This window comes from Cynocephalus volans, chromosome 6, assembly GCF_027409185.1.
Source record: "Cynocephalus volans isolate mCynVol1 chromosome 6, mCynVol1.pri, whole genome shotgun sequence".
Lineage (NCBI taxonomy): Eukaryota > Metazoa > Chordata > Mammalia > Dermoptera > Cynocephalidae > Cynocephalus > Cynocephalus volans.
In genome coordinates, this window is record NC_084465.1 from 103,381,431 (window position 1) to 103,525,609 (window position 144,179).

General features: G+C 44.5%; 2 protein-coding genes and 2 pseudogenes across 2 annotated transcripts; 3 read left to right on the plus strand and 1 right to left on the minus strand.

Annotated features, from left to right (window-relative positions):
* Window positions 1–756: 756 nt before the first annotated feature.
* Window positions 757–4,312, plus strand: LITAFD (LITAF domain containing). Its single transcript, XM_063101092.1, has 4 exons — window positions 757–876; window positions 2,724–2,922; window positions 3,591–3,735; window positions 4,204–4,312. Exons 1-4 carry the CDS (start codon window positions 757–759, stop codon window positions 4,310–4,312), a joined length of 573 nt encoding a protein of 190 aa, XP_062957162.1.
* Window positions 4,313–9,794: 5,482 nt separating this feature from the next.
* On the minus strand, window positions 9,795–74,272 carry USP7 (ubiquitin specific peptidase 7). The gene is made up of 31 exons (XM_063099367.1): window positions 74,123–74,272; window positions 43,161–43,265; window positions 37,493–37,691; window positions 35,307–35,445; window positions 34,547–34,635; window positions 32,813–32,921; window positions 31,961–32,091; window positions 31,497–31,551; window positions 30,421–30,501; window positions 30,231–30,321; window positions 27,077–27,159; window positions 24,847–24,956; window positions 23,000–23,156; window positions 21,834–21,978; window positions 21,420–21,550; window positions 20,720–20,854; window positions 20,124–20,225; window positions 19,822–19,927; window positions 18,894–18,986; window positions 18,728–18,795; window positions 18,270–18,370; window positions 17,346–17,499; window positions 16,652–16,719; window positions 16,050–16,158; window positions 15,880–15,957; window positions 14,725–14,825; window positions 13,620–13,719; window positions 12,697–12,816; window positions 12,484–12,555; window positions 12,268–12,358; window positions 9,795–11,800 (listed from the first exon to the last, which is right to left on the minus strand). Exons 1-31 carry the CDS (start codon window positions 74,196–74,198, stop codon window positions 11,694–11,696), a joined length of 3,306 nt encoding a protein of 1,101 aa, XP_062955437.1. The 5' UTR covers window positions 74,199–74,272; the 3' UTR covers window positions 9,795–11,693.
* LOC134380082 (SAP domain-containing ribonucleoprotein-like) lies at window positions 60,329–60,906 on the plus strand (annotated as a pseudogene).
* LOC134381278 (small nuclear ribonucleoprotein E-like) lies at window positions 64,722–64,992 on the plus strand (annotated as a pseudogene).
* Window positions 74,273–144,179: the final 69,907 nt, after the last annotated feature.

Here is a 144,179-nt window from a genome sequence, read left to right on the forward strand (position 1 = left end):
GGGATGAATTTCCAGAAATAGTATTGCTGGGTCACAGGGTCCCACATCTGCACTTCTGCTAGATACAGCCAAATCCCCCTCACAGAGGTGGTATACAAGAGCTGTTTCCCTGAAACTTGTGGCGTCATGAGGAGTCATTCATTATCCCAGTTAAGAGCTGGGGTGGCATCACATTGGGACCCCCGGTTGGTCAAATCCTGGCTTTTCCTCACTGGTTGTGACCCCGTGTAAAGCCCTTAGCCTGTCCTTGGTGCAGGGGATACCCTCTGTAACTGGGAGCTTCTCTTCTGGGCCATCCTGATTTTCCAATAATAATGCCAGCATCATTGACCACATCTGGGCCAAACCCATTACACGAGTTATTTCATTTGATTTCACAACAAATCTATAGATGGTTACTATTATCCCCATTTTACAGATGAGGAGGGGAGGGATAGAGGTTTAGAGAAAGGTTGGATCTTGCCCCAGCTCACATAGCTCAACTAGCAGGAGAGGCAGATTGGACTTGTAAGGAGGCAGACACACACATATGCAATGCACATGTATACATGTATGGACACGTGTGCCCACACATACACATGCAACTCTGCGAAGGAACGGCAGGAACACTCTTGCAGCTAGATTTTGGCACACATCGGCTAAGTTTTTCAAAGAAGAATGGCTAGCTAACAGGACTCATGTTCTAAGGCTCTGATCAATTTCCCACCCGGCTCTCAAATCTTCCACCTGCAGTGCAGGGTGGCGGACAAGTCGAGAATGGCCATCCTCAAAGGTCCTTCAAGCGGAGCCATGGGAGGCCCCCGCCCTCCTGCCGGAAGCAGGGACAAAGTCCACTCCTCACACATCACAATGGCTGTTCCATCCGAGCCAGGCCCAGTGAGAGGTGGCTGGGGGAGCTCCCCTCCTCCCTGTCTTCTCCAGGCAGCCAGGCCTCGCCATGAGGATTCCTTAAGATAAACAATGCTCGACCACTCAGTACTTGGAACCTGATGCTGCCCTGACACCATTGCTGGGATAAAAGACCAACACGGTACCAAAATGGAACTGTCCCCAGGATGAGGGTTCCCCTCATTAGGGTGCTGGGGCTTGGACAGGCCAGGGAGAAGTCCATGTTGGGGTACGCAGGGAAGCAGGAGACTACAGGTCCCCTTGCTGAGCTGGGGGCTGATTCCAGTCCTCCCCCTTGCCGCCTAAGTCCTACTGTCCCCCACCAACCTGGTGACTGCGTGATCCAAAAGGGACAGAAGGCAGGCAGAGCTTCCCACATCAGTACCCTCTCAAAGTGTCACAAGGAATTCTCCAAACAAGACTAAGGACCCCCCATATCAGGTATGCCCCTCTCCCTGCCCTGCCCCGTGGCCAGAGACAACCTAGACTGATGGGGTGGGGATGGGGGTCCTGGCCCTGTTGCTGTGGGCTTGGGGGCCTGTTTCCTCATCTGGAAAGAGGTGCTGACTGCAGTGGTTGAGAGGATTAAAAGGATCGATGTGGAGCCAGCTGGGCCAGTGGCTTAATTTCTGACCTTCTGTTTCCTCACCTGTAAAATGGGTACAAAAAACACCCCAGGCAGGGAAGGCCACTGGAAGCACTGGATGGGTAGGAAGCCTCTTCCTGCCTGAGTGGAGACGGTGTGGCGTGATGTGGGGAGGGGCTTCCTGCTCTTGACTGCCCCCACCCTGGGAGGATGCATTGGGTGGGGAGATCACAAGTGCCCCCACAAGCCACTAGGCTCCTTTCCTGCAAGGGGCAGAGGGATCTAACTGTCAAGACAAAGCGCAAGTCCCTGTGCAAAGCGTCCGCGCCGTGCTCAGCAAAAACACACAGGGACCCTCATCGCTCACATATAAGAGTACGGGTTCCAGAATGTCTTGTCCAAACAGCCTGAAGCCTGTTTCCAGGGCTGCGTGGGAACTCTTCTGGAGGCCTGAGGGCACAGGCTGGGGTGTCCAACACACTGTGAGAGGCTCCTTGTGGCTCAGGATGGAGTCAAGGTTGGAAGAATGGGAGGAGGTACTGGGACCCAGATGGAAGGTAGCCCACTTGGAGCCATCCTGCTCAGAGGCAAGGGCATAACAGCAGCAGCATGGGCTCTGCAGTCAGCCATCCTTAAGTTCCATCCTTGACTCTGATACTTATTTACTGGGTGACCTCAGGCAACTTACTTAACCTCTCTGAGCCCAGCTTTCACACCAGTACAACTGGAACACCACCATGCCCCCACCTTGCTGGTGTTGGGCAGGGTAAATGTAGTGATGTGTGTGCTGTTGAGCACAGGGCGTGCATGTAATAAATGCTCAATATTGAAGAAAAAAGATCATGGGCCCCATGCTATCACTGCATCCTGAACCTCCTGGCATTGCCTCCAGGGAGATCTTACATCCTAGGACAGGAATGTACAACTGGAGCCAGAAATGGCTCAGCTCCAATCCTGCTCCTCTGCCCGCTAGCTACACAACCATCGGCAACTTGGTTCAACTTTTAGGCCTCAGTTTTCTGCTCTGTAAAGTGAGTGTCTCCTTCAGGCTGGCCAAGTTTTTAGCTCAGTGCCTAGCACACAGTGAGCCCTAGGATCTGAGGGTGTTTTTCTTCCCTCTTTTTTTAAAGGCCCACCTCCTGCTCCAGGAACTCAAGCACCTCCTCTGACATAGACGTACTTCGAAGGCCCCCAAGTTGTCCACACAGGTGGGAGCTTCTGTGGCCCCTCTCCTTGCTTTCTGTCTCAGGCTCAGAACTGGCCAAGACTGTCCCAGCAGCACCTCCTCTTGGAAGCCCTCCCCCAAGTGGCCGCTGCACGGCTTGCTCTGCAACCCCTGGCGTCCCCTAACCCCGGCCCCCAAAGGAAGCCAAAGTCTAGGATCATCACAGTCCCCCCTCCACCTCACTCGTCCAGAGCAGACCGAGCCTTTGGTTCAGAAGGTGCAAGTACACTGGAATCATGTTTTCATAACAACAAACTCAGCCAACACCAAGAACGTAGAAAGGGCTGCAGTTTTAAAATAACCAAACACTTTTTTTTGTCCAAATGCAAGAGTGTTGCATTAAGAAAAATATGAAAATACTGACAGGAAGGTTTGGTTTTTTCGTCTTTCACATGACTGCTTGGCCAGGGGCATCAGGGCTTTTGAATTGTGGGTATTGGAAACCCACATTGGCTAACTTATTTTGTTTTTGCTTTTTTGGTGGTTGGCCGGTACTGGGATCAAACCCTGGACCCTGGTGTTATTAGTACCATGCTCTAACCAGCTGAGCTAACCAGCCAGCCTGGCACTGGCTGACTTAAAGAACAAGCCCAAAGGGTAATGCCTGGATAGGATATCCCAGGAAATTTGCTGTGAACACGAAGGGACCACTTTTAATCCAGAGACACTCTCAAATTCCCCAGGCCTCCTCTCCTGTTTGCACCCTGGCCAGGGGGTCTTGACTGAGGGGGTGGTGGGCCGTTAGGCTGACCTGGATGGCCTTGGGGGCTTAGGTGAGTATTGAGAACCGGCAGAAGATGAGAAGCCACAGGGGGGTCTAGCTGGAGGTGGACATGGGAGTGGAGGAAGGAGGGGTAACCACGGGGTCTGACCTGCCTCCTTGTCCCCCAGACCTGTACACCAGCATGCCTAGTATAACGACTCCCAAGCCGGTGCAGACCACATGTCCCTACTGCAGGAGGGTCATCCTCACGGTGACCTCCACTACCCCAGGGGTGCTCATCTGGCTGCTGTGTGCTGGTCTCTTTCTGTATGGGTGAGTGGCCCTGAGCCTTGGCATATGGCAGTGGGGTGGGTGGCAGGGGAGCAGGACCAAGATCAGAGGGAGGTCCCAGTGTTATCTTGGTCACTTGCCTCCCTCAGGGGTGGTGGCAGTAGCCCTCTGCCTGGGCACCCTCCTGAGAACAGCAGGGGATGGATGGGTGGGCTGTGCCTTCAAAGCAACTGGCTCAGGGCAGGTGGCCGGGCCAATGCTGTCCCTGGTAGCCAAGACCAAGAGAGTCCAGCAACACTCTTGCTCTGGTGGCCCTGGAATCATCAGAGCAGCTCTAATCACACAGAGGGCTGGCCGGTTAGCTCAGTTGGTTAGAGCACAGCCTTATAACCCCAAGATCACAGGTTTAGTTCTCCACACCAGCCAGCCACCAAAAAGAAACAAACGAAAAACTGTACAGGGCCCGGGCCCCAGCCCAGACGAGGTCCAGGCTCCCGGCTGTGGCTCCAGGTTCTCCATGGGCTGCTGCTTCATGCCCTTCTGCATCGGGGACCTGATGGCCATGAAGCACTCATGCCCCATGTGCAAGCGTGAGCTCTACCACTACCGTCGCCTGTGAACCCAAGCAACCAACGTGGATGACGCGGCCCTATACACTGCGCCTGCGCCCTGCTGGGGCCCCTCCAGCCCGGGGTGGAGCAGGGCGGAGATGGCAGGCCGGGTTAGTGGCTAGAGCGTGGCAGGTGGCGTTTGCTGAACAAGGGACCGAATGCGTGGTGGCCCAGCCTTCCTGTCCCAGACTCCTGAGAAGCCGCAGCCCAGGGACACCCCTAGCTCCCCTGGTTCAAGCCTCCGTGACACCCGTCTCCCCACACTCCAGCCCAGAGGGGAGTGAAGGCCATGCTTTCCCCCACCATCCAGGCTCACACCTGGCCCCCTGCTCCTACCTGGCTGGGCTGTGACCTCTGGCTTAAATATAACATCCAACAGGCACTCTTGCCTTTCATGCCTGCCTGGGTCTCTGCATCCCTGGCCTGACCCACAGCTCCCCTCCCCAGGCCGCAGCGGTTATCCAGCCACCTCCTGGTAGGCTTCCCAGGCCTGCCCTGGCCCATGTGGCTGATGCTCCCCAGGGCCCTGCCTTGGGCCTCTTCCACACATCACTCCCGAGGCGTCCATCCTTGTCCTCCCCTCCTGCACCCTGCAGCCTTCTCCCTTGGGTGCCCAGGGACCCCGCAAACCTCCAACAGGTTTCAAGAGTGACTTCCTCTTCCTTCCTTATCCTAAACACCCCAGGGCAGCCCCTGGGTCCTGTCCTTTGTGCCCTGCCATGGTTTCTACCCTCCCCTTTACCCCACCCTCACCTTCCTCAGAGCGGGCAGCAGCTCCTGGTGGCCTCCCTGCTCCTTTGGATTCTCACCAGCGGCCAGTGGCTGGCACAGTCTGAACTCCACTGACGTGGGCAAGAATCAGTAACTTCGGCTCGGATTATGCAGAACACCAGCCTAGAACTCACCATCCAAAGGCCGAGTCCAAACTCTCCACGTGGGGCCACTTGAGGCTATTTGCAAGTGGGATCCTGCCCCCCTGCCAGCCCCCATCCTACCAGCCCTACCCTGTCCCGTCCCTTCTTCCCTGGTCACTGTCACTTCTCCAGGCACATTTGTGAGCTCTTGGCTCACCCTGGCACCCCCAGGGCCTGGCAGGGACAGGTGGGCTTATGGAAGCTGGGAGGGGGGCACATCTCCTCAAAGGCCTGTCCAGCCGCCCCCCCGCAAGACGATTAATCCTCACTGTCCCCTCACAGCTACGGCCTTACCACACTGCAGAGGCTGCTAGAGGAGGGTGGATATACAGAGGCCCCAAATTGGTTTATGAATGGGATCCCTTCTGGGTAAGATGGGGTCTGCCCGGGACCCAGGTCAGGAAGGGAGATGGGGCAAAGGGAAAACCCAGTGTCAACTTGGGGATTTTTCAAAATATGAACGATATTGCTCCACCCATCACCTTCTCAATTCAGATGAATTTCACGGAGAGGGGAGGAAAGAATTAAGGGGAAGAGAAAAAGTAACAGGAAGCTATGGGCATGGAGGGGCACGGATGTGACTGGGGACCACTGCAATACTCACACCCACCACAGGAGGGCAGCATTGCCCCGTCTTACAGGTGCAGAAGCCCAGGCCGTGATGGTTTGTCCCAATCCAGTCACCAGACAGGCCCACTGGGAGGAAAGGTGCGGAGGCGAGGGGGTACGTGTCTGTGTGCACAGGTGAAGGCCAGGAGGGATGGGAGCATTAACTGACCTCCCACCTAGTGGTCTTCAGTGAGCAGAGAGGTTCCTGGAAGCCTTAAAGTGAGCAAGGCCTGGCATGACGTGTGACGTGACGGGGCTAGCAGGTCCTCACATCACACCAGCAAGGGGAACGACAAGCTCTGGAACAGATTTCTCCAGATCTGAATCCCCCAACGGCCGTGCTTCTGCCATCCCCACCAGAAGCAGGACAGGGAGCCTCCATTTCCACATCCAGAGACCCCATCTTCACAGGACTTTTAGGACCAGACAGTAAGGCTTCTGACACAGATCAGGCACTCAGTACCTGGTCATGGATGTAGGCTCTATGTCTAAAGGCAAGGCCCTGTGGTCGCAAACAGGATGAGAGTCTGACTGCCCAGCATCTGGGTCGCAGAAGGACTTGGCTCTGCACAGGCACCCCAGCCGTGGCAGGCAGCAGTCACGGGGCCACCTGGTTCTGCTGGCAAGGCCTGGACCAGATGCATCTGCAGAGTTCAACTCAAGTCCCTTCTTCTGATTCAAAGCTCACCAAGGAACTTACTAGCTTTGACTTAGTTTCCCAGATAGGTCCACAGACGTGTGTCTGCAGTCCTGCGACAGCGTCTGATCGTCGTCTGCTCACGTGGCTCCTCTTAAGAAAAATGCGGCGCTGGTGGCGGCACAGCAGGGCTCTGCTCGCTGGTGTGCCAGGTCCTTCTCAGTCCCGGGACGACTCTCACTGGCCTGAATCAGTCACCACTGCCTCTGACAGCAGCCAGATCCACGACATGACTGCAAGGTTCCACCCAGCTCCAGTCTGCATCCCTGAGCCCACGGATCAATCCCCAGGCCTTTTAGATTGAGACTGTCCAGTGTAAAGAAAATGTCAGTTGCCAACTCTAAAAAACTGCCCATTTGAAAAATCAGACTTTTCAGCATCTTTTAAAGTGTCTGAAGGAATAGCTGCACAGAATCCGCATTCTTGAAAGGCACCCTGGCCACCCCTATGTCTCGGGGTCCCTGCAGCCCCTGCCTCAAAAAACACAGCCTGAGCCACCATTTCCACCTGTCTTCCCGTGTCTGAGGCCTTGTCCCAGGGTGGCCTTGGTTCTCCCATGTCATGACCCTGCTGTGGAGCCAGACTGGGGCTGTGTGTGGGGTCATGGCTTCACCCTCCTGCCCTTTCCTTAAGAGTTGACCTGGTCCTCCATGCTCATGGCTTGTCTATTCCATCTGGGGCCCATCAGGAGAGTGGCCCAGGAGGTGTCTCTTGCCAGGAGAGTGTCAGGGCTTGGAGGGAGGCTGCCCCCAACCCCTGACAGGTAAGCTTGGCAAGCTGCTTTCTCATCAGAAGCTGGGAACCCCGTCACCCAGGGACGGTCAAGCTGGAGGTACCTGGAATGCAGGAGGGTGTGTGGGCAGTGAGTCAGGGTCTGAACACTTGCTCTGCACTGGCAAGGCCCCCACCAGGCTGGGGTCCATCCTGGGCTGCCCAGACCATCTGAGGCCACAGCAGGGTGCCTGGTCCACTCACCCTGCTCAGCGGTGATGTCAGTCACAGAAGCGGGCAAACACAGGTTGTGGGAGCCACTCTCCCCCAAGCTTGGCCAGAGTCAAGAGACAGAACAGGCCACCCACCCCACCTTATCACAGGAGTGGGCACAGGAAGGTGTGGCACCGGCAAGGGCAGGGCTGTGCTACTGGTAACTCAAAGGCTCTCACTTAGAGCCATGCCTGGTAGGGTGAGGGGCACGGAGGGGCCACCAAGACCAGGCTGGGGACCTCTAGCAGCTTCTGGCATAATGCCCCCCCGGATTCTCACTCACCAGGGAGGGGTTGACATTAACTGTCCCCTGACCAGTCAAGGGCAGACCCTAGTCCTTCACTTTCCCCTCCATCTTTCTCTACCTCCCTGCCCCACCACAAAACCAACTTCTTCATAGAGATGAGTTGAAAGGGCTGAGTGGCACTTACTGTTTACCCGTGGGGAAGGAGGCCAGGCAGCAATCTCCTGCAGGGGCTGGCTGGTCTGCCTCTGGAGGAAGGTTTTTCCATCCCAAACATCCAGCCAATAAAAGCATCCTGCTGTGAATGTCCGCATGCCCACCCCAAGACCCTGACGGTGCACGGCCTCATGCAGGCCAGTGACCCCCTCGGAGCTGGTGAGGCCCTCTCCCTCTGGAACCTGCACAAATCCAGTGCTCCCAGATGGTTCTCTGTGGGCGCCTGTGGGCCCAGCCAGCAGGTGGATGGCTTCCACTTCGCCCAGAGGGCAGATGCAGGAATTTGGGGCTCTTGGTCCTTATTAAACTTTGTACCCACCCAGAAAGTGAATGCCCTTGAAGGCTTCCTTTGAAGGAAAGGCCATATAAATGCTCATTCCAATGCACTTGTGTCTTATGTATCAACTCTGCTCTGTGTGAGGTCATAACTGTAACCAGCCACAAAACTTCATTGTCCACTAGAACACACATCAGCCACGTGTGGCAATTAAAATCAGATTTAAAAGGAACATCTACTCTCTGCCATGTGAGCCATATTTCAAGTGCCCAACGGGGCAGACACTGACCCTCTCTTTCCCAGAGAGGCCAGAGACAGACTCCCCGCCACAACCCCCTGGGGTCGGCAGCCAACAGGTGTTTCTACAAATGAAATTTGTCCGCATGTGGCCTCACCTGTGATCTCGCACTATGACGGCAGAGCTGGGTGGTGCAACAGAGACCACCAGGTGGCCCATAGAGCTGACAACATCCACTATCCAGCCTTTCACAGAAAGTCTGCCAGCCTGGCTCTGGAGTCATAAACCAAAGCCACAAGAGAAGAGAGGTGTCTTATTCACATGCCTCGCCTTGCCTCTAATCCAGGGCCAGAAGGTGCCACGACTCATCACATTTGCTTCCACCATGGAGGTGGCTTCAAACTTGAGACCTCAGTGCACTACTCCCAAGCCTCCACCCCAGACAGCATAAACCTCTGCCTAAGAAGCTGCTCAGAAGAATTAGGTAGGATTCCAGATGTCCTCAGTGTCCCGTGGGAGGAACACCCTGGGTAAGGCCTTGATCAGGAAGCAATTGCACTGAGACTCGGTTGCAGGGACCTGAGCTGCAGAGCACCCTGCAGCTGGTGCTGCATGGCACATCTAAGCCACATGGCCCGGCGGGGTACAGACAGATGCGTTCTGTTTTCCCTTGTGTGACCATCTGTGTATCCTAACACAGCGACACTCGGCCGGTTGTCCTCCAGACATGTGCCTCTCTTCTGGGGGGACCTGCTGATCCCTGAAGGCCAACAGTTCCTATCAAAGGAGGCCCCCCAAGAAGAACTAGCAAGTGACATGCAGAGGGCACCTTGATGCTGCAAGGACAATAGACTGCACATGACAATCTGTCATTAAAGATGAAAATGGCAAACCCTGCACCTTTGTGTGCTCTTCTATTTTTTAAACAAGACCATCCTCTCACACGGTGCTGCTGCTGACCAGCCTCGTGGGGGAGGGCCACGGGACCACAAGCCCTAATGCCACATTATGGTTGAGGACAGGGACACACTGTAGTGGGAAAGAGTACAACATGCACAAGGCTTAGTGAGCAGACTGAACGGCAGTTCACCACCTTCCATGAACTTAAGAAGTCCCACTCCAGGGCCGGCTCATGGCTCACTTGGGAGAGTGTGGTGCTGACAACAACAAGTCAAGGGTTAAGATCCCCTTACCAGTCATCTTAAAAAAAAAAAAAAAAAAAAAAAGGCCCACTCCTGTTTCCCCAAAACCAGTTTAATAAACTCAAACTTCTGATACCATATCTGGCAGTGAATGGAAAGTAAATGCAGCACACGATGGACGATGGACACACTACAAAAAGTTCGTTAACAAAAAGTCATTTAATATCTTAAGGGAGAGCAATTAAGTTTCATTTACCTAGGACTATAACCCATCCCCAGCCAGAAACTAAAACGAGAAAAGCAACACCTTAACGTTCACTCAAAGACAACTTGTGAATGGCTCCCGTTACCCTGCCCATAACTGCGCTTTTTGAAGGAGGAAAGAGATCCAGGAAGGGCCAAGTCCCCCTAAGGGGCCCCCACGACCTGCTATCTGTCTCACTTGTTGGAAGGCAGCTCTTGGAGGGCAAGGCACACACTTAAAATGGAAATCAAGGAAGGAAATCATTCCAAAGTACAGACTGGCCCGGAGACCAGGAAACTGTGCCCTGGATGTGGGTCACGTCCACTGGAGAGTGAGTACCTTCCCGGGACTCCACCTTACAGTGTCTTAAAATAATATTTCCAGTCATCTGATCTGTACATGGTTCTCTCCTAGAAAACCTTTTATTTCTTAGGCTCAAATATGAGTAGAAAAGGAGGGGGGGAAAAAAAAAAAAAAAAAAAACCTCAAAAAACCCAAAAAACTTAAATTAGAGGAAAAAATACACCTCAGTAAAACCATGTTATAAATGAAAAAGTTTCCCAAGCCTGTTTCCAGGGAGAGTAGGAATCTTCCTCAGCTTCCACGTCACTCACTGAATTATAATTTTTTATAGAAAATTTTATTCAACATACAACATTTTCCAGCAAAAAGGCAATATACAGGAAGAGTTGGTGTACACTGCTGCTACAGAAACAAACAAAATACTGGAAAAGAATGAAAAATAAGTGATTTGCTGATTCTATTTTACTGCACTCAAAACTAGACACGCAGCTGGCATTAGCTCCAAAATAAAAGGAAACGAGGCTGGGACTGAAATAAAACTACACACAATGAATATCAACATCAGTGAAATTCACTTGCAGACTCACCCAACAAAAAGTAACCTCCTCCCAGTGGCAAATTGTACATGTTCATTCATTAAATATACAATTTCATTTTTTTTTCCTCTTTATTTTAACTTTTTTACAAAGTCAACAGCTTACTAACCACTAGTGAGCATGCCCTCTTGCTAAAAGGCTCTCCTTTTTTGTTGTCTGTTCCACTTTAATTCTATTTATAATTCTTTCACCTGCTCGTATGAACTGTTGAGATCATTAAGTTTGCTGAAAGGCAGCATAGTAAACCTTAATTGTATTTAACAATGTTTTCAATTTAATAAAAAGGCCCCCAAACATCTGTCGGGACTGTACTCAGTGCATCTGCTTTGCAATGGGCTTCAGGACTGTGGTGGTGGTGGGAAGGGAGACGAGTTTATCGAGAAGCCCCCAGGCCGCTGGAGAGAACCCGAGGAAGGGCCGATAATGCACACGATGAAGGAAAGCGCTATTTATTAGGTTGTGAGTTTCTCTGTTTGCCTTTACAGATGCACACAAGGTCATTGAAAGGATACCTGAAGGAACTAAGTCAGACGAGCCTAAACATAAGACTTGCTTGCTGCGGGACTGGTACCCGGGACCCCGCAGGCAACCGGGCAGCTGACACCAACTAGAAACAGCCTAGTGACCTTGTGCCCTAGGTGTCCTGCTAACCTTCTCTCCCCGTTCTGACAGTTGCCTTGCATGTGGTTACCATAAAATAACTCACTGGCATCCAAGCTTTATAAAAACACCTTCATTTTGCTCAAAAAGGGCAGTCAATAGATACAGAGAAGCAAACTGAACAGCCTCAACAAAATAAACACCAGCAGCAATCCTCTTGCTGAAGACTTCGGATAGAGTGCATGTGTACCAGAGTTCTACGACTGTTAAAAAGGGGCACACTCCCACGCACTGTCCCTCGCCTTGAACACACTGGGTGAGGAAGTCAATTATGGATTTTAATAGCCTTTTCAAGGTAAGTGTAGCGACTCCTCTTTGGGGCTTTGTTGAAGTGGTCGAGCCCTAGCCAAGGCCGAGGATGAGACATGTTACCTGGTGGGGAGAAAGAAAAGCAACTGAGACCACACAGCAAGCCCGGGGCCCTGGGATTAGCGGTGGCCAGCATGGACACTGAAAACCACAGGAGCAGCTCAGCCCCGTGGTTCTCCAGGCAAGAATTCCCAGTGAAGCCATGACTGCTGAGCTGCTCCTGGCACCCGGAGCTAAGGACACCCACACCCTAACTGAGCATCTCAGCAGCTTCTACAATACAGCACTGTCAGAGAGCCCACAACTCAGAGCTGCCACCCTTCATCCTCAGCCACTGCTTCACGCGTGCCCAGTGCTTTAACCCTGCCAAGCCTTCACAGGTCACAGGTGCTATTCCTTCCCATTTCACAGGTTGCCCAGAGAAGCATTGGTACACGACCCAGAGCTGTCCATCCCCCAGCCAGAACCACTGGCTTCTCAGACTTGCACCCACATGTAGCAAAGGCTTCCTCCAGCTAGAGGTCTCTTACCAGGCTGCGGCTCAAAGTCTTTCAAATTTACTTCATACTCATCTTCATTTATGTACTGGTGTCGGCCCATCATTACAATTGCAAATTTAAACTAAAAGACAAAAATCAAAACTCCTCCATTACTGCGGTCTATCGGCAAAACCCACATCTCTGGCAAAAAAGTCTAGGCAGCTGGTCTAGTGGCGTTTTGAGTACGAGGGTCCCAGAAGTTCGTACCTTTTCAAACTCCTTTTCCTGGATGTCCAATAGACTCTGAATCCGCTTCATCACTTCTCTGAAATGCTCACCCTGGAATGGCAGAGGACACAGGCTCACACGGCTCACACGCCAAAAGCAGTGTCGGCCCGCCGAACCCACACGGGGCAGCAACAGTCACTCAAAAGCTCCAAGTTGAAGAGAGATCCTCAGCCTACTAAAAAGAAATCTTACCTGGTGTATCCGCAGCAAAAATGGAATCCCAAATGTCCCAAACACCTCTTTGTGGAAATGCGCCACTGTGATCAGCATCTCATTTTCCTTGTCTATGTCTACCTGGTCCAGAGGTATTTCCTGGGGACATGTGAAATACAAAGAGTTTCCTAAGTGCAGTTAATGCAGACGAAATAGCTACATTTAAGTTCCAACTTGCTGCTCCAATAAGAAGGTTAGATCTTATTTTTGCCAAAATGCCACACTTGGATCTAGCTAGAATGATGAGAGTTCAGGGCCATATCTTAAGTTTTTTTTTTTTTCAGAAGAGACCAAATAATGTATTATTTCCAGTTATCGTGGAAATGTTGGCAGCTCTAAATTCAACAGTGACCCACAGTTTCTGCCCAGATTGCTTGGTGGCCCCTATTTAAAATTAATTTCAGATCCCCACACCGGCCAGCTGCTCAAACAAAATAAAATTAACTTCTAAGGACAAATATTGTTATGATTCCACTCATGAGGTCCCTGGAGTCAAATTCAAAAACGGAACGTAGAATGGTGGTCCATCAGGGGCTGGGGAACTGCGAACGAGGAGCTAGTGTTTAGTAGGTAGAGTTTCAGTTTGGGAAGATGAAAAAGTTCTGTAGATAGATAACGGTGATCATTGTCTAACAATGTGAATGTGCATAATGCCACTGAACTGTACACTTAAAAATTAAAACGGCAAATTTTATGGTATATGTATTTTTTCATAATAAAATTTGTATCTTAAAATCTAGAAAAATAAAATTAAGTCTCAGAAAGCACTTCAATTGCTGATCCATAAACACAAACCAAAGCCACTTGAACAGCTCACTAAGAAATTTAAATAAGCCGCAGACAGGACGCACCTCACCCCAAGGGTCACAAACTTTCTCTGGTGCTAACAAAGGGACAGTTACCTCTATTCGAAATGTTCGGCTCGTTGCAGGAGATAAACATTCTAATAGCTCATCTTCTTGATGCACACCAATAATTTTGTAGCTTACAATTTCTAGCAGCCTGAACAGAGAAAAAAAACAAGGGAAGGTAAAGTACATATACACATGGTTTAAAAAAAAAAAACAAAAAAAAAAAAACACAAATTGTGTTCTTGTAAGAAATTATGTCTATAAAGCTACCAAGACTTGCCTGTCCTTTTTTCAGAGGATTTGAAATGTGAGAAGCAGGTATCTGTGGGGAGCAGACAGAACATGGACCAGGTGGTCCCCACAGGTGCAAACTTAAAGGACAGTCCAATCCACACCCAGCTGGACTTCGCAGACATGCCACATTTGGGCACAAGATGTAGGTTAAACCAAGTCTCTTAGAACTGGGTAAACCTTTCCCACAAGGAATTCGAAGTAGGCAAGACCAGATATTTTCCTCACTTACTCTTCAGATAACAGATAAAAGTCTCATTCTTCTATTAAAATTACATTTGGGGGACCAAATAGCCCCAAAGGCTGTTTGTCCTCCAAACTAACTATGAGTCAACACCAGCTCCACTCATGGGCCTGCTGGACTGCTCATTTAGGCCAGGCTGAGGCAGAAGCAGTTTGAGAAAGATACTACCTCGGCCAAGTAGCAAGGCATAGAACTAAAGACCACCAGTCAGTAACAATAGGGCTGCCTCTCTGAAATAACCACTGATCATCAAAGCTGGGCTTCTTTCTAGGGCCTGCATTTTGGCTGAACGGATGAGAAGTGACCCAGTTTCTCAAACGCAATCGAGAGTCTCCTTTTCATTTCAGTTGATCATTCAATGTGAATCACATCCTTCCCCTGCCAAGCTTTTCTGAGTCTCACATCTTTTTACTATAGGTAATTAATATCAGAAGACAAAGGGGGAAGGGGAAAATGGCTTCACTGTGAAACTCTTGTGAACCTCTGCTAGGACTGGCTTTGGGATGAGCTGGGTGATGAGGCGCGTGGACTTGGCTGAGTTTGATGTCCATGAATGTGGCTGCAGGGCTGTGGCGAGTACCACCCTCCTACTGTCCACCTTCAGGCCCTGGAAACACTCACCTAAGTTTCCCTGAGGCTTTCTCCCCAAGCTCTACTGCCTTCTTACATTCTTCTAACAGGTCCCGGACGCACCCGTGCTTGTCTGGATATAGTGTTATTTCCTAGGTGAAGACAAGATGAAATAAATGCTTTAAAGAGAACATAAGGGCTAGCTGGTTAGCTGTTGGTTAGAGCATCACGTTGTAACACCAAGGTCAGGGGTCTGGATCCCCTTACCAGCCAGCCACCCCCCCCCCCAAATACATACATATAAAAAAATATATAAAACATATAAAATAATAAAAAGAATATAAGAGGTCTGCTGTAACAAAGAAGAAGGGAAAAACCACAGCAGTTGTTCTCAGTCATCTACGGTTGGCCTGAGAGTCCTCCACTATGAATTCACTCATGGTGGGGCATGTGCCCCAACCTGGGACCAACGCAGTACTGAGGTGAGAAAATGTCACCTTGATGCAAAAAGCTGGCCTTTTACAGAACAGTTTCTCAGAAGTGATCTCCTGAAGGATCATCGAAGATCCTCCGCAATTCTCACCACAGGCAGAAAAGAAAGCCAGTCCCCACGGGAGCCCAGAGGCAGACTGTGCTTTCAGCCTGATCGACTCCACATAGGTGGGGGTCCGAAGCCTCAAATCTTCCCTCCATACTGGTAGAGCCAGCAAGGTCAAAGACCTGGCATTCAAGTAGGCACAGACTTTCTATAAGAACAGCCTACAAGTGTGGCTGGACGTCTTCTGTTTGGAGCAACACACAGTGCTGGAGCAGCCTGTGTTAGCAATTTGGGAAGTGTGAGTGCCCAGTGGAGTCAACGTCTCCTCCATTCATGGGCCTCTGGATCAACTTGTTCAGGCCAGGCCCAGGAAGTATTAGTTTGAGAATAATACTGCCTGGGCCAAGTTGCAAGGCACAGACTTCAAGACCTCCAGTCAATAAGAACAGGATTACCGGGGGACTTGGTTAGAGACACTCTTACTCCCCCTAAAGGCCTGAGGGGGTCATGGCAGGCAGGAGGGGAGACTCTGGCCTGGGGGCCTCTAACACAGGCTACCATTCAGAGAAGGCTTTTTCATTGTTTTAGTTTTCCATGGTCTGGGGATAGACAGGAACAATAAGAGATCTCCAATAAAAACAAAAATTCACAGTACTGAAAAAACTTACCTCTTCCCTAAATTGGCTGTTTAACCATATACACTTAAAACTTCGCCTGTTCTCAAAGTCTGTGATTTTCATCTTAAGCTAGTAAGAAGAGAGAGACTCATTTTAGATATGCTTTTACAAAAACCCAAGCCTTCTCTTTATTACCCAGTTACATTAATTTGGACTCATACCTGCTGATAGTAAAGTTTCTTAGGTTGTCTAGGCTTGAAGAACTGTAGAAGATCTCTTAAAGTACCTTCATAATTATGTCTAAGAGGATTACCTGGGCCATCCCTATAACTACACAAGAAAACAGCATATAAATAAATGACTTGTTCATTTGCCTAAAACAAATATCCGTGAGTAGCATGAAAGCAAACCACTGGACTTACACCTAGACTGGAAATTTGGACCTGGCACAGGGTTTAACTCAGTACTCTAGTTTCCCAAGACCTAAGTCCCTCTCGCTGTCACACTTAGAATGCTCTCTGCAGTGGTGTCACAGCACAAAGAAGCCTGGCAGGAGGATGGACCCGGCTGGACACATGGGAGATGCACTGATGAAGTATCTACAGTAAGTCCGGCTTTAGATGAGGCTGTCAATTATTTTGACATCTTGGAGTAATGTGGTCAAGATGTGAGTGGTGACAATTCTATATCTGAGACTAAGCAAGAAATGGCATGTCAGGTGAGGTGGCTAGCTACTCATTAAAATTAGTTCCAAGATGTTTTGATGAACTATAGAAAGCATGCGGTAAGGACCAAATAGTGGGTGTGCATGAGTGTGGCTTACCCTTGGGACTTGAAAAATTGAAGCAACATCGGATCCGTGTTGAGCCTCTGCGCAACGGTCTTTGCAACCTGGGATGTGGAAACGAACCAGAAGACAGAAAGAAAGATTCACATTTTAGGGAAAGAACTGAAATTTGCTCTTAAAGTTCATCATTAATTATGTGGCTGTTATTAAAGAACTATGATGTAAACAACCTGAATTTAGATTGCCTAGAAATTTACTATTCAACAGGAATAAACTACATTCCTTAGAATATCACCATGGGAGGAGCATATCTGATGAAGATTAACTTTTAAAGAGTTTTCACTTTTAATGGTGAGGTCTATAGATTTTTATTTTTTTTTAATGGTGAACACTTGGCATGTTATTATAATTTAAGTGAAGGAGCTGTTAAAACTATTATCTCAAACCAAATTATGCCAGGGGCAGAAAAGATTTTGTGGGACAAATACTCAAGCTTGGCAGCGGATGAGGAGGAGAAAGGGACAAGGCGGAGGCTGGGGAAAGAACAGTTCTAGCCTCCACAGATAAATCAGCCCAAATGCACATCAACTGGTAATTTCCCCAAACAGTGGGAGTGTAACCTCTTCTTCTGAGCCAAATCCATTACACAGCTCCTTCAACAAGCCTTTGAGAAAAGAAATTGGTCTCTCTGGTGTGGAATCTAAAGGGGAAAAGAGCATTTATTAAATACCTGAAAATAATTCATTCTATTTGACAATGTAACCACAAATCCAGGATCGTTGGGGATTGTTTTATCACAGAAAATGACATCAACGCGGTGGTAGAGGTCTCTGAAATATTCTTTTGCGGTGGGTAATTCACTGTTATCATTTTCAGGGTCATCCCTGGGGGAGAAAAAGTTTGCAGACTGAATCAAAGATCGTGGCGGGGGTAGGTGGCAAAAATGGCATCATCTTTTACATAACAGTGACAATAGGTTCTCTTGTAATATAAACTCAGGATCCCATTTTAGGTTGCTGGGAGTCTACCTCAGCTAGCTCTGTAGGCAGGGTAGAGTAAGAAAGCCAATTTTGTAAGGGAGAAGGACCCTGAGCCATGCACGGTGCTGGCTGCTTCACATGCCTGATCTCACTACAAAAACAGAACACACCCAGGACAACAGGGCCCCCCGCTCCCTTATGGACAATCAGATGAAGGACGCAGGGCCTGCCTGCAGAGCCTCGTCTCTGCCCAGCTACAGCTTTTGTGCACTATCAAGGTACTTTCAGACACTAAATGTCTGAAAAGATCACAGATCTGCTGACTTACATGCAGACAGATTTAGATGAATTACCTAAGCAGAGACACTTCCAAGGAATTTCAATTTTAAGGGAAGAAAAACAATTTTGCTATTCCATTAAGACTTTTTCCGCCCTACCAATAGTTACCATGCTCACTGTAGACATTTTTAGGAAATAAGAGAAGAGGTTTAAATGATGAAAATGTTCACCACCCTTAATTCCAAAACCCAGAGAGGGCAACTACTGTCAACACCCTGAGATGCTTTCAACAAAACATGGCTCAGGGTCTAGATGCAAGTGCTTCCTGGTCCCATGGCTCACAAAAAACTTCTAAAATTAGTACAAAGTGATAGAATCCTTCAAAAAGTACATACTTCTGAAACACTATGATGTCACCATCCATTAGTTCATCGAGGGCTTTATCAAGAGACACATCATAGTCCTGAATTCTCTCTGTTAAATTCGGTTTAACTTCCTAGGGTAAAAGATGTAAAATGGTTACATCATAAAGTTTGTCTAATGTTTAAAATGACCATATATTCTTCCAAATACTGTTAAGTATTTTCTCTACACCCAACTATCTACCTACAGTTTTAGTAAGTTAAAATGCTACTGAGAAAAATAAATAAATCTATAAATATATAATAATCACTGACCCTAAATAGGTAAAAATCACAAGTCTAAAAATGAGAACCTCAACTCAACACCACGAGGCTGCAAGTTAGCTGCAGACTTTACAGAATAACATATTCAGGACTAGCAAAATAAACAACAAAAACCCTTCCCAAACTACTAATGATAAACTCATTATAGAAAAATAAACCATCCAAACCTCATAGAGGATAAGGCTAGTATCTTGGATAAATCCTGCTCTGTCACACATTACTGGGAGCAAGTCACCTAGGATTAAAAAAAAAAAAAAAATTTTTTTCTTTAAATCCAAAGCTTTAATATATTGAGCAAAATCTATTTAGAAGTTAAGTGCAGCAAGGACTTACGTATTTTACAGGATATTGGTGTGTAGATATGCCCACAGTAATTCAAGCTCCGTGTTTTGGGATCATACATCTTCAAAAATAACATCACGTCATCTACAAGGTTAACAAAGAGATTTTGTTAAGATCTGAACAATAAGTACAGTGTTTTTAAAAAGTTAATAGTAAGCTTAGCAGCTCAGTGACAAGTGCAGCGACAGTTTAAATTACCTAAAGGTTACTACGTCAGGTGAGGTGTATGCAAGAGGCTGATCCTAGGACTGCAGAGACAGTCCCCAAACATCAAAGCCATGGGGACCGCTACATATGAGAGAGCAGTGATGGCATCAAGTGCAGTTACCTTAGGAATCCTAGTTGAGACCTGGCACTAACTAGAGTTGGATGAGTGTTATCCTGGTCGTGCGTCTCTGCCACAAGTGACCACTTGTAGCAATAAAAATCCATAATTTTATAGCAAGGATCAGCAAATTCTGACCCACCTATTTTGTAAATAAAGTTGTACTGTAAATAAAGGCAGCCAGCCCACTCATTTACATGTTCTCTCTGGCCACTTACTCCTATGGCAGGCAGATTGTGTGGCCCACAAAACCTGAGATGCTGACCATGTGGCCCTTGACAGACAACATTTGTGACCCCCATCTGTGTGATCTGACCAAAGTGATGAGCACAACATGGGCGCCAAGACTGAAGACACAACAGGCTGTCCCCAACGCTTCTGGCCACCTTCTCCCCACCCCGTGAGACACTCACAGCTGAGTCAGTCTTATCGGACTTCATCAAGAAGCCTTGAGCATGGGAGGGATTCAGCGAGCATTTGTGGGAGAAATCAATACACCTTTCTGCAAGGGAAGAAGGCTTAACTCTGTTTAGAACAGTCCAGGAATCCAACTCTACTGCTCTCAAGTCGACCGGGCATTTCATGGGCACTTACGATCTTTATCAAACTTGGGTAATGTTGCTCCACTAGCAGCCAGCTCAGGATCAACTGTTTCCAGGAATATTGTCCAAGGATTTTCATTATCACTGAGTTCAATCATCTATTTCCAAAAGAGATGCTGATTTTAGAAGATTTTATTGGCTTAGGTGACAGAATGAAAAACTACACTTGAGTACTGAAGAAAATGTCCAATTCTATTTAAGTGGACCAAAAGGGATACTAGCCACACTAGCTGCAGAGGACAAAAACCCCCTGCACAGTTCCAAACGAGACACACTATTATCAACAATATTTACTGTTTTACTGCCGTCTGCTTCATTATCTAACATTGCTGGCCGTTTTGTCCCATTACTCCTTGCTTGCATGGGCCATAATCGAATCTGATCCTGTGGAAATCCCTGGGGGGAAAAAAAAAGGTGCAAATAAATTAAAACAAAAACAAGCTCATGTTTTAACCCTATATCAATTTAGTAATTTTGTGACTATAAGAAAAAAATAATTGCAACTCTCCCCATTGATTTGGACAACTGTGACCGTACCTTTAGGGTCACACTAGTAGTCCAGGGTGCAAGTGCCCATTCTATAAAAAAAATTGGTGGGGGGACATTTAAAAGTAATTTCCCCCTTTGCAAATTCTATTAGAGACAGGTCAGAAGGGCAGACACATGTTTCTGAGATCTGGTGGTTTCTCTGTACTAGAGTCAAGAGCTCAGTATTTTCCTTACATTCCTTCCTCAGACAGGACATGTGCTCAGGTCATTCATATTGCTGGTAGGCAGTGCCCAGACCCAGTATCTATCGCCAAAGGCAGTTAGTCTCTCCTAGTTCTAAAGCACGAAGGGGAGACTTGGGAGCCAGAGTAAGAAACACCAACAGAAGGGCTGGCACGCACCATGGTCTGAGAGAGGTTCTGAACAAACTCGGCAAGTGAGGAGTTCTTCAGTACTTTGAACACAGTGTATTTCACTTTTTCTTCATCGTACATGTCATTTCCTTGGTGGCCACAAAACTGGTCCTCTGCAACTATCTGAAAATGCATATAGAAACACAGAACAGAGTTTGCACCGACATAAAAAATGAGCTCATGTTGAACAAGTCAAGTTACTAAAACTGGTCTTTTGCTCCAAAGAAACCTCTTCAGAAGACCAGCAGAAAAAAGTATCATAAAATGACCGCCAACTAAGTTAGGGTTTTATTTAGAAAAGATGAGCCTACAAATGTGATCACTCCTAACTCAACAATGAGCATTGGAAAGTGGTGACTGCCTCCCACTGTCCAACCTCCTGCACTGTTTATAAACACTCCACCACTGCTCTGTCTGATGGCCTAAATCACTTTTCACATCTGAGTCTTACACCTGAACTGGAATATATATCCCAAACAGCCAGGCTGGCCTGAGCAGTCACTGAGTGAGTACCTGCTGGCTGACCAAAAGAGGCTAGATGGAGCAGCTTGGGGCACAATCGCCCTGATCTGGCACCAACTACACTGGGACTGAGACCAAGTTCATGCGCATGAGCACGTGGAGCTGTTTCTCAGCAGCGCTCCACTGGCCTGTCCAGCTCAGCGCCATGGGAGGCTCAGAGGCTGACCTGCACTTGCATGTAGAGATGGGCTTCCTGCCGCTCCTTCCGCTTCTGAGCCTCGATCCTTTTCTCCTCTTGTAAGCGATCCACCAACTGCTGAGGAATATCATGGTCTGTGACAGCTTGTAAAACTTCACCTGTAGAACAAAGCCATCCTCTTTCACCTCTGTGCAGATTCTACTTTCCCCTCCTTAGGGAAATGAACTGGTATCATGTGCCTGCATCAAACCCCATAAGCCCTATCCAGCTGGCTCTGGATGTTGCGAATAAGGCAGAAGAGGAAAAAAACGTGTTTGCATGGGCGATATGGCTTAGGTCCACGACTCTGTGGCAGAAAACACCAAGGCAGGTGAGGGATTCACAGCACAAGTGTAAACGTTCACCACAGTAAAGAATACAACAGAAACCAGCTGTACTCACTCAGCTTGGATTCCCTGATATACACTAACATGTACGCGTTAGTGCAGTGCCGGACAGACAGGTCGTCATCGTGACCCCCGTAGTTGTGCTCAATGGCTTCTTCTTTAGTGCACCTTGACACCACGTCGTCGTCAAATTTACACCACTGGAAGGCAACAACCAGACGTCAGCAGAGACAAAGCACTGAAAGACTGACCACGTGCTGGACCAGGCACTGCCTCAGTCACCCTCATAGAAAACTCATGCTACTTTTGCCTCCTGTTCAATCCGCTGTGGGTCTGGCTAATAGTCGCCCACAGCAACTTCTGAAATCTCCTACAGCCCATTTTCCACTTAGGTTCCAACTACTAGCAACTCTTTACAGAAGAAATCTATATTGAGAACACCTAATTTAAAGTTGAAATTTTATGCTGCTATAAATTAAATGGGATATTTTACCCTGTAACACTTTACAGAAGGGCCTGATTAAAAGAAAATGCCAGCATAGTTTATGCATAATTGTTATCTTCCAATCTTCTCATCTTGGACTGAGCAATTTTAAATGCTAACACAGGCTGCAGATGAAAGTGCTCTTCATCACCATCTTGTGCAGTGGGGGTCTCTCTGTCAAATTCCTCAGGCCGGAGCCAGCTGGGCTCTACTCGTGTTTGATTACTGTACTACTCGGGCCACACTGTGGTCTAGCACGTAGATTCTGAGACTCTCATCAGCCAAATGCATATCTAGCCCTCTCCACTCCTGAGGGTTATGGTGACGATTGTATGAGACCCACATGAAAGAGCACACTCCAGCGGACAAGTGTGCACACCAAATAACATGCGATCAACGCGCCCTCCCCACCCCAGGCATATGCCATGGATACGAATGTCAGTATTCATAGGCAGAAAACAGCACTTCCTATGGGACATGAAGAATTCTGTCAGGCCTAACATTCATTACTGACAAAGGGAAGTACAATCTAATTTGTTATTTAGCTTTAATGTATCAACAATTAAATGGGTGGGAAAACAGCACTTAGCAGCCAGAGAATATATAGATCAATCAGAGGCCAGGCAGGATCCTCAGCTATCAAGTTCATCCAGTAGGAACTGGAAAAGGCTGAAGCTTTGCTTCAGTGTTAAATTTTCTAATGGGTATCACATTCAACCCTGAGTCCCAACACTTACTTTGCCGTCCCCTTTGGGATTTAAATAAACCACATAATGTCCACCATGATTATCTCCACTGTGAACCAGGACTGCATGAAGAATGTAATTTGCAGGGTCCTTAGGATCTGTTTTTTGCAAAAATTCGTCAAGTGGTAGCTGTTCCGGGAACTCAAACCTATTAAAAAACATGTTAAAAGAAGTTCAGCGTTCTCTTACACATAAAATATTGCACCTTTCAACTTTATTTATTGTAAGGCCTCCTATAATTTATTGGCTCATCTTTTACGGGAGAAGTATGAATCTGATTTGGGAGACCCTTTACACTAATTCTAAGGTAACCTCTACTTATCAGAATTAATTATTCATAAATATGAGAAAAATGCCTATAAAGCATTGAGATAACTGAGTTTTAAATCCAAGGACATCACACAAGAATCTTTTAATAAGTATACACTATGAATTTCCTAGGGCGTGAATAATTCCAAAGTATCAGCAGATGATTCTGAAGGTCCAGGAATTAGAACAATGAGTATATACCATAATTTGAGAAACGTGGAAAAATCAAATTCAGAGAAGACAGACATGCAAGAGATTGCCCACCCTGTGACTTCTACAGACATACTGAACTTGACTTGGTTTTAAGTTACTGGCTTCATAAAATTTGATTTACTTCACCAGAGGTGCCAAATTAAAGTGCCTTTAGAGGCAAGAAAGCTAGTGAGGCCAGGTGGGGGTCAACAATCCAGAATAGAACTGTGCCTGAACCTGTGCCCAAGCATCCCTGCTGCAGCCCTTGGGAATTCTGGCCCTGTGCTGCCAGAACTGATTTCCTACACGATGCTAAAAACTTGACATTTACGTGAAAATCCCACCATGTTTTAAATGATGACAACTAATTCCAATAAAACAAGAAACAAAAACAAGGTGAGGACCCAACAAAACACACCTATTGTTAGGCTGGAATTGGTCTAGGGCTGCCAATTTGTGAGATCTGGTGGAGACAGTTCTTATATGTCCACAGTAAAACATAAGAAGAGGTAAGCCAAGCCCCAGCTGCTGGTAAGTAATGTGATTTGGTCACATTCCTCCTCAAGTTTTTCTTTTTTGGCAGCTGTCCAGTACAGGGATACCCTTGACCTTGGTTAAAACACCATTCCACAACCAACTGAACTAACTGGACAGCCCTCACTCAAATCTGAAGGGTGAATGACCCACCCCTATCCTGTACAAAGTTGGTACACAAACTAATCAGGATAAAAATTCCGTATTCTTAACCACAAAAAATTGTATACACTAATACTCTTGTATCAGTAGTAATAGTTATCACCCTTGCATCTGATATTTTAAAAATCTGGAAAACCACCCATAATGGAGCACAAACATACCTGCTCTATTTAGCATTCCTAGAAATTCTAGCACATTCTAGAAGTCAACACCAACTGAGAGATTACAAAATATTGGAGAATCTTATTTAAACAAATACAGTAATATTGGATTCCACATCTGAGGGAACATCTACCTTCTGACCAAAACCAAATTTAATAAAAATCCTGATAAATGCAAAAATCTGTGAAACAAAAATAACTCTATCCTCAAAATGGATTTCAATCTGTCACAGTGGTGGGGGCCTGGGGTCAGGCAAAGTATCCTTTAGAAGGAGAAATCAACTCAGAAGAAACAGCCTCTGATAGCTGTTATGTGAAATTATACCTTTAACATTACAGCTCTTGGGACACCAAGGTAGAAGGAAATCTAAATAAATCAGAGACAAGACTGAAAAATAAAGACTAAACAAAGCACTGGGATTAACTCCCTAAATCAGGATAATGATGAAATCTCAACTTGTATATTCCACCATAGATTACCTATCGTTGATCTTGATATTTTGGTCCGTCTGAGGGTCATACATAAATCTCATCAGTTGTAGATGTAACACTGGTGGCAATGTTAGGAATTTCACACCTTTCTCTGCTTCCTGAACATTGAAAAGAAACACAAATTTAGTTCATCTCTACTTAAGACAATGAAAGCAAGAGCGTTTCAGTAAGATTGGAATGTGTTTGGGGACTTCTGGTGGACAGAGGCGGGAAAGTTTAGGAATCCATTTAGGGCACGTTTAGAATGTTTTGTTTTGGTCTGTATCAGATCTCTTTGCTATTTAAAATATCATTGCACCAGCTGGATGTGAGAGGTTTTCTCTTACCCTGGATTATATTCTTACTTGATGTCCAGCAATGAGGGAATGGCAAGTAAATTAAGACAGTCATTTGCTGCCATATAATATAGACATTAAACACTATGAAAAATATGGAGAACCACGGAAAAATCATTAAATGGAAAAGCAGAAAACTATGATTACAATTATGTAAGATTAGGACGCTTACGGACCACCTGAACAGAACAAGAACAAAAGACACAGGCGTGGGCTGAGAGGGTTATTACACGTGAACCGCTTCTCTTGCTTGGGCTCTTCATGATGTTTACCTAAGAACCCACCTCTCATGGAGCATGCGCCCCACACTTACGCTTGACCCACTTCTAAGAAAATAGTCTTGAGTATCAGCCAGGCCCTCTCACCAGCCACCACGGCCTCTCCCCAGTGACCGCCAGCCCCTGCGCTACAGGACACATCCCAACTTCAGACAGGCCTCCTCTGGAGGGATCCAGAACTCTACACAGCTCTCAGACCTCTCCCTTTACCTCTGCCCTACTTCAGCCAGCTCGCTCTGCTCTCCACTAAAACATGGCCTTGACAATCTCCACCACTGCCCGGCTATCAGTGGCCCTCTTGCATTTCTGACTCTTAGACCTTCTTCCAGGTGTAAACCTGAATGTCCAGTGACTGGCTAGGGACCTGGAGGAACTGGGGGCTGTGACAAGTCATGGCTGTTTGGCACCTTTTTTGGGTGTACATTAGCATGTTCAAGAAGACGGGGTTATTTCTGAAAGACAAAAACAAAAACCCAGGATCCTACTCCACACTAAGGAATGGCATGTTTTTAATACAATTTGAAAGACAAAATTATTGTCTCTCCACCACTTTCCATTGATGCTGTGTCTCTAAAGTATACAGTGCTTACCCAGATCAGCAAAATATCTAGGGTGAGTGAGAGCAATTCTTCTGAGCTGACTGAAATTTTTCTAAGCTCTAATTAATGTCTGCAAAGCAACTTTCTTTCTTTCTTTTTTTTTTTCTTAAAAAGATGACCTGCAAGGGGATCTTAACCCTTGACTTGGTGTTGTCAGCACCATGCTCACCCAGTGAGCTAATCGGCCATCCCTATTTGGGATCTGAACCCGTGGCCTTGGTGTTATCAGCACCGCACTCTCCCGAGTGAGCCACAGGCCGGCCCTGCAAAGCAACTTTCTGATCTACAACTCAGTCCCTGAGCAGTCTGACCTAGTAGCAGAATAGAAGATCTGTGGCTCACTGCAAAACAGTGCATTAGCAGGTTTGGCAGGCACAGGCCAGTCTGAAAATCTTGATTTTAACTTAGTTAAGCCAATGAGTCTACATTATGAGGCTGCAAAACAGACCCTGGATCTCTGGATCCACAAGGACACTCTAGATCCAACAGACCAGCCTACCCAGCAGTCAGAAACTGTGGCCACAGTCCATGTCCCTCTTTCCAACCATGACTGGTCACTTGCTCATAATGCTCACTGTTCTGCCATATGCCCAGACTCCCTGTGGCGCCACGACCCTAGAGAAGTCACCCCTCCTCCTAGCAGTTGTAATCCACAAAATTAACCCCACTAAAAATAACAACACAAAACAAAGTACAAGTGACTAAGAAATTGTATTTGTGACTGGGAGAAACCGAGGAAAAGCTGGGTGAGGAACAGGATAATAGACAAATGAGAAAACTTACAACATCACGACTGACCCTCAGATCTGCTGGATGACGACTCTCCCTTTACCCTGCAGTTCTTGGGGCACCATCCCCACCCCTCCTCATTCAACTCTACCAGAAATAAATCATTTTATGTTCTAAATACCAGAAGCACATGAAAGGGTACAAGTAAATTTTTAATTACAATTACAAAAAAAGGAAGAAGCCATAACAGGACACTTGTACAAAATATACACGTTACCTGCAAGCCATGCTCCCCGGCATCATATTTATTGTCACCGTCTAGTTGTTCTACTGCCACATAATCCACAAATGATTCAAATACTTTAGAGAGAGAGAGAAAGAGAGAGGTCAACCAAGTGATCACTAAAGCTTCGATTATAATACAGCCAACCCAGGTATATACTATTTAAATCATATATTTAGGAAGATCAGAGAAGACAACTTAAATGACCGTAGCTACAAACAGTAACTCTCACCCTCTCCTAGAGACTGTAGTTAAAGGTGCCATTACCACCTTCACTAATCAGCCAAAGGACCGTGATAGGTTCCCGAAAGGTACTAAAATGGTAACATGGAAGGAACAGTCCAGGGTTTAACAACGTTAACTTTGACCCAACACTTAGAGCTACGATTATGAAGCCAGCACAGAACGAACAGTGTGGACAACCACTGTGTATAGACACATGTGCACAGCATGCATGGCCGGCTGGTGACCAGAGAGATGAGGAAAACCTGGAAGAACTGCAGGAGCCCCAACTGTTCCAGGTGAAGAGACAAAGAAAAGATAAAACAGTAATAGGTGACAGAATGTCTTAAGACACTAAAGGCAAAAACTGACACACTAGATTTCACTAAAATTAAGGAGTTCGGTTAAACAAATGACAACATTAAGAGGGTAAAAGTCATGCCACAGAGTCTTCCTCCACTGGGAGAAGACCTCAGCAATCCCACAAAGCCCTAGTATCCAGAGTGAAGAACTACTTCAGCTCTGGTCATGGCGGACGATACTGAAAGCAACAACTATCAGGTTCTGGACAGCAGGCAGTGCAGCGTAGTGATGCTCAGGAGAAAGGAGACAAATGAGAGCCCCACAATGGGCCTAGCCCACCGCTTAGTTTCGAGGCTGCAGGAAGGGGAACCCAGACAGAGCCCCATGCCTTGCTGAGCGCAGAAGACAAGAGTGGGGATTTGAGGAGACCGAGGCAGCTAGAATCTGTAGGGTGTACTACCCAAGCAGACAGAGGAAGTCTGGAGATCTGTAGAGGGTTCTCCCTGAGCCATTGATAAGTTCTGATCTGGGACCAGGGATAGAACCACCCACAGGAACAGGATCAGGATAAAGATCCTCAGAGCTCACAAAGGTCTAGGAAGGGCCTGTGCTCCCACCAGACACAGTGGAAAAGCCTGATACATGGGAGATGTGGCTGAGAAAACAGAAAGGTTGTGGGGACAAGTTAATCCTAAACTAATACCCATTGTGCCACAACCTAATAAGCAAGCATAAAAACAAGCCTCAAAAGAATCAGACTATTCCCAATTAACTTACCTGCGCCCCAAATCAAAAGTTAAGAATATGCAACACCCAAGATAATAACCACAACTCCTGCCATCCAATAAAAGATAAGCAACTGTACAAAGATGCTGGACAATACACCCCACTCAATAGAAACAGACCTAGAAATCGCACATGACAGAATTAGTAAATAAGAACATTTTGAAAATTATTATTAACTACATTCCACATGTTCAAGAAAGTAGAAGAAAGCAAGAGCATATTAAGAGAAATGGAGGATTTTCATAAAAAGATTCAAACCAAACCTCTAGAAATGAGGAAGAAATAATGTCTGAAATGGAGAAAGAACATGGATGGGATCAACAGCACGTCAGACACTGCAGAAAACTAGAGCAGTTGAAGACAAAGCACTAGAACTGTAACAAAACACTGAGACCAGGGCATCAGGAGACTGTGGGATGACTTCAGACAGTCACTGAAGGGCGGGGTGTAGCAAAATGTTGAAGAGTGGACAGAACATTTTCAAACTTGATGAAAACTATAAAACCACAGATCCAAGCAGTTTAGTGAACACCAAGCAGAAGAAACATGAAGACAACTGCAGTAGAGCACATCACCATCACCACCCCAAACAGGTTAAACTCAGTGAGATACAGGAAAGCTTAAAAGTAGGTGGGGGGTGCCCATGGGACATATGATCACTACAGAGGACTAAAGAATGACAGTGTGACAGCAGACTTCTCCTTGGGACATCACAACCAAGAAGACAGTGGAACATCTCTCACACACTGAAAGAAACGATGTGTCACTCTAGAATCTAAACCCAGTGAAAATGTCTTTCAAGAGTGAAAATGAAATAAAGATCTTTTCAGACATATACAAAAGGTGAAAGAATTCATCTGAGCAGACCTGACTACAGGCACTAAGGAAATGAAATAATGAAGGATACTGGAAGGTATAAATACACAGAAGTTGTAAATATAGCGCTTTTCCCCCATATTTTGAAAATCTCTTCAAATCAATTAGGAAAAAAAAAAACTACGAAGCCAATACAAAAATGGGTGAAATACTTAAACAGGCATTATACAGAAGAAAATATCCAAACTGCATTTGAAAAGGCAACAACCTCACATATCTTCAAGGAAATACAAACTAAAAATGTGGTAACACTATACTCCTACCAAAATCTTCAAAATCTGAAAACTGACTGTGCTGGTGTGGCTGTGGGGCACCTGCCACTCTCACACACTGCTGACAGGGACGAAATGGTACATAAACCACTTTGGGACACGTGCTAGCTCTATCTACTAAGCGGAACATATGCACACCCTATGGGCCAGAAACTCCACTTGCCGTAAATGCAAACAGCACAAGAGGTCCATGAACCTTATACCTAAAGCCTTAAACTGGAAATGGCCCAAATATCAATCAAGAAAAGAACAGTTTCAAAAAAATTTTGTGGTATATTCCTAAAATGAATTACTATAAAGTTGAGAATTGTCAAATTGTTGCTACTTGCAACATGGATGTATCTCACAAAGAGAATGTTGAGTGAAAAGAAATCAGAAACAAAGGATACATTCTACTGCACGATTCCACTTAAACAAACACTTAGAACACACAAAATTAACCCAGGCTGTAAGAAGCTCTTTGAGGAGGTGGAAGTAGTGACTGAGAGAAGGGCCAGGGCAGGTCTTTGGGTGCTGGCAAATGTTCTCTTTCTAGATCTGGGTGGCAGTTACAAGCCTGGGTTCACCCAGTGAGCTGTTCACTGAAGATCTGGGTCATTTCCTGTATCAGTGCTACATTTCAATTAAAATCACTTGCAAAAACAAAACAATAGAGCAAAACAAATTATCATAAAGTACGCAAAACTTACTATTTTTCTTTCCTTTTATACTTAGCTGGATATCGTAATAATCTTCTCTTCTATCAGACCGATAGTCTACTTCTTTACACTGGATATAAGACTATGAATAAGAAAAATAAGATGGCTTAAGTATCAATTTAAAAAATAATTCATGTTTTTAAATCTTTTAAAATAATCCTTTAAAACAGGTATCACATACCACCATTTTGCCTCTGAATAATTTAGGTATGGTGCCTTCTACACACGTTCCTTTCATCTTATTTTCCACATTATCAAGCAACTGAAAGAGAAAGTTTTGGCTTTAAAAAAAAATTTTATACCCTACATAACATACAGTAATTTGATACTTGACTAGGAAATGTCGATGGTCAAACAAATTCTAGACTATGAAAATATTATGATCTTTGGCATGCAATTATCAAAAACATATACAAAATCCTTTCTTGGTTGGATTTTAACAAAAATATCTACATGCAACAGTTGAGGTTAACCTTTTATACAGCCTTTGGGATGAATTAGTAATCTGTAGTGCCTTCAGAAGCATTTTTTTTTAAATATTCATTTTACCTCGGTGTAAAAGCATGTAAATTGATCACTAAACTTAACTCGTAATGGTCCACACCAAGAGATTAATGAGGTTGAGCCTGTCAACAGGATTGACTGGTTTGTCCATGGATATTTAATGAACTGGATTCAATCCAGCTAGTGCTGCAAAAAAGAAAACACACCTTGCCCAGCCAATCACCTTGAATAGCCATTTCATGTTGTGTGTGTGTGTGTGTGTGTGTCTTTCATCACAACTAGAAGAGTGAGAATCTGCTGGTGACTAATGATGGCTTGGGGAAGAATCACTAAAATACGGAGACCCGCCTCAATAAGAACATGGGTGCACAGGAGGGGTCTGGAGGTTAGAGTGGTAACAGAAATCACTATTCTAAAGTGGTCTGGGGCCATGAGGAAAGCTAAGGCAACCTGCTGGTTCTCTGATTAATAATTTGTGTGTTACACCAATTTAACAAATTAAAAGCCTACTACCTACTAGTATTTAAATTCAAGCTTCCTCTAACATTTCACCTTCAAAAACTTATTCAGATAATTCTTCCCAGCTTTTAAAACTAGAGAGATGCTGCCTTTTCTTTCTAGCCTAGCTTTGGTTCTAAACAAAGATGGGTGTTCTGTGAATTAGATCTGAGGTCCTACTTGGAAACAACTGCTGACATTGCTTCAAAATATTCAGTGTAAGAACTATACATACAATTACTGTTTGAAACTTACCACTCGACACAGCTCTTGAACATCGTGTTGCATGAAGCTATCTAAAGTTTCCCACCTTTCAAAGATAAAACGGACATCTACATTTAGATTTCCAAATTTCAAATAAGTAAAAAAGCAACTTAGATTTAAAAACTAAACGGAATAATCAGGCATTATTCTCTAATTCATTTTAGTATATGAATATACTAAATTTGAATATTATTATTTAGTATATTATGAATATACTAATATATGAATTTAGTGCTGCCGAAGCGAGCACTATTCTCTAATTCATTTTAGATAAAGATTATTTTGGGATCATATAATTGAAAGATAAACTGAATCTTTCTTTTATCTTGTGAAAATCTTATTCCTAGAGGAAGTGGTATTTGCAAGTAAATGTACATACATTTGAAGGCTATATGTGTTCTTTGGTTGTTAAAAAGCAAGCCAACAGAATGGGAAGGCTGATTTCTAATACATACCCAAATGACTTTGTTAGTTTTTTTGTTCCTACGGGCTTATCACTGTGCTGTAATTCATAGAACACTCTTTGTAATGCTAAAGGAACGCTTTTAGAAGAATCATCACCCTCTGTCGGCATCATGTACACAGCCTAAAAGAATTAAATAAGAAATAAGAATTTAATTTTTATGTAAAAGTGTCATTTCTAATATCACAGCAGCTAAGGTAGTTGCTAGGGCTTTTAACTATCCCCAACAGATCAGAAAGTTTAATCTCCATAGTATAATCCTATCACAGTAATCTGTCTGGAAGAACAGTGCAAATACAACATGGAAGGCTGATAAACTAGCCTTCAGCTAGGCCCCCAACACAACCAGGATTATGTGGTGTCTGTACTGCTCAACACTGCTTGTAGGAAACTCTCAAAATAGAAACGACTACCTCTCCTACACTAGATTCAAAGTGTGTCTAAGGTGCATCTACAGTAAATGAAAATTTCAACTTCATGGCCAGCAATTTTTCAAATAATCAATTTTGATATAAAACTTTTCAAATGTTGCCACTAATGGTTTTTATTTTTACTACAAACTTTTACATTTTAAGTCATGCCTAGCACAATTAACATCAGTTCTGTAAAACTTTATTAGTTGTAGTAAACTCTTGATGGCCCAAGTTAGCTTAAATAGCAAGTGCAGGTGTATAAGCACTAAAGAATAAAAATATGCAGTGTAAAATAGGGACCTCTATGGAGACAGTACTGTGGCAGAGAAGGGACACTGGAACATTTGCTGAGAGAGCTTTGCCTGTCCGTTAATATACCTGAGAGAAAGGGGTGGGTGGAAGGTTGGGAGAGAGAAATGCCACACATTTACCTTTCGTAGCTGATTTGTGAAAAATAAGGTCTGCAGCAGGCTATTCATGTAGCACGTTGCTCCCTGATTCTTTAAGCCAACATAGCCCGTGTGCTTCTTTGAATCCCACCTAAAAGATCAGTGTGAGGTTGAAGATGAAGCGCACAGGAGACCTCTCTGCTTTCTGCACCGTGCGGCAGTGTGGTAGCTGACATCTCGCTGTTATGAACCATCACCCCCCTTCCACCATCCTGACACAGGACCAAGGTCCACACACCCCTCATCGTCAGGCCTTGGCATAAGGAGTTCTTACCACCCAGCTGCCTTCAATGGAAGCGTGTGGACTGGTGCAAACTCAACCCCAGCATTTGAGTAACTGTGTAAGTACGTGTCTGTTGACAGCAGCACTGCTTTCACTTACTGGGACCAGCACTCACAAGTACTGACAAAGTCCTATACAGAGTTGTGTGTCAGTTAATGACAGGAATATGTTCTGGGAAATGCGAGGTTAGGTGATTCTGTCATTGTGTGAACATCATAGAGTGTACTTACACAAACCTAGATGGTATAGCCTACTGCTCCTAGGCTATAAACCTGCAGAGCATGTTACTATACGGAATACTGCAGGCAACTGTAACACAATGGTAAGTATTAGTGTCTCTACACCTACCTCAATATAGAATAGGTACAGTAAACATAAATATGGCATTATAACCTTGTGGGACCACCATCATATGTACATGGCCTGTCGTTGACCAAGACAGTATTATGTGGTGCATGACTTTTTGTGTCAAATATGCCTCACAGTGCGGTTTTATTACATATATATTAAGTCATGTCTGGTGAGCAGGAAATGGAAACAGCTGAAACCCATCTTTTCTGCAGAGAGAAATATACACAGTGTACCTGGCAAGTTTTAGTTCAGAATTCTAAACTTCTAGAGCTGTTTGTCTTTATTTTGCTATTTTGGTGGTTGGTTAAGAGAAAAGGTAGATCTTCTGAATTATCTGTGTTAACAAGAATGCTACGTGAAGCAGAACAGTCCTCGCCATCTCCCTCTGTATGTAGTGCAAAGACAGGAGCAAACATGACTGCCACCAAGCATGACCAATAATGGAGGAGAAGTTTATTGTGCAGAGTCAACAGCACTCTGTAGTTGCAGTGCTTAGTCCATGGCCAGGGAAACACACGCAGGCACACCTAGTGGCCCTGGTTGAAGCTTCTTCACACCTCGCTCACCGCTTCAGCCTGTCAGTGGTGCTCACCTCCTCCCCTGCTCGCCCATCGCCATACAGACAGGGTTTTCACATCCCTGCTCTTTTCCAGGTAAAACAGAGTGTCTCCACTATGGTAATTTATGTACTGGTCTTAGGCTCTCCGCCATACCAATCTATACGTTCCTCAAGAACAGAAAATGACAGCTGTCTTGTTATATTTTACATATATAATTATATTCCTGGTGCCCAGCCATGTCCAACACATAGAAACTGCTCCATAAGTCTGTTAAATGAGTGAATGCGAAGTGGGGGGGGAGAAGGAGAGAGGGAGAGAGAAGGGGGAGGGAGAGAGAAGGGGGAGGGAGAGAGAAGGGGGGAGAGAAAGAGAGAGTCTGTGTCTGTGTCTATGTACACGCCAAAGGGCAAACACAGAGAGTGCTTATTTGTTGAAAATATGCATCTCTGTTAATATATGCTAATGCTTCTTTCACTGCAGCACGAAAGACTTTTAATAGCACCCAATTAAAGAAAAACTTACGCAACTCCATGGGGAGCATCCGCCTGTACAAAGACTTCAAAAGTTACTTTGTCATCATCTATAAATCCTTTCTCAGGATCAGTCACTTCCTGTAAAAGTTAAATAAGAATATCCAGCTTGCATAAGAACACACAATCACTTTATCCCAAAGAGATTACCCCAGTGCCCTGTACTTCACACACTTAAATACTACTCTTCAAATTACCCAATTTTGCTTCTAGTTTTGGAGTGTTCTGGCTGTCACTGAACGAAAACTGCAGTAGCATGGCCCCTCTAGGAGGTACCCCAAGGCATTCAGGAGCTCAGTACCACCGTGTGAACTCCGTATCTGCTCACTGAAGCAGGGCCTGGGGAGGTTATAGAGAATTTGGCCTAGAGAGTAACATTAAGCAGTAATGAGTAACTTAGAGTAACGAAGCAGCAACATTCCTGAGAATGTTCTGCTGGTTACCACATCTGCAAAAAGGGGCCAAAATGAGCTGCCTTGAAAATTAATAAAGTTTACATGAAACCATCCAGCACTTTAAGTCTTTTAAAGGAAATTTCATCAGTAAGGAATGACCTTTCAATGTCCAACTAAACACTGACACCTGAATCCAGATCTCTGCTGAAAACCTAAGCCGGGAAACTGGAGAAAACACATTTTTGCAGATAACTGCCCAACTTACAAAGCAAAAATTTGACTCTAAAGTGAATATGAAGAAAAAAATAATTAGGGAAACAAGCAATAATGCTCAGATCATTTAGACTGAACACTTACGCTCCAGGCCATGAAGTTGGAAAACCCCCAGTCATTTTCTTTATGGAAGAACAAGTGACTAATGCGCCGACTGAATGACTTGTCATCGTCTCTGTAGTTTATGATCTTCAGCACTGCTTGTGCATGACAAGACCACGACCTGTGCAAGAAAACAGTCTGAGCCTCGGGTGACTTACTTAAACTGTTCACAGCTTTTAAAGACACTAAAACTAGCACGCAAAAAATCTCAGTTGTTTTCTTTCCTCTCTCCTTTTGGGTTGGAGGGTGAAGGTGGTATGGGGGGCATATTTACCTTTAGTAGAGAAAAGTGTGTTTGCGGTGCCCCTGTGTAGCCTGTATTTATTTAACTAGTGGTTTTATTTATTTTTCAATTCCTGAAAAGTTTGAAGCATACTTTTTAACTGTACCGATGAGATAAAAGTTTTCAGCTTTAAATATTGATCATAGATTTTGTAAAAGATTACAGCATTTTGGTCAGATAATTGAAAAAAAATTTTTTTTAAAGCAGATGCACAGATGTAAACCTGTTTTCTACTGCTAAAGGTGTCACATCTCAGTGTCAGTCCTACCCCCTGCAGCTCATGGGGATTGTGCCTCTCGAGTTCTCCTAGGATGTCCTCCCACACACGCTGGGGTAGAACTAGGACAGAAACACAGACTTCTGAGCAGAGCTGACCAGGGCAGGGCTGAGACCCTCACAGCTGTGCTGTCCTGCCTGGGCATCAAGGAACTCATTGATGACATAAATCGAGCCTGGGCACTGAATTACAACCACAAGAGAAGTGACCATACATGTAATCAAGTGAGGGGCAGACCACAAAAGGGTCTCTGAATCAATAATGAAAAACCAAAAAGATATACCACTTTAAAGTCCACTATAGTAAAGGTCTGCAATTCAAGCAGGGCTTTAAATGCGTGTTGCAACTAAACTGAAATAATTTAAGGCTCTTCAAAACAAGTGTAGAACAGTGTTGCACTGGCACTCTGTTGCTCAGGATGCTTGCACTGGATATGGACAGCTCACTGTTCTCCCCACATACCATTCAGGCTATAGATGTCTATTATACTAAAACAAATCTAGCCCAAATACTCATCAGATCACATCATAATGTAAACAGAGGAAGAAAAAAGTTAACCTATAAACAAACAGGCTCTGGCAGCACCATAAAATTGGCTTGGCATTTCTTGCTTAAACATTAAAGGAAAATGGGCTGACTGGTTGCTCAGTTGGTTAGAGCATGGCCTTGTAACACCAAGGTCAAGAGTTTAAATCCCAGTATGGCCAGCCGCCAAAAAAAAAATTTTTTTAAGTAAAAAACTTTAAAAAATGAACTGTATTCCCTTAGGCATTTACAGAACAGCTAGAGCTAGTGTACTGAGGAACATTTTTATGAAGCACTTTGAAAGGCCACACTCTGGGGGTAGAAGGGAGTCTAGGACAGATGTGGTCCAAATAAGCAGCTTTCTCAAGGTTCCTCGGGTAGACAGTGTGACAGAGTGACAAAGTGATCTGCAGTCCCCACAAGCAATCTCTGAACTAGGCTTTTGATAAAAGTTGAATAATAGTTGCTGTTACTAACTTAAGGGGAGAGTCATAAACTTTTGAGATCAACAGGTAGAAAGTCTGAAATACTTATGAAGGTGTGAAGCCTCTAAGCTTCAATTTCATCAAGATTGTTCTCCATTTCAAGACATTTTATAATATACCTCCCTCCTTTTAGAAATTATATGAATAAAAAAATGTTTTTTTCTAAAGTAAGTCAGAGGTCCATGATGTAATTCCCTCAAAGAATGTTTAATTTGTACTTTCTGAATGACCCACGCGAATCAGTTATCACACAATGAAAAGGATATCTGGCCCTTTCCTCGGGCAGTTGCTGATAGAGTAGCTTTAAGCCTGGTAGCTAGCTCAATTATCACATGGTCCAGGTGAGCCCAATTCCATGGCTGGCAGACGGTAACATACAAACTTTACTTTTTTAGTTGCAAGACAGAAATAGTTTGGATATTACACCTACCAGTGTATTTTAAATAGAGAAACGTATTTTATCTAATTTAAAATCAAAGAGCTATACAGAGGCAGCAAGGAAATTTAAATTAAATTGAGGTAGGCCAATCAAATTTGGCTTCCAATAATGTAATACAACTATTTGTGGTTTGTAGTTGCATCATTTAAACTGTCTTACGTGGAATCAGATTCAGCATTGCACTGGAGAAAGAATCCTACGCTTTTTTGGTGTGGTCTGTCTGGATAAAAGCGTGGCATCACCATAATCTTCCATGGCAGATTTCGCACAAAACACGGAGGGCTAAGGACCGACTCACTCAGTCTGCTGAAGCGCTCGACAGTGAACTGAAAGGTTGCCTCGGAGCGCCAACTGGTGTCTGCAAGAAAACACGTCATCAATCACAGGGCTAGTGCATTCGCTGAAAGCACTAGCACAAACTTGGAATAAACTGTTCTACACAATCTTAACAATGCTAAATCTAACTCCGTAAAAATGATAGTAAAGTTTCCATTCTATTAAAAGTCTAAAACTGTGAGATGACAGTTTCTGAATGAATGAATCCTTATAAAATCCAAAACTCTGAGGGCTAACAACACACACCAGCCTTTCCTCTTACACTCAAGAATCAGTGCCATAAGAACGTCTATGCTACCACATTTTAATTCCCAAGTAATCCTCGGCACCGAGTGAGTGGAGAGACTTTGGAGAGAAAGACTTAAATGGCTTGCACATCTGTTCAAGGACAGAACTTGTGGAGGGACAGAAGACGACTTGAGATTTTGGCTGAGTCCTGAGAGGAAAAATGAAGGAGGCGCTGGACACACAGGCATGTAAGGACTGCAGAGCGGGTGGGAAACAGCCATTCCCCTGGAAACGCCACACTGTTTAGAGGCCAGAAGATGGCTAAGAAGTTAGCCTAAAAATAAATGTTAGCTTTATTAGTTCACAATTTTTGTGAAATACCAGCCTGGACTCCCTATGGGGGATAATTTTTTTAAGTGGTATTCTTTTCCACATGAATAGTATAAATTGTTAAGCGTTAACAAGATTGAAGTCCACCTTGAGAAATTAAAGTTTCCATCAATAGAGTGCCCCTTAGCAGAGGTTCAACTGAAAGTCTCAGTTTAAAATTCCACCTTTTACTGATGACTCATTGGCAAGTGACCACAGGCCACAGGTCAGTCAGCTTTGAAAACCCTGGCAGTGTCTCACTGTCTGCTTCTCATACTACTCCTGTGAAGGAACAGTCCTTCCACACCCACCCCGCCCAATCTGTTACTGACCAACATCATAAAATTGTTGCATCATGGTCAACTTGCTCCAGAAGGTTCTGTGCCTTCCTTCACTTTCTGCACCTATCTCACTGCAGACTGGAAACAAGGCCATACTTGGAGGGGGCCATGCTCTACAGAATAGCAGACAGTGCTAGCAAGGCTTTCCTGGCTTAGAATGAGGTACTATTTTGAAATCCCTGACCCCCGGGCTCCTAAAGCACAAAAAAAGACTTGCAGGCTTGGGTGACAAGCATGTTAATAAGAACACACTCCATCCTTCATCCTCAGACCTCTGAAGGCAGCCATGACGGGATCCAACAATCCCTGTCTCCAAACTTCACTAACACAACTGAGTTATCAGTGTTGGCCACCTCTCAGTGTATAGAAATTGCTTGAAGTTTGCAACTAACTGAATTTGGTCTTAAGAAAACATGTCCATCAGTCCTCACAAGAGGGTAGTGTAATTTACCAAAGAAATAAAAATCAAAAGTATGTGTGACGATTAGCACCTTTACCTTCTTTTAAACACTCTTCGTCCCAAATTCTTTTACTCCGCATAACCCTGCTCAATAATTCACAAGCAGAGGCTCTTCAGAAGGAAAAACAGCTCAAAAGGAGAGTCTAAGAGAAGAATTATTTGTTCAAGCTTCTTCGGGTGGTAGTTATTACCCTAATCCTTTTGAGGGATGAAATCTACTAAAAGGCAAGAAATTTGTTCCAGATAGTGATGTCTAGAATGGCTTCGAAGAACATTTTGCTACATTTTTATGGACACACCAATCACATTTGAGCAGCATTTAAATCCTGCAAGGCAGACAAAGGTAGAAGTTACTTAATTCCCATTTTGTAAGTGAGGAAATTGAGGCTCACTGAGGTTAAGTGTTTCACAAAGTGACAACAAGGGATTTCAACACCCAAGATTTGCTGAGATACTAAGCACAGTGACACAATCACCCTGCCTTTGGTTTTTAAAATGCTACGCCTGGAGTTTAACACTCCACAAAACACAGTACCTAACAAAAGTTAGACAATTAGGATGCCTGCTTTATATAGAGACTGTATATACAGAACCATACAGAAAGCAACCAGTGGACCTAAAAAGTTCTGTCACAGGGTTATGCCTCTCTTCTATGAAACATCATTTTTGTGTAAGTCAGCTCTCTTCAGGGTTAGATTTTATGTACACAAAATCAATACATATTATGTTTTCTTTCACTCTACAGTTTAGTCAAATCCCTAAGTTATTACAAAAATATTAAATACAACCATTCAGTAGTGACACTAAGTCTTCTAGGTGGCCAGACCCAGAGGCTGCAGTGCATTCACCTCTGTGACCCCAAGCCTGGCCCACAGTGGTTAGTTCACATTTGTTAAGTTAAACACCAGATTTCTGCCTCATGCTCAAGGCACATTCTTAGAACGGACTGATCTTATAAAATATGCTAATCAGGAAATTTAGCATAAGACTTCATGTGAATAAAAATTCCACCTCAGTGGCTCTAAATGCTTCATATAATGGAGTAATTGAAATTTTATATTAAATACCAAAAAAGTCAAGCAGGAGGGCCTATGAGAAAGAGAAGCGGACTTGAAACCCATCTTTAACAGATACGGTCGGCAGAATTGGAATTACATGAGACTGACAGGCAAATGTCTCTGCCCATGTACATGGGTGAAGTGGTATACTGGGGACTATGAAGGACACCCCATACCTGGAGAATTAGTACTTCATTCACAGAGACTCTAACCTGCTTGATACTACTGACATTAACAGAGTTATTTCATGACTCCATGCTTCTTTTCATTGTATATGACAGGATGACAAGCTTCTGCTGCCAACATGTCCTCAGCCAGATTCCTTGATAATACACTACCTTCCAGTCCTGCCCCAGAGACCCCCAAAGCAGAGGAGCAGTTCTCAGAAAGCCATCTCAGCTTTATGAGAACTGCTGCCAAGTGGGCCAAAGCTCCCACTGTGCCCATTCTTAATACCAATTTTATCTTTGTAGGGCAAAGGCCAATGGAACAGCCTGGGCTTCAGTTTCACGAAGATTTTTGAATCAGAGAGGTGAGCCTGAAATTTCCCCAAATAGTGCTCTTGCAGTAATTTTATTAAATCTCAATGATTTATTCCAATACGAGTTTTTGCAAGTCCTAGTCAATCCCTAGAAATTACTTTTTTTCCATGGGTACCAACAATCTAAATCTAGATCCATCTAGGTCTTCAGAGGCTGAATTTGCTTTAAAACTTCTCTTGGTCATCTAAGGAAAAGCAGTTGATGAGAAACTAATATAAAATAAGCAGATATGACTTAAATTAGTTCTGATACTTTCCCATAATTCTATGTTAACAGGATCTTTAGATGCTCTCTTCCTCAACTATTCAGGTTTTCCCATCTATCCCTGAACTATTAGCTATTTAACTTTTTATACAAGAAGTTTCCCCCACTAAAAAGGCTTCTCTGCATATCAGTCAAGTCACTGATAATACAGCTACAAAAATATTCTAATCCAGTGTTTCCCAGACTGTGTGTTCTAGTTTGAAACGTTAAAAGAAGATTCAAGGAAAGGGGGTCTGTTCTTTTGGAGAAACAACGTACGTTAGGATACTGACAGCACTGAGACGTACTACAGGAAAGAAGCTTGTTTAACCTAGCACTCTGCAAACTTCCTAGAATTCTGAACCCTGTTCACGGCACACTTACAGCTAGCTTGCAGAAGACTGTTTCACGATACATATTACAGCTGTGAAAATGTTGCCCTCAACTAAGAATTCTGCTCCTAGTACCAGAATCATCTCCTTCCCATGCCTTTTGCCATCAAATAGATATGATCTCTCATACCGCTTGGGCCTTTTGAAAGACAACTAAAATTCCAAAAGAGAAAAAAAATGACTGAAACTAGTCTACTTTCTCTGATAACACGGCTTTTTCCTTTTTGGAATTCACAATGGGGGCATTTTCACTTTTAAGTCCTATGGTTTAGCACCATTATACTACTAATAATTTAGTAAAATTTGCCTCAAAAGAGGATTTTACTTAATTATGATTTTATAACAGTTATTCTCAACGGAGGCAATTTGGGCCCCCAGGATACATCTGGCAATGTCTAGAGACATTTTGGTTGTCATAACTGTGCGTGGGGGTGTGGCGAGGGGGACACTGGCATCCCATAATGCACAGGAGAGCCCCGCCCCCCAAAAAGGAATTATCCAATATCTGATTTTATCAATTCTACATCTATGTTTCCTCCCAAAACCTTCCCTCTTAAAATAAATAAATAAAATTAAATAAATAAATAAATAAATAAATAAATAAATAAATAAATAAATAAATAAATAAATAAATAAAAGGGAGGAAAACGTTAGACTTAAATTGTTCTGTGGACACTGGAGACTAGACTCTGGGTGGGGCCAGTCACTGCTGCACGAGTGACATAGTTGATCCCACACACACAGCTGGCACATCAGACCTGGCCATGCCTCCCCGAATGTGCTCTCTGAACCAATCCGGTATCTCTGAAATAAAACCACCAAAAGCCCAACAACCAGTGAGACCACACCCACACCACTTGCTGCCCTTCGTCTACAGTGGAAAGCGAACTCCACAGGTAACAAAGCCGCGGGTTTAGACCACGCCTCTTTACCTTCCTCAGATATTGCCTCAGCCAGCTGCCAGGGGGTAAGCCGCACTGTGAGAGAACTCTCAACTACGGCTGCAGTGTCTCATGGAGGCTCAACTTTTGGCAGGAGGTCTGAACGGCAGTCCTTCTGGTGGTGCAGCCCGTGACTGATGGTTTCTTTCAACTGCCCCGTTACTCCCCTGGGAAGGACACAACCCTCATGAGGATTGATGGACATGCTTTTTTGACAGAACATGGTTTCATATTACACTGCATGATTCCAGGGACTGCATAAAGCAATTACTGGCTGCTCCCTTCTCTCATGACTTTGACCTTGCAAATGTTTAGGTCACATACTCTGATAAATTATAAGAAGAAATTGTCTTGAAAGAAAAAAGTGATTTCCTGGACACAAAATCTCCATGCATGTACATATGCATATGCTTTTCACATAGAAGCTATAGACCAAAAGTTAGTGGGAGAATGAAGCCCAAAGCTTGAATCTGATTTCACACCTAACAGGAGCAGGGAAGGATTATCAGCTACAAACGACTGATACACACTACAATGAAAATGCAATGGAAAGCCAAGTTCCAATGACTGAAAGTGTCTTGCTGCAAACTAAAAGGGAAGGAGAGTAAGATATACTTGTTCTAAGTACTAATTGTGGTTGGAGAACTGCAGGCTTAAGAAAAGATCCACCTATTATAAACCTCTGTGTCTAAACCTTCTCACCTAGGCTAGGGAGAATCAACTTACCTTAAAATTCTGTAGGCAATCTTGAAATTCAAAACCAAAATAAGATCCTAAATTGTCCTCAGATACAATCTCCTGAAAACTAGCTACTCTTAAGAAACCTGGAAGTACTCAAGGAAAAAATACGGACGGAATGTGTTTGTGGTTCTGACCGCTTTCCACCCGCTGCGAGCAAGCAAACCGCAGGTACTCACCATCCTCCATGTCCTCCTCTGTGTTGCTGTGCCCGTCACTCAGGGCCACGTTCCCGTTGATGACAGGATTTTGAGTAATTCTTGGTGGGTCATCTGTATCTCCAGCTTTAAATAGAACCAAAAAACTCCATGGGTTTTACCTTCACGGCTTGGGTTAAATAAGATTTATTTATACACTTTCAGCCATTTCTAGTCACTAATAAATTCCAATTACAGCATAATGAAAATTCATTCTAATCCAAGGTATTCAATAGTATGTTTACTAAACATGAAATTTTGTTGCTTTCAAAATGCTAAATGGTATCTGAACACATGATATACCACATAATAATCTGCTCCATTCAGATCCCAATATTGGCCAATTGCCAAAAAATAATAATCTCCTCCATTTGCAATGATATTTATCTAATGATTACTTTATGTATTATTTATGTATTTTATACAAATCTTATTCTACAATAGCTAATCAGCTTATATTTTAAAATCTTAATATAACTGACATGGAAAGTCATTATTTTGCAACAGGTTTCCTAATTAGTTCAATCCTAAATCCTACATAAAAATTTTGTTGAGAAGACTACTGAACACATGCAAACACTATACATAGGACAAACATTTTAAACTCTTCACCATGACCACATTCCAGTACCTTAAAACATCAAATTATCCTTTCTTTTTCTTTCCCTCACAGCTGGCCAGAGTGAGGGTCCAAACATTTGACGTTGGTGTTGTAACACTGTGCTCTAACCAACAACTAACCAGCCAGCCCCAAATTGCCATCCTTAAAGTGTCAGTAGACAATTAATGTATAATTACGTAAAAAGTCTGGAAAGTATTCAGAAACTGATCAAAACTTTAAGTAATGCCTGGCAAATATAAGAAGTAAGTTCCACTTGCAGCACTCTATACACTATATTCATTAATTTAAAAACTATTTTCTCTTACACTGATACAGGTCCATGATTCAAAAGTAGAAGAAACTGACAAGACATTAGAGTATAAATAGGTTCATACCATATGTCAGCAGAATAGCTCACTACAACTAAAGCTGGCCCTCATACTGCCTACACAGCTGGCTTTCCCTGGCCTATCAGACACTCCAACAGAAATGAAGAATCTCAGGTACAAGCAGGAGATGTGTTTCTTCTAACTACTAGGTGAGTGTGGGCTTGGCCTTCACAATTTCAGAGCTCTTCCACCATTCAGACAGAATACAATGTGATTCAGCACCACGGACAGCACCCTTCCTTTATGCTCTCTCCAAAACCTCAACTATCAGATTATATCCTGAAACTTCTCCAATAATTCCTGAATAAAATCGTGCCCTCCCCCCACCTTAAGCATTTCAAAATACTAAGAAACAGGTATTACCACCCAAATTTTGACATTTCCAAGCCTGACGGCTCAAGTCCCCAAAATAAATATGGTGTAGTACATACATATAACCTCTGTTCATCCCTCCATATACTTTAAATCATCTGTAGACTACTTCCAATATCTAACACAGTGTAAAGGCTGTGTAAATGGTTATCATGCTGCATTGTTTTTATTTTAATTTTTTATTGTTTTCCCCCAAATATTTTCAATCTGTGGCTGGTTGGTTGAATCAGTGAATGCAGAACCCACAGATACTGATTACTTAATTAATTATGCTTACTTAATTGATTGTGTTAAAAGCTATTTCTAAAAACAAACATATACACCCTTTTCTTTTGGCTGGGGGTGGCACATCTGGCCAGTACAGGGATACGAAAACTTGACCTTGGTGTGTCATAACACTGCATCCTAACCAACTGAGTTAACTAACTAGCCAGCCCCAAACATATGCACTTTTAAACTAGTCCTTCGATCACCATCCCCTGAAAGAAAAATTGGTGGAGGGTTTTAAGGAAAGGCGCTCAGATATCAAGAGACAGGAAGGAAAGAAAGGATAGACTCTCTTTGCTGGTTCTTAACTAGCTCAAACTCTCTAAACATCAAACTCTCTAAACTTAAAACATACGTGTTAAAAGAAAAATCAGGTACTTTGAAATGTCTTTCATCCACATCTATCCTCCTAAAACTACAACAAATCATCATTAAAAAGTTTTATGGGGAAAACCCTATGAAGGCTTATTAAATAAGTTATGGCACATTCCACCAATGGAATGCTATGCAGCAGTTTGAGAAACTTTTTTTTAAATGTATGGTAAGTTCTCTAAGGTATGTTTAGTTTAAAAAAAAATTAAGAAACAACCTTTTTTAAAAAAGAAGAGGGTTGTGTGTTAGAATAGGAGTATTTAAATTCTTATTCCCTTTATAAATTTCAGAAGGTGTCTACAGAAACACTGGGAGGATAGATAAGAACCTATTAAGAAGTTCTACAGAAGTGACAATAGAGTTCTTCACTGTATACACCCACATACTCACACTATGCAAATCTTACACTACATAAATCTTAAAAGTAATTTGCTTGAAAGATGTGGACCTGGTACTTTTAGTACCTCAGTTCAAACCTATTCTACTACAATTGCTTTAAAACATGGTTTATAATGCATGAATGCAAAAATGACAGATCATCTTCTGCATGCTAAACAAGACATCCCTTCTAAAATTAGGATCATATGTAAATACAAGCAGTCTAAATTGTGGAAAGTTATACAGAATTCTACAACTGATCTGTAATTCGAAGTACAGACAAAGGTTATGGTTTCATGAGGCCCACTGAAATCAGACTGAGATGCAAATGAATTCAGATTATAGGGCTGGCCGGTTAGCTCAGTTGGTTAGAGTGCAGGGTTATAACACCAACAACAAGGGTTCGAATCCCTGTACAAGCTGGCCACTAACAACAAAAAAATAGTTCATTATCACTTTTTGACCTTTTGGCTGACATTAAGTTCAGATTATAGCTGAAAGAACGGTTTGTTTTGGTGACTTGAGACAGAGTGTGTTTTCACAAAATTATAGCAATAATAAAAATCATGATTGATTCAAGAGATCTATGGATCGTTGTTCACACACCTGCTATGGTTTGAATGTCCACCCAAAACTCATATTGAAGCTTGATCTCCACTATAACAGTGTTAAGAGAGTGGGAAATCCAACTATGGTATTTGAAAGGTAGGGCCTCTGGGGGGTAATTGGATTGTGAGGGCTCTGCCCTCATGAATGGATTAATCCATTTATGGATCAATGGGTTAATGGTTTAATGGGTTATCAGGGCATAGACTGGGGGTTTTATAAGGAGAGGAAGAAAGCATATGGACTCGCTTTTGCCCCCTTGCCATATGACACCTGCACAACCTAGGGACCATGTAGAGAGTCCCCACCAGGAAGAAGGCCCTCATCAGATGTGCCCCCTTGACCCTAGACTTCTCAGACTCCAGAACTGTAAGAAAGAAATTTTATTTCTCTATAAATTACCCAGTTTGGGGTATTGTTATAAACCACAGAAAACAGATTAATATAATACCTTACAGTGTGGAGGTGGGAAAAACTAGTAAATTCTACTCCAGTTTTTTGGCAGTAGGACTAACTGCAATGTGGTGAGTGAAAAAAGCCTAATACTTTAGAATACTGCTATAGTAATAAGACAGGGCTTTTCTGCAGTTGGCCCCTAAAAGGCAAAGCCATCTAGAGTCCTACAGTTGACCCAGATTCTCCTGAGCAATACCCCATCTTTTACATCAAAAATTAACACATTCATGTTGGTTTGAACAATTCGCCCTTTCCCACCCCTCACTGGTACAGAGATAATAGGCAAGGCCAGTGGCTGTGAGATGGCAAAAGATCATGGGTCAGTCCAACAAGGATATGGAGAACAGGGTGGGCCAAAAACAGGCCCCATGAAGCTCCCAACCCACTGCCAAAGCCATTCAAGTCTAGTTCCTAAGGGACTCAGTATCCAGGTTTTTTAAAAGTTCCTCATAAATGAGTTAGGAAGCAAGAGGATTAACATTTTAATTAAGACATGGTAAATCTCTGGACCAGAAATAAACGATGAAAGCACTGATAGCCACAAAAGATCTGTACTAGGTTTCCAGAGACTGCCTGCTTTTACTGTCAAAAACAGATGTGCAAGACTGGCATGTGCATATACTTATTGCTATATAAAAGATTCACGCCTGAGTTTTACGTCCTGCCTAGTTGGGATTTTCTAAGACATGTTAACTCTGATTTGGCCAAACATGAACTACAGCACTAATTTTTTTCACACACAACTATCTAAAATAATGACTAGGGACACATTTGGCAAACACCAGTGATGATGGCAATACCTCAAATAAACAGACAAAAAAGTCCATGGTAGGCCAAATGTTGGGGGGGGGGGGGTTTACCATTCCAAAATACACATATCACACCCAGAAATATAACAGAAGATAGTTTTCATTACTTGTGATTGATGAACCTCTTGACAACAAACCTTGTGACAAGAATCAGAGGCATAATACTGTATGTATTTTTAAATTCCTATTTTTTCAAAACATACAACAGGCTACCTCAGCTAGTTATAAGGCTTATATCTTCTCCCATGGAGGATGCTTGTGGTGAGCTTTCAACTCACCACCTTCCACTTGTGATGTCATAACGCAGAACTACTGTCCCAAAGAACACTTGCCAATTGCTATGAAAATTAGGTAGCACTAATTTAGTGCCTGAATCTCACCCCTGGATAAGACAGACCAGAACTTTGACATTTCCTGTCACTTCACAAAGATTTATCAAACCACCCACAAAGGGGCCAGGGGTGGGGGTCGTGGATGACACACCACAATAAAACCTCACAGCCGTCCAACTAAGAGTCTATGTACTGCCACCAGGTAGTGAGTTGGCCAAAAAGATCCAGCTGTGCCTCAGGTTCACAGGTGTTGTCATTCAGGCCCAACCAGTGATGACAACCTAGCAACCAAAGCTACAGCTCTGTCACAACAGCAGAATACACAGAATGCATGGGCCAACTCTTAGTCCCTGGATTGGTCATACAGAGTTGGAGATTAAGATGTGCTGTAAGGATCCATCAATTCACCTTGAATTCTAAGACAAAACCCTTCCAGCTCCAGCCTGGTCCACCCTCCTCCTCCTCTCATCTCCTCACTTCCTACCACCAAGCCCATTTAAGGATATTACCTAAAATAGAAGTTTATCAAGGGAAATTAGAGAACCTGGATCTTTCTGCTCATGAACTTCAGACTGACAGTATTTCTCAATTGGCAACCCCAAACACATTTCAGAAGCATAGTTTAGAAACGTCAGTATTGGCTCTCTAAATCCACCACTAGCATAAGGAACTCAGTCTGAAATCCTGAATCACCTTCTGGTCCAAGCCTGTGGTTCCCAGCCATGTCTGCATGTCTCTGCAGTAGAGTCTGCTGGGGGAGGGGAAAGGGTTCTCTCATCCACATAAGAGTGACTGCATAGAATCTCCAGGAGATCTGTCTCAACATTCTTTTTTTTTAAAAAAGCATCCCACAAAATTCTTTTCTTTTGGACCAGGAACACATTCAAGCAACCTCATCAACTGAGATAACACAAAGTGGTCCAGGAACAAACATTAATGGAAAAACTCATGAAATCCCAAAAGAAGTCTCAATTTTGGTTAGTAGTAATGTACCAATGTCAGTTCTGTGACAAAAGTACCCTTGTGATGTAAATCAGCAATGGGGGGAACTGAGCAAGGGGCACATGGAAAACTGTGCTACCTTTGCAACCTTTCCATAAATTTAAAATTACTTCAAAATTAAAAGTTTATTTTAAAAAGGCGAAGTAGGGTCGGCCCGTGGCTCACTCGGGAGAGTGCGGTGCTGATAACACCAAGGCCCCGAGTTCGGATCCCATATAGGGATGGTCGGTTCGCTCACTGGCTGAGCGTGGTGCTGACAACACCAAGTCAAGGGTTAAGATCCCCTTACCGGTCATCTTTAAAAAAATAAAATAAAATAAAAAGGCAAAGTAGAAAGCCCTCTCAAGCATAAGATTTTAGGAAAATAACTGACATAAAACCTATAAATGACGATGTTCAGCATAAATCCACATACAGCATACCTTAAAGTCTCAAGCAATCAAAGGTTAAAAAAAAAAAAGAAGTTTGAGAGCTAAAACATGGAAAGACTCCCAACACACATGCCAGGGGAAAGTGTGTAAGAAGAGTTGTTCAGGAGGAGAGGACGGCTGGGTTGGAAGCTTGCATCTGTGTTGGGGCAGGAGAAGCATAGAAAACACTGGACACGCGAGAAGGATCTCCTGTTTACTGAATGCCTACTATGTGCCAGGCCCTGTATAAACATTCTTAGGTAAACATCACAAGCCCTGAGGTAAAGTAGAGCAGGATATTTCCCCCACTCACAGATGAACCTACAGGCTTAAATGGATTATATCACCAGACCAGGGTTACAGTTGGACTGGTAAGGGGAATTACCACAAATTCTGAGCAAACAGGCATGATACTACATAAAGGCTTTTTTTGAAATGTACACTCCCCAAATAACCTGTGTTCCTGTACAATTTCTACTATATCATACTATGTGAGCCTGATTAAACTTTTCTTAATTAAACTTTGAGATAATTGTAGATTCACACACAGTTTTTAATAATAACAGAGACCATGGTCAAGGGTTTGGATCCCCATAACAGCCAGCTGCAAAAAAAAAAAAGAAAAAAAAAGAAAGAAAGAAAGGATATGCCTTTGGGCTGGCCACTGGCCAGTTATCTCAGCTGGTTACAGTGTGGCCTTGTAACACCAAGGTCAAGAGTTTGGATGCCCATACCAGCCAGCCACCAAATAAATAAAAATAACAGAGAGATCATGTACCCTTTTCCTAGTTTCCCCTGTAGCACTATTCTGCAAAAATATAGTTTATCACAACCAGGATCCTGATATTGATGTAATCCAGTAATCCTATTCAGATTTCTCCATATTTACTGTACTCATTTGTGTGTTTAATTCTGTGCAACTTTAGTACGTACATACGTAGGTTTGTGTGTCCACTACCAGTCAAGATAATCCCATGCAACCACTCATCTGCTCTCCATCTCTACAATTCTGTCATTCCAAGAATGTTAAATAAATGAACATACAGTACATAACAATTTGTTCCTTTTTATTGCTAAGTAGGATTCCACGGTAGAGACGTATCACTGTTTGATCGTTCACCTGCTGACATCTGGGCAGTTTCCAGTTTGGGGATACTACGAGTAAAGCTGCTGTGAACATCTGTACACAGGTCCTGGCTTCATATTTATTTTTACTTTTGGATTATAAAAATGAAATGCTTAAGGAAGCACACATTAGCAAGGAAAGCAATGCAGAGACAAGTGAGAGGAAATTATTGGCCTTCCCTCCCCCGATTCAAATGTGAAGGAAACCACCAGTGTGCTGCCTTCCAAGCTTTCCTAATGTTCATATACACATGTGCACACACTGCGTGTGTACTTCACAAAGGAAAATACAGTACGCTATTCACATTACATGAATAAATTCCAGTCTCAGGTCACTATACATGTGCATATGCATAAATATGTACAATTTAATTAATAGCCCCCAAACATTGAGCCATGATTTACTCAACCATCCCCTGCAGATGATCGTTTCCAGCTCTTGTTGTTGTTGCAACTCTGGGTAATGCTACATCATCATTTATCCTGCTACCTTTCTACATATTTTACAGCCAGGCTGTTTTTCTCAAACACATCTGTTCTCCCTGCAAGTTCCGTAGTTGACCATGCTCTTTCCAGTGGCAACTATGGACAACAGTGTTATCCAAGCAGCAGAACAATACCAATGGCTCTGAACAGCTCGGTCACATGACCAGCCCCTACACACAGTCCACACACTGTCCAGGAGAACTCTTCCTCTTCGTACTCACTGTTCCACTACATTTATTTTGAAGACTTCGAACACAATTTCCTGATGTTCCAGTCCACAAAAAAATCCTCAAAATACAGAAACCTAGCTTTAAGTTCACAAGAGGAATAAAAAAAGATAGCTAATAACTCAATGAGAGAGAAAAGATGTACTAAGAACCAAGAAGTTGAGTGCAGCCACCAGGGATGTCTATCATGGGGGGGAAGCCAGGGTAGGTGTGGCCTGTGGGACCAGGCAACCCAGAGCAGGAGGTGAAACAGTTATAACAGTGCCCACTGCACCAAGAAGGGCAAGGTGAGGAACTGGTAAGTTTCACAGGCATCCACATGTACAGTGGCAACCAACACAGGCCATGAGCTACCATGTTCCCTAAGAAACTACTAAGAGTAGATTTCTAGACACTCATGGGGAGTAGGCAAGAGTGAACTGTAGTCCCCTCTGGGGGATTCTCCTAAGGCAAAGGTGGGCCTTAGGGAGGACCCTGGATTATATCCCGTCCTCAGACAGAATCTGTAGGTAATGAAGGAGTGAAGGACACAATAAGGTCAGAATTATCTCTGTTCCCAGACCAGATCTAAAAACCAGTTCATTCTCCCTTCCAGAATTCAACAGCTCACCGTGTACAGCCCCATATAGCCACTGGGTGGAAAGAAATAGGTGCTGACCAGGCAACACTGCCAACAAGCCTGCCATCCCAGTTACAGGCCACACTGCCTGTGGGCCACGAGGAGATCCCCCAACACTTCCCAGCCCTCAACTCACCCCCTTTGTGACTGCCAAGGTATGTGAAACCTCTCAGAAGCAGCCAATTCCTGTATAAGATCCTAAGCAGAGAACTTCAACTATACTTCAAAAATAGTCCTCAAAGATCTTTTCTAACCTGTTATCATGGCATTACCAAGGATTTCACACATTCCCGAAAAGATGGCCACACCCTATCTGCCTGCAATCACAGCAACAACTCTTACTTACACAACTCTTATTTGCACAGTCCACCCACTTCTCTCCGGTTGCTTGTCAAGTGCCTCGAGTGTGCCAAGAACTGGGCTGGGATCTGTGGTTCAGCTGGGAACGAGACAGTCAAGCCTCCTGGTCTCGTGTCACTTACTAGACAGTTGGGGGGATATTTCACATGGCGATAACTGCAGTGAAGGGGGAAATGGGTACATGACATAACCACAGAGCTCGGACAAATATCGCTAGCCACGAATGAAAAGGAGCCAGCCGGGCAGAGATCTCAGAGAAGCAGATTCTAGAAGAGCTCACCCCAACAGGAACAAGGACAGCGGGAAAGCGAAACATGGGAGATGCGAGGTGGGCAGAGCCAAGCCACAGATGGCCATGATAAGATTCTGAATTTCACTCTAATATGTCCCCCCCCAAAATAAAGAGGAAGTCACCCGTGACCTTGGAAGACCCCGTGAAGAACTCTCCTGTCAGATCTGAGATGGTCCCAGTATTTGGACTTTGGTACCACCCTCACACACCATGAAGCATGGCCGTCCTAACCATCACATGCAGGAGGGTCTTCTTGCCAGCCCCTTTGCTGCTTGGCAGAAGACATGGTGAGGGACTGTTCTTGACTACCCTGTCCCTTACTCCTAGTCCTAGCCCGTCAAGTTGGATCCCCGTGTAGTTTAGGACGGAGGCGCTCCCTAGAAACTGTGGCAGAATCAATACTACAAATCTGAAGTGTTTGGATTTGTGATTTTGTACACTCTGGTTATATGGCTACCTGGAACTTCACTTCCAGGAGACAGGCCCATTCTTTGGTGAACCACTGAGGGCCCTGAGGTCAGCACCCACCCAGCTTCAAGGCAGTGGAGCCTAAAGACTAGAATAAGACCACAGTACTGAAACTTGACAGTTAGCTCTATGCTCCGAAATAATCCTGACTTAAATTACTTATATGAAAATAAAGCCCCAAAGAAGGCCACATATAATTTGTGTTCCTGAAATAAAAGTATCTGTTTGGGGCTTTCGGTCTGGCTTCATTATGTAAAAATCATCTGTTTCCTAGAGATCATCCTAGCTACCAATCATGCCTGTCCATAAACACTGATGACTGGTTTTAATGCTGTGATGGGCACTGAGAGGCATACTGCACAACTAAGGAGCTTATAATGATGTCTGTATTGCTTTCTTACACGTATGGTCTGCTCCACAAAACAAACGGGATTATCTGCTAAACTGTGCAGCTCAATCCAAGTGCTGTGGGAGAAGAAGGCCCAGTACACTTGGCAGAGGCAGAGCCTCAAGGACGCTAGGACTAAGCATGTGTACCAACTGGACGAGAAGTATCGGTAACACGTAATAGCCAAAGGATTAACATCCAGAATACACAGGGTTCCCCACACTCAAGAAGAAACAACCCAACTAAAACAAGGAGAAATTCATAAGAAATACAGATGACTAACGTATATGCTCATCTTCCTAAATTAATGTGCGACACCATTAACAGTGAAAAGTATTGGAAATGCCAATTGATTCTGAGGGTCTAGCAATATGGGTGCCGTCAAATGGCTGGCTGGAACATAAATTTATACAAATTCTTCTCCCCCAAGGCAGTATCTATCAAAAAGTCCAATATCCTTTCACTTGAAGTATCATTTCAAAAATCCACTGCAACAAAAATTAGCATACATGCCAACAATATATGCAAGCACTATTTCTTATACTGAAGCACAGTTTTAATTAAACACAAGTTTAATTTTCTGCAGGAACACGTTTTGGTGTTTTAAAAATTCAACTATCTAGGTAAATTTATGTATACAATAAATTCATTCTATAATAATGCAGGATTTCTAAATTTTTATCATATTCATTCTTACAAATTGTGATATTTCTTTATGCCCTGTACCTGACCTATCACTTCTCAAACCACCTCCCTCCCTCCCAACAACGCAGTTTTAAAGTAAAACTGTAATAAGGAGGGAAATGTCCATCAACAGAAGAATCATTGAATAAACTCACACGATGCCCTCAAAGAGCAAAGCAAAGCTTCCATAATGTGTCAAGCACACTGCAGTAGTCACCTTGAGGAATGGAGTCTTTCCTTCCTGCCTTTTTGCTTCCTTCCATGTCATCTGAACGTTTTCGGTGAATATGTGTTACTCTTGTAACAGAAGCAAAAATACATACATGCTCACACAGAGCAACCACAATGCTAAAATAAAAGCGCAGCTGAATTACTTGCTGGGCACGACACCACCTTGGCAGCTCTTTGAAGCCATGCCATAGGGGAAGTGGGTGCAACAGCTGCCTGCCAGAGCCAAGAGGGCGCAGGGACCCTAGAACAAAGGAATTACCTGCAGTACTTGTGGCAAATGGCAGCATCCTCTCTTTCATGCCTGTGTTTCCCTTAAGAACTAGCTTTTTTTTTTTTTTTTTTTTAAAAAGATGACCAGTAAGGGGATCTTAACCCTTGACTTGGTGTTGTCAGCACCACGCTCAACCAGTGAGCTAACCAGCCATCCCTATGTGAGATCCAAACCCGTGGCCTTGGTGTTATCAGCACTGCACTCTCCCGAGTGAGCCACGGGCCGGCCGAAGAACTAGTTTTTAAGGAGACAAGCCAGTTTGGGGGAAAAGGGTAAGGTCAGAGGTAGAAAGGTAGTGAAAATTTAATTAAAAAATTTAACAGAGGTGGGAGCTGGCCCGTGGCTCACTTGGGGGAGTGCAGTGCTGATAACACCAAGGCCACGGGTTCAGATTTCACATAGGGATAGCCGGTTAGCTCACTGGTTGAGCGTGGTGCTGACAACACCAAGTCAAGGGTTAAGATCCCCTTACTGGTCATCTTTAAAAAAAAAAAAAAAAAAAAAAAAATTTAACAGAGGTCAAACATAACCAATTTCAAATAGGTCCTTTCATGTAAATAAAGTCACAAACAGGAACAACCTAGAACAGAAAACTAAACTGATTCCCCTCCCACCCACCCCCCCAATCTTGGCACAGGCTGCCTGCTCGACCCTCAGCCACCTGAGACACAGACCACCACACAGGTTTTACTCGCCTTTAGAGGGGATACTTGCATTGAAGGGCTATCAGACCTTTTTGCAAAACTGGTGGCCAAAGGAATTTTGAAAAGTTCCTGGGAGGAAGACTAGTTTTCTGGGGAGTAACAAAGAATACCTGGTTTTACTGAATTAAAAAAAAACCAAAAACATGAAACCTTGAACTTTTGCTGTGAAGCTGTGAACTAGCAACGTACCATGTGAATACCAGCCATTCTCAAGAGGCAAAAATCACTGGGACAGAAGACAACCATGTTCATGGACTGGAAGACTCAACATAGTAAAGATGGTCTCCCCAAATTAATCTACTACACATTTTAAGCCCAATTCCAATCAAAATATATACATTTATTTTATTTATTTATTTATTTATTTTTAAAAAGATGACCGGTAAGGGGATCTTAACCCTTGACTTGGTGTTGTCAGCACCACGCTCACCCAGTGAGCAACCGGCCATCCCTATATGGGATCCGAACCCGTGGCCTTGGTGTTATCAGCACCACACTCTCCCTAGTGAGCCACGGGCCGGCCCAAAATATATGCATTTAAACACAATTCCAATCAAAAATCAGAATGTGTAATAGCTATAGTCAAGCTAATTCTAACTTTTACAAAATGTTAAAAGATAAAAGAAATAGAGTTGGTAAAACAATTTTAAAAAATAAGAACACAGACTGAGGCATTACATTAACTGATTTTAAGACTCACTCTAAAGCTTTCAGTAATCAAGATGATGTTGCATTGGCAAAGGGAGAGACACACAAACCAATGGGAGCAGACTCCAGAAATAGAACCACGCAAACATTACTACCGTATTTGATTTTTTGATAAAAGGTACAAAAAGCAATTCCATGGGAAAAGGACTGTCTCTTTAACAAATGCTATGGTAACAACTGAAAATGCATAGGAAATACAAAAGAACAAAAAACTCAACCTAAACCTCACACTGTACAAAAAAGCTTCAATCATTCTGAAACGTAAAACTGTAAGACCTTTAGATGAAAACACAGGAGAAAATCTATCACATTGGAAAAGCATTCTCAGACATAATACACCAAAAGCAAGATCCCAAAATGAAAATTTTGATAAACCGTACTTCATTAAAATTAAGGGCTCTTGATCCAAAAGACACCATTAAGAGAATAAACAGAAAAATTATAGACTGGGAGAAAATACAGTCAGCCCTCCATACCCATGGGCTCTGCAACCATGGATTCAACCAACTGAGGATCAAAAACATTCGAAAAAGTCTGTACTGAACATGTACAGACTTTTTCTTGTCAGTATTTACTAATATACTATAACAACTATTTACATAGAAATTTACATTGTATTAGGTACTGTAAGTAATCTAGAGATGATTTAAAGTACATGGGAGGATGTGCAACAGGTAATATGCAAATATCGTGCAATTTTATGTCAGTGACGAGCATCCGCAGATTTTGGTACCCTTGGGAGGTCCTGGAACCAACCCATGGATACAGAGAAACGACTATATTTGCAAATCACATATCTGACAAAGGACTTATATCCCAAATATACAAGAGCTGCCAAAACTCAACAGCAGGAAAAACCACCCACCCAACTAAAAAAATCAGCAAAAGACTTGAACTTCAAAGAGGACATAGGATGGCAAATAAACACATAAAAGGTGTCTGATCATCAGACTGCACCCACCCCTGAGGTCTAGCAGATGCAGAGGTGGCCACTCTGCTGCTACTTACCACTCAGCCATCAGCCCTCTCTGCCAACAAGCAGAAGGTTCTCACATACAGAGCAAATGGCACTGGCGCTGTAACTATAACCCTGTCTCCAATTAGGTCACAGTACAAGGCTGCAACCCATCAATATGTTGTTTTGGGCATATAAATCCAATTTTTTAATATAACTGTATAATAAAATGTGTCAACATTTACAAGATCTGTATAGCTCAGACGAATCAATATTTTCCAAATGACCATTAAATAAATGGTACTAGAAAAGATCCATTCAAAGTGCAAGATAGATCAATGAAACGTTAACTAATAGGGTTCAGATACCATGTGCAATTAACCTTTAAGAAATTATAGTATCATTTGTTGTAGTATCAAAGAATCACCACAGTTATCTACCTCTGTAAGACTGGGTTTTATTTATATTTTAACTAAAATCACATTGCAACTCACTAAAAGCAGAAGCAGATGGGAATCCAGCCATCTTCCATTAACTGAGACAATAAAGAAATTTGCAATTATGAAAAACAATGCCATTCCTCTCACCAACTTTTTTGTTTTGGAAAACAATTATTTTCTATGAAAAGAATGTTATTTGTGTTACCATGTACTGGTTTATATTTTTCAATGAACATTTAAAATTGGTCTCAGTTTTAGTTTTTAATATGCTAATAACAATAGGTCTAACCCACCTAACCAAAAGGTCTTTGGGGTCCTCAACAACTTTTAGGACTGTAATGGGATCCTGACACCAAAAGGCTTGTTATTCCAAAGACAGGACTGGCTGGTGGATTTGTATTGTGCTGCCTCACCTAAGCTAGAACTACATGCCCCTCCTTGCAGATAATTTCCACTTAAGAAACATGGGGTACAATCTGGAGGGTGGGAGTAAGAGGAGTGGCCACATGCCCTTGTGCCTGGAGGTTTGTCTGCCCTCTGGATATGGAGCTTTGTGCAGAAGGGCACCAGTTCCACCACAGATGGTGGTGAGAGGCTCATGTGGATGGGGTGCATCTCAGCCTTGCTCCCCACTTCCACCCTTCTCCCCTTGCAGACTATATACGCCCTGTGGACACCAGCCCCAGCACCAGATCCAAAAACAGACCATGTAACCAACTCCCACAGCCGTGTCCAGTGAAGTCCCTCAAATAAACCTCTTCATCTGTCTCCAGTCGCTCTGCTACTGATTTCAACTGACACCGACTCCCCCCGACATCCTGCACCACCCAGTTAATTCAACTTAGTAGTGCCATATATTCCTAACTCAAAAAATTCCAGTCTTTTTAAAAAAACACTGCATAAAACCTATTACAGATGATGGAACCATGAAAACCTGCACATTTTCTTGATCCAGTGTAAATCACGGTGAGGTTCCACACGATGGAATACGATTCTGCGATAAAAAGCAATGAACTACTAATTCATGGTACGACACAGAGGAAACTTGAGGACATGATGCTAAGTCAAGGAAGCCAGAGACAGAAGGCTACATACTGTATGGTTCCATTTATTTGCTATGTCTAGACTAGACAAATCCACACTGATAGATTAACGGTTGCCTAGGAGGGCTTGGGGGTATGAGGGAAGATGGGCAGTGACTGCTAATGGGAAGAGGGTTTCTTTTTGTGGTGATGAAAACGTTCCAAAATTGACTGCATTGACAGTTACACAATGCAAATATACTGAAAACCACTGAACTGTACACTTCAAATGGGTGAACTGTGGTATGTGAGTTAGATCTCAACCAAGTTGTTATGTGAAAAATCATGGTGATCAGTAACACGTTTTATCAAAAAAGTAAGGGCTGATGCAAATCTAATCCTTTATAATTGTTACCAAGCACGTAAAATTAAGGTTAACTGGCATTTAACACCGTGGCACATTCCAGTCTGATTGAAACTCAAAATATAAAAATGGAACGTTCAAAGCACAGAGAGGGACATAGGCACTGTCCCTGCACTTTACAACCTCAAAGTCTGAAGGGGAAGAAACACAACACAATGTAGTAATTACAGGAAACCAAAAAGTGCCTTTATTTTCATTCACCCAGAAGCCTTGCCCCTGGCACTCTCGCCTGAAATTCCCCTGAACTCAAATCCTAACCATCCCTTAAGGCCCACATCAAGCCTTCCTGCTCCCCTGTAGCCTGATCTCTTCACAATTCCTGAAAGCTACCTGTTCACTTCCGAGGCATTCTTTCTGCCCCTCATTAATGATCTGTCCACATGACCTATCTATATCCTGCTGGCGTTCCTAAGCAGAGACACCTTATCACTTCATGTTTGTACTCCCCCGACCCCAGGTACTGAAGCAGTGATTACCAGATTACCAGCAAGTATGCGTCACATCGAGCAGGTGTGGGGAAACTTCTCCCTAGGTTAAAGCAGAGGTGAAACCCAGTTAATAGGCTGCATCTAGAGAAGCAGCTCCCGACAAAACTGTTGTGCCGATGGAGGTGTTCTATAGCAGTGCTGTCCAATACAGAAGCCATGAGCTAAACATGCCCACTGAGCCCTTGAAAGGTGGCTGTTGTGTCAGAGGAACTGATATTTTTAAACTTATTCAATTTCATGTAATTGACATTTAAGTAGCCATATGTAGTTACTGATCACACGAAATATGGCTAGTGAGTCTGAGTAACTGAACACAATTTTAATTAACTTAAATTTAATCAGCCACGTGTGGCTAGTGGCTACAATACTGGACAGCAAAGGGCTAGAAAGCACACCATCCCCCAGAGCCTAGGTTTCTACATCTGCACAGTAAAGGCGGTAATAGACACTTTCTGCTCTAAAACAAAATTATACAACCTAGTGCCCTCAACTGCTATCAACATACTCAAAGTAAACGAGTATTTTAAGAAAAATAAAAGCCCTTTTTAAATAGCCTCTGATTTTAAAAAAAACACTGCCCATTAACAGCAAACTTTTAGATTTGTAGTACTAATTCTTCCTCTCTCCATATCCCCCCAGTGTAACTAATAACCCCAACTTTGGAATCCTGAAGACTTTTAGCTCTCAGCAGGGACTGAGCTTTCAGCATCACATTTCCCACAGTACTGAGAGTGCTGAAGGAGACAGCAACAGATCTAAATTACTGCCCCACCCCTGCCTGTCATTAGCTCAGCACTGCTAAGTGTTCAAGGTACAGAAGCTGTATGACTGGCTGCCATGCATCCTGAAGCTCAGCTGGTCGCCTCAAGGATCATTTTTTTTCCTCCTGACTAGGACACCCAAGGGTTACCTCCTTTAAGTGCACCTATCTTTTCCTGGCACTGATGGATATATAAACAGTTATCTTCGTGTGTCACTGCATGTCGTTTATTCTGTGGACATTGTCACTCCTAAGTAAGCTGAGACCAGAACTTGTGTCTCCCATCTTTTTATTTTTCCCAGCAGAACCCCAGGCACAACTCATCAATAAATAACCATTCTATCTGTTATCTGTACACTGACTGAAAACATCCATCTGATGCAAAAAAGAAATCACAGTTCCTGTGCATTGTGTCAGCAGAGGGGCTGGTCATAAAACTAAGATTGGAAAGCTGCACTGGAGTGGAGTGGGGTAGAGGGACACCAAGACGGCCACAGACATGGTATGCTCCATACACTGAAGCTTGCTGGACCAGTGGATACACTGGTGACCAAGGGAATAAAGCAAGATCTCATCAACAGGCTCCAGGCATATCTTGAAGAGCATGAATGAGATGATGCACTTGGAAATGAAACAGAGGAAGAAGAACCAAAGCCCACAGAACTGCCTATCGAAGAGGAAGAACCCCCTGAAAAAACTGCTGATGTGGCAGCAGAGAAGAAAGTGGTAAAAACTACATCAGAAATACCACTGACCGAGAGAATTCAGATGTGGGCTGAATGATTTCAGGTACCTGTGAGCTTGGAGAGGAAGGAAGTTGGTGGGCAGCTAGGTTTGGGATTTCCTCAGTTCCAACAAAAGGTCTGCGATCTGACACCAAGCCTATGCTGAACCCGCATAAGCTAAAGCAAAGGGCTCAACAATTTGGTGTGAATGTCTCTTCAATCTCCAGAAAGTGGGGACATAAGAAGCTAAAGAAGAGGAAGGAGTAACTTGGGATTGCCACAAATTCAGCTGGATCTGGAACCGCAGAGGAAACAGAGGCAGAGAAAGAAAGAGCAGAGCACTTTGGGATCATGTGATGAAACGTTCCTGATGCTTTCTCTCCTCCAGCGGCTTCCAGTCCTGATGCTTCTTGGTCACATATATACCTAAATGCACAGTCATGTGCCTACGTCATGCTACACACCCAGTAAGCGGGGCCCCTGGGCACACCCGTGAATTCCAGCAGCAATTTTTTGACTTACTGCTGGTTCCAACTTCAAGGCTGTTACATTTCTGTTTTTCATTACTTTGCTTGTTAATTTTAAAAAAGGTCATGTTTATTTAAGCTTTCCTGAATCAATGACTTTATAGGCAAAGACTCAAGTTAAACCAAATAAGAATTTCTGGATTTACAACTCTAGTCTTGCTATAGTTTCTGACTGCTACAGTCACTTTACCAACTAAATGTTCTTCCTAAAGTTACCCATGAAGATACAGTAATATATCTTTAAAATTCACTGTCAGGAAAAAATGCCCAAAAGGAAAATATTCAAAATATGCCACACAAAAATAAATGCCGCACAGCTGCTAGAAGTTAATGAAGCAAGGAGACTGGCCTCTTAGTCACCTAATTTCTTTCATTCTCTGCCCAGTTCAGGAATCCTGAAGCTCTGGTACCTCTGACCCAGTTTTCCTTCCACCTCGTGAAAGCTGCTGTCTTACAGCAACTGGGTGACACAGGTGACGGGGAGGAGACCGAATGGCTGGTCAGGGCTTCAAACAGGACACGGCCTATGGTGCAGGGGCTCATTGACCCGTTTCTCAAGTCAGCTGGGGTTGAGCAATCTGCATGGGCTTGGAGAGAGCTTGCGGGTACCTTGGAGCCTCGCTCTGCTCATCTGCAAATGCAGAGAAGGCTGTGGGGAGGAGATGAACTGAGAACCTGCATCAATGAGATCTATACTGTTGTTTAAGATGCCTTAATGTCCAACTCTGGACATCTAGAGCATTGGGGACTCTGGAATGCAGTATACTTGTGCCCTGAGCCCCAACTCACCAGACTCAGGCCTTGTCACGTTTCAACCTCTCCATATACTCAGAGGTACATACAGCCCAGGATGGTTTTACTCTAGGGACGATTCATTTCAGCTCAGGAACTTATTAAAACGTGACTAGGGCTGGCCAGTTAGCTCACTTCGGAGAGCACAGTGCTGGTTAACACTAAGATCATGGGTTCGGATCCCTGTACTGGCCAGTAGAGAAATAAATAAATAAATAAAACAGGTTACTGAATACCTGGTTCACAAAGGAAGAAATCTACCAACATGTAATACTTTGCTGTTATATTCTTATGCCACCATGTTGCACTGGCTGTAGTGCTTGGGGGGCTTCAGCCTATCTTAGCAGTGAGCTACTTTCTATATTCAAAGTGTGTGGTGAACCACACAAAAACCTTCAGACTATGGAGCCCAGCTGCAGTTTACCACTTTGGGGTGGTGAGGTAAGAAACATGGGGAAAGGCAGCAGGGGTACTTAAATAAAAAGGCAGTAACCACTACTTTTCCTTCCAATGGCATCTACTGGCTATGATGAATCGTGAATGGCTGTAAAGCCAGACCGCTGGGTTCCAATCCCAGTTCTGCCACTTGTTCTGGGTGACCCTGGGTAAGTTATTTAACGTGCTCAGTACCTTGTGTTGTTTTGCTGTAACTGGGGGTGATGACGTACCCATTTCATAGAGTGTGCATAGAGACCGGATCACACAGCCTGATACGCGAGACCTCCGTGTGAGTGTGTTACCGCAAATTCATCGGGCCTCTCTGCAGCTTTCTACAGGTTTCAGGTCCAGCTATACCAGCTGGGCACCCAGGTGCTGCTTCTCACCTACCTCATTGGGTCCTGTTTAGTTTCCTCTGGCTGCTGTAACAAACTACCACAAACTTAGTGACTTAACACACTTATTCTTTTACAGTTCTGGAGGTCAGAATGTGAAATGGGTCTCACTGGACTAAATCAAGGTGTCGGGAGGGCTGCGTTCCTCCTGCAGGCTCTAGGGTAACATGTTTCCCTGCCTTTTCCAGCTTCTAGGGGTCACCCACATTCCCTGGTTCCCCTTGAAATCTTCAAAGCCAGCAGGGGCCAGTGAACTCTTCCTCACATCCTGTCATGGACACTGACTCTCCTGCCCCCTCCCTTTCCCTGTTAGGACCTTTGTGATGACACTGGGCCTACCCAGTTAAGGCAGGATGACCTCATCTAGGGATCCTGAACTTAACCACATTTGCGAAGTCTCTTTGCCATGACCATAACATTCACAGGTTCCGGAGATTAGGGTGTAAACATTTTGAGAGGAGAAGGGAGAGTAGCACGATTTTGCCTTCTACAGACTCTAAACCTCTAGTCACAGACACTGGCAGATCCCAGACCCATAGTGCTATTCTGCCCCTCCTGCTTCTAATCACAATAGTCCCTCTTTTCAGACTTAGCTGTGTCACCTCCTTGGTGAAACCTCACTCGCCTACTGCTTCTGCAAGTAGGCCAGTCCTGTCTTTCCTTTACGCTGTAACTGCCCCTCTCGGCCACTTCATCAGAGCCCCTCACTGACGCTCTCCCTTGCACGTGTGTGCAAGGCTCCTTCACTCTTTGAAGCGCTCAAGTCTGGGGGGTGGCACCATAACCCAGCAGCCAGCACTGTACCTGCCTGTTGGCGGTAGGTGTTTGATGAACAAAGCCCACACCAGGCTCTGTGGGCGCCACAGCAAGGACAGTGCTGCTGCCCAGTGATCGGTGACCCACGTGGACATAAAGACAAATAAGCAAAGGGGGTGGGGTGAAAACTGACGCCCTACAGGGTGGTACTCAGCAGAGCCTTCTTTTTTTTTTTTTTTTTTAATTTTTATTTTTTTCCTAATTTCTTTGAACGATATATATATATATATTTTTTTTTAATTTTATTATGTCGATATACATTGTAGCTGATTATTGCTCCCCATCACCAAAACCTCCCTCCCTTCTCCCTCCCCCCCAATCAGCAGAGCCTTCTAATGGTGCCATCTGGGGGACCTAACGGAGAGCAAGCTTTAGAAACCTTTGGGAAGTCCGACTTTGCTGCAACATCCAAACATGTATTCAGTAGGCTCATCTCTCTGAACAGAACACAGGGCAGCTTGGGTGTTGTCAAACTGGCCTGGCACAACACATGAGGTGTGACTGCACTGGGGTCATACGCAAGAGGGCCACGTTACAGCCTGTGGGATTATAGGATTAGTTTATTAACTGTAACCCAGAAGTAAATAAAATCCAGAATCCACTTCTTTCAACGGAAGATAATTTAGTTGTTTATAGGATAAATTGTTAAGGCCGCCTACAGTGATGAAGTATTGCAAAAAAATTTACTTTAAGAACTGAATACGCATGCACACAGCATTCATTCAAAGTGTGCATGTAGGCTTTTAATACAGACAATTGCTATTTCACGCAAAAGTCTGCTCGGTTACCACGGGTGGAATGACAAAAGTTACATCTACAATAGCGATCAATCCTCTCTATACACTTTCTTTCTTTTTTCAAAAGATGACCAGTAAGGGGATCTTAACCCTTGACTTGGTGTTGTTAGCACCACGCTCTCCCAAGTGAGCTAACCAGCCATCCCTACATAGGGATCCAAACCCGGCCTTGGTGTTATCAGCACCACACTCTCCCAAGTGAGCCATGGGCCGGCCCTTCCCTCTATACACTTTCTATGAACATGATCAGTTTCTGTAACTCTTTTCTCTTCCCATGTATGTGTGTTCTAAGTATATCTGCTGAAATATAATTTTACATTTGCTGGATTTAATAAAGCGTGGCTTGTATTTTTCTATGTCTATGAGAGTACTTCAAAAAGTTCATAGAACATTCAGGAAATTCCACTATGGCGTACAGTGGTCAGGGCCAGATAGTGCAGGTGATGAAGCAACCCATCAGCCTCATCTCCAGACCCTGCAAAATAGACCCTGGATTCAGGAGTGGCTCCATGAGCAAGTGAACATGCGGGTAGAGGGCTGTATCACTGCTTTTGATGAGTGTATGAACCTCGTATTAGATGACACAGAAGGGGTTCGTTCTAAAACAAGTCAAGAAAATGACTGAGTCAGATCATGCTAAAAGATAATATTATTCTGCTACAAAGTCTTTCCAACTAGAAATGACTAATGAAATGAAAAATTTGGGGGAAGGCAATACAGTTTGTTTTTTTAAATGTCTTTTTTTGGGAATATGGTTCTAAAACATTTGTTCCTATTGTTTTGACTACCCTTATGTTATTACCAGATGATAATAAATGCTGTGGGATTTTTACTTAAAAAAAAAAAAAGAAAAAGAAAACTCATATTGTCTTTTAATCTATTTTTCCACGAGCTTTCTGAAGTACCTCACATTTTATTTCACTTCTTATATAATTTGTTTGCACTGTATTACTACCTGATGGACTGGAAGTTAAAGGAAAAATCTTGGTCTTTCACCACATATAATTTGAGAAGCCCTGTTCTGTAGGGTTCATCAGAGAACCATTTATCCACAAGTTTCCAATGCTTTTATTCATTTTAACTTGCTTTTACAGGACACACTGTATCTTTCCAACATTCAGTGGGACACTAATGCTACCAGAAATGCCTTCTAAGCAAGAATCCAACCAGATTGGTCAGGCCAGCACTAGCCAGTAAAACTTTGTATTGATGTTTCTTTTATATGTGCACTGTCCAATACGGTGGCCATATCAGCTCCTGAACACTTGAAATGTGGCAGTTGAATGAGAAAATTCTTTTTCATTCAATGAGAAATTTGTTTTTATTTAAAAACTTAAATCGCTGCATGTGGCTGGTAGCTACCATAACTGCACATTACAGGGTTAGACCCTAAGAGTATTCTCACCCCATGTGTGAGTCCCTTTGTCCCAATGTGAAACAGTGGCTTTCTGAAGAAATGTGGGTCAACAATGGGAAGACATCTCAGTCTGTGCACTTCAGGACCAGCAGAAGGAGGAGTCTGGAGTGCTCTCAAGAAATGTGGAATCCTGGCTAGGGCAGGTAGGCTACTGCATCAGGATAAGCAGCCTCTTGGCCGGGAATGGGGGTCAGTGCAAAGGGTGGACCACCAAGGAGGCCCCAACAATCCTCACTCCACCTGCTACTTTGCTAAGGACATTCTCAAGGTCTACTACACCCGATTTATTCACACTCTACAAGCTCAAGACATTAAGGACTGTGAATCATTTGGGGAGAATAAGAGTCTAGGATGGTTATAAAACAGCAACATAGATTTGAGAATGTTTTTAACCACTTTACTCGCAGTTTGACTGAACAATTTCTCCTCCAAACTAATATAAACTAGCAACTAGAAGAAGCAAGCACTTCAAAATTACCTACTCTACACTATTTAAAAAGAGGAGCTGGACTGCGTAACTACTTAAACATGTCAAGGAGAGTTAGACATTCTTGTTTTAAAACAGCAATTGCACAGGGTCAATTAAAAGTCCTGAAATATAATTTATTCCCCAAAGTCATATTGATGAAATGTCCTTGCAACTCTTGATCAATGGCCCATAGCCTTTTTATAAGGGTCTGTAGAGTAGCAGGATTTGCCTGGCCTATAAATTCAGAACAATACCACCTGGTTTCCCTTAAAAACACCCCCCTCGAGCCTTTTTTTTTTTTTTTTTTAAAGTGGCTGGCTGGTGTGGGGATCCAAACCCATGACCTTGGTGTTACAAGGCTGTGCTCTAACCAACTGAGCTAACCGGCCAACCCATGTCTTTCTCAAAGTACTGTGAATTAGGCAGGAGGCACAGCTGAGAAAAGTTAGATTACCACCCAGACAACTGTGGCTACACCCTGGGGTGTGACTGTGCTCTGCGGTACAGGTTACCCTACCAAACGCACACAACATGCTTTCCAAACCCAATGCCAGTTTAACAACTTATTGCGAGAGCTAGACCTTCCCTGGTCGATATTCTGGAGGTCGGTACATAACACAGGACACTGCCTTCCTAATGTCAGTATGTCAGGAAACCTTAGTCACTGGCATTGAATCAAAACCCAGAGACCTGGGTTTTCGAATGTGCCATAAAAGGCAGGAAAATCACATAGAACTGTCCTGGTTTCACAAAGGGGCCTCCTTCCAGACAGCTTTAAGATTCTCAATAACCCAAAAAGAATGAAGGACCACCACCTTGAGATCAGGACCCAACTCTCACTCCCAGGTTTCAAATACTTATGAAGTTAAGCTCCTGTCAATCAGATAACCTGGGCTCCTTGAAAGGACACCTGAGCATCTCTGTGGCTATTAACAGCTGTGACCTCAGAACAGTGGTCTCCACACCTTAAGGGCTACCTAAAATCCAAATTTGCTGAATACAGTAATAGGCAGAGCACAGTGAGAGCCCAGCCCCCACCAGTGAGGCAACAAGCGACGCCCCCCCCATGGTAACCCGTGTGGCCTGAGCTATGCCCAGCCCTCCTTGGCAGAACAATGTAGACAACATGGCCACTACTTCCTAGGGTACATTCACTGAGATGCCCCTCTTTCATTTCCATTTTGGGTTCTTGCTCGTCTCACTCTCAGGGGTGCTGTCACTGAGTTCTGGAAGCAGCTCTGCTCTTGTCCACTTCCCTACATAAGAAACTTCCTAATTACTTATGCTGCTTCCAACTCCCAAATAAAAAGTTTAAATTACCAACCCTCAGAAGTAGACCTGCTTCTCTTCCAACAATTTCAACACATGTGACTTCTCATTAGCTAAGGCATGTTTTTGTTTGTTTTGTTTTTTTTAAAAAAATGACCAGTAAGGGAATCTTAACCCTTGGCTTGGTGTTGTCAGCACCACTCTCTCCCAAGTGAGCTAACCGGCCATCCCTGTATAGGGATCTGAACCCATGGCCTTGGTGTTATCAGCACCGCACTCTCCCAAGTGAGCCACGGGCCAGCCCAGCATGTGTTAACTTACTAGAAAAATGGCGTAACTGACTTTCTTGCCTACACATGACACTTAGAATCCTGCTTCCTCCAACTTCCCTTAGCTCAGAACAAGTAGTTTATGAAGCAGGTGACATTCAACATTTAACTCTATCACAGTACAGGTTAAGAAATACCTTGTTATTGGGCCGGCCCGTGGCTCACTTGGAAGAGTGTGGTGCTGATACCACCAAGGCCACGGGTTCGGATCACATATAGGGATGGCTGGTTAGCTCACTGGGTGAGCATGGTGCTGACAACACCAAGTCAAGGATTAAGATCCCCTTACCGGTTATCTTTTGTATTTAAAAAAAAAAACCTTGTTACAATGCTTGTTCACCAGCGTAAAATTTCTTTGCCTTGGAAATCAAGCAGAAATATCCAAGCTACATATTACTCATCCAAAACACCAGACACAATAACAAAACTAAGTTCTAAGAAAACTCAAAAGAAACCTTCAGTAATTTATGAAGGTCTATCCATGTCCTCATCTGGAAAACAAGCTTTTCCCTCCAAAAGGATCCAAAAAATACCTCTCATTACATGACTTAAAGCAACATACGTTAAAAGCAATAAAAGTGAATTAGCGTAATCAAAGCAATATTGTTTTATGACTTCAGCGTTCTCATTCACAGGGCCACCTTGCCAGCCAGCCATCTCCTGGATTACTGTTTAGCCTCCCACTAAATTTATTTATTTGTAAAATAAATTTAACAAAAAAGGAACATAAGATGATCATCTTCAGAGAAAACAACCCAACAAGAGGAAGACAGGTAAACCAATGTCCATCCTACAGGCACGGTAGCAGGTGGCCAAAAGGTGCACGTGGCTGTTGTACAAGTCAAGTGGCTGTGGTGACTAGAAAGGGTTAGGGGAAAGGTGGCATGTGAAGGGGATCTGGAACCACTTTCCTGGGGTATCTGTCCTGTTTGCGTCCACAAACGAGAGGCTGCTGCCAACTACACAAGTGCGTGTGTGCTGAGAGCCAAAGGCAGCACACAGGCCATCCTGAGGACCCTGGCTGTGTGACTTCATAGAGTGAAGGCAGAACACCCGAGTCCTTTTAAGCAGGGCAGTGACAGAATAAAGCACGCCTGTGGTGCTCAGGCAGGGTGGAAGGCGCGACCAATAAGGAGGCTATTGCAACAGTCCCAGCATTAGGCAACAAGGGCCTCGTTTAAGGTGGTGGCTGGAAAAACCCAAAGGGCTTGGTAACAAACAGGATGTGGGGATCCAGGGAGAAGAATTCAAGACTAACTCCCAAAGCCTGGCAGTTCGGTGACCAGGCTTCCCTGCTACAACCCAATTCTCAATTTCACCAAACTTATCATGATTAAAAAGCTCTAATAGGGGCTGGTCTGTGGCTCACTCGGGAGAGTATGGTGCTGATAACACCAAGGCCACGGGTTCGGATCACATATAGGGATGGTTGGTTGCTCACAGTGAGCGTGGTGCTGACAACACCAAGTCAAGGGTTAAGATCCCCTTACCGGTCATCTTTAAAAAAAAAAAAAAAAAAAAAAGCTCTAATACCAGTAGTGCTAGTATCAGGGAAGCTATTTTTTTTTTTTTTTTTTTTTTAAAGATGACCGGTAAGGGGATCTTAACCCTTGACTTGGTGTTGTCAGCACCACGCTCACCCAGTGAGCAACCGGCCATCCCTATATGGGATCCGAACCCGTGGCCTTGGTGTTATCAGCATCACACTCTCCCGGGTGAGCCACGGGCCGGCCCTATCAGGGCAGCTATTGAGTTGACCAAACTTCAGTACCAATGTCACAATGCAGCACCAAAGCCACTCTCAACTACTATTATCCATTTAACTCCTCTCAAAATACTCCACCTTTAACCTTAAATCCCTATTTAGGTACATCAAACCCAGGAATTCATGAACAACACTGCTTAGACAGAGGACAGTTGTTTTCTCCCCCCAGTCCACATCAGGATATAATTACTGCAGGCCATTTTGCATACCACTGATAATCAACTTGCCCCACCTGTGGTGCATCTGCTCAGCTTTATACTTAACCTAAGTATATTTCTTCCTCAGCTGCAAAGGTCTTACCATCACAGCAACACCATGTACTGAACGTCTCCTATGCTCCAAACTCAGTGGCCAGCACTTTAGGTATGCTTAGTACCAGTCTCACACAGCCTTGGCAAGCAGGAATGGCCTCCTTTTCCGGCTACCAGGAGCTTAAGCAATGTGCATGAGGTCACACCACAATTAAAAGGCAAAATCCAGATTCCTGATCTTAAGCCCATACTCTCTCAGCCACCGCACTGACCAACCATGGATTTTACCTTAATGACCTCTTTCTCCCTTTCCAAAAAACCGATTCAAGAAAAAAAAGTTAAGTATACTTCCCAAATTTGTTGGTATCAATCATTTATCTGATTACAAAAGAAACAATAATGACAAAATTAGCATCCTGAAAGAATCAGGGGAGCTGAAGCCTGTGGGGAACAACTTTCAATGATATCAAAACCTGACGGGCTCACATCAGACAGTTATTTTCTAGGTTTGGCCTAATTTCTTCCATACTGGGTTTCTCTATGTTGATGTTCACACTTTGTAGCTTTGCAAAGAATCATTTTATGAACCAAAGCCGATGTAAGGAGAATCAAAATCCTCATGTTATCTGATTTTATCTTGTTACAAAACAGACAACACAAGCTTAGTTTATCTGGGTGGATGTGTGCAAGAGAACTCTCTAGCCATTCCCAAACATGCTTTATAGCAGAAAGTCAGTAACTTGAAACTCCACCTGTCCACACAAGTTTGGAAGAACAAGAAACCCACCACCATGCCACCCCCGAACAAAAAAGAAAAGTCAGCCATCAATTTTTTTTTCAGAAGCCTGCAGTTGTCTTGATCTCCTGCTAGCAGCAGTCTGGGTGCTGTACAAAAGTCCAACTATCCCATTTGTCTCAGAGATTACACTCTGAAAGAGAGTCCACTCACATGGGAGAAGAACCACACCAGGGAAACGACATCAGAGTTTTTACGTCTGTGCTAGCCAGTCCATGTGGCAGACGCAAGGCGTCAGGAAAACTTCCTGTTGATTCAGCAGAGTATACACAGACCAGATTATCACCTCTCCCAGTGTTCAGAGGGCAGAGTCACTCCTTCAGCCCCTAGGCCTCTGGGGCCACTGAAGCTAGTGAACAAACTGCCAAGCAAATTTATTCCTGGTCCGACCTAACATTCCCACCATCTCCACACCTCCAATTTGCCACCCAGCTTGAAACATGCAGTTGGCTGATTCAGGCCTAACAGAAAGCATGTGGTTACAACCCCAAAGAACTGCCAACGCCCCCCACCCACCCACGCAATCTTTTCCCTCTCTGCACTTCACCCTTCCTAACTGCTAAGAGGGCAGTTTTAAAATAACTAATCCAGAGCATTGCTATTCTCCAGTGGATATGCAAGGACTGTGCAGAGTTCAGGCAAAAAAGCAAATGAAACTCCACTAGAGTGAGGGAGGAGGAAAGCAAACTAACATTGACCTATTGATAGGGAAAAAACCACCAACCGAACCAGTCTCCCAGCCTCCTTCGAAACCACCCTGCCCAGGAGGGCGGGCAGGATCTCCTAATTTACAAAGGCCTTCATTTCCTCAAGTGGGTCAGAACCCTGTCAGTATCCAGCTGCTGGTTCTATAGGAATCAAGGTGAAGACACTACACAGGTGCAAGCCACTAGCTCCGAATGGGATCCCATTCACAGCCTGGCATATAAAGCTGACCAGTCTAAATGATCGCTAAGTTCCACCATTCCGGCTTTTTAGAAGAGGTATTCCATCATTCTTCCTGACCCTAAGCTACAACATGTAAGCCTAGCACTATAGTTTAGGAGTGGAAAGGCTGACACAGATGGCCTAAAACATAGGCAGCTTTTTAAACCACACACCTGAAGGGTGACAGGGTCCTACTTGTCAACAACCATCATGTGCCCTTACAAGACAAGGTACCTTCTAGATACTGAAACTAGGACAGAGGCCCACTCTGAAGAAATGAGCTTAAGTTTAAGGAATCAGCATGAGTAACTAAAACCTATGCCATCGAATTTGAGATTCTGGTAAATTTATAGATGAATGATCTTAGGGTTATCCTTCCAATACAATCTTCGATATAAACTAAAACTTCATGAGAAAAGTAGCCTTGAGGGGCCGGCCCGTGGCTCACTCGGGAGAGTGTGGTGCTGAGAACACCAAGGCCCCGGGTTCGGATCCCATATACGGATGGCCGGTTCGCTCACTGGCTGAGCGTGGTGCTCACAACACCAAGTCAAGGGTTAAGATCCCCTTACCGGTCATCTTTAAAAAAAAAAAAAAGAAAAGAAAAGTAGCCTTGAAAGCATGCAGGGACCCCAGCGAGGGAAATTCTGAAAATTCTTCCACTCTTCAACACTCTCTATGTCGTTTAGCCAAGCCCTTGAAACTTGTGGACATGAATATTTTCCCAAAGATACAGCTGTGTATCAGAAATATGCTCTGCAGTGGTGTCCATGTTTATTATTTCTCACTAGTGTCTGAAAACTTAGGAAATCGATGTGCTCATGTTATCGGATTTTGGTCTTGACCAGGCACTGTTAGAAAAGGAAACTGAAAAACAACCTTTTTTGTAATGCTTTAGATGTGTTGCAAAGTACAGCACGAAAGGAACACACAAAATTCTCTCAGCAATGTATTCCTTCAGCTATTTGGTTTAATCACACATGCCAAACTCTTTGAGAAGTTACTGCCTTAGGCCGGCCCGTGGCTCACTCGGTAGAGTGCGGTGCTGATAACACCAAGGCCACGGGTTCGGATCCTATATAGGGATGGCCGGTTTGCTCACTGGCTGAGCGTGGTGCTGACAACACCAAGCCAAGGGTTGAGATACCCTTACCGGTCATCTTTAGAAAAAAAAAAAAAAAAGAAGAAGAAGTTACTGCCTTGATGGGGCCAACTGGAATAGACAGCTAGGTGCTTGGCATGGACTCTGCTCTCCTGTCCCCGCTTTACCGCCACTGTAAGTACCACTGGTAATTGCCTTCTGCAGGCATCTCAGCCACTTTGCTGCTTGCAATCTGACAAGACATTTTTTTCAGTGAACGTTCTATTATGGGCAGTAAGTTATTCACAGAGGAATACCAACCAGTGTTCCCACCAACCAGTGTGCAGTGCCCCAAACATACAGCCATCCGGCAGGACAAATACTGCTTTACCTGAGCTTCCTTAGAGCGTCCATTCATTTACGCAACTCAAGACGTCTTGCCAAAAGCAAAACTAGAAGAAAACATTCAATACCCTGCTCATTCAGTCACCCCCCATTTGCCTCCTGCCAGTCTGATCCCTTAAAAGTAGGTAAGGAAACTATTTTTTAAGACCATGTTGACTTTGACCTTTTAAGTACTTTGAACCACGAGAAATAAAAAGTGCCTTCCAATGACCAACTCGGCTTGAGACAGGTAAGATAAAGGCCTTTCCCTTTAATCACACCTTTATAACCAAGACCTTACATCTTAAAGTACAAGCCTTGGGAAAGTCCTGCCACATGGGCAGAAAACTGAGTTACCTTTACAGTCAGGTTTGGTTCTGATGTAGTAGCCACGTGTGGCGGGACTTTCACGGAGTTTCAGGCACACACCTGGCCGGATGCTGACTGCACCACGAACAGCCAGGTACCAAACTCCCCCAAAAACAGGCAACTTAGAAACCAAGAGGACCTGGGTCCGAACTCTGGGCCTGTCCAAAGGCTGAGAACATCTGCGTTTATCGCAGGTGTTTTCAAAATTCAGCCCGACGCTAGACAGTGCTGTTAGAAAGCGACTCGGGGGAACGCTTGCGAGCCCCTGTGGGCTCTTCGGGGGCGCACAGCAGCAGGTGCGGGCGAGCCCCGGGTCCGAGGAGGTCTCTCTCCAGTCCCCTACGCTTACCAGCCAGAAGCAGGCCCAGCGAGCCTGGCTCCGCGGCCGGCGACAGAGGACGGTCCCCGGGGCCCGCCTCCCACCCTGGGCGGTGGGGCCGGCGCCAGGAACAAGACAGCACCTCCGTCCCTCCGCGGCTGCGGCGCCCTAATTTTTAGCTCCGGGCGCTTTGTGCCGGGGCGGCCGAGCACCGGGCGGCCGCGAGATGCGGACAATTCGCCGGGCTGGGGTCTCGTCGGCCGCCCGCCCGGCATGACGGTGCAGCCTCGCGAGGCCGGGGCGGCCAGGCCGAGGCCAGGCAGCCGCCCGGGCCTGGTTAAAGATGGCGAGCCCCTCGCGTGGCTCCCGCGGCTCCCCCCGACCACAATGAAAGGCGCCCCCGGGCCCCGCCGCGGAGGCCGCGGGCCTCACCTTCCATTTCCATGTCCTCGGGCTCGCTCAGCTGCTGCTCGCCCGCTTTCTGCTGCTGCTGCTGCTGGTGGTTCATATCGGTCGCGGCCTGGGCCTCGCCTGCGGCCGGGGGCCGGGGCTGCGAGCCCGGCGGGCGGGCGGCGGCGGCGAGCCGGGGCGGCGGCGGCGGCGGCGGCGGGGCGGCCTCCTCCTCCTCCTCCCGCGCGTCGTCGGCGGCGGCGGCCCCGGGGCGGCCCGCGGCGGGCGGCGGCGGCGGCAGGGAGACGCGCACGTACTTGCTCGCGATTCGCCCAATCTCGGCGCCGAGGCGGGCGGGCTGCAGGCGGGCCGGGCCGGGCGGCCTCGTCGCTCGCTGCGGCCGCCGCCGCCGCCGCCGCGGGGCCCGCCTCCCGCCGCCGGGGCCGGGGCTGCGGGGCCGCGGGCCGGCCGGGGGCGGAGGGCGGCCGGGCGGGGGCCGCGGAGTCAGCCCCGCCTCGGGCCGGGCGCGGCGGGCGGGAGGCCTGGCCGGGCGCGGCGGGCCTGCGGGGCCAGGGGCCGGCGGGAGCGGCGGCGGCGGCGCGGGCGGGCAAGGGGCCGGCTGCGCTCGGGGCGCTGCGGCCTCCGCCTCCTCGGCGTCGTCGTCGGGGCTCCGGCAGCGGACGCGGCGCCCGGCGGCTCGGCTCGGCTCTCTCTCAAAATGGCGGCGGCGTGAAAATGTCACATCCGCATGGGGGCCCGGCGAGCGAGCGAGCGAGCGGAGCGGGCGGGCGGCGCAGGCAGCGGGCGGGCGGAGCGGCGGAGGCGGAGCCGGGGGCGGCCCGCCCGCCGCTGCCTCCCCGGCCCGCCCGCCCCGCAGCGCCGCGCCCCTCGCGCCCTGCGCCGCCGCTCGCGGCCGCCCGAGCCTGGAGCTCTTCGGGAGGGATCGCCGCGCCCGGGAGCCAGGAGTCGGGTCCGAAAAACCGTCCCCCCGCAGAGTTCTAGTACAAGCTGTGCCACCCTGGGCAAGTGCCGGATATTGTCCCAGACTGCTTAAAAGACAGTCCGCCGCGGAGCGAGTGGTCCTCGCGCACCAGCAGCAACTGTTACGATCATTACATTATTATCCTCGCCATTTACCGACCTGTAAGTTTTCACTCAGCATGTAACGTTGGGGAACTTATTTTCTCACTGTCAGTCCAATCCAGCAAAGTTTAGTCCCTCCAAACCAACCCCAGTAGATCCTCCCTGGACATTAATTTATTTCCTTCCTATCAATTCAACCTGGCTAAGATTATTCACCCAGGACCTCCCTATTCCAGGAGATGTTCAGAGAATATATCTCCCGTCCTATCTGATCTGATCCTTGAGAAACAGGTGATCAGGGTCTCAACTTTTCCATGGTAACCACGGAAGTGTGGGTGAATAAGGAAATGAGGAGAAGGATATACATCTCCACAAGTCTCGAGGGAGAATATAATTTTGCCCTAAAAAGGCCAGGAGATTGTGATTCCTGTCACACTCTCCATCTCCCTACCTCCTGTCCTTGCATTTCTCTCTAGTTTATGTCCCGTCCATCTCCCCAGCCCACCCCCAAAGAATGTTCTGTTCACTATATATCACACATACCTGGGTCACAGCAAGTGCCCAATAAAATTTGGTTGAATGAATACATGATTCGAGTGTGCCTGGACTCTTCCCCCCCACCTCACCAAGCATTTCATACACTTGAAAGTATTCCACCAGTGAACTTCCTGCCAGACCCCAGAGGTGAGCAGAAGAGAGTGCAGGAGTTACTTCCCCAGGAACGGATCCCACCCCCTGAGTCACCCCAGAAATCTGAAGAGGTATTGTTATTCACCTGAGTTCTCACAAATGCTAATGAACAGTTCTCAGATGCAAAAGAATTCTTCTCTCTGGAACTCCGGAGACTTGAAGGAGGGAAGAAAGGAAGAGGTAGCAGAAGGTGATAAACATGCCTTACCGATTCACTAGCCAACCTAACCTTCATCTCTGGGTTAAAAAGGATACCTTGGGGGCTGGCCGATTTGCTCACTTGGGAAAACATGGTGCTGGTAACACCAGGGTCATAAGTCTGGATCTCCATACCCGCCAGCCACCAAACAGAAACCTTGCATGATGGATAAATGATAAATTAAATGTGTTATACCCATACAGTGGCAATAAAAGAGAATGAGGCACAGATACATACTACATGCAACATGGATGAACCTTGAAAATATTAGGCTGAAAGAAGACACAAAAAAGACCATATCTTGGATGATTCCAATTCCATGAAATGTCTACAACAGGCAAATCAATCTGTAGAGACAGAAAGTAGATTAGTGATTGCCAGGGTCTGGAGTATGAGAGGTTTAGGATGGGACTGCTGGTAGACATAGGATTTCTTTTGGGGGTGATGAAAATATACTAAGATTAGCTTCTGGTGATGGTTACACAACTCTGTGAATATACTAAACAACCTTTAATGGTATGCTTTATTTTATTTTCCTGCAAATTCTGTAAGCATAATTGTCCACTTTATTTATTTATTTATTTAAAGATGACCGGTAAGGGGATCTTAACCCTTGACTTGGTGTTGGCAGCACCACGCTCAGCCAGTGAGCGAACCGGCCATCCGTATATGGGATCCGAACCCGGGGACTTGGTGTTATCAGCACCGCACTCTCCCGAGTGAGCCACGGGCCGGCCCAAGCATAATTGTCCACTTTAAATGGGCCAATTGTATGATACATTAATTATATCTCAATAAAAATATTTTTTGAAGGCTATCTTGCAAAAGACAAGATGAGTGAGGAAGACTACCCAGTCACTCCATCTCTGTACCCAGTTTACTTTTTCATGGAAGTTACCACTATTCTCAATAATGCAATGATCTGTTTGCAAAGTGTGGTATATCCATTTCTAAGAGGTCCCCCATGAGCTTCAGCCCTCATGTCACTTCTGTGGTTATATTCCATGGCAAAAGGGATTTTACAGATGTAATTAAGTTTTCTAATCCATTGACTTGAAGGTAGGGAGATTATCCAGCTGGGTCTAACACAATTATATTGGGCCTTTAAAAACAAATTGTTTTCTTTGGCTGGTGGCAGAAGAGAAAATCAGAGAGATGCATCAGAGAAGAGGAATCCATCAGTGAGATGGAGGAGGCCATTGTGGAAGGAACTGAGTGGCCTCTAAGATCTAAGAGCAGGCCCCAGCCAACAGCCAGCAAGAAAAAAGGGATCTTAGAACCGAATTCTGCCAACAACCTGCATAAGGCTGTTTTCCCAGAGCTTCCAAATGAGAGCCCAGCTCTTGGTTTTGGCATTGGCCTTGTGAAACCCTAAACAAAAATCCAGTTGAGCCCACCTGGACTTCTAGTCTATGGAACTATAAGATCATAAATGGGTGTTGTTTTAAGCTGCTAGATTTGTGGTTTTTTTTTTTTTTTTTTTTTTTTTTTAAAGATGACCGGTAAGGGGAACTTAACCCTTGACTTGGTGTTATCAGCACCACGCTCTCCCAAGAGAGCCACGAGCTGGCCCTTTTGTGGTAATTTCTTACACAGCAGTAGAAAACTAGTACACATAATATCCATTTCCCCTTCTAGAAGTCCCTTGAGGGAAAAAACTATCTTATTCACAACTCTGTCCTTAGCACCTGGCACGTAGCAGATGCTCAGTGAAAATTTGAATGAGTGATTCTACCTTGGCTATGTTTACTAAACTGCCTGCTAGGAGCTGGGGGCTGTCTGGGACACAAAGTAGGAATGATGGTGTCTGCTTGTTTGAGAGGCCTCTCATATGGAATTAGTAAGGCAGAGTCGTTCTTTGCTTCTTCCTGCCTGGCCCACATCTTTCACGGATTAAGAGTTCATTTCTAGGCCACCACAGCTACTAGAACAGCAATACCAGTGCCCGTGGAGGCCTACTAAAAAGGCCCATACTCAATTATTCCAGAGGGCTCTGCCATTCTGTTTTCTTCTTCTCCTGGTGGAATTATGTCTGCATTAGATAGAAAGTCCATTTGCACAGAGAAGGGGTGTGTGTGGATGAACTCTGCAGAAGAACTGAATCGCTGAGTAATGCCTGCCTCCCTGGAGGATTAATGCCAAGATGCCTCCAAAGGACTAGGAGAGCTCCAAAGGAAAGATGACTTAGGGCACCCTTGCTGGTCACTGCCCATTTTTAAAAAATTCATAACCCCTACTGTGGTTTGGAAACTGGGGACCTAAGGAAGAGACAGAAAACTGGGGAGACAGGAACTGCCAGAGAAGCTGACTTGTCATTAGCTAGAGCCAGTAAAGTGCAGGGAGGGGCCACCCTATCATTACTCTGAGCAAAACATATTTTGCTGTTCTCAGGCCCGTGCCATGACTTGGCATAAACAGCAGGTTGGTTTTTCTTCTCTAGAACCAAAATATTTATCTACCTGGTCAGGGTCTGAAATAATTTAATGGAAGTGTCAAAGAAGAAATGGGAAACAGGTTTTTTTTTTCTCCAGGATAACTAAATTCTTAAATAATCCATACCTGGAATGATGACCTAATCCCACACCACAAGGTTAATGATATGGATTTGGGTTTAGAAGAGATAAGGGACTTAGCCAAGGTCATGCAGCCAAGGTCAGCAGTTTGGGAGGGTAAGGGGCTTTAGGATTCTGAGCCTGATGATCTCTGTTCCATACAGTGTTTTGTAAACTTGAACTTGGAAGGTTTGTGTAACCTCTTTGAACTCAAGGCTCTTATCAAGGAAATGGGCAGGACAGTTTCTACCTGCACTGATAAAACTTCAAACACTTCAAAATTCAGAGGTTGTGAGATGGTTATAAGAACAAGGGTAACCACAAGATCAAGGGTTCGGGTCACCATACCAGCCAGCCACCAGAAAAAAAAAAAAAAAAAAGAACAAGGGCAGAACGAGATGAGACCCCAGCCCCCAGTTCCTAACCCCATGATCCATCAGGCTTTCACTCAGATCTTTTCATGGTTTGAGTGCATGCTATGTGCCAGGGGCTATGCTGCCTTGGAGTTAAATGAATAGAAAAAACCATGGCTACAGGATGATGGCTAATTAAAATGAAGTCACGTGACTAACTTTCTTCTGGGCCGTGCTTTTGATAGAGCGACTGGCTTGGTTCAAATATTAACAACAAAGATGCAATAACGAACATGGGCAGCCTCTTTTTTGTTTTGTTTTTAGAAAATTAGTCAAGCTGTTACCTACTTCTCTTGGTCGGTCAGACCCTCTTAAAAGGCTAAGAATATGGGCCGGACCGTGGCTCACTTGGGAGAGTGTGGTGCTGATAACACCAAAGCCACGGGTTTCGGATCCCTGTATAGGAATGGCTGGTTCACTCACCTGGGAGAGCGTGGTGCTGACAACACCAAGTCAAGGGTTAAGATCCCCTTACTGGTAAAAAAAAAAAAATTAAAAGGGTAAGAATATTGAACAATGGGATCTTTTCTTTTTCTTTTTCCTTTTTTTAAAAAATCTTTTATTCTTCTGATATCTTTTCAATTATGTGAATTAAAAAAATAATAAAGCGCTCAGTTAAATAACATCACAAGCCATCGACTTGTACTAATTTAATTTTCACAACCCTATGAGGCAGGTTCTATTATTATTCCCATTTTATGGATGAAGTAACTGAGGCACAAACCTGAGGTTAACTAGCTCAAGCTCACACAACTGGTAAAAAAGGAGGCAGAACTTTGAGCCCAAATTTGAGCCCAGGCAGTCTGGCTCCATATACCACAACAGAAAAATATTAATAAGAGACTCACTTTAAGGGCAGGCCTGTGGCTCACTTGGGAGAGTGTGGTGCTGATAGCACCAAGGCCGCAGGTTCGGATCCCTATGTAGGGATGGCCAGTCAACTCACTTGGGAGAGCGTGGTGCTGACAACACCAAGTCAAGAGTTAAGATTCCCTTACTGGTCATCTTTTCTTAAAAAAAAAAAAAGAGAGAGAGAGAGAGACTTACTTTATACTCCAAATGTGAAATACCCCTCCATGATTAAAAGTATGAATTGGGAATTCCATAGTTTTACAACTGTGTTGGCAGTATTTTCTCGTCCACCTTAGCTGGAAAACAGACACAGGCTATCTTTCAGCAGAACTGCTCTTGTATCATGCAAAATCTTTTTCAGGAATTATCCTTCGCTTAAAACATAGCCACTTTAATTTTATTTGGCCAATATTATCCTAGAAGTTTGTAATATTACCTACATTCTTGACGTAATTTTCTAAGCATAAATCATAAGTCGGATAATAAGTAAGTGCTCACAGAACCAGGTAATGTGCTTTGTGTGGATATACTACTTAATTCTCACAACCAGGTAAGAGCAATAATGATCGCTAACGTTTACTAAGTGCTTTCCACGTGCCAGGCACTGCTCCAAGGGCTTTTTACATTAATTCACTCATTTAATCCTTTCAACAACCCTGTGACATAAAACTGTCCTGCAGTCCTCTTTCAGGTGAGGAAATCAAGGCACAGTGAGGAAAGGTGCTGAAAAGTCTCAGAGGTAATACATAGCAAGGTGAAGTTTCCTCAGTATAAGTTAAATTAGAATTAAGTTAAACATGGGAGAGACACAGCATTTCCACTCTTAAGTTTATACAATGGGCCCCCCATATCCATGGGCTCTGCATCCATGGATTCAATCAACCACAGATTGAAAATATTGGGGAAAAAAATCACATCTGTTCAGAGCATGTACAGACTTTTTTCTTGTCGCTATTCCCTAAACAATACAGTATAACAACTATCTACATAGCATTTACATTGTATTAGTTATGATAAGTAATGTAGAGATGATTTAAAGTGCATAGGAGGGGGGCTGGCCGGTTAGCTCAGTTGGTTAGAGCACAGTGTTGTAACACCAAAGTCAAGGGTTCAGATCCCTATACTGGCCAGCCACACACAAAAAAGTATACATGAGGATGTGTGTGCAAATACTAAGCCATTTCAGGTAAGGGACTTGAGCATCCTTGGATTCTGGTATGGGGGTGGGGAGGTCCTGGAACCAATTTCCCACATATACTGAGGGATGACTGTACCTAAAAGAATTGAAAACACTTATTCAATTGGTGGGTTAGCTCAACTGGTTAGAGCATGGTATTGATAACACCACAGTCCAGGGGTTTGATTCCCTATACCCGCCAGCCACCAAAAAGAACCAACAAAAAAAAAGCCACTTTTTCAAAAAAAAATGTGTACATGCATGTTCATAGCAGCACTGTTCACAATAGCCAAAAGGTCAAAAAAACCCCAAATATCCATTGACTGGTGAATGAATAAACAAAATGTGGTCTTATTGTATAATGGGAGATTACTCAGCCATAAAAAGGAACGAAGTACTGACACATGCTACAATACAGACAAATCTTTTTGGGGGGGGGGAGGTGATAAAAATGTTCTAGAAATTAATAGTGGTAATTGTTGCACAACATAGTCAATGATTACTAAATATCACTAATGGTAAATTTTATGTGTATTTTGCTATAAAAATATAGCAAGGTAAGGATTTGAACCAGGGTTCAAATCTCCCTCCATAGCCTATGCCTTTGGGCTGAGCCCGTGGCTCACTCGGGAGAGTGTGGCGCTGGGAGCGCCGAGGCTGCGGGTTCGGATCCCATATAGGGATGGCCAGTTTGCTCACTGGGTGAGCGTGGTGCTGACAACACCAAGTCAAGGGTTAAGATCCCCTTACCGGTCATCTTTTTAGAAAAAAAAAAAAAAAAAAAAGACATAGCCTATGCCTTTAACAACTATCATGCTTTATATTCTGGTAGAAAGCATTACTGTATTATCTTCATTTTACAGAAGAGAAAACTGAGGCACAGCTAGGAAATAGTGGAAATAGGGTTCAAACTTAGCTCTGTCCATCACAGAAGCCAAGGTACCACATTCTGCCTCCCAACTCCAGTGAGCTCCATGGGCTATACCAGGGCTTCTAGACCTCCCCTATATTGACATGTAGGCTGGATAATTCTTTGTTGTAGGGGTCTGTCCTGTGCGTTGTAGGATGTTACCCACTAGATGCCAGTATCAACCTTCTGAGCTGTGAGAACCAAAAATGTCTCCAGGGGCTGGCAGATTAGCTCACTTGGGAAAGTGTGGTACTGATAACACCACACTCAACGGTTCCAATCCCTGTACAGGCCAGCTGCCCCAAACAAACAAAAACAAAGTCTCCAGAATTGCCACTGGTTTGGTTATTCAATGACTCAATTTACTTTTCTGTTCATAACTTTAAAAATAATCTGCTGACCTGAAAAAATGAAATTCTTTTCAAAGATTTGACAATTGAGGGCTGAGACAATCTATGCATTAAAAGTAAAAATCAATAGGGCCGGCCCGTGGCTCATTCGGGAGAGTGTGGTGCTGATAACACCAAGGCCATGGGTCGGATCCTATACAGGGATGGCCGGTTGGCTCACTGGCTGAGCGTGGTGCTGACAACACCAAACCAAGGGTTGAGATCCCCTTACCGGTCATCTTTATAAAAAAAAAAAAAAAAGAAAAGAAAAAAAAAAGTAAAAATCATTTAAAAACTCTGAACCAGGAGCTAGTGGGTCAGCTCAGTTGGTTAGAGTGTGACCTTATAACACCAAGGTCATGGGTTTGGATCCCCGCACCGGCCAGCTGCCCCCCAAAAACAATTTTGATATGGAATCGATGAATACACACATTGGCAACAGGTCAAGGCAGATTCTTTATATAACAGTATAAATTCAGAGACTATTGAAAGGGGCAACTGGGTTTTATCTGCCAGAAGGGAATTTAAATTAAATTAATTAAAATGGCATCTGATATTGAGGTTGACTGAGTCTCAGTCTCTGGTGCTAAGAGCAACCAACAGGCTCAAGGACACCAAGACCCCTGTTGTGTTAAAGACCATTATACATACACAATGTTTATTGAGCACTTACTATATGCCAGGCACCCTAGTGAGTATTGTACCTGGCATGTTGTATTTTACCTTTATACAACAATTCAACGGGCCGGCCCGTGGCTCACTCGGGAGAGTGCGGTGCTAATAACACCAAGGCCCCGGGTTCGGATCCCATATACGGATGGCCGGTTCGCTCACTGGGTGAGCGTGGTGCTGACAACACCAAGTCAAGGGTTAAGATCCCTTTACCGGTCATCTTTTAAAAAAAAAAAAAAAAAAAAACAATTCAACTATTAATCTCATTGCCCATTTTGTACAGCAGCTCACCCACAAGCACATAAGAGCCCAAATTTGATCCAAAGCAGTTTGGCTCAAGCTTTGCTTTTAGCCACAATACTCTACACAAGAAGACTGTTAACAGCAGTTTCTCGTGAGGAATGGGAGTAGAAACTGGGGGGTACAAACTGGGGGTACAAATGGGGTACTCTGTCTGTGTTTCACTTTACACTTTTCTACAGCGATCAGCAAACTACAGCCGTGGGCAAATTCGCACATGCCTGTTTTTGTAAATAAGGTTTTATTGGAACACAGCACATTTCATTCATGCATTGCCTGTGGCTGCTTTCATGCTGCAAAGGCAGAGTTGAGCAGCGGCAATGGAGACCGAAAATAAGGCCCACAAAGCCAAAAATATTTACTATCTGGCACTTTACAGAAAGTTTGCCAAGTTTTCCGACCCCTGCTCTACTGTTTGAACTTTTTTTTTTTTTTTTAGCATGTGCATATAATACTTTAAAAGAACATCTGGAGGAAACATGAGCCAAAAATATTGCATTAAAAGAGCTGGATGGTTAGCTCAGTTGGTTAGAGCATGGTGCTGATAACACCAAGGTCCAGGGTTTGATCCCTGTACTGGTCAGTCACAAAACAATGTACGTGTATATATACAGCACATTAGAAACTCCAGGGAGGGCTGGCCCGTGGCTCACTCGGGAGAGTGCGGTGCTGATAGCACCAGGGCCACGAGTTCGGATCCCATATAGGGATGGCTGGTTGGCTCACTGGGTGAGCGTGGTGCTGACAACACCAAGTCAGGGGTTGAGATCCCCTTACCGGTCATCTTTTTAAAAAAAAAAAAAAAAAAAACTCCAGGGAACCTCCAAGATGAGGCCCAGACCGAAGTTAGTGGAGTTATCCAGGGCTGGGAGTGGGTTAGTGGTTGAGAATCCAGGTGGCCCCTATGCGAGACCTCTACCCAACTACCATTTTTCTTGGTTGTTTCATCGGGTTCCCCATTTCCTGCTAGAGTTGGGAGTATGAGACACTCCCTTTGTCTGCTTTCCCAGGATCACTAGGATTTCTCCAGCATTTTCAGATCCAGCATTATATGAGGGGTCTTCAAAAAATACATGAAATGATTTGTATTATCTTTCAATTCAATTTTTCCACGAACTTTTTGAAATACTCTAGTGCAAGTCACCCTAAAGCAGTTTCTCAGAGTGTGGTCCCATGACCTTTCTCATCACCATCCCCAGGAAAGTCTAATTAAACATGCATTGGATCCTGCCCCGGGGAGTCTATTTCAGTAGGTATAGGGCAGGGCCCAGGATGGGCACTTTCCAGAAGCACCCCCAGGTGATGCCGACTCCCCCTGCTCTGCAGCCTGGCATGAGCTGCTGGTTTCCAGCACCCCAACCCACAGAGGACAAAGCCCAGGCTGCTGTGATGGGCATCTACTACATACCAGGCCCTGTCCTAAGAGCTTCCCATGAATTAATTCATTTAAATGTCTCAACAACCCTATGAGCAGAGCTATGCTCATAGTCCTATAGTTTGTACATTGTACAAAAAGCAAGGGGACTGGCCCAGGACAGAGTCCCAAGGACACCACTGCATGAGCCACGTGCTTTCAGAGCCAGGGGTCCCTGCTGCAGACGCCTGTCAGGTTTACAACCCAACATGCCTCCCACCCTGTGCACTGGTCAGCCAGTCCATAGTCAGTTTATCTTGCAGGGGAGCCTTCCCCTGGTGGCATGCGGGGCAGCCCAGAGTCTGGCCCAGCCTCAGAGTCCTGCCTGCAGCCTCAGAGCCCACTGGCCAAGCCACTGCTGCCAACAACTCAAAAGGAGAGGACTGTCACTCCTGGACAGCTGTGGAGAAGCCCAAGAAGGAGGAGTACATGAAGAAGAGGTGAAGCTGGCCATTGAGCCTTTCTACCAGACGAGGGAGGTGGCCAAGGAGGAGTACAAGGACATCCTGCTCAAGGCCATGAGGAAGATCTGTCACAGCAAGAGTGGCGAGATCAACCTCGTGAAGGTGGCTGTAGTGGATTGAATTATGTCCCCCCAAAACTCTGTGAAGCTTGAAGTGTGTCCCCCAAGTTTTATGTATTAGAAAATTGGCCCCCATTGTGACTGCTAAGAGGGTGGGAAATCCTATTATGGTAATTGAAAGGTGGAGCCTTGAAGAGGCGATTGGATTGTAGGACTGTGCAGCAGTGAATGGATTAAAAATGGTGGTCAAGGGCATGGTTCTGAGGACTTTAAAAAAAGAGGAGAGTCTGTCTGTCTTTCTCTTTCTGCTCTGCTTCTGCCATCTTGCAATGTGAGACCCCTGGGTTACTGTCACCACCACCAGATGGGCTTTGGACTTCCCAGCCTCAGAAACTGTAAGCAATAAGTTTCATCTTCTTTATAAATCACCCAGTTCAGTGTACCTTGTTATAGCAACACAAAACGGACTTATACAGTGGTGATGGAATTTGGATGTGTTGTCCCCTCCAAACTCATGTGGAAATTTGATCTCCAATGTGGCAGTGTTGGAAACTGATTGAGTCATGAGGGCAGATCCCTCATGAATGGATTAATGCTCTCCCTGGGGGAGGGGGGATTAATGAGTCAGTTCTAGATCTATTAGTTCCCACGAGAGCTCGTTGCTTAAAAAGACACTGGCACCTCCTTTCTCTCTCTCTTGCTTACTCTCGCCATGTGATCTGCTGGTACCCACAGGCTCCCTGCCATTTTCTGCCATGAGTAGAAGCAGCCTGAGGCCCATGCCAGATGCAGCTGTCCCAGAATCGTAAGCCAAATAAACCTCTCTTCTTTGTAAATTACCTAGTCTCAGGTATTTCTGTTATAGCAACACAAAATGGACTAAAACAAGTGGCTAACCTGTTGAAGGCCTATGTTGACAGGTATAGGCACACGTGCAGGCACAAGAAGGCTGAGCCCAGGAAGGAGCCACCTGCCCAGGGGCTAAGGGCTGAGGCCAGGCGACCACAGGCGGTGCTCCCAGGGGCTGCTGGCATTTATGTCCCCAAGTGGCTCTGTCGGGAGTGGCAGAAGACTGGGGACACTGGCCGCTCCTGTCTTCAGAGTTCCTGTAATGACCCCTGGTTTGTGCACCTGTCTTAAGCACAGTTGAAAACTGGGCTTTTTTGTATGTATATTGTAGATACATACTGTTTCCTTTGTGTTCTGATTTATCAAAAATGGATTATCTTCAGAAAAGAAATACAAGGGGAGCAAATCCAGAGTCATCAGGGGTTGGAAAAGAGGAGGGGTTGACTGCTTGGGGACACACAGGGAAAATTTTAGGGTAATGGAACTGTTCGTTTGGTAGTAGGTAGGGAACTTCATGTGAACCTATACATTTGTCAAAACCCACAGGACCTTACATCACAAAGAGTGAACTTTGACGTACATAAATTTTTACAAAATCAAGAGGAATGTTGGAGATCCCAGGATGGAATGCAGACCATGACATAGGGATAAAACTGTTTCAGAAGTGTATGATGTAACCTCATTAAAGAGGGTAGGAAGAAAAGGGGCCGGTCCGTGGCTGACTCGGGAGAGTGTGGTGATGACAACACCAAGGCCGTGGGTTCGGATCCCATATAGGGATGGCTGGTTAGCTCACTGGGTGAGCATGGTGCTGACAACGCCAAGTCCAGGGTTAAGATCCCCTTACCTGTCATCTTTTTTTAAAAAAAAAAAAAGAGGGTAGGAAGAAAGGAGATGACTTAAGTAACTTTGGAAAATGGTGTTTTTTGTTTTTGTTTTTGTTTTTTAAAAAAAGATGACCAGTAAGGGGATCTCAGCTCTTGGCTTGGTGTTGTCAGCACCACGCTCAGCCAGTGAGCAAACCAGCCATCCCTATATAGGATCCGAACCCGTGGCCTTGGTGTTATCAGCACCGCACTCTACCGAGTGAGCCACGGGCCAGCCTGGAAAATGGTGTTTTGAATGGAAACTATAAAGCTAAAATTAAAAAGAACTGTACATTTCTTTAAAGGAGGCAGTGCTAAAACCCAGCCCAGGAACTACCTACCCCCAGCCAAGCTTGCTTTTGGCACCTTGTTATAGCATAAGACAGGTGTCTGCCCAGAGGGGACCTCTGTCTAACAAAAGCACTAGACAGGCTAGTGCCAGACCTGCCTAGGAGAAAAGTGCTGTCATCACCCCCATTTTACAGATGAGGAAGCTGAGGCAGGAAGAAGTTAACTGGCCTGAGAACTGGTCCAGTAAGAGGCGGTGCCAAGATTTCAACTCTGGAAACACCCCCAAATGCCATCAATGTATAAATGGAAAAAGAAAATGTGTTTTATCCATACGATGGATTTTTCGGCCATAAAAAGTAACAAAGTACTGATTCATGCTGCAATATGGATGAACCTTGAAAACATTGTGCTAAAGGAAAGAAGCCAGACACAATAAGACAAATATTGTATTATTCCACTTAAAAGAAATGTTCAGGGCTGGCCAGTTAGCTTACTTGGTAGAGTATGGCGCTCATAACACCAAGGTCAAAGGTTTGGATCCCTCTATCAGCCAGCTGCCAAAAGAAATTTTCAAAATTAAAAAAAAATGTCCAGAATAGGCAAATCTGTAGGGAAAGAAAACTGATTAGTGGTTGCCAGTGATAAGGGGTGGGAGGCATGGTTTTTGAGGGGAAGAATGAAAATGTCCTAAAATTAGGGTCGGCCTGTGGCTCATTTGGGAGAGTGTGGTGCTGATAACACAAAGGCCACGGGTTCAGAACCCTGTATAGGGATGGCCGGTTAGCTCACTCGGGAGAGCGTGGTGCTAACAACCCTAAGTCATGGGTTAAGATCCCCTTACTGGTCATCTTTAAAAAAAAAAAAAAAAGAAAGAAACCATCCTAAAATTGACTGTGGTGATGGTTGTACACTTCTCTGAATATACTAAAAACCATTGAATTGCACACTGAAAATACATGAATTGTGTGATATGTGAATTATATATATATATATTTTTTTTAGGCTTCTGTCCTTCAAGTGTAATAATTTATCTTTTTTAAAAAAATTTTATTTATTTTTATTTTATTTTTTTAACTTTTATTTTGTCGATATACATTGCGGTTGATTATTGTTGCCCCTTACCAAAACCTCCCGAATTATATTTCAATAAAGCTGTTACTTGATTTTTTATTTTTAATGTTTTATTTGGAAAAAGAGCTTCCTACAAAAGGGCAGCTGCAAAATACTTGCAACAATTACTTCTCTTTTCTTAAAGTGAAAGAATAGGTGGGATCCAAGGAATCAAAGCAGCAGATGGACAAATCAGGAGCATCTCCGAGTTACTTTTTAGGAAACAGAGCAACAAAATGCAAAGGTAAAGCTGTTACTTAAAAAAAAATTTTTTTTAAAGGTTGCAATTCCCCACTGGAGCTCTTCACAGCGAGTCATACCAGGTTGCCTTCACCCAGGCAGGCCTGTCAATATTTCAAAGCCCACATCCAGAGGAAACCCTAAATTAATTCTCTGCCACTGAATTAATACAAATAGCCATTGTTTTCCCAGGTCCACCATGTGCCAGCCACTTCTCTTATGTGAACTCCACTTTTCACACCAGTTGTGTTCCTGAAGACTTGGCAATGTTTAAAGCTAATCATTTAAGACTAATCTTGACAATGGAGGGTGGGTGTTTTGGTTTTGAATGCAGCCCAGCAGACTTTTTTCCTTTAATAAAACTTAATCGGTACCTGGCATTTTGGCTCACTTTCTTTCATTATGGTGCCAAAACCCAGGAAGGGTTCTGACCGACGTTCTTGGACGATCCCCTCTCTTGGGTTGATTGGCCCTTGGCCACCCTTCCTGGACCTGTCAAACTGGGTACCTCCGGGACCCTCTCCTTTTGCCATTTCAGACCAACACATCCAACACTGGCCTCAATTCAGAGTGAGTCAGTGGGTCAGTCCTACCTCCATGGGTTCCCCTGACTCTCTCTCTCTCCTCTCGCTCCCAAAGCCCAGGCACCTGGCTGAGGGAACCCCTCTCATGCCCCTCAGCTATTGGAGGATGCTCCTCTAGCCAGTCAGTGGCTCTTCTCTTGAAAAGAAGGTGTGCACCAAAGAGGACACTCCTTGGTGTTACCCTTCTTCTACTGGGACCAATCATCCCCTTTTTCACCCTCTAAATGGGATCCTCACAATCCAAAACTCTACATTCTACGCCCTTGGGCTATCTCCTGGCCAATTTACCCCTTGGCCTCAGGGAGACATTAAACCTAAACGTCTTGTTTTCTACTGTAATCCACACTCTATGCCTCCAGGCTATCTCCTGGCCAACCTCTTGGCCTCCAGGGAAATATTAAACCCGAACACCTCGTTTTACAATCAGGTTTGGCCTAAGTACAAACTAAACAATGGATTCCATTGGCCACAAGATGGCACTCTCAATTTAGATACTCTCAGAGATTTAGACCACTTTTGTCACCAAAACGGCAAAGTCAGAGAGATCCCTTACATTCAAGCCTTCTTCTATCTCTGAACGCATTTTTCTCTTTGTCAAAACTGCCCTACATTTCAAATTCTCCTCGCTCATGCTTGACCTCCCCTTCTGGACTCAGATCAATCTTTTATCCGTCAGACCACTCTGCTCCCCGACCACCTCCTTATGCTCCAGATCCTTCACCAGTCCCTTCACCTTTTCCCTCTCTTCCCCCTACCTGGCCTCAAGATGCTCATCCTCAGCCACCTAACCCCTCTCCTTCTCCCTTTTCATCAGGTAACAACCCCACCTTGGCTCTGGCTCCTTTATACCCCCTCCGTGAGGTGGCTGGGATGGAGGGAATTGTCTGTGTCCATATCCTCTTTTCTCTTTCCGATCTCTCCCAAATCGAAAAACAACTGGGATCTTTCCAGTCTGACCCATACACATAGCTTAAGGAATTCAGATATCTCACCCAGTCTTATGATCTCACCTGGCATGATATTTTTATGATTCTCATTACTACTTTGTCCCCTGAGGACAGGGAGCAGGTCTGGATAATGTCCCAACAACAGGAAGACGAGGTACATGCTCAAAATAACAGGCGGCCTGTGGGAGCCATTGCCGTACCTTGCACAGACCCAAATTGGGACTACCATGCTGGCCATGGCAATTGGGATCTCTGGGATAATACGATCACACACTTGATTTACGGCCTCTAAAAGACTACTCACGGGCCGGCCCGTGGCTCACTCGGGAGAGTGCGGTGCTGATAACACCAAGGCCCCGGGTTCAGATCCCATATACGGATGGCCGGTTCGCTCACTGGCTGAGCGTGGTGCTCACAACACCAAGTCAAGGGTTAAGATCCCCTTACCGGTCATCTTTAAAAAATAAAAATAAAAAAAATAAAAAATAAAAATAAAAGACTACTCACAAGTTGGTCAATTATGAAAAGCTTAAAGAATTTACACAGAAATCCGCCAAAAATCCCAGCGAGTTTCTAAGCCACCTCTCTGAGGCTTTACATAAATACACACGTATAGACCCAAACTCCCCTACAGGCATGGCTCTCTTACACTCTCATTTCATTACCCAATAAGCCCCTAACATTTGAAAAAAACTAAAAAACCTTGAGGATAGTCCCAATCTGACCCAACATGACCTCCTCAACACAGCTTTCAAGGTTTTTAACAATAGGGAGGAGGAGGAGAAAAAAGATCATTACAAAAGAGATCAGGCCAAATACCAACTCCTGGCTAATGCCATCTGAGGCTCACATTCTCCTAAGCTGGCTGCCTCTAGGGGCAAGCCACCTGGGAACTGCTTCAAATGTGGTCAACCGGGCCACTGGGTATCGGCCTGTTCTAACCCCAGGCCTCTTCCCAGGCCCTGTCCTCACTGCAAACAGCCACGTCACTGGGGGGTTGACTGTTTCACATGCCAGAGAGGGAGTCGCCCGGTCCCCAACCCACAGCCTTTGCCTTCACGTCTGTCCCTACCGGAGCTTCTTGGCTTTGCCCAGGAAGACTGACAATGCCCAAGGCCTGAGGCCCCCACAGATATCACCACATGTGGACCCAGGGTAACTCACATTGAAGCAGGTAAGCTGATCTCTCTCTCTCTTTTTTTTTTTAAAGATGACCAGTAAGGGGATCTTAACCCTTGACTTGGTGTTGTAAACACCACGCTCTCCCAAGTGAGCTAACTGGCCATCCCTACATGGGATCTGAACCCATAGCCTTGGTGTTATCAGCACCATACTCTCCTGAGTGAGCCACGGGCCGGCCCAAGCTGATCTCTTTTGTCATCGATACAGGGGCCACTTACTCTACTCTTCCTGAATATGCAGGACCGACAACCCCATTCTCTATCACAATAGTAGGGGTCACGGGATCAGAATACCACCCATGGATCACTCAACCCCTTTCCTGCACCCTACATCACATCCAATCCACACACAAATTTTTAATAATGCCTCAATGCCCAGCCCCCTTACTGGGACAGAACATCCTTTCCAAATTCAAAGCTACTCTTACCCTAAACACTTTAACTCCATCTACAATACTCTGGTTACAGGCCGCTGCAGACCTGGTTCCTGAGGCTTCCACTTTCTCCTTCCCCTTGGACAAGGTTAATCCCTAGTATGGGATGCTTCTTCTCCCTCCATTGCTACGCACCATTCCCCTATCCTTGTTCAATTGTGGAAACCCTCTTTGTTCCCTAATGTCCCACAATACCCCATCTCTAACAAACACCTAATATGCTTAAAACCCATCATACACAATCTCCTTTCTTCTCATCTCTTATGGCCTACCCACTCACCATTTAACATACCCATCCTTCTGGTTATAAAGCCTAATGGCTAATACCATTCAGTTCAAGACCTCAGGGCCATTAATTAACGTGGCCATTTTACCCATAACCCCAATCGTTTCTAACCCCTATACTGTTCTATCCACAATCCCAACAACAACCCATTTCTTCTCTGTACTTGACCTCAAAGATGCCTTTTTTTCTATTCCCTTACACCCTTCCTGTCAAAACCTGTTTGCCTTCACTTGGACTGATCCTGACACACGTCATTCCCAACAACTCACCTGGACAGTACTACATCAGGGGTTTCGGGATGGCCCCCACTTCTTCAGCCAGGCCTTAACTCAAGACTTATCTGAACTTCCTCCAACCTCTACCACTTTAATACAATATGTGAATGACCTCCTCCTTTGTAGCCCCTCCTATGAGGATTCACAGGCCCACACTGTTGCTCTTCTTAATTTCCTGGCCTCCAGGGGATATTGAGTGTCTCCCAGAAAGGCCCAAATTTCTTCCCCGTCAGTCACCTACTTGGGAGTCCACCTCACCCCCAACACCAGAGAAATAACAGTGGATCACAAAAGTTTAATTTCTGGGCTGAGCCCGTGGCTCACTCGGGAGAGTGTGGCGCTGGGAGCGCCGAGCCCGCAGGTTCGGATCCCGTATAGGGATGGCCGGTTTGCTCACTGGGTGAGCGTGGTGCTGATAGCACCAAGTCAAGGGTTAAGATCCCCTTACCGGTCATCTTTTAAAAAAAAAAAAAAAAAGTTTAATTTCTTTCTTTTTTTTGTTAAAGATGAGCTGTAAGGGGATCTTAACCCTTGACTTGGTGTTGTTAGCACCACGCTGTCCCAAGTGAGCTAACCGGCCATCCCTCTATAGGGATCCAAATCCATGGCCTTGGGGTTATCAGCACTGCACTCTCCCAAGTGAGCCACAGGCCAGCCCTAAAAGTTTAATTCTGATCTACCAACTCCTACCACAAAGAGTGAAATTTTCTCTTTCCTGGGGCTTGCAGGATATCTCCATGTGTGGATTCCTGACTTTGGCATGCTAGCAAAACCACTTTATGAGGCAGCCAAAGGGGATCCTGACATTCCCTTAGATCCCACAAAGCCCATTCATTCTCCCTTCCAGCAATTAAAAGCCGCTCTCCTTGTAGCTCCAGCTCTATCCCTCCCAAACCTATACATCCTATACATACATTTATCCTATACATCACCGAAACCCAAGGATTGGCAGTCGAGGTTTTGGGACAAGAGGCAGGAGATATTTTCTCCCTGGTTGCATACCTCTAAACAATTGGACACCATAGCTCAAGGATGGGCCCCCTGTTTACAAGCCTTGGTGGCAGCTGCCCTTTTAGCACAAGAAAGCACTAAACTAACCTTTGGAAAACAGTCATCTATTCCCCCCATCATCTTCAAGACCTTCTCAGCCATAAGGCCATGTCAATTCTCTCCCCTTCCCACCTACAACTTATCCACCTTCCCTTCATTGAAAATTCCCAGTTTTCCTTCAAATCTTGCCCTCTCCTATATCCAGCCACTCTCATCCCAAAACACTCATGACCCTTGGAACATAATTGCATGGAGGCTTTAGACCTTTTTCTTAATCCCTTTCCACACATCTCCCTGCATCCCATTATGCAGCCCCAACATACACAGTTCATAGATGGAAGCACCACCTCCACGCCTGCCCTCTGGGCAGGTTATGCCATAGTAAATCTAACACAAGCTATTGAGGTTGCCCCCATCCCCACTAACACCACTTCCCAACAGGCAGAACTCATTGCCCTCACCAGTGCTCTCCCTCTAGCAAGTAACAAACGAGTCAATATATACACTGACTCGGGCTGGCCTGTGGCTCACTCGGGAGAGTGCGGTGCTGATAACACCAGGGCCACGGGTTCGGATCCCATATAGGGATGGCTGGTTGGCTCACTTGAAAGAGTGTGGTGCGGACAACACCAAGTCAAGGGTTAAGATCCCCTTACCGGTCATCTTTTAAGAAAAAAAAAAATATATATATATATATATATACACTGACTCTAAGTATGCTTACCACATCCTACACTCCTGTGTGGCCATATGGAAGGAGAGAGGATACGTGACCACTCAGGGAGGGCCCATAAAAAATGGACATCTTATCAAGATACTTCTTGAGGCTGCACAACTCCCAAAGGAGGTGGGGGTTATACACTGCAGAGGACACCAAACCTCCAACGACCCCATAGCCCAGGGAAAATTGGCAGATCTAACTGCAAAACAGGCTGCTCAATCACCAGGCCCCCACTCTTCCTCTCCCATTCAGGTCCTTCTCATGCCCTCCATGCCCTCACCCCAATACACATCCCAAGAAATACAACACCTCCAACAGTTGAAAGCACAGAGGAAGGACAACTGGTATACTCTCTCCGGTCACTATGTCCTCCCTACCACACAAACTGAGCAAATCCTTTTAGATTTCCATAATTCAGTTCATATAGGCTATGAACCAGTACTATGCTTTCTTCGGCCCTTATATTACTCTCCCCACATAATTCAGTTCATATAGGCTATGAACCAGTACTTTGCTTTCTTCGGCCCTTATATTACTCTCCCCACATGGCCAAGTTACTTAAACAAATCACTCAAAATCGTCCTTTGTGTACTCATTGCTCCAATCAAGGTGGCCTCCAAGTTCGGTCCTTTCCCACCCACCAGGCCAGAGGATACACTCCTGGTCAGGATTGGCAAATTGACTTTACTCACATGCCTCCCCACAAAAGGACACGCTATCTTCTAACCTTAGTAGATACCTTTTTAGGTTGGATTGAGGCTTTTCCCTGCACTTCAGAGGATGCTACAGCAGTAACGCATGCTCTCACCTCAGAAATCATCCCTCGTTTTCGCTTGCCCCCCAGCCTCCAGTCTGATAATGGCCTGGCATTCATTTCCCAGGTTACACAACTCACAGCACTGGCATTACAGATCAAATGGGACTTACATATACCATATCGGCCTCAGTCATCAGGCAAAGTAGAAAAAGCCATTCACTTCATAAAAACATACTTCACCAAGCTGTCCATGGAACTTCACCTCCCTTGGACCCAACTTCTCCCTCTAGCACTCACTCGCCTGCGATCTGCCACCTGCAAACCCACTGGCCTCAGCCCCTTCAAACTCATGTATGGTAGACCCTTCACTCTCACACTTCTCCCTTCCAGCTCATCGCCTTTAGGCCGGTATCTCGCTACTCTTTCGCTCATTAGGGATCTTCTTTTTTTTTTTTTTTTAAGATGACCGGTAAGGGGATCTTAACCCTTGACTTGGTGTTGTCAGCACCACGCTCAGCCAGTGAGCGAACCGGCCATCCGTATATGGGATCCGAACCCGAGGCCTTGGTGTTATCAGCACCGCACTCTACCGAGTGAGCCACGGGCCGGCCCTTAGGGATCTTCTTTGGGAACAGGCCAACCTTCTATTTTACCTCATCCTTTCCCCACGACCCCCTCAGACTTTAAACTGAGCCCGGGATAGCAAGTGTATATTAAAACCCGAATTCCAGAGCCTCTCTTGCCATGTTGGGAAGGGCCTTATGCAGTACTTCTCACCACCCCCATGGCAGTAAATGTACTAGGAAAGGCCCCTTGGTATCACTTATCCTTGGTAAAACTAGCACCTGAGACTTTACACAAAGGAACTGTTAATACTAAGCCAGAGGGGTCCCTCTGCTCAACCTCCAACCCAACACCTCCTTATAATTCATCCATTTTAGGACCCACAAAACTGAAAATGTCCAGGACCTCCACTCTTCCCCCAATCCCAGAAGAAGGATGATCTTTCCCCCAGCAATTATGCTCTCACTCCTGCAGGCTCACTTCATGTCCTTCACACAGGAGCTGCTCCAAGACTGGTCACGACCCGCCACCTCCAGGTTACCTCTACTCCTTTTTCCTGCTATGCACCTTCTTGACCTCTCAGCCCCTGAATGTTTGCCTTTTCTCTTCCTCCTGCTTCTTTTCCTAACAGAGACATATGCCACACCCTGGTCACAATGTATAACCAAGGTGGGTGGAAGGACACTTTCCAACCCCTAGGTCTGCCACCCAGAATCTTTGGGAGAACCCCACAGGATACATTCACATCCCTGACATATATTCCCACAACATGCTATGACCAGACAACTGCCACATCATGTTCTTACGGGGGTAAAAAACTACTGGATAGCTCTTTCCAAGGGGATTCTGCTGGAGTTCAGTGCCCCCCCCGCCCCAACAAAAACATTTCTGCTTCACCCAAACCACTGACCTAGGCTATAGTACTGAGGGAGGGCTTCAGGACAAAACATGTCAGACCCCTGGCCATGACGGGGCTTATCCTTCTTCTTGGTCCCTGCCTCTTTTGGTGTTTCTCTAGTTTCTTACAAGAATGTATGCAGGCCTTCACCAATCAAAAGGTCACTGGATTCTTCATGGGAGGAGGATATCAGCCTTCCGAATCAGTGACCCTTCCCTGGAAGAACACAGCCTCCCCACACAAAACCAATACCCTGTCACCTAATTGTTTTACCCGCCAACATAAACCTTTTATTTTTTTCATATCTTCGCCCATCTCCAGCAGGAAGTAGCTTCAGAAGAATGAGACCTCTGCCCCTTTTTCCTTCTCCCTATACTTAAAAGGCAGGAATGAGAGGTTCTGGACATGACTGGTGCCATCTTGGACATGACCGGCACCATCTTGGACATGACCAGTGCCATCTTGGACGTGACCAGCACCATCTTACACACACTCAGTACAAAATGGCCGTCAGCCTTTCCCTTACGAAAAACCTTGTGGTTTCTGAGAAATAGAAACTCCTCCACACCAGCACCAGACCCCTCCCTGATTACGTCAGCCTTCCTTATAGTCTACATAAGCTCTCCCACCCCCACACCTGGTGCTGTCCTCCATTTTGAGGGCCGCCCCACCTGCCCTCCATTTTGCCCGGCAGACTTTTTTCCTTTAATAAAGTTTTATCAGTACCGGCATTTCAGCTCACTTTCTTTCAGTTACCATATGACCCAACAATTCCACTCCTAGGTATACATCCAAGAGAACTGAAAACATGCCCACACAAAAGCTTGTACATAATATTCATGGTAATATCATTCATAATAGCCAAAAAGTGGAAGCAATCAGATACTCATCAATGGATGAATTGATAAAGAAAATGTGGTATGTCCATATAAAAGAATACTTTTCAGCTAGAAAAAGGAATGAAGTACTGATTTATGCTACAACACAGATAAACCTTGAAAGCACTATGCTGAGTGAAAGAAGACAGACACAAAAGGTCTATGTTGCATGAGTCCATTTACAGTAATTGTCCGGAATAAGCCAATCCACAGAGACAGAGAGTGGATTAGTGGTTGCCTGAGGGGGGAATGGGAAGTGACTGCTAATGGGTATGGGGTTTCTCTTTAGGGTGATGAAAATGTTCTGAAATTAGTGGTGATGGTTGTACACCTTTGTAAATATACTGAAAATCACTTAATTGTACAATGAATACTGAAATTGTACAGAGTGGATATGGAATATTTCCATCATGGCAGAAATTTCTATTGGCAAGACGGTCTTAGAGGATTATTGTGAGGATTAACAGAATTGATGGATCTGAGTGCTTAGCACCATGTCTGGCTGGTGTACTCGGTATTTGTTACAATGTAGCTGTTTCATCATTGGCTCTGCCTGTTAGCCTGGTCTTCTCAGCTCTGCAGTATTACCCACAGGATTCAAGGTTATGCAAGTGAGGCGGGTTTCAGGAGTAGGAGAGCATGATCATTGGATGGGCTTTGGGAATCAGGGGCCTCCCTGCAACCTAGCAGGGTGTCAGGATATAAAGTGCTTTTTTCTATGGGTTAGCTCACTTGGGAGACCATGATGCTGATAACACCAAGGTCACAGGTTTGGATCCTGGTACAGGCCAGCTGCCAAACATAAAGATCATTTTTCTGGAGGACAAGGCTCTTCACTGTTCCAAGTTTCCAAAACACTCCTCACATCTTTTCTGCCTCCTTTTTTTTTTTTTTTTTTCTAAAAGATGACCAGTAAGGGGATTTCAACCCTTGGCTTGGTGTTGTCAGCACCACGCTCAGCCAGTGAGTTAACCAGCCATCCCTACATAGGATCCGAACCCATGGCCTTGGTGTTATCAGCACCGCACTCTCCCAAGTAAGCCACGGGCCGGCCCTTGTTCTGCTTCCTAATAACTCTTTACCAAGTCCACTATCTCTGTCTCTCTCTCCCAGCCACATTCTCATCGCCATTTCTTCTAGACTCCCGTCTCTTCCATTTTGCTGGCTTTCCCCCTCCCAGGACTACCCAGGTGGTCTCCAGCTCTAAGCCATTTCTCCATCCTGCATCAGTCATCCTTTCAAAATGCAATTTGATCAAGTAACTCACTTTCTTAAGGTCTTTCTAGATCTGGCCTTGACCAGGCCCCTCCCACTCCCTCCCTACCTTTCCACCCCTCTTTGAATCTGGAAGTGCCTTTGCCTCCAGGCTTTTACCTAGAGGCCCTGCCCCAGTTGACTTCAGTCATTTTTCTTTTTTTTAGCAGCTAGCTGGTACAGGGATCAAACCCTGGACTTTGGTGTTCTCAGCACCACGCTCTAAGCCATTGAGCTAACCAGGCAGTCCCAACTTCAGTCACTTTCTCGGTCCCCTTGTCTGACCCCATCACTGTACCTTATACTCCTCCTTCACAGTGTTTGCTGCAATTGGTGGCTATCTGCATGTGACTTTGATTAGAAGCATTGATGAATAAACATGTGTTATGTGGGTGCTGGTTAGTCAGCTCACTTGGGAGAGTGTGGTGCTGATAGAACCAGTCACAGGTTCAGATCCTCATACCAAAACAAACACACAAACATATATTATGTGTTTATTGCTTTCTCCTACTAGATATGAGTTTCTTGATTGAAGCAGGGTCCCTGCCTACCTCATTTATCCCCTACCCCCAGTTCTCAGCACACGCGGGTGCTCAATAAATAAATGTGAGTTGAAACTTTTTTTTAATGTTGATTTCCAAAAGAGTGTCTCTCCCACTGAAATGCTCCTCCACAAGTAGCAACCGCCCTTATCTCCTTCAACCGAGGACCCACAAGGAAGTCTTTTTAAACATTGCCTGAAGAAGAAACAGATTCATTTGTAGGTTTCTGGGCACTAGAATGTCTAAGGCAGCTTCGGAAAGTAGCCTGAGGTGGTATCTCCCCCACCTGCAAGGGTGTAGTTCGGCACCCACCCCCAAGGCCCTCCACTCCTGCTACCTCCCACTTCCCCCCACAGGCACACACACCCTCTCCCTGTCTGAAGGGATTTCAAAGAATGAGCACAAATTCTCGAGGAAGAGTGTCCAGTGCATGAGGAATCTCAGGCAGAAACATGGGTGGCAGGAAGCTGAAGATGCTGTTTAAATGTCCACAGTCGGCCAGGTTTTCCAGAACGTCAATTGTAAAGGAATACAAACTAAGGGGCCAAGTGTATGGAGCTAGAACAAATGTTCAGTATTTTAATGTTAACTTAAGTGATTTCAACCCTGGTGTGACTTCTGGACTTTTTTTTTTTTTGGTGGTGGTGGGGGTGGGGGTGATGTAATGACATTGCTAAATACCACAGTCTAATTCAGCAGTACTCAGTAAGGCGATCTGTTCCTACCTTGGAAGAGACTTGTTTTACAAAGATTACAAAGGTGATTTAAGGGATTTTCAAGGGTGACTATAACCTCATTTGACTTTGGCATGATTGGAGCCTCAGTTCTACGTAGGAGTCCTTTAGCCATTATTCTTGTTAGACCAGATCACGACTCACCCTTCTCTGCTCTCCACCCTGACCCTAGCCCATGTCCCCTGACCCCTGTACCCACATCCATCTTTCTACTAGTTGCTCAAAACCTAACTCAATTTTCATCAATCTAATCAACTTCCAAGAACACCATGAAAAGCAAAAAATGAAACAGTTTCAACTGCAAAGGAAAAAGCTAAATGCAAATTTGCAAAGATATGCTTGCATTCCTAAAACCCTCCGGAAAAGAATGTATAATGGGTTTTCCCTAAGGTGCCCAATGGTAATGTCTAAGTCCATGGAATCAACAGAACTGAGGTTACCAGAGGTGGGAAAGGCGGAGGGGGATTAGTGAGAAATTGGTAAAGGGCCAACAAAAAATGATTATACTGTGTAATGTTGAATATACTAATTATCCTGACTAGAGCATCACATTTTTTTGTTGTTGTTGTTGTTTGGTGGCTGGCCCGTATAGGGGAACCGAACCCTTGACCTTGGTGTTACAAGGCTGTGCTCTAACCAGCTGAACTAACCGGCCAGCCTGAGAATCACATGTTACACACAGGTTTTGATATTCAACACGGTACCCCACAGACACGTACAATCAGTTATGTTTCAATAAAAATAAATAAATGAATAGCTTTCTTATAAAACAGCCATAAAGTTGGAAAATATGACTTCAAAAAACATACTTTGTTTTTTGCCGCTGTCCCTCCAGGAATAGTTAGCCAGTAACCACAAGGATTTGAGGCTGGTGCTGGGGACGCTCAGGGGAAGAGCCTTCAGGGACTTGGGGACAGGCCGAGGTTTGCACCTCTGGCTAGTCTTGAAGCTATGTGCAGGCATCTTTCTGCAACGTGGTCTTATCAAGTTCTCCGGGGCCTCCTGCAGCCTCCTTAGGCCATTCAGAGGGATCTAGCAAAGAAAGGAAAGCAATCTGGTCCGTCCCTTCTCAACCTCCACCTCTTGTAATCTGCCTCCACCTCCCCCCTCAACCTCCCCCGTACGCAGCACATCTAAAGGCTGGATCTGGAATCCTTACTTCATTTGCATAACTTAAAGGTTTACTGAAGGAATGGTCCCAAAACAAAAGAATGAGCTACCCTTAAGTAATTTTGAAGCCTCCACTTTTTTGAAGTACATGCAAGAACCTCTCATGTCAAGACTTTCACTCTCTTGGGCCGGCCCGTGGCTCACTCGGGAGAGTGTGGTGCTGAGAACACCAAGGCCCCGGGTTCAGATCCCATATACGGATGGCCGGTTCGCTCACTGGCTGAGCATGGTGCTCACAACACCAAGTCAAGGGTTAAGATCCCCTTACCGGTCATCTTTTAAAAAAAAAAAAAAAAAGACTTTCACTCTCCAACTATTCTCCAAACTGTCATTTAACCATTGTGCCTTTCATCTTACCTATTCTTTTCCAGAAGATTTAGCCCTTTATGGGTCCCAGTGTTTGCTTGTGCCACATGCCTTCGGGTCTGCCAAATCAGGTCCACTTTTGAACAGTATCTTTATTATCTTGAACATATTATCTCATTGTTTGATCACATCACAGTCCAAGGTCTTTGCATGGTTAAAGGAAACATAACATAACACACAGTAGTCCCCCCTTACCCGGGGTTTCACTCCAGTTTCGGTACCTTCAATCAACCACAGTCTGAAAATATTACAGTATTTTGAGAGAGAGACCACGCTCACAGTTAACTTTCATAACAACATGTTATTATAATTGTTCTATTTTATTATTAGTTATTGCTAATCTCTTACTGTGCCTACTTTATAAATTAAACTTGTTTTTATTGATTTATTTATTTATTTTAGCAGCTAGCCAGTACAGGGATCAAATCATGGACCTTGGTATTGTCAGCACCACGCTCTAACCAGCCAAGCTAAGCGGCTATAAATTAAACTTTATTATAGGTATGTTAGTATAGGAAAAAGCATAGCAGATATAGGGTTCGGCACCATAAGCGGTTTCATGCATCCACTGGGGGTCTTGCAGTGTCTCCCTCATGGATAAGGGGAGAACAAATGTAATTGCATGCCATACTGTATGGTATTGGTGCTTATTTTATACATCACTCCTGTTCATGAGTTTATTAACATGAAACAACTGGGTAATTTTAAATACTTCATATTTTGCAGAAATCATTAGTAAGTTGTTATATGGGTGTTTAAGAATGTTGTAATAACATTTTTTTGATCTGCTGGGAATGCATTTTTTTAAAAATAATGGGATATACTAATAACCCAAAAATCGAATCCAAGCAGCCACCGACTGGAAAATGGATGTTATTTGTAAAGTAATCACGCAATGAAATATTATACAGCCATAAAAATGAACAAATTATTGAGACATGCAACAACGTGAATGACTCTCACAATTGTTTGTGATTCTGCTTATACGAACTACAGGATAGTTGGTTAGCTCAGTTGGTTAGACCATGGTGATGATTACGCCAGGGTCCGGGGTTCAGTCTCTGTACCTAATCGACGGTGAGAGAACTCAGGATACTGGTTACCATTAATCATTATTATGGGGAGTGGGTACTCCTGCGAGGGGGCATCAGGGAACTTTCGAGGTGCTGGAAATGTTTTATTTGTTGGTCTGCATGGTGGTTGCAGGATGTGTACACATGTAAGAAGTGATCAAGTTGATTCTGGTTATTCAAGGTCATTATGTTCCATAAAGCCACCACAAACACTGAATTAGCAAACACCGAATCACTGTTCCTAGGGAAAATATGGGGTTAGGTTCCTGTGAGCCTCTGGTCACATTTTTGTCAACCGATCAATACATAATCACGTTTTATGTGTGTTTCTGTTATTAACGACTTAATAATATGTATTAAATAAGGTGTCTTTAGTGTGTTTCTGTTTAAAGACACCTTATTTAATACATATTACTAAGTCATTCATTGAACTAAGGGTCAACAGCATTATGACTCACACCTGATTGAAGATTATCTAATACACATATTTTCTCCATAAAGCACTTTACAGCCTTCTTGTGTTTAGGAACACTAGACAGGGAATTCACACTATGCTTGCGGTTCATTTTATTTTATTTATTTTTGCCTTTTTTTGGCTGGCATAGGGATCCGAACCCTTGACCTTGGTGTTATCAACATCACACTTTAACCAGCTCAGCTAACTGGCCAGCCCCTTGGGGGGACAATTTGAACAATGAAATCACCAGTAAAGAGTACAAAAATGCTGAAAACGTGGCACTACTTAGATGTCAGAATGGACACTTGTTTACAGCATTTGAGACCTGCAACAAGAAGGCGGAGAATCACTTTGTTCTGCCTCGGCTCGGAACACGTTTGTGTCGGGTGTCTCAAACTTTATGCTACTGTGGGTTTTTCTGCAAATGACCTCAAAAGTGCTGCAAGTATTGATTTAGAAGTTACAAATAAATTTTAGTGAGTACGCAAATTCGCAAATATAGAATCTACGAATAATGAGGATCAACTCTCATGTCAAACCGACACCTGCAAGGGGCCAGCCCATGGCTCACTTAGGAGAGTGTGGTGCTGATAACACCAAGGCCACGGGTTCGGATCCCTATGTAGGCATGGCCAGTTAGCTCACTTGGGAGAGCGTGGTGCTGACAACACCAAGTCAAGGGTTAAGATCCCCTTACCAGTCACCTTTAAGAACAAACAAACAAAAAAAACCTGGACACCTGCACTCCCATGTTTATAGCAGCTCTATTTACAATAGCTGAGAATTGGAATCAGCCTAAATGTCCATCATCGGATGACTGGATAAGGAAAATGCGGCATATTTACACAATGGAATACTATTCTGCCATAAAACAATAATGAAATCCTGCCATTTGCAGCGACATGGATGAACTTAGAGAAAATTATGTTAAGCTAGGCACAGAAAGAGAAACACCACATGTCCTTGCTTATAAGCAGGAGCTAAAAAAAAAAAAAATAAACAAATAAATAAATTTTTAAAAAAGAAAGAAAGATACAACAATCACAATAATATGTTGAACTTTCAAAAGAAGAGAACGGGGGCCGAGCCTGTGGCGCACTCGGGAGAGTGCGGCGACGGTCCCGCCGCGGGTTCGGATCCTATATAGGACTGGTAAAGGGCCATGAAAACCGATTGCATTGTATGGTATTGAAGATAGTAATTACCCTGATTTGAACATCACATATTGCATACTGGTATTGATATTTGGTGATATACCCCACAGATATTTATTTATTTATTTTAAAAAGATGACCGGTAAAGGGATCTTAACCCTTGACTTGGTGTTGTGAGCACCACGCTCAGCCAGTGAGCGAACCGGCCATCTGTATATGGGATCCGAACCCAGGGCCTTGGTGTTATCAGCACCACACTCTCCCGAGTGAGCCACGGGCCGGCCCCCCCACCACAGATATTTATAATCAACTATGTTCCAACAAGAAATCAATAAACAAAACAAACAAACAAAAAGATCAACTCTATTTTATAACTCAATGAAAAAAGTTTTAAGAAAATAAAATGTAGGTTCTCAACATCAGAAAATTTGCTGTACTAGGGCCGGCCCGCGGCTCACTCGGGATAGTGTGGTGCTGATAACACCAAGACCACGGGTTCGGATCCCTATATAGGGATGGCCGGTTAGCTCACTTGGGAGAGCGTGGTGCTGACGACACCAAGCTAAGGGTTAAGATTCCCTTACCAGTCATCTTTAAAAAAAAAAAAGAGAGAGAGAAAATTTGCCATCCAGCATGTTTTCAGGAATAGACTTGATTGGTTGCCAGCACTGTTCTGAAATCAATCTCTCTGTCTCTCTTTCTTTCTCATTTTCTCTCTTTGCTGAGTGCATAATACATCTCCATTCACTCTACAAATATTTATTGAGTCCCTTTGGTATGACAAGACACTGCCTTATGAAATAAATGATAGAATTCCCAGAAATTAAAAACAGGCTCGAGGGCTGACCCTGTGGCGCACTCGGGAGAGTGAGGTGCTGATAACACCAAGGCCCCGGGTTCGGATCCCATATAGAGTGTGGTGCTGATAACACCAAGGCCCCAGGTTCGGATCCCATATAGGGATGGCCGGTTAGTTCATTGGGTGAGCATGGTGCTGACAACACCAAGTCAAGGGTTAAGATCCCCTTACCAGTCATCTTTAAAAAAAAAAACAAAAATAAACAAAACAGGCTCTTGAGTACACATCATCCATAGAATTGCTAGCAGACTTTTCCTTAAATAGAAAGAACATGGGCACAGGGTGAAAATTCAAAATTCTAATGGTACAGGAAAGCATAGAAAGAAGAACAAAAGCTTCCCCACAATCCCAAGGCAACATAGAGTGGTGGGTGAGCAAGCAGGCTGGATGGCAGGTGTCCCTGACGTAGGTGGGGGTGAGACCCAAGGTAACCTCCTTCACTTTGATACCTCAGTTTCTTCAAGTGTAACCTAAGGACCAAACATAGAGTTTAACTCACAGGCTTAATCCACACCTGCCTGCACATGCAAGTCTGTCTTTCTCTTCCTCAATAAACATTTATTGAGCATCTGTTATAGGCTAGGACTGGCCAGCAGCTCACGTGGGAGAACATGGTGCTGACAACACCAGGTTCAAGGGTTTGGATCCCCTTACCCTCCAGCTGCCAAAGAATAAATAAATAAATACTATAGGCCAGGTGCTATTGTAAGCATCAGAGCTACAGCAGAAATGTAAACAAAGACACATACACACACAAATCCCTGACCACATGTAGCTTACATTCTAATGGGAGGGGCAACAAAGCTGAATAAGTAAATTATTAACTCTATTAGAAGGTAACGAGTAGTATGGAGAAAAAGAAAGAAAAGAAGGGGATTGAGGAGATTGGAATTTGGGGGTAAGGGGCGCAATGGAAAGGATGGTAGTTTTAACCAGAGCAGGTAGAGGGGCTGGCTGGTTAGCTCAGTTAGTTAGAGTGTGGTGCTGCTAACACCAAGGTCCAGGGTTTGTTCAATACCTGTATCGGCCAGTTGCCAAAAAAAAAAAAAGAGCAGGTAGGAAATGATTTCCTGAGAAGCAAGCTCTGTGCAAGGTAAGCCAGGAGGATGTAGGAAGAAGTCTGCTGTCAGAGGGAATAGCAAGCACAAAGGCCCTGGGGCAGAGCTGTGCATGGTCTGCTGGAGAAAAAGCAGGGTGGTACAATGGTGAGAGCCAGGAGAATAGCAGGTGAGGGTGGAGAGGTAAGGGAGGTGGGCTTGCAGGCCATGATCAGGGCATTGGCTATTGCTTGGAGTGTCATGGGGAGTCAACAAAGAATTTGCGAGCAGAGAAGTGACATTATCTGGCCCCCTTTATGCAGTATTAACAATTGCTGCTGCATCATTTCAGAAAGTTTGCATGCGCATATAAGCCTACATGCAGGGCCAGCTTCTTGGGCACGCAATGTGGGCAGTCCCACTGGGCCCTGCACTCAGAATGGCCTGGTTTAACACTCTGCTATGGCTGTCTTTTTTTTTTTTTTTTTTTAAGATGACTGGTAAGGGGATCTTAACCCTTGACTTGGTGTTGTCAGCACCATGCTCTCCCAAGTGAGCCGTGGGCCAGCCCTTTGCTGTGGCTGTCTTGAAAGAATTAATAACTTCTGAACAAGAGGCCCTACATTTTCATTTGCATTGGACCTTGCAGACTATATAGCTGGTCCTGCCCACATGTGTCTTTAGAATTCACTTATACACAAACATTTATGGTCTCATCCTATACAAGTGATTCTCTGCCATGCAAAGTTTTTAAAAAATACGTCTTGGGCATCTTTCCATTTCAGAACATATAAATCTATGTATTGACCAACTGGGCCATTTTCAGTTCCTTAGCTTTTAGTATCAATGCCATGTTAATTTCTTTTTACATATAGGCTGGCCAGGTACATCTTTGCTTGTAGCATGTAAATAATAGGGTGGTTCTCCCTCAACCCTGGATTCCACCACAGGAATCCTGCAAAGAACTGGAGCTGGCCAGTTAGCTCACATGGTGCTGGTAGCACCAAGGTCAATGGTTTGAATCCCCACATCGGCCAGCCACCAAAAAAAAAAAAAAAAAAATTTTACAGTTCTGTTTTTAAATTAGGCACCCGAGTTCTATTCAGGGACCCCCACAGTTGGGCAAAGCAGCTAAGGCAGTAAGAGGGGTCTGAAATCCAGCCTGCCTTTCATGGGCTGGCTCACCAAGCCTCGGGCCCCTGCATCCTCCTCCAGGGGAAGGGGTGCCTCTTTGCAATTCTCCCAACTACCTTTATGTAATTTGCACACAGGCCCTCTACATACCAGCCGAACCTCCCACCAACCCCGCTATGAGTTCCTCACAGTCTTGAGCCACCTCTGGCTCTTTTTCACACGCCTCTCTGCCAGCCTGTTCTCCAGCAATTTCTTTTGCTCACTTGAGTCCTATGGACATTCTCGAGGGTCCCTGAGGGTGACCTGCTTGGTCTTCTGCCTCCTGCATGTGCCATTTGCCTGGCCTGACATGTGCCCCATCCCTTCTTTTCTCACAGGTATATGGGCAGTTCTGATCCATCCTTCAGGTTTGAGCTGAGACATCTCAGAAGCCCTGGGCTGTGTGGATGCCCCTCCTCTGGGCTTTTAAGCCCCTTCTACTCACCTGTACAACAGCACTTACCACCCTGACTGTCACTGTCCATGAGACATCTGCTCCTCACTGGCCTGAAGACAGCATGAGGGCCAGGACAGTGTCCTGTTTGTATTTTGTAGCCAGCACCCAGCACAATGACTGATAGGAGGTACAGCTTCAGCAAATGTTAAATATAAGCACTAAATTCCCACACGTTTATGTATTCGTTCATTCATTCCACAAGCATTTACTGAGCACCTACTATATGCAGGAGACTGTCCTAAGTACTACGAATGTAAAGAGGAAAAGTTCTCGATCCCTGCTCTCCCTTAACTTTCAGTCTAATTTTAGGTGTGCAGATGACATCAATGATATTTGTTATCAATAGTTCTGTTAGCAGAGAGGAAGGGGTGATGGGCAGAGAGACAATTTGTCATGATTTCTTGGCTGTCTGGCTGTGAGGCCTTGTGAGGCCTGGGCAAGCCATCCCCTTCTGTGGACATGCCTTTCCTCCCTTGTGTGTGGACACCTGTGTGTCTGTCCTTCCTGCAAAGCCACCAGAAGGAAGCCTGGCCCTGGGCAACTGTTCAGTCAATTGCAGCCTTTCTTTTCTAGAAGCTTTGCAGTTTTATAGTAGAGCTCTGCATCTTTTTTTATTGTTTAATTTTTTTAACTTTTGGTTTGGGAAGCTGGCCAGTAAGGGGACCTGAACCCTTGGTCCTGGTGTTATCAGCACCACGCTCTAACCAAGTGAGCAAACTGGCCAGCCCCGCATCTTAAAAAAACAAAACGAAACAAACAAACAAAACCTTCTAAAACAAATTGTCAATTTCTCTCTCTCTCTTCCTTTCTTTTTTTTTTTTTTTAAAAAAAAGATGACCGGTAAGGGGATCTTAACCCTTGACTTGGTGTTGTCAGCACCACGCTCAGCCAGTGAGCTAACCGGCCATCCCTATACAGTATCCGAACCCGTGGCCTTGGTGTTATCAGCACCACACTCTCCCGAGTGAGCCACAGGCTGGCCCCTCTCTTTCTTTCTTTCTTTTACACACCACTTCAAAGATAAGAGGTCGGCAAGTTCTTAACAAGCATGCATTTACCATACAACTAGCCCTTCCACTCTCAGGTATCTATTCAAAAGAAATGAAAACACAGCCACACAGACTTGTATGTGAATGTTTATAGCAGCGGTATTCACAACAGCCAAAAATTGGAAGCAATCGAATGTCCATGAGCTGTTGAATGGATATATAAAATGTGGTCTATCCATATAATAGAATATTATTTGACCATAAAAAGGAATGAAGTACTGATATATGCCACAACCTGGATGTACCTTGAAAACATTGTGCTTGGTGAGAGATGCCAGAGGCAAAAGGACACAAATTGAATGATTCCATTCATATGAAATGTCCTGAAGACTCAAATCCAAAGAGACAGAAAGTGGATCAGTGGTTGCCCAGGGCTTGTGTAGGGAACTGATTAGCTGTAAATGGACCCATGGAATCATTTTAGAGTGATAGGTTCTAAAATTAGATTATAAGAATGGTTGCAGAACTTACTAAAGTTTCTGTGTTTTTTCTCTTTTTCATTTTTTTTTTTTTTGCTTTTCTCTTAAATTAAACTTTCTAAAAATTATTGAATTGTATACTTAACATGGGTTAATTTTATGATATGGCAATTATACCTCAGTAAAGTTAAAAAATAAAACTCTTCTAATATTGAGCTGATCTGTAAAATCTGCAGATGTAACCACTAGTTAAATGTACAGCTACTTGAATAATGACTACTTATGAAAGGACCCACTAGCCTCAGAGACTGCTATTTCCTAAAACCCCCCCAGCTAGCTATTTAGGGCCCTTGCAGTTCTTCAGCTGTGGGATGCCTTCAACCTTGTTCTGGAAATTTCCTTTCCCTCCATGCCTCCTGTGTGGTGAAATCTTCATCATTTTCTTTCTTTCTTTTTTTTTTTTGTGGCTGGCTGGTATGGGGATCCAAACCCGTAACTGCAGGTTTATAAAGCTGCATTCCAACCAAGTGGTAAATCTTGGTCATTTTTCAGGGTATTGCTCAAACTTCTGCTCTTTCCGGAGCTTTGTTCAGTGGCCTTCCTTATACCCTGCCTGTTCCCACCTCAATGAATTGACTGTTCCCAGCTCTAGCTTTGCTCTAAATACAAGAAGAGTAAGTTCTGGAGATCTGCCAGAAATCATAGTGCCTATAATTAATTAATTAATTAATTAATAAGAGGGTAAATCTCACATTAAGTCCTCTTACCACAACAAAGCTAGGGGACACAAGAAATCTTTTGGGGGTGAAGGATAAGTCTATTACCTGGATTGTGCTGATGGTATCATGGTGTATGCATGTGTCCAAACTCGTCAAAATGTGTACATGAAATATGTGCAGTTTTTTGGTATATTAAGACTGCCTCAATGAATCTAGAAAAAAGAACAAGTGAAAGAAAAATAAACAAAATTGTGGGGCTGGCCAATTAGCTCAGTTGCTTAGAGCGCAGTGTTAGAACACCAAGGTCAAGGGTTGGGATCCCTGTACTGGCCAGTCACACACTAAAAAATAAATTAAATAAATAAATACAATAGTGCATTATTCAAAGGGAATTTCTTTTTTTTTTTTTAAAAAAAAAAGATGACCAGAGGGCTGGCCCTTGGCTCACTTGGGAGAGCGTGGTGCTGACAATACCAAGTCAAGGGTTAAGATCCCCTTACCGGTCATCTTTTTAAAAAATAAATAAATAAATAAATAAAATAAATAAAAATTAAAAAAAAATAAAAATCTAAAGACTAGATGTGAGGAGAGTGTGTTTTTACCTTAGAAGTCAATAGGGATCCGGCAGGGCCTGCCCCGCCGACCTTTCTCCATCTAAGCACCCCGCTGCCTGTTGTAGCATCTCGCATACAGAAGGGACTCAATACATGTGTGTTGAACTGGTGAATGAATGAGTGAGTAGACGCAGTCACCAGCAGGACTCGGCAAATACTCTGCACTCCACTACAGACAGCAAATTCCACTTGGTCCTCACTGTTCTTGAATGGCAAGAGTTGGGCTATCCCAGGCCAGGGTGTTACTCATGTCTTGTCTTTTGATTCATTCATTCATTCACCAAATTTTCTTCGAATCCCATTATGTGACAGGTCCTGGGGAGACAGGAGCAACAGCTCTTCCTGCCCGGAGGGAACTAACACTTGGGCTGAGCGGGGCAGATGGACATTAAATAAATATCTGGACAAATTATCATTATTACTATTTTGGCCCTTCTGTACAGAGGTGAGTTGACCTTACTCCTCACTTTGCTGGAGTGAGCAGGACTGAAGCCATGTTGGGACCTAAAACCACATGGGCTGTAGGCAAATTTTAAAAAGACACAGTTTTTTTTTTTTTTTCTTGACATGCATTTCTCTGAGTTCCCTCTTTTCCCATGGCTATTTGGTATTTTGAACTTAGGTTATGGGGCAAGAAGACATTATTTACATGAATGTAAAGTTGTTTTCCAGCCAGCCTAAAGCTGCAGACTTGCAACGAGACACATACTATCTAGCAGGACCCTGAGATAAGGACAGGAGCAGAAACCAGATAGAGCTTTGGCGAGAACTGGCACCTACCCCTTGCATGTCCCTCTCCCTCCTGCTTTTCACTTCCCATGTTCTGTTCCCTCAGCCCCCTCTTTAAAAGCTCCTCAGTAGGGCCGAGCCCGTGGCGCACTTGGTAGAGTGCTGCGCTGGGAGCGCGGTGACGCTCCCGCCGCGGGTTCGGATCCTATATAGGACTGACCGGTGCACTCACTGGCTGAGTGCCGGTCACGGAAAAAAAAAAAAAAAAAAACCTCCTCAGTAAACCTGAATCTTGGAGATGACTTGAGCCTGGCCATTCTCCTTCAGGTTTACTGGAGAGATGCTTTAGCCTAACACTTCTCCTCAGGTCACTGGTATTCCTGAATAAAAGCTGACTTCCATTTTCACCAGCATTTAACTTTTGAGTGGTTTGTTTTCCAAAGGGGGCAGGCAGCCGGACCTGTGCCCAATAACAAATTTTGGTGAGCCAAGCCAACAGCCGAGTGGCCCCTGTAACAAGTTCATGACACAGCATCAGAAGCTATGCAAAGCCTCCCTCTTGCTCTCTGGGTTCCTTCTTCCCTCTGTCTCTCCCACACTTCTTTGAGAAAGTGACATTTAATCTGAGCCTTGAAGCTAGACAAAGATTGAGGGGAAAGACCAAAGAGGCAGAGGCTCCGAGGCATACGAAGGTGTAAGACCTGGACACCTGCTCCCCCAGCAGTGGGAAGATGGAGATGGGCCCTCCATGGTCAGACTTGGGTCTTAAGAAGACCCTGGGCTCCTAATCTCCTCCCGCTCCAACACCCAGGTTGGTCTTGGGTTGTCTCTCCTCTGAGAAGGAAACGTTTGCTCATCTCCCTTTCCAAGATGACCTTCAGAAGCTCTTTTAGGGCTGCTCTGACCCTATCTGGAACATGCCTGTTTCTCTCTGCAGCTGAGTTCAAGCACCATTGCCCCCACCCAGACTCCTGCAACTGGCCCAGTGTGGCCTCCCACAGCTAGTCTTGATCCCTTCCCATCTGCAGGGCAGTGTTAGGACTCCACTCAACAGCTCAGTGCCTGTTTATTGAGCACATACTAGATGCCAGGCATACTGGGGGCACCATAGAGAGAAAAGTCCTTGACCTTGAGGAGTTTTTTTTTTCTAAATGAGGGGAGAGAGACAAGCCAAGAAGTGAAATGCATAGGGTCATAGGTGGCCTCGGTGCACTGGGATGGGGTGGGGAACGCCGGAAGAGATCAGAGAACTATGGGTGAGCAGGGATAACAAGGCTGGTGGTTTCGCCTGACCAGGACAGTGTCCAGGCAGATAGGGGGCTGGGTAGGGGTGTGGAGGGAGAAGGGAAGGGGTCTGGTCAGGAGTGGGTGGGCTACTAGGACTCCCTTGTCATTGCTGCTGATAGGATGTTGAGGCTGAGGATGGAGAGGTGGTCTTTCCTGAGAGTGACAAATTAGATTGTGTCATTCCCAACTTCAAACCCTCAAGGGCCCCCATTACTCTTAGGACAAAGGCAGTTTTCTAAGGGGCAGCCTGAATGGCCTGGCCTCTGTGCTCCTCTCTGTCCTCAGTGACTTCCTCCTTCCCACTTTGCCAGCTACATGGGCCACAGGGCCTTTGAACAAGCGGTTCCCTCTGCCCAGAATATTCCTCCCTTCTCATCTCCCCTTGGATCCTCATCTCTGAGACTTCCTCTGTGGTCCCTGACTCCCGCCACTAGTTCAAGCACTCAGTACCATCTCTCCCAGGTACTTCTCTCCTCAGTACTTGCTACAGTTATAAATACACATTTATTTGGGTGAGTGTTTAACAACTGTCTCCCTTGCCATTCTGTGGAATCTCCAGCATCTACCACAGAGCTTGGCATTTAGTAGGGGCACAACCCAGATTTGCTGAATGAACAGACAAAAGTATGAACAGACAAGGGCCTCTGCATTCATGATAGTGTCAGGCACGCTGGGATAATGTCCAGGCTCAGCCACTTCCAGCTGTGACCCTGGGCTAGGCATACCGTCTCTTGGAACCACAGTTTTTCTCATTTGTAACATAGGGGTGATCACAACAACTCCTACCCTATTGGTCTTTTTAAAATTGTGGTAAAGTGTACATAACACGAATTTTTTTTTTTTAAGAATAACCGGTAAGGGGATCTTAACCCTTGACTTGGTGTTGTCAGCACCATGCTCACCCAGTGAGCTAACCGGCCATCCCTATATGGGATCCGAACCCGTGGCCTTGGTATTATTAGCACCACACTCTCCCGAGTGAGCCACGGGCTGGCCCCAAAATGTGAAATTTACACTTCCACTTTTTGCGTGTGCAGTGCAGTGGCATTAAGTACATTCGCAATGTTGTGCAACCATCACTATCCAGTAGTTCCAGAACCTGTCAGGTTTTTATGAAGATTGTATCCTGGGCCTAAAGTTTCAGCCCAGGTGCAGTGATTTGAGAAGTACTTGGAAAATAGAGCTGATTATTATTAGTTAGCACCAAAAATGGTATCAATAAATACTTATTTCACACTTGGCAGCCAGCTCTGGGCCATTGACATTTGTTAACTCATTCAGTCCTCACTGTGACCCAGTGAGGTGCAGGCTCTGTGATCTCTATTTTACAGATTAGGAAACTGAGGCAACAGAGAGGTCTAGTAACTTGCCTACATCACACAGCGATGCTGGGGATTGCACCTGAGTTCCAGCACCATTGCAGAGCAGAGCTGGGGATTGAAACTGGCTCCAAGCTGAACTCTTGGCCTCTGTGCTGTGCCAGCCTCAGGTGGAGCCAGAGCAGGTGGTCTTTTCCCAGAAGGTGGATGGATCAAGGAATGAAAGTTTCCCAAGGAAAAACTGGAGCAAGGTTTTTGCTCACACTGGGTGATACCTGTAGGTGACACAAACCTGCCGCTTGGAAGAAAGCAGGGAGGATGCCCAGATGGCGTCCTTGCTCCCTCTGCCCGCCTTCTCTTTGATGCCTGGCCTCTTCTACCCTGTTTGTCACCTTGTTAGGTTGAAGGCAGGTCAGAGAGCCTTTGAGTGGCCTTTTCCCAGAGTCTGTGACCAGCTGTGACTGTGACCCATTGAACTGCCTGTGAGGAAACCATGAAGCACCCATTCAATCCTATGTGGGCAGAATGTGAGCTGACTCAGAACCAGCATTTGGCTTCCTCTGGCTCATCTGCCATTGGAGGGAAAGACCCTCCAGGCAGCGGTGTCCTCAGAAAGGAAGAGGACCCTGGCCTGCCTTGTTCCAGGATGCTCGGGACATGCCAAACAAGGACGGTCATTTACTTTTCCCTGCTGAGGTTCTCTACAACAAGAGACTAGTTTTCATATTTAGAAAGCATAGGAGTCCCCGAGGAGTTTTTAAAAATGCAGACTGCATCTCTGCAGTCTCTGGGGCTGGTCGGTTAGCTCACTTGGGAGAGTGTGGTGCTGACAACATCAAGGTCAAGGGTTTGGATCCGCATACCGGCCAGCCACTTAAAAAAAAAGAATCCATCTTCCATCTCTTTAGTGTCCACCAACACCCCCTCTAAAGTGACTCTGATAAAGGTGATTCTTAGACCATCGTTGGAGAAACCCTAGGGATACAATATTTTCATTTTTTAATTTTTCTTTTTTTGGTGGCTGGCCAGTACTGGAATCTGAACCCTTGACCTTGGTGTTAGAACACTGGGCTCTAACCAACTGAGCTAACCGGCCAGCACAATATGGTATTTTAGTTTTAATTTTTTTTTTTAAAGATGACTGGTAAGGGGATCTTAACCCTTGACTTGGTGTTGTCAGCACCACGCTCTCTCAAGTGAGCCATGGGCTGGCCCCTGGTATTTAAATTTTAAATGGGGATCTCTAAACTTAGGCATCAATGTTTTTCTCTCTCTTTATCCACCTTTGTAATAGCTGATGGGATCACCTGGATCTTGAAAATGTTTGCATTCTTAATTTCCTATCACTCCTATTGAGATCATAGTAAAAGCAAAAGCAAACGTTTACTTAGGTCCTACTAGGAAAATCTGCACGACATTTGCATCTACATTTACATGGCATTTGCATCCACATTTTCATTTTTACCCACGCAGCACTCCTAGGAGACAGTATTATAATGATCACCTCCATTTGTCAAAGAAACAAAATAACCCATCCAAAGTCAGTCACAGCTAGTCAGTGGCAGAGCTGGGACTGGAACTCAAGGCTGTCCAAGTGTTTAACCACCAGGTTGGGCTGACTTCATGGACCAGACACCTTGAGCAGGTGGCAGGTTCCTGTGAGCAGGAAGGACAGGAAGCATGGGCACCCCCAGGGAGGTGCTCCCCATGGTAGAGTGGCAGGAACTCATTTGGCTTTTCCTCCAGCCACGAAAGAGACCCTTACCAGATACCCTTTCAACTCCAAAGATGCTACTGGCAGTGGTTGGGAAGGGGAATTTGTTGGGGATTTGATGCACGGTGCTGGGATGATCAGTGACCACAGTTTGGATCTGAAAAACACTAGGCTTATTTTCAGCATGGCACCTTCCAGAAGAGGTAGATTTTATTGCAATACATATTCAGACATGTTGGTTCAATGGTCTGACGAGTACCCCACAGGCAAATCGACGCAGTGGGAAGATAACAGGCGGAAGAGTTGGTGCCTGGTGGCCCCCTCTCTCCTCTGCAGAGGTCGGGGATGTCTCAGAGAGATCATGCTTAGTTTTATCTCTTCTGGTTTTTAATGGCCACATGCCCTCGGTGTCCCAGGGAAGTCAAAAGAGCCTGGTCTCTCTCTGAAACTAATAGAAATGAGGAAACCTGATGTGTAGCTGCCCCAGTTACTGACTTCCTCAAAGGGATGTTGTGATGGGCAGAATAATGGCCCCCCAAAGATGTCCACATCCTTATCCCCAGAACCTGTGAATATGTTACCTTAGATGACACACAGGAATTAAGGATGTTAATCAGCTGACTTTAGGGATCACTGCCTATTAGCTCAGCCAGTTAGAACATGTGTGAATAACACCAAGGTCAATGGTTCAGATCCCTGTACCAGCCAGCCACCAAAAAATAAAATAAAATAAATAAATAAAATAATTAAAATAGGGACTATTATCCTGGATTATCTGGTGAGACCAATGTAATCACAAAGGTTCTTAAAAGAAGAAAGAGGGAGGCAGAAGAGTCAGAACCAGAGAGCTGACACAGTGAGAAATACTTGGCTTTGAAGATATGGAAGGGACCATGAGGCGGGGAATGTGGGCAACTGCTTTAGAAGCTGGAAAAGGCAAGAACACAAATTTTCCTCCAGAGCCTCCAGGGAGGTCCACATCCCTGCAGACATCCTGATTTTAGCTCAGTGAGATCCACCTAGGACTTCTGACCTACAGAACTGCAAGATGATAAATTTATGCTGTTCAAGCAACTACATTTTTGGTAATTTGTTATAACAGCAATAGGAGATTCACGGTGGTGCAGGATGTTGACACCGGGCATGATGACGAATGAAGCCAAGCACCTTTTGAAGGTGACTCTGCCTTGGGTTGGACGTTCCCCCAAAACTTAATCCCCGCTGTAACTGTTGAGTGTGGGAAATCCTATTACGGTAATTGAACGGTGTGGCCTTGAAGAGGTGATTGGGTTGTAGGACCCTGCAGCAGTGAATGGATTAAAAATGGTGGTCAGAGGCACGGTTCTGAGGGCTTTAAAAGGAAAGAACATGAGAAGTTTGCTTTCTCTGCTCCAGCATTTCGAAATGTGATACCCTGAATCACTGTAGTCACCACCAGGACAGAGCCCTCACCAAATGTGTCCCTTGGACTTTGGACTTTCCAGCTTCAGAAACTGCAAGCAATAAATTTCATTCTCTTGCAAATTACCCAGTTCCAAGGTATTTTGTTATAAGCAACAGCAACGGACTAATGCAGACTCCTTTAACTGTATCAGTCATGATAGGTTGGTTTATGATGCAGTAACAACCCCCAGAGCCCAGTGGCCTGAAACAACAGGTTTACTTCTTGCTCATGAGACATGTCCATCACCAGGTGCTGGAAGCTCTGCTCCTAGAAGGGACTCAGTCACCTTGGCCAACATCACCAGCTACAGCTACAAAGAGAAAGGGGGCTACTGAAAGTTTCACATGAGCAATGAAATGCTAGGTCAAGTTGTTTCCACCGACTAATGACAGAGCCATACATCCACTAGGGGGCAGGAAGTGTCACCCACTGAGTGCCCAGAAAGGAGGAACTGGGAATACTGGGAGAATGTCACTAATGATCCCCCTCACCCTTAGCAAAGAGTTTAGTGATGTTTATACAACATACCCCCATACCATTTATTGGATTAGGGCTGTACATCAGACTCATTTTGGGCAAAGGGGAATTCATTCCCTGGGAAATTGGATTGGGGACCGAATAAAGGAATGGTTAAGAATGTGGAATCTGGAACCAGTCTAACTATAACCAAGTACCAGCTCCACTCCTTAACACCTGGGTGTTCCTGAGCATTTCTTCACTTCTCTGTGCCTCAGTTTTCACATCTGTGAAATGGAGATGATTAAAATACTACCTACCCAATAGGGCTATGGTGAGAAGTAAATGAGTTTACACGCAAAATGCTTTGAACAGAGCCTGGCACATAGTGATGCTCAACACATGTTTATTGCTGTTGCTGTTGTTATGAGTTAGGGTTCTTCTGTTACAAACAACATACAACTTTATCTTAAACAACAACAAAAAAGGCATTTGTTGAAAGGAGAGAGGATAGATTGGAGAATTCAAAAGAAAAACAGAACAACCCAGACCTCAACAAAGGACAAAAGCAGCCTCAGGGATCCAGGAGGCTGGATGTAACAGTCTCTCTGGGTGCCATTGCTGACAAGTAGGCCCACAATTCAGATTCCAAGACAAGGGTAGGTCTAGCACATCCTTACCCTTTGGTTCCTTGATTGGCAACCCGACCCATGCTGCAGGTAACTGGGAAACAGCAGTTCCTTGAAGGAAAATCAAGGGGCTGTGGACAGAGAATGAGACCAGATAACATTTCATTCTGGGTACTGCTAACCCATCTCTGAAGGTTAATTCTAGATGTCAACTTGATTAGATTAAGGAATGCCAAGAAACCTCGTAAAACTATCTTTTTAGTTGTGTCCATGAGGGTGTTTCCAGAAGATATTAGCATGAGCGCCTGAGTGGACTGGGTGGGAAAGGTCCGCCCTCAATATGGGTGAGAACCATCCAATCCATGGGGGGATCAGAGAAAACAAAAATCAGAGAAAAAAGGAGAAGCTCTCTCTCTATCCGCTGGAGCTGTGATACACTCTTCTCTCCTGTCCGTGGATTTCAGAACTCGAGACTCTAGCTTTTGGGTTCCAGGACTTATACCCAGGACACCATCAGCTTCCCTGGTTTTGAGGCCTTCGGACTTGGACTGAGCCACACTACCAGCATCTAGTTTGCAGACGGCCTATCGTGGGACTTTTCTTCACAATCACCTGAGCTAATTCCCCTAATAAATCCCCTCTCATATAGTTATGAATCTGTCTCTCTGGAGAATCTTGACTAATATACCATCCAACAACTTTGTAATTAGAAGATGACCCATCACCAAAACCCCCTTGGCCCCCAAGGGTGAATGCAGACCTGAGCCTGGGCACATGGCTTGATAAGCAGACAAGGGACTGGGTTAACCTTCAGGTGGCTCCTTGCTCAGAAGTCCATATGCAGTGCAGAACCTGCTCAGCCATCCTTGGCCATCTTATGTCCTCTACTAGGCAACAGAGGGATTGAGAGACAGACACTGTGTGGCCAGGACTGAGTTCTGGAGTTCTCACAGTCCTCAGAGTGGTCCAGAGAGCAGAGAACGTCAGGCTGGAGACAGAAAGAAGAATGAATCTGACCTGCAGATAGAGACAGAGCCAAGAACTTCTTGAAATGCAAATATGGGCTGTTTTTTCTGATGGCTTTCCATTTCTGGACCCTCCTGAGGCCTTTAATTTCTGCACGATGCCAGGTATCCTTACAGCAAGCCCTCCTTTTTGCTTAAGCTAGCTGCATTCCTGCTCCAGCGGACACCTAACAATGGGGGAAGCATTCAGTCACAGCTATCCTTCTCCTGTGTTGACAGGGAGAGACCTTTGCCAAATACCCTGGGGAGGTGAGATTTGGATTATACCCAGTTTTCAAAGGGGGGTGGGGGGTGCTGGGTGTCCCTGGAGGTAGTGATGAAAAATGATGTTTGATTCTCTGCAGTAGATGAATGAGAATATACCCCCCACCCCCAAACCATAGCTATTCTAGGAAAGCAGCTCTGCTATCAGTGAGAGTAGCTTCCACAAGGAGATGGCTCTGTGGGTATATGAAAATGAATCCCTTTGATGAGCCCTAAAAGCAACCCACCAGACAGCTTGACTCCAGGCCTTTCCCATTTTTCTGGGTCACAAGGCCCAGGACAGTGAGTACATATCCAGTGTCATGGTCAATGTGGTGGTTTTTCCCTGTTCTGTAAAACAACAGGAGTGTGGGGGTAGAATTATTTTATATTAGGTACATTATTTCATAATATGGATTAATGTACTGTGCAAATATGGCATAACCTTGTGTAAATCAAAATGTCCCCTTTCTGGGTCACAGTACCCTTGGTGATAACACAATGATGCAGTAAGTGGCTGCAGTCCCTTGGTATAAGGGATTGTGCAGTTGGCCAATGTACATCTCCATCTCCCTTTCTTCAAATTCCTCTGGGAGAACTTCATGTGGTCCTGGACCATGCCCCCGTCTCTCCATATGGCTCAGGCTGGCCAGAGTAGCCTACCCCCCGGCCACTGGATTGGCTCATGAGAAAGGCATGTGACCCATGCTGGACCAATCAGAAGCTTCTCTGGGATTGACAGATAGATGCTGGGAAGCAAAAGTTCTCATTCCAAGAGAGCAGCTAAACTGGGAGTCTGGAGCCACCAGAGGCTTTGTTTCTATTCCAGGGAGAGAACGTCTGTTGCTTTGCCTTTGCCTCCCATGGATTTGTCACATCTTTCCCCCTGGGTGATGGAGCTGCCAAAGATAATTCAAAGCCCATCTCTTCTGTGCAGTGAGAAGCCCCAAAGTGGTTAATCTCCCAGAACCCTCAAGAGAGAGGCATTCCTTCCATTTGAGAAATTAACCCTGAATTGGTGTTCTCTTCCTGCATTTATTCTCCAGACCAGGAAGTTACAGGAAGAGAACATAGGTGGGGTTTTTGCTAAGTACAGTTTAACAAGTTTAACAATAGAAGCTGGTAACACTCAGTAAAACAAGCAAGGTGACCTTCCATAATGCAGTTTGCAAGAAGTTAAGTCGATCCACCAACAAAAGCTTGATTTTAGCAAACATTCTCTCTCCTTACAGCAATTTCCCAGTACCTTTACATATCAATCAGTAACCTGTCTGTCTGTTGAGCCAGCAACCTTGCTGTGCTACAATTCTTTATCTTACAACAGAGACTATAGCCTGGAGAAAATTTCCTGTCTTTTGCAAGGTCAACATTTTATATGTACTTTTAAGAAGTTAGGCTAAACCTGAAACTGCAGGGCTTTGGGAAACCAGGCCCTTTGAAATGCATTTGCTTTATGTATACTCCACAAACATCCACGTAAAATAAAGCCAGGAAGCAACTCACAGAGCACAGAGAAGAAGAGGGAGAGTGAGACAGCGCTCTTATCCATCCATCAAGTTCCCAGTGTCTTCACCAATCAGTTACCTTCTGGCCAAACTCTTTGGGTTGCGGTTTATACTCAAAGGAGTCACATTTTATGGGGCCTCCAGTTTATGTGATTTTGGAGAGGCCCTCTTTAAGAAAAAAAATTTTTTAATTACAATTATAAAATTTCTAGGAATCAAGCAGCAGGCTGGATTTGACACAAGACCTGTAGGTTGTTGACTCCTGACCTAATGCCTCAAATGGGGACATATAACTTATAAATGCAACCCATAAAGCAAAATAAATAAATAAATAAAAATTGCTAGGTCCCTCCCAGGGCTTAGGAAAGGAGGACCTCAAAGTTAGGTCAAGTTAGGACCTCAAAGCTCAAACTTCATTACCCTCCCCTTAAGTCACCTCCCCTTAAGTTACTGCCCCTTAAGCCCCCTTTGTACGCTTAGGATCAGTCGTTTCATTTGGTTTCATTTATTACTTTTTTCTGGGTGATACAAGTATATCATCAGATTAAGCTGGAGTACTATGTTCTATATCACTATGACTGCAGTAGTCTCTGAATCTGTCTACAAGGCACCTGATAGCTGGTAAACGGCTAGAATACTTGTACTCTTTCTCTTTTAACTGTACCCCCTCCTCCCCCAAATCAATCCCTCTGGTACTCTCTGTTCCCTCCCTTGGAAACCAATTTAGCAGTTCTGTGCACTCAATCTGGCTCCTACTAACACAACACAGATAAGCTTTGTAATAGGTGTGAGGCACTGTGCTAAGTGCTTTAAAGACATTTTCTTATTTAATCTTCTCGATAACCCCGGGAGGCAGTGTAGGGCACACTGTTGATTGCCTACCCGGCATCCATTCTGGATTTTCTTAAGGACACCAAACTCTGGCATGTAGCCCATGTGACTGAGGGGGGCCAACTCCACCCCCAGCCCCAGCAACAGCTTTGATTGGTCTAAACATAGTGATCCCATTTCCCTGCCTGTGATTACTTCAAGAATCCAGGCCTAAGCCAATCAGCTTTAGACATTCTCCAGCAGATGGGTTCTCAGCCTATGAGTGGGTAAGGGACTTATATTGGACCAATCACATTGAAAGGAACAAATTTTATTCCACGATCAGAGGAGGATTCTCTGTTGCTCACTGGATATGAACAACAAGGTAGCCTCAATTACCACAAGAAGCCATCTAGCAACCACCAGAAAAGCTAACCTTGGCCTGAAGGTGAACCCCGAATAAAGAGATGGAAAGCTTCTGGGTCTTTGGTGACCAGGTTCAGCTTCTGGATCAGCCATTTCTTAAGGTCATCCTATTCCTGAGCTTTTTTTTCTTAAAAAGATGACCAGTAAGAAGATCTTAATGCTTGGCTTGTTGTTGTCAGCACCACGCTCAGCCAGAGTGAACCGGCCATCCCTATCCAGGATCCGAACCCATGGCCTTGGTGTCATCAGCACCGCACTTTCCTGAGTGAGCCACAGGCTGGCCCTATTCTGGGGCTTTTTGCTATACACGATAATACATTCATCAGTTTCTGTTCCTTATAGCCCAAAACATCTGGCTGATGTAGATCTGACCCTCATTTTACATTTGAGAAAGCCGAACTCAAAGAAGTAATATGAATGAATCACTTGGCTAATAAGTGGCAGAGATGGGTCTGTCTGACTTCCATGCTAATGCCCTTAATCACATCAGCATAAGGATTAGCTGAAAGCAGCCATATTTCTGCAAGGCGACTGATGTCAACAACAATAAGAATAATAATGGTAGCTAATACTTGTCAAATGTCGATTATGTATCAGGCACTGTTCTAAGTGATTCATCTGCATTTATTCTTTCAAATAGTTTCTGTTATTCCTGTTTAACAGATGATGAATGAAGGTGCAGAAGGTTTAAGCAACCTGTCCAAGGTCACAGCTAATAAGGTTCCAACTGTAAATTCTCTTTCTCTGTATGTTAGACAGAAAAATGCACTTCAAGACAGACTTCAATTGGCTGATCTGAGAAATTTATTGCCACAGACCCCACCCCACTCTATGGTCTTACACTCAGACTGCTTCACTCATTTACAAAACCAGCCCGGCTCCTATATGCATTTGAGTTTCCAAACCTTGGGGTTTGCAGGGAGGCAAAAAATGGTGGCCATTATTTTTCTGTGTCCATCTATCTCCTCATTTATTTTTCTTGCTGGCTAACTTCTTCCAGTTTGCTTTTGCATCTGCACTGCCACCCACCTCCTTATGTTATGACTTTAAATGAATTACATTCTTGGAACATTAGCCTCCCTTCTTCCCTGTCCTCTCTGAAGCTCAGTAAACCCAGCTGGCAATAGGTTTATCTCCTGCTTGTCTCTTCTTGCGCATCATTAACTCGGGAGCTGCAACAATCCCAAGTGTATAGCCAACGTCCAGAGGACGCTCACAACAGGTCCAGCCCTGTTCTAAGTCCTTCACATACACTCCTTGCAAAAACCTCTGAGCTAAGTTCTATTATTATCACCCACCCTTTAGGGATGAAAAAAAATTGAGGCAGAGAGAGACTAAGTAATTTGTCCAAGGTCACACAGCAATATGAACAGAGTAAGGATTTGAGCCTAGAAAGTCTGCTTCATCACTCACAGTGGTGGACTCTAGTATTACACTTACTAAGGGAAGAAAATAAATTTGTATGGTATTCAGAGAGCTTTCAGGGCTGGCGGGTTAGCTTAGCTGGTTATAGTGTGTAATGCTGATAACATCAAGGTCCAGGGTTCAATCCCTGTGCTAGCCAGCCGCCAAAACAAAACAAAACAACAACAACAAAAAAATCAAGGTGCAGAGAGCTTTCAAAATATTTGTTAAAGCATCCCAGTTCCCTGCTGAGCCAATTCTGTGTTTGCTGAAGATTCTATCAGGCCGGGACTTACAGTACTCAGATCTGATCCTTCCCTCTGTGGCCCTCTACCCTCAGCCTGATTTCCTCAACTTAAAATGCTCCTTGTATCCCTTCTCTTTGGTTCTTTGATCCCTCCAGAGCTGCGTTGTCCAACACGGAAGCCATCAACCACATGCAGCTACTGAGCACTTGAAAAGGGGCTGGTCCGAATGGAGATGTGCTGTAAGTGTCGAATGAACACTGGACTGCAAAGACTTAGCAAGAACAAAAAAGTAAACTCTCTCATCGAGAATTTTTGTATTGATTACAAGTTGAAATGATAATATTTTGCACATATTGGGTTAAGTAAAATATGTTGCTAAACTTATTTTCACTTGTTTCTTTTTTTTTTTTTGGTGGCTGGACAGTAAGGGAATCTGAACCCTTGACAATGGTATCATCAGGTCTCTAACCAATTGAGCTAACCAGCCAGCTACTAGAAAATTTTAAGTTACATATATGATCTTATATAATAGCAAAATTACATATATGGCTTTAGATATGTCTTTTTGGTAAAAATTGTCAGGCTAACAAGAGACAGGATAGATATGGCTTTACAAAGTTTAGATTACATATATTATGATTCTATTGGGTGGTGCCATTTTAGAGCCTCAACTTAAATGCCTCCTCTTCCCTGAAGCCTTCCTGGACCACCCCACCTAGAGTAAGCCCTCTCCCTTTAGCTGTGTTCTAATCACAGTTATTTAGTTCTCTGTTATCTAAAAGTCTGAAAATGGGCAGCACAGGGCTGGTACAGGGCTCCATGGCATCTGGAATCCAGACTCCTTCTATCTTGTTGCTCTACTGAGCGTGGCCTTCGTCTGTAGAGTCTCTTCATGGTTCAAGAGGGATGTTCCAGCATTCTCCTTTCCAGCTAGGAAAGGACCCACCCCTCTTTTAAGGACAATTCCTGTAAGGTACACACATCCCTTTGGCTTCCATCTCATTGGCCAGGACTCAGTCACGTGGCCACACCTGCTGCAAGGGAGCCTGGGAAATACTGCATGGCCATGTGCCCAGCTACAAATTGGGGGCTCTATGACATTAAAAGAGGAGAGAAGAGTGGCTGGCTGATTGGCTCAGTTGGTTAAAGTGCAGCCTTGTAACAGTCAAGGGTTTGGATCCCCATACCAGCCAGCCACCAAAAAAAAAAAAAAAAAAGAAGAAGAAGAAAGAAGAGATATCAGGGACAACTGGTCACCTCTGTTCTACCTCCTATAAGCAGCCTCCTCTTTATTTCCTAGCATTGGTCACAATCTGTTGTTATTTTTTTAGCTTATATGTTGTTATGGGTTAAACGTGTCCCCCAAAAGTTCATGTATTGGAAACTTCACTCCCATTTTGACAATGTTAAGAGGGTGGGAAATCCAATCATGGTAATTGAAAGGTGGGGCTTTTAAGAGGTGATTAGATTGTGAGGATTGTGCCCTGGTGAATGGCTTGATCCATTCAAAGAGTAATGGGCATGGTTCTGATGGCTTTTTTTTTTTTTTAACCTTTCACATTTTGTTTTGTTTTGTTTTTTGTTTTTGGCAGCTGGCCAGTAAGGAGATCTGAATCCTTGACATGTTGGCTTTTTAAGGAGAGCGAGTGAGAAGCTTAGCTCTCTCTTGCTCAGCCCATTCTCACTGTGTGACACGCTGGTTGCCATGGGACCCTGTAGAGAGTTCCCATCCAGAAAAAAGCCCTCATCGGATGTGCTCCCTGGACTTTGGACTTCCCAGCCTCCAAAACTGCAAGAAATAAATTTCACTTCTTCATAAATTACCCAGTTTCAGGCATTCTGTTATAAGCAACAGAAATGTACTAATACACCCTGTTTTCTTTGGGACACACTCCCTCCTTTGAACCTAAACTCTGAGAAGGCAAGGACTTGGAAATCTTCAATTCTGTCTCCCACTCTCTAATGCCCGGCACAAACTAACATGCAGTAAATGTTTGTTGAACAGATCACTGTTTGTTAAAGCCAAATCATTTCCAGCAGAGCCACCACGCAGGTAATGAGTGGGGTTTACACCATTTTTCCCACCATAAAGTCAGGGTATTAAAAGAGGGTAGCTTTCCAGATGACTGCTGGACAAGTGGGTGGGCTGGCAGTTCCTCTAACTTCCTTTTAATACTAAACCAGAGAATGCCCTAGGTAGACCATTTCCAGAGAGAATGGATCCTACCTTTGTGTGGTTAGGACCTTTCACCAATTTTAGACACCTCTTGGAATGTTCCCTGTCATTATGACAACCCACTGAGACTTTAGCACTGCTGCCAGATTTATCTCCCTAAACACCACTTATCTCCTTTCCCAAAACCTCCCAGCATGGTCATCTGTGTGACAAATCCAAATTTCCCAGACTGTTATTCAAGCCTTCTGATTAGCATTATCTCCCTTAGCACACAGAGCATTTGGTTGTGGTATCCAAGAGACTTCGATTTAAATCTTGCCTTTCTCTCTTACTAGTTATGTGATCTTGGGCAATTACTTGACAGCTCTGGACTCCACTTCCTCATCTGTAGAATGGGGATAATAATACCCATCTGCGGTATTGAGAACAATGATGTGTTTAGCACAGAAGTGGGTGTGTAGTGAACACTCACCACTGTTGGTCCATATTATTATTGCTTTGGTTGTATTTATCCTTCTACCTGGCTAGGCTGGGCTGATGGCCATACCCTAAGGAAGAGTGCCCTATTCATGCCAATAATAACGACAAAGATGATGATGATAAAACAACTCATATTTATTGAGGCCTGATCAGTGCCACGTACTGTCAGGGCCACATTATGACTTTCATGGGCCCTTCCTTGATTAAAAAAAATATTATATTTTGCTAGTTGGTTAGCTGAGCTGTTAGAGCATGGTGCTAATAACTCCAAGGTCTAGGGTTTGAACCCCCCTCCACCAAATTTAAGAATTATATTTTATGACTATAAGGCAGGCTGGATTGTATTCATTTTTTCCTGATATTAAAATAAAATAAAATATTTTCATGGGCCCCTATAAGTATTGGGGTACCCAGGTACTGTGCCTGTTGTGTCTGATGGAGAATGTGGCCTTGGTCACAGTCCTAAACACAGTCTCATTTAATTGTCATGACAGCTCCATGGAACAGGGACAAGATGGAGCATGCTTTGGTCTAGGACTCATTTCTGAAGACTTAGCACAATTTAAAATTAATGTAATTCATCACTAGGCCTCACCCAAGTTGGAAAATATCATTTTCCCAAAGACATGTGTGAAGCAGGAGCCATCAAAGAAGTATGTTATATCCTAAGCCTCACATTCCTCAGACCTAGTAACTCCTGAAATTGTATGTTCTCCCCCCCCACCTTTTTTTAACTTTTTAATTGAAATTGTATGATTCTTGATGCATTTAAAATTTGGAAGGAAGTAGTTCCAATTTGCTTTCAAATTGAATGCACTAAGTGAGTTTCATTAATATTTTGTCCATCCTGCTATTTTAAAGTCACAAAACTCAAACTAGGGCTGTTCGGTTAGCTCGTGGCTAGGTTAGAGCATGGTGCTTATAACACCAAGGCCCAGGATTCAATACCTGTACCAGCCAGCTGCCCCAAAACACCCAAAAAACCAAACCAAACAAAACACCACAATTCAAACTGTGCTGTATTGTTAAGCGTATTTTAGAGCTGAGGTTACAGAGGTTGCTTGGGACTGTCTGATTTCAGAGCTGAAGATCACAACCACGCCGAATACCGCCTCTCTCTACACCTCCGCACACATCTTCCTCCCTACTCAGCAAGTCCTCTCCAATTCACTCCTTCCTTGAGGCCCAGCTGGAATGTCACAGCCTCTCTGCAGCATTTCCTGAGCACCCCAAGAAGGCCACAGAGGTCCCCCTCCCCCTCGTCTCCTCCTATCCCAGGAAACTCATGATTCACAGCACGTGCCCGGGATTGTTAGCACCTTGTGCTGCCTGCAATGCTATGACCATCATTTCTTTTCTTCTTTCCCTTGTTTAGATGTCTCCCTCTGCCTCCCCAATTGGCATGGAAAAAAAAAAATAGCAGCTGACACTTTTCAAGGGCTTTGCACACATAAAAAACACTCCTTTGAAGTTAGGACTATTATTATTTTCATTTTGCAGATGAGAAAACTGGCACAGAGAAGTTAAGTGGCTTGTCCCTGATCAAACAGGTAGTAAGTGGCAGAGCTGGAATTAACCATATACAAATGTTACCCGAAATAACAATAGTTCAACTTACGATTTTTCAACTTTATGATGGGTGTATGGGGTATTGAATGCATTTTTTTTTGGCAGCTGGCAGGTACAGGGATTAAACCCTGGACCTTGGTATTATCAGCACTGCACTCTAACCACTGAACAACCCACCAGCCCTGAATACATTTTCTTTTTCTTTTTTTAATTTAAATGCATTTTCTTATTTATTTTTGTTTGTTTGTGGCTGGCCGGTACAGAGATCCAAACGCATGTCCTTGGGGTAATAAGGCTGCATTCTAACCAACTGAGCTACTCGGCCAGCCCTAAACTAATTTTTGACTGATGATGGGTTTATCAGGACAAACCCCATAGTAGGGGCCGGCCCTTGGCTCACTTGGGAGAGTGTGGTGCTAATAACACCAAGGCCGCGGTTGGGATCCCTATATAGGGACGGCCAGTTAGCTCACTTGGGAGAGTGTGGTGCTGACAACACCAAATCAAGGGTTAAGATCCCTTTACCAGTCATCTTTTAAAAAAACAAACAAACAAACAAACAAAAAACCCTATTGTAAGTCAAGGAGCATCTGTACTACTCAGCTCCAGAGCCTGCACTCTTAACTACTGTGCTTTACTACTGCAAAACCTTTAAAATTGCAGAGATTAGGTGATTTGTTTTTTAAAAACTCAGCCATTGTAAAAGTGCATAAGTTAGAATGAAAAGCAACCCCTCTCCTATGCCATTTTATGTGTGTGTACAGACACATAGGAGGGAATTTCAAAAAGTTTGTGGAAAATGGAATCAAAAGATAATATGAATCTTTCCATGAACTTTTTAAAGAAGCCTCATGCACACACATATACACTATGTATAAATCTGGGACCAACCAGGGGAGGGAAATCATAGAGGTATTAAAACAGGGAAAGTTTAATATAAAGAATTATTAATTCTAGGGCTGGTTGGTTAGCTCAGTTGGTTAGAGCACAGCGTTGATAACAAAAAGTCCAAGGGTTTGGATCCCTGTACTGGCCAGCCACCAAAAAAAAAAAAAAAGAATTATTAATTCTATTAGAGGATTGAAGAAATGAGGATTGGCCCCTAGCGCAGAAATAGAACATCCAAGGAAGATCCCTCCCACCCACTCCCCACCCCCAGAGCTGAGATACAGACCTTGTTAGTGAGGTAGCAGAACTTCCTGGAGATGTGCCTTCTGGAACTTGCTGTAAATCTTCTCTCTAGGGTGCCAGAGAAAGCTGCTTGCAGGGAGGTGCCTCCCCAGAGGCTCTCCACTACAAAACTGTCCGAGCAGGAATGTCAGGGGCCAGCTGGTGGCTGCTGGGTGATGTTGGCTATGGTACACAGCTGGCTCCTGGTTCTGGTGCAAAGCTGGCTCCTGGTACTGTCCACACTGGAGGAGCTGGACTCTGGGAAAGCCACCATGTATGCTGCAGGAGGCAGGCACTGCAGAAATTAGGAGCAGCACAGGAACTAAAGGCCCTTCTGCTACTCAAGGAGGCGTGCTGTGGGGAGCTGCTGTCCACAGGGCACTGCAGGAGCCCGGACTGGAGAAGCTGCAAGTGCTGCAGAAGTTAGAGGCACTTTGCCAACAAACCACCCAAGGAGGGTGCTGGGCAAAGTTGTTGTCTATCAGGTGCTGCTGGCTGCTCGAAACTGGAGGAACTAGGCTCAAGAGAAAGCCAGGCATGTGCTAAGTGCTTGCCAAGCAAGCACATGGAACCAGGAAGCAGAGCCTTTTCCTCCCAAAATGTCTCTCCAGTGCCCTCTACTGACAAAGCTTCAGTGCTAGCTGGCACAGGAAAAAAATATTTAAAGGGCCCAGATCCATTTTCACAGAGCAGGTAAAAAGGGTGAATTTTGAGCTGAGAACCAATATATTGATAACTGGCACATTCTATATGGATTAGGATACTTCTGACTGAAAGTGACAGATACCCAATTCAAACTCAACTTTAAAAAAGGTGTGTATGGGGCCTACCTGTGGCTCACTTGGGAGAGTGTGGTGATGATAACACCAAGGCCACGGGTTCGGATTCCATATAGGGATGGCCAGCTTGCTCACTGGGTGAATGTGGTGCTGACAACACCAAGTCAAGGGTTAAGATCCCCTTACCGGTCATCTTTAAAAAAAAAAAAAATAGGTGTGTATGTGAGGAGGGGTGGGTGTGTACATGGTCTCAAATATCCCACCACAGATTACTTATGAATTACTACTGCTAATAGGTGCCTTTACAGTGGATAAATCTGGAAGATTGCACCTTAAATAAATAATCAAGTTTAACATCACCAATGAAGAGAAAAACCAACCAATCATGTGCCTTCTGATGGTGAGGTACTGAGAGGGACACAGCATCACCTGTGAAGTATTCTCATCAAAAATGTTTAACCAAGGTAAAGGGTTTGGATCCCCATACTGGCCAGCTGCAAAACAAAACAAAACAAAACAAAATGTTTAACCAGATCTTAATCAGGAGGAAACAATTTTACAACGGTACATTGAGGATGTTCTGCAAAACAACTGCTTGGACTTTCAAAAAAACTGCAATGTCATGAAAGGCAAAAAATTTGGAGACCAATTCCAGGTTAAAGGAGACTAGAGATCTGATGACTTAGTGCAATGCATGATCCTGACTTAGAGCCAAAAAGGACATTATTGGGACAACTGGGACAATTTGCACATGGGCGATATGGAAGAAAATAGTACGGGGTTAATGTTACATTTCTTAAACATGATAATTGAATTGTAGTTATGTAGGATAAAGTCCTTGTTCTTAGGAGATAATATTGAAGTGTTTAGGGGTGAAGTGTTATGATAAGATTAAGTATCTCTCAAATAATATGATTCAGCAATATGTACACACATAGATAATATATAATAGATGGAGGATCAGATAAATAGATAGATAGATAGATGATGGATGGATGGATAGAGCTATGGATTAAATGTATCCCCCAAAATTTCATGTATTGGAAACTTAATCTCCATTGTAACAGTGTTAAGGGGGTGAGAAATCCAATTATGATATTTGAAAGGTGGGGCCTTTTAAAATGTGATTGGATTGTGATGACCATACTCTGGTAAATGGATTAATCCACTGATGGTTTAATGCTTGGTCATGGGTGTGGTTATGATGGCTTTATAAGGAGAGCAAGTGAGAAGCTTAGCTCTCTCTTGCTCAGCCCATTCTCACCATGTGATACTCTGGTCTCCACAGGATCCTGCAGAGAGTTCCCATCCTGAAGAAGGCCCTCACTTGTTGTGTTCCCTGGACCTTGGACTTCCCAGCCTCCAAATCTGCCAGAAATAAAATTCGTTTCTTTATAAATTACCTAGCTTCAGGTATTTTGTTATAAGCAAAGGAAACAGACTAATGCAGTTAGATAGATAGATGGAGAACTAAAGAAAATGCGAGGAGAGGAATTGGCCCACATAACTGGAAATACACACTAGCTGCAGGCATGGTTGTATACAGGTGCTCAGATGATGGGTCAGGAATCTGTCTCTCTTCATCTCTCATGTCTGCTTTTCTCCTGTTGGTTCTTTCCATCTTGGAGGTCAGATGACTTCCAGCAGCTCCAAGCTCTTATCCTACCAGTTTAGCAACACCATCAGCAGATAGACAGATAGTATCTCTTTCCCAGCGGCTCCAGAAGTTCTGGGAATGATCCTTGCTGGGGTCACATGTTTACCCCTGAACGAGTTAGGACCAGAAGGATGGGATTCTCTGAATGGTTAATCTGGGTCATGTACTTACTTCAGGAATCCAGGAATGGAATCAGCCCCACAAAAACCACATGAACTAAGAATGAGGGACTGGTCATGCCCCAAAGGAAATTTGGGAAGTTGTTACCAGAAGAAAAGGGAATCAGAACTAGGCAGATAAAAATAATGTGTTTGCTATACATATTTTTAGAATGGCTTGTATTTTACATCCTTTTCTTCTTTTTTTTTTTTGGTGGCTGGGTGGTACTGGGATCTGAACCCTTGACCTTGATGTTTACGTTCATTTATTTATTTACTAGTTTTTGTAATTTTTTTTTGCTTTTTAAAATTTTTAATATTTTTGTTTTACAGCCTTTTTTTGAAACCAGCTTTTTTTGTTCATCAAAATACCACGGACAGCACGTGCACTCATCTCCCAGGGCCTTTGGCTAGTGTTCGCAGCCGTGAAAAAAAAGAAAAAAACCACCATGTACAAAAACACAATTACAGGCAGTGGAGAGGCCTGAGAGATATGACCTCATCAAAGTAACCATCAAGGTCAACAACAGCAGCGCTGTCATTTTGATCTTATGTGTCCGTAGTAACATGTGATGAGAGTAACACTTCACCTGTGTGGTCCTCCTGCCCAAATCCATCACTCCAGCTTAATCATGAGAAAAACCTCAGACAAATCTGAATTGGGGGACATTCTACAAATGTCCTGACCAGCACTCCTTCAGAGTGTCAAGGTCATCAAAAACAATGAAAGTCACAGTCAAGAGGAGCCTAAGGAGACATGACAAATAAATATAACATGGTATCCTGGAACTGAAAAAAGGACATTAGGTAAAAACTAGTAAAGCCTGGATAAAGTACGGACTTTAGTTAATAGTAATGGATCAATATTGGTTTACTCAATTGTGACAAATGTACCATAGTAATGTAAGATAATCATAGGGGAAATTGGGTGCAGGAACATGGAAACTCTGTACTATCTTTGTAATTTTTCGGCATGTCTTAATAAATTTTATTTTCAGGGGTTGCCCAGGGTCCTGAGGTATGGATCTGGGGACCAACCCCTCCTCCCACAACCAGGCAAGGAACATGCCAAAAACTCCATTTCCACGTGGGTGGCCCACTGCAGCCACCACAATAGCCACGGCTGCCACAAAAGTGGCTGGACACCACAACCACCATGCAGATGGCCCATCAGCCACTGGAGTGCATTGACAGAAGGAGAGTCACCAGCAGAGCCCAAAGAAAAGAGGATGTCTCTCTCCACAAAGCCCATTCCAGAGTGACAGAAGCAGCATCTACCATGCAATAATATTGGGGGACCTGAACACACCTCTCTCAGCATTAGACAGATCATCTAGTCAACAAATCAACAGAGTAACTATTACTCTTTCAGAAGGAGAAAAGAAATCTAGGGTTATCAGAGGTGGGAAGGGGGTGGGGGGGATGGGGAGAGATTGGACGAGGGGCATACAAAATAAGTACAATTTGTAGTAATATATATGCTAATAATATTGATTTGATCAACATACATCAACATTGAACCCCCCAAATATTTATAATCAATTATGATTCAATAAAAAAAAATTTATTTAAAATAATATATCATGAATATCTTGTGCCACATCAGTTTTCTGAATGGCTGTGTTGTATTCCTCATATAACCGTCCCACTGTTTTTGCTGTTTTCAATATTTTGTCAGTACCTTTTAAGGCAGATATATTTCTAGAGAGGAAGCTAGCCTCCCTACAGGGTGCCATAGCTTCATAGGAAAACATGCCACCCCCTTGTCCAATACCAAGCCCGCTGGGCTTCCCGCTTTAGGGGGAAGCAGCAGTCGGTAGTAGACATCACGATGGAACCAGAAGGCAGGATGCTCATGTTCCCAGCCTCACCACTGACTGCAAGCCAGGCCTGCTTCCACCTCTGTCAAACCAGGGCATTGGCCTTGATGGCCGTGGTTTGGGTCGATTGAAATCCAAAGAGTGTATTGAGACCCTGGAGGACATGCCCCAGGAGTGTGGTGGGTCCAGAAAGGTATAATCAAAGAAAAGACTGGAGTTCTGAGAGGTAAAATGACATTCCCAGTGTCCCAGCTGGCAGTATCAGGCAAGGCTGGGACTTGAACTCAGGTTTCCCTGAATCTTAGGCTAGTCCTGGTGAAGCTTGAACACTCTAGAGGCACCCCACACTTGCTTCGTGTTTTGGGAGAAGTCAGTGGTTTGTCGTGGCTTGGGTTTAGGGTCCACCTGTCACATTCTTTTCCACATGTCAGAGGCTGGACATAGACACAACATGAAGGAAGAGAAGGAGCTGCCATCTGGGAGCCCACTCTCGCCCCTCTCTCTGCACTCACTGACCGACTTCTACTTGTTCCATTCCTCAGCTCAGATGCTACCTCCTCCAGGAAGCCTTCCCTGACCACCAAAGACTGGACAATGTCTCTATGTGTAGTTCCTCAACCCCTTATCACAGCCTTCACCGTGGTGTCTTGACTGCTTATTTAACTTTCCATCTTTCTCTGTGAATTCAGGAATGGGATCTTTCTCGTTCAATGTCATGTCCCCTGAGTCAGTTACATAGTTAAGCCAGAGCAGTGATTCACTGACTATCTGTTGGAGAAACAGATAAGTTTAAGAATCAGCTATTCGTGGAAATGTACTCTGGTTGCTCCCTGGTTGAGTTCTATGCCTTGCCCTTTTCCTAGTTCCACTGTAATGCCTACCCACTGTGTTAGTTTCCTATGGCTGCTGTAACAAATAATAACAAATTTCATCATTTAAAACAATAGACATTTATTCTTTCACAGTTCTGGAGGCCAGAGGTCTGAAATCCAGCAAAGCTGTGTTCCCTCCAAGTGCTCTAGGAGAGAATGGGCTCCTTACGTCTTCCAGCTTCTGGTGACTGCTGAGATGGCATTCCTGGGCCTGCAGCTGCATATCTGCAGTCTCTGCCTCTGTCTTCATATTGCCTTGGCCTCTTTGTTTTATTTTATTTTTTTGGCAGATGGCTGGTACAAGGATCGAAACCTGGGCCTTGGTGTTATCAGCACCAAACTCTAACCACTGAACTAACTGGCCAGCTCCTAGCCTTTGGCCTCTTAATGTCTGTCCTCTGTGCATCTTTTTTTTAAAATAATTTTATTTTTAATTTGTTTGGTGGCTGGCTATGGGTATCCAAACCCTTAACCTTGGCAGTATAACTCTGTGCTCTATATGTGCATCTTTTTTTTTTTTTTATACGTGCATCTTTTATAAGACATTTGTCATTGTATTTAGGGCCCATTGGATAATTCAAGATAATCTTTGGATCTCCTCAACTTGATCACATCTGCAAAAACCCTATTTTCAAATTAACTCACATTCTCAGGTTCTGGAGATTAGGACGTGGACGTATCTTTGTGGGGAGGACACCATTAAACCCACTGGATCCACTCTATTGTAACTGTTCCTTTGTTTTTGTCTCCCCACTAGAATGTTGTGTCATTTAGGAATACATTTGGCTGCATGTTATAGAAAACCTCACCAGTGGGGCTGAAATCATAAGGATGTTTATTATTACTTAACAAGAAGTCCAGAGGGAGGCAGCCCTGGGTTGGTTTGGCAGCTCAGTGACGTTGTTGGGTACCCAGGTTCTTGCCATCCTTCTACTCCACCATCCTCAGCACTGTGGCTTTTTAAGCTCAAGCTCATCTCCTCATGGTCACAGGATGGTTGTCACAGCTCCAGCCATCCAACACTTCCACAACTGTATCCACAGCAGGAGGGGAGAGAAGACAATAAATAGAACCACTGCCTCATCGTGTTTGTCTTTCTGTCGGTGAGAAAGCTTCCCCAGAATCCCCCAGGGGACTTCCCATATGTTCATTGGCCAGAGTTGGTTCCCATCCACACTGCGCCCCTGTATTAATCCATTTCTGTTGCTTATAATGTAAATACCCCAAATTGGGTGATTTATAAAGAAAACAAAATTTATTGCTTATAGCTTCTGAGGCTGGGAGGTCCAAAGTCCAGGGAACACATGTGGTGAGGTGACCCTGCAGCAATACAGGGTGTCACATGGCAGAAAATGGTGGAGCAGAGAGAGTCACCTCTCATGTGCTCTCCTTTTAAAGCCCTCAGAACCATGTCCCTGACCACCATGATTAATCCATTCTCTATGGCATGGTCCTACAATCTAATCATCTCTTCAAGGCCCCACCTTTCAGTTACCATGATAGGATTTCCCACCCTCAAGCATTACAGTGGGGATTAAGTTTGGGGGGTACATTCAAACCCAAGGCAACCCTCAAATCAATCCTTGTTACAGGGGAACAGAATTGTCATGACTGGCTTAGACCAGTGGTTCTCAAGCTTAGCTGACAATAGAATCTTCTGGGTAGATTTTAAGAAATACTGATGCCCAGGTTCCACCCTAGATCAATTAGATTACAATCCTTGATTACAATCCTTGGGAGTTGGATTTTTGCCTTTTTTTTTTTTTTTTTTTTTTGGTGGCTGGCTGCTATGGGGTCTGAACCCATGACCTTGGTGTTAAGAGGCTGCACTCTAACTGACTAACTGGCCAGCCCTGGTTTTGACATTTTTTAAAAAATAGCTTCCCCAGATGATTCTAAGGTACGGCCGGGGTTGAGATCCATGGACTTAAGCAGGGATCAGCAAACTTTTTCTTTAAAGAGCCACATAGTAAATATTTTTGATTTTGTGGGCCGTTTGGTGTCTGTCACGACTGCTCAGCTCTGACACCATGGTCACACAAAAGCAGCTCTAGACAATTTATAAAAGGATGGGTGTGGCTGTGTTCCAATGAAACTTTATTTACAAAGACAGGTGGCAGCCTGGACTTGGCCTGTGAGGCGTCCTTTCCCAATCTCTGCTTAGGCCCATCAAGATTCACGCCCCGGAGGTGGGCCCATTTCTGTCTGCAAAAAATTGGGGTTCTGGGCCGGCCCGTGGCTCACTCGGGAGAGTGCGGTGCTAAGAACACCAAGGCCTCGGGTTCGGATCCCATATACGGATGGCCGGTTCGCTCACTGGCTGAGCGTGGTGCTGACAACACCAAGTCAAGGGTTAAGATCCCCTTACCGGTCATCTTTAAAAAAAAAAAAAAAAAAATTGGGGTTCTGTGAGCCGGAAAATGGGGAAAATGGTTGCTGGGGGAGCCACAAGCATGAACTGCTCAAAAGCAGGGACTGTGTTTTGTGCATCTACCTCTTTTTGCACAGTTTCTGGCATATGATTTTTGCAGCTCAGGCAATGTTAGTTGAATGAAAAAAGCAAAAGGGAGCATTTATGTAAGAGTTTGAGGCACATTTTTCCTGAAACATGATTCATGGTAAATCTAATCTTTAAAAATGTTTTAGAAAGAAGTCTGGCCAATTAGCTCAGAGTGTTGTGTTATAACACCAAGGTCAAGGGTTCCGATCCCTGTACTGGCCAGCTGCCAAAAAATTTAAAATGTTTTGGGGGGAGGGAGAAGGGAGGGAGGTTTTCGTGATGGGGAGCAATAATCAGCCACAATGTATATCGACAAAATAAAATTAAAAAAAAAAATTAAAATGTTTTAGGAAGAAATGCAGTAGAATCAATGAAGTGCCTTTCTTTTTACATGTGGTAGGTTTGCAGAATAATAGCCCCCAAAGGTGCCCATGTCCTAATTCCTGGACCCTGTGAATATGTTGTTACATGGCAAGGGGGAATGAACGTTGCAGATGAAATTAAGATTGCTGGCTGGACTGGCCAGTTAAGGTCAGCTGGTTAGTGCACAGTCTTATAACACCAAGGTCATGGGCTCGGATCCCTGTACTGGCCAGACACCAGAAAAAAAAAAAAAAGATTGCTAATTTGCTAACTTGAGATTGGGGAGAATATGCTGGATTGTCCAAGTGGGTCCAGTGTAACCAAAAGCCCCCCCCCTTTTTTTGCTGGTGGGTATAGGGATTGAACCCCTAACCTTGGAGTTATCAGCACCATGCTCTAACCAACTGAGCTAACAAGCCAGCTAGTAGGGATCTTATAGGAAGAGGCAAGAGGATCAGAGAAGAAAAAGGAGATGTGAGGATGAAAGCAGAGGCTGTAGTGATGTGCTTTGAAGGAGGGGGAAGTGGCCACAAGCCAAGGAATACAGATGGCCTCTCGAAGCTGGAAAAGGCAAGAAAAAGGATCTTGTCTGAGTTCCTCCAGAAAGGAAGACAACTCTGCCACACCCTGACTTTAGCCCAGAGAGACCCATTTTGGACTTCTGACCTCCAGAACTGTAAGATAATAAAATATGCTGTTTTAAGCCACAAAATTTGTGGTCATTTTTTTTTTTTTTTGGTGGCTGGCTGGTATAGGGATCTGAACCCTTGACCTCGGTGTTATTAGCACCATGCTCTAATCCAGTAAGCTAACTGGCCTGGTGTTTGTGGTCATTTGTTACAGCAACAATAAGACACTGATACACCATGTCTGGTGTCTGGTCCCTTCGAAGCTCTCCTGACAGCTACATCTCTGGTATTTGCTCTCTGGAGTAGTCCTCTCCCACTCTGAATGTGGGCTGCCTGGGACTTAACAGTGGATGATGACGGATGTGATGCGGTATCAGCTCCAGATTCAAGCATTGAAAGGACTGGGCAGATCCACTTTTTGCACTTTTAGGAGTCCCAAGGTGAAGTATAGGAAGCTTGGCAATCCTGCTAGAGCTGCCACATGGAGAGGCAGGAATCCAAGGCAGCGTGGGAGTGCAGAGGGGCTCAGCCTTCCTAGTGTCCTGTTAATGCTCCAGATGATTCCAGACCATCAGACTGCAACAGCATGAGAGACCCTAAGCAAGATCAGCAATGGAATAGCTCAGCTGGGCCCAGTCCACCTGCAGACCCACAGGAATAATAGCATGGCTGTTTCAAACCACTACGTGTTGGGGTAAATTTGTTCCATAGCCATTGTAGCCAAACCACTGTCTAATTGTGGCTACCATGAGTTGAGGGCCTCCTGTGGTGGGTGCTGGGAACTATTATCTCATTCAAATCACACATTGTCCTGAACATCACCCTCACTTGCTTTTTTTTTTTTTTTGGCCGCTTGTGGTATGGGGTTCTGAACCCTTGACCTTGGGGTTATCAGCACTGCTCTCTAACCAACTGAGCTAACTGGCCAGCCCCATCCTCACTTTCAAGATGAAGAAACTAAGACCCTGTGAGGGCAGGTAAGTAAAACTGCTGGTAGATGGGCAGTTGGGTTTGAGCACAGGTCTGTCCAACTCCAGAGCCCCAGGCCCTTTGTACTTCCCAGGGCCACCTCTCCTCAAGACTCATTACTCAGAGGCCTGGTTTGGTTGCAGGCACTGGTTTGGCAGCCATTGTGTACCACCATGTTGGTTTAAGCAAACTCATAGCTACAGTCCTGCCCTCTTCCTTCTCTTGCCCTTGTGGTGCATCAGAGAAGCAGGATTACTTACAGTAAATGAAAACCAAGACATGTACAGGAAGCATGGCCTGATCCATTACAGGGTCATTCTAGCCTGTAATGTACCTGTGTGCTTTCAGACACAACAAGACTGTCTGGGAGGGGTTCAAGCTCCTCTGTGGGCTCAAGGCTCAGGAGTGCAGAACTTGGGGAGAGCAAAGCCCCCCTGCGGGCATTTCTCGGGGCCTCCTGGGACTGTCACCCCACACAGGTACTCTGGCCTGCATAGTTGGGTCAGTCACCCACAGATGCTCAGGGGTGGGGGCATTTACCTCTAGTCTTGGTGTTCTGTGAGCCTGCTGTTGGTTCCCAGGGGAGCGGGGAGGGTTTGACAGTGCTAAATCACCAGGCACAGCTCTGTCCCAGGCTTGGCATGGGCTGGGTCAGGATTCAGCCCCTGCTTGTGGTCCTTGCACCCTCTAGTGGCCAGAGGGAGAAAAGAGCAGCTCAACAGAGATGGGGATACTCCAGCTGGCATTGCACCCTGCCAGGTACACGAGGGAAAGAACGCAGAAGAGTGGGAGACCCCCGTCACACATCTCGTTTTAAACAACAGTGGTGTGGAATAAACACAGGAGTCCATGACCTTGTCAAAAAGATGTGCCCCAGCCGTGCTAGCTCTAAAAGGAATCTCATTTTCTCATTTGTTTTTATCACTGTAGAATTGAAAACAGATTCTCAAAAGCCACACACAGACAAAAAAATAAAAAATAAAAAATAAATCCTTAGTTATTAGGATAACTTTCTTGAGTTACATATGACCTGACTTTCCCTTTGTAAAGCGGTTCCCCATCACTCAAAGCATTTCTTAGCCCAGAGCCCGTGGACCACCTGAGTCTCTGTGTCTGGGTTTCAGAGGGCTGGCCAATTAGCTTAGTTGATTACAGTGTGATGTTGATAACATCAAGGTCTAGGGTTCCATCCCTGTCCTGGCCAGCTGCCCCCCCCCCAAAAAAGAGTCATAGAATCTTCTGGAATTATATGTAAAATTGTTCCAGTATGTGTATTTTGGGAAGAAGAGGGTCTAGAACTTCCATCAACTGCTAGAAGGGCTCTCAGACTTCCAGTTAAGAATCACTGGAGGTTCCAGTTTCTTAGCACAGCCCTGATCCACTTGTGATCTAGCCCTTACCTACCTCTGGCCACCTTCCAAAAGTAAAGACTCAAATAAACAAAAAGCCACTGTTCTTCGCTGCCTGCTGTTTTAGCAGGGGCAAGCCAACTGCTATGATATCAACCCCTACATCTCAGGGACTTAACACAATTTCATGTTCATTGTCCCTTCAGGCAATCAGGTGAGGAGGCAGCTTCCGAAGGTCACTCAGGTGCCCAGACTGTTCGTCTTGTGGCTTTAGACTCCTCGGTGTCCTCTCCATTTCTCTGGCAAACAGGGAAAGAGCACAGAAGGGACCAGACATTGGAGGTTTTCCAGGGCCCAGTTTACAAATGGTGCTCAAAGCTTCCCTTCATATTCTGCAGTCCTGTGGCCACACCTAGCTGGAGGGCAGCTGGGGAATGCAGTGTAGCCCCAGAGGAAGAAGCAGGTTTGAAGAGCAGCCGGCCAATCTCTGCCACACCTGGCTGCCTCCTACTCATTTTTCCAGCTCAGGTGTCATCTCCTCTGGGCAGCCTTCCCTGTCCCCCACCTACACCTCGGTTTACCTTGCCCTTGATTCAGTTAGATGACTTCTCAAACGTCAAATCACCAGGGGACTTTGTTAAAATGCACATTTGACTCAGCAGGTCTAGGGTGGGGCCTAAGAGTCTGCATTTCTAACATGCACCCACATGATGTTGATGCTGCTGGTTTTTCATTACACAGTTTCTCCCTGACAGCAGTGGAATATTTGGTCTGAGAGTGTATAAGTAAATAAAAGGAAGCCTGGACTTCTTTGACAATATCTGTTCAAGTTGGAACACAAAATGAACATGGTACATAGTAAAAATTACCTTTGAATCTCTTTACTCATGCAGGTAAACGCCAGATGGAATAGCTACTGTGCACTTAGAGGCCATGGTATATGAAAAGTGCATGTCTTTAAAATTTCGAATCACACTCAAGAACATGAGAGGCTCCCCCAACTCACCCTGACTGAGATACTGAGTGACAGGCATAATCATCTTCATTATCTTTTAAATATTTATTTATTCATTCATTTATTTAATTTATTTTTTTTGGTGACTGGCCAGTACAGGGATCTGAACCCTTGACCTTGGTGTTATGACATGGCTTTCTAACCAACTGAGCTAACCTGCAAACCCCATTTATTTTTTATTTTTTGGCAGCTGGTAGGTGTGAGGACATCTTCATTATTTATTTTATTTTATTATTATTATTTTTTAAAAGATGGCCGGTAAGGGGATCTTAACCCTTGACCTGGTGTTGTCAGCACCACGCTCACCCAGGGAGCTAACCGGCCATCCCTATATGGGATCTGAACCCGGGGCCTTGGTGTTATCAGCACCACACTCTCCTGAGTGAGCCACGGGCTGGCCCCATCTTCATTATTTAAATGGTGCATCCGCTCTCTTTCTCAGTAGAGCTGGTTTGTGTAAGTGAAACACATAAATAATATAATTTGCTTTGATACAACTTATTTTATATTTGTATCTGCATTGAGAAGTGTCTGGAAGGATACACACCAAAATGACAACCGTGTAAATACCTTTGGCAAGATGAAACTGGAAAATCAGAGAAAAACCTTTTACTTCTTAACTATTTGAACTTCTTACACTGAGAAAGTACAACTTTGTAATTAGAAATTTCCTATGATAAGCACTGCTTTCATGTCATTAAATTTTTGAGGAAAACATGATTTTTAACAACTGAACGATATTCAAGAGTTGAGTTTGGATGGGTAACTAAAATAATTGCCCGTTTACATGACTGTTTATGGCATGAACCTGTCAGATCCTCCAGGATGAGGGTCTTATACCATTTCACAAGACCAGGCCCAGAGAATGGGCCCATTCAAGGTATATGGAATGAAGGAGTCCTGCTCATAGAGGTAGAGGGAGGTGAACAGAAGTGGGCAGAAGAGGATGAGGACTGTCTGGGGCACAGTGGTTAAGAGAGATGGTTTGGCATCCAAATTGCTGGGAAGGTCAACTAAGCTCTCTGGGCATCAGTATGCCCATTTATGAAGTGAGGATAGTAATAGTGTCTACCTCCCAGGGCTGTGCTGAGGATTAAATGCATCAGTAGGTAAAGCTCTTACACGTGCCTGCCAGTGTTCTCATGAGTGTCACCTATGTTCTTAGCTGAGCTATTCCAGCTTCCAGCCATCTGTCAAGGTAAAGAACATGGACCACCTGCATCAGAATCCCATAGGGGAGGGGGTAGATAAAAATGCATATCTTTGTGCTGCACCCAGACCTACTGAATCCAAACTTCGGAGGTGTGGCCCAAGCATCCTCATTTTTAACAAACTCTCCAGGTGACACTGAAAGTTGAGAACTGCTGATCAAGGATAGCACTTGCTATGGGGGTGAAAGTCACTCATTTATCACCCGAAACAGCATATATCAAACCTACTGCAAAGTCTTTTAATGTCCACCACACCCCCTTCCAGAGGGTTTGGGGACCATTTCTAACTTTTTTTTTTTTTTTTTTTAAAGATGACCGGTAAGGGGATCTTAACCCTTGACTTGGTGTTGTCAGCACCACGCTCAGCCAGTGAGCGAACCAGCCATCCGTATATGGGATCCGAACCCAGGGTCTTGGTGTTATCAGCACCACACTCTCCCGAGTGAGCCACGGGCCGGCCCGACCATTTCTAACTTAATGGTAGTCTTGACCGCAGGTGTCCAGATGCTGAGAGTATTGTTTTTTCTGTGGCTTTTCCAGGACTTGTAAATACGAAATCATAGCAGATTAAATTGTGATATCCAACTATTTTTGGCCCATGAAAAAGTCAGTTTCATATAGTTCAGCCTAAATTTCAACGATTCACATATTTACCTATTTGCTTCCCCAAAGGGATCCACAGAAATTCCTTCCTGAAATATGATGACCTAAAGCAAGCAAAAAATGTTAAAAAAAAACAAAGAAAAAAAAAAACAAAAAACAAAAAACCAGCCTCAAACCACATAAAAGGAAGACAGAACAACTGCGCTGTAGCCAGGAAGGAGACAGTCAATGCACTTGACAGTCATTGTACTTGAGTTTAGTTGTTTCCAGGAATCCAGGTGAAAAGGGAACCACGAGGTTGTTAATCTTTTGCTGTCAGATAAAAGGCACTAAGTTATCCTCAGCCCAAATCCAGGAAGAAAATGACTAAGTTAGCACCTAAGTGTTGGTGAGTTGTCATCTCCTGAACTTCAAGTATGAGAAAATCACATTTGTCTTTAAGCTCCAGAGGTTAACAGTGGCTTTTACTTCCAGCAGAGAGGCATCGCCACAGCATAAATTATTAGATCCAAGGGACAATTTAATGCACCTTTACAAGCCACCAATTTGATGCAGAAGTGACAGTCAAACCTTGCGTCCCTGACTATGCCAAGCGACACTCAACTCAGAAAGGTCACAAAACACTGTTTGCTTTGCTTGACCTCAAAAAAATCTTGTCGTTTCTGTGCCATGCTGTACATTTTCAAATAAACATCTCTTTTATTCTTACAGCATTAAAATATAAACAATGAAACCCTGGAAAGCTTCAGGGACAGATAAGAACTTACTTCATGCAGGCTTTCTCCAAATCAGCTACAGACATGCATTGGGAGCTTTACTTTCAGCAACATCCTGATTCACAATTCACAGGCTCCTCTACCTTACTGCACTGGCCCGTAATCACCTTACAGCTAAGGGCTTTTTCCTTCAGGCCGGTCATTCTCAAACACCGGTGAGGGGTGTGGAAAGGAGGGCTGATTCTCCCCTTCCTCCCCAGAGGGCATTTGGCCATGTCTGGAGGCATGCTTGGTTGTCACAACTGGGGGTAGCATAGCAGCATGCTCCTCGCATCTAGCTGACCGCAGCCAGAGATGCTGCTAAACATCCCAGAATGCACAGGACAGCCCCAACAACCAAGAATGATCTGGTCCAGAATGTGAATAGTGGTGAGATTGAGAAACTCTGGTCTAGACAAACCAGCTGCCTCACACTGCAAATTGAGGGGACTTCTTCAGCTCCAGCCTCAGCAGAGATCAAAGGTCTTTTTTTAAAGGAAAGGTGAGGGCTGGCTGGTTAGCTCAGTTGGCTAGAGCATCTTGCTGATAACACCAAGGTCCAGGGTGCAATCCTTGTACTGGCCAGTACCAAAAAAAAAAAAA

Excerpts from the sequence above, each read along its gene's own strand:
- LITAFD (XM_063101092.1), top strand. The coding sequence starts at position 757 with ATGGCCATCCTCAAAGGTCCTTCAAGCGGAGCCATGGGAGGCCCCCGC. Across the intron at positions 877-2,723 it reads TTCCATCCGAGCCAGGCCCA|GCTCAGAACTGGCCAAGACT; the intron begins GTGAGAGGTGGC and ends TTTCTGTCTCAG. Across the intron at positions 3,736-4,203 it reads GCTGGTCTCTTTCTGTATGG|GTTCTCCATGGGCTGCTGCT; the intron begins GTGAGTGGCCCT and ends CTGTGGCTCCAG.
- USP7 (XM_063099367.1), bottom strand. The coding sequence starts at position 74,198 with ATGAACCACCAGCAGCAGCAGCAGCAGAAAGCGGGCGAGCAGCAGCTG. Across the intron at positions 32,922-34,546 it reads GATGCTCCCCATGGAGTTGC|GTGGGATTCAAAGAAGCACA; the intron begins GTAAGTTTTTCT and ends CTGATCTTTTAG. Across the intron at positions 17,500-18,269 it reads GACATCATAGTGTTTCAGAA|GGATGACCCTGAAAATGATA; the intron begins GTATGTACTTTT and ends TTTCTCCCCCAG.